The following is a 144,179-nucleotide window of genomic DNA, read 5'->3' on the forward strand; positions in this document are numbered from 1 at the left end:
AGTAATTGATGATGACACAAAAAATGGAAAGATATTCCATGCTCATGGATTGGAAGTATTAATATTGTTCAAAATGTCCATATTACCCATGCAATCTACAATTCAATGCAAGCCCTATCAAAATACCAACAGCATTTTTCATAAAAGTAGAAAAAAATGCTAAAATATGTGTGGAACCACAGAAGACCCTGAATAGCTAAAGCAATACTGTGAAAGAACCAAGTTGGAGGTATCACAATTCCAGATTTAAAGATATATTACAAATATTTAGTAATCAAAACAGTATGTTACTGACACAAAAATAGACACATTGATCAACAGAAGAGAATAGGGACCCAAAAATTAAACCTACATTTATATGGTCAATTAATCTATGACAAAGGAGGCAAGAATATACAATGGGAAATGACAGTCTTTTCAAAAAATAGTGCTGGGAAAATAGGACAGCTACATGTGAAAGAATCAAACTGGACTACTTTCGAATACCATACACAAAAATAAACTCAAAATGGGTTAAAGACCTAAATGTGAGCCTGGAAATCATAAAAATCCTAGAAGAGGACACAGGCAGTAATTTCTCTGACATTAATCACAGCAGCATTTTTCTAGATACGTCCCTTAAGGCAAGGGAAACAAAGACAAAAATAAATTATTGGGACTACATCAAAATAAAAAGCTTTATACAGTGGAGGAAACCAAAAAGAGAACAAAAAAAAAAATCTACTTTGACATAGGAGAAATAGGAGAAGATATTTGCAATGATATAGTTGTTAAGGTGTTAATATCCAAAATATATAGAGAACTTACACAACAAAACACCTAAAAAGCAAACAATCCAATTAAAAATAGGCAGAGAACGTAAATAGACATATTTCCCAAAAGACGTACAGATGGGCAACAGACACATGAAAAGAGCTCAACATCACTAATTATCAGGGATGCACACATCAAAACCACAATGAGAGATCACCTCACATTTGTCAGAACGGCTAAAACTAAAAAGACAAACAAGTTTTGGTGACGATGTGGAAAAAAGAAACCTTTCTGTGTTGTTGGTATTGCCACTGTGGAAAACAGTATGGGGGTTCCTCAAAAAATTAAAAATAGAAATGCCATATGATCCAACAATTCTACTACTGGGATTTACCCAGAGACAACAAAAGCACTAACTTGAAAAGATATATTCACCCCTATGTTTATTGCATCATTTTTTATAATAGCCAAGACATGGAAGCAACCTAAGTGTTCACCAATAGACAAATAAATAAGGAAAGTGTGGTCTATATACAAAATATTACACACCCATAAAAAAAGGATGTGATTGTGCCATTTGAGACAATATGGATGGACCTAAAGGTTATTATGCTAAGTGAAATAAGTCTGATGAGAAAGGCAAATGCCATATGATTCCACTCATAAATGAAATCTAAAGAAAACAAAAACAAACAAACAAACAAAAAGCAGAATCAGGACTATAAGTCCAGGGGCACCTGAGCGGCTCAGTCAGTTAAGCAGTTGCCTTTGGCTCAGGTCATAATCCCAGGGTCCTGGGATTGAACCCCATGTCAGATTCTCTGCTCAGCAGGGACCCTCCTTCTTCTCTCTCTCCCTCTGCCTGCCACTCCCCCTGCTTGTGGTCTCTCTGTCAATAAATAAATTTTAAAATCTTTCTAAAAAAGAACTATAAATACAGAGAAAAAACTGATGGTTGCTAGAGGGGAAGGAGGTGGGGTGTTGGGCAAAATGGGTAAAGAAAAGAGACCTCTAGTTATAGAATGAGTCAGTCTTGGGAATACAAATCAGAACACAGGTAATACAGTCAATGATATTGCAACAGTGATGGCACACACTGTAGCTATACTTGTGGTGAACATAGCATAATGCATAAATGTGTCAAATCACTAAATTGTATAAGTGAAACTAATGTAATATTGTGTGTCAACTCTACTCAAATTAAAACTAAGAAAAAGAAAATCATAAGGAAGAGAAAAAAGTTTTTAAATTCTGTTTCCCCCTACACTAAGATTCCCTAAAAATGCTGACATTGAACAATATAATCAAGGACCAATTTGCATCGTTTGGTGAAAAATGGAAATTTTCATGAAGGTTATATATTCCTAAGGGTAAATCAGCTCTGAAATGGAAAATAAATTAGCAGGTATGATTCACAAACAAAAAGATACCAAAATAATATAACAAGTAGCAAGAATTATATTTTCCAGGCAGATTTCATGGAAACTCTTTATAAAGCTCGCCTTAGTATTCAGACTTTTACTTGCTTTTCTTGTATCTACAGGCATATAGTGCTAAGCTGACAAAATGAAAGATTTCAATTTAGGAAGATTTAATCCAATATTTTACTTTAAATATATAGATATTTATAATTTATAATTTATATATTTATGTTATATAAATATATATAATTATATATAATATTTTATATTGTGTAATATAGCTAATATTTCATATATATAAAATATATATTTATTATAAGGTAGTCTAGTAGATATAAACATCTCAAAAATATCATTTACTTTTTTTTCAATTTTTTATTTTCTAGTTAGTTAACATATAGTGTGATAGTGGTTTCAGGAGTAGAATTTAGTGATTCATCACTTACATATAACACCCAGTGTTCATCTCATAACAAGTGCCCTCCTTAATGCCCATCACCCATTTAGCCAATCCCCCACCCACCTCCCTCCAGCCGCCATCAGTTTTTCTCTATCTTTACAAATCTCATGGTTTGAGACTTGGCTGACTAAGTCTGTAGAACATGCAACTCTTGATCTTGGGGTTGTGAGTTCAAGCCACATGTTGGGTGTAGAGAAAACTTAAAAATAAAATCTTCCCAAAAAAAAAAAGAGTCTCATGATTTGCTTCCCTATCTCCTTCATTTTTCCTTTCCATATGTTCATCTGTTCTATTTCTTTAATTCCATATATGAGTGAAATTATATGGTACTTGTATTTCTCTGAATTTATTATTTTCTTAGTATAATACATTCTAGCCATATTCATGTCATTGCAAATGGCAAGATTTCATTCATTTTGATGGCTGAGTAATATTTCATTATATATATACCACATCTGCTCTATCCATTCATCACTCAATGGACATTTGGGCCCTTTCCATAGTTTGGCTACTGTTGATAATACTGCTATAAACATTGGAGTGCCTGTACCCCTTTGAATCTGTATTTTTGTATCCTTTGGATCAAAACCTAGTAGTGCAATTGCTGGGTTATAGGGTAGTTCTATTTGTAACTTTTTGAAGAACTTTCATACTTTCCAGAGTGGCTGTACCAGTTTGCATTCCCACCAACAGTGTAAGAGGGCTCCCTGTTCTTGGCATCCTTGCCAAAATCTGTTGTTTCCTATGTTGTTAATTTTGGCCATTCTCACAGGTGTGAGGTGGTAACTTACTGTGGTTTTGATTTTGATTTCCCTGATGATGAGTGATGTCGAGCATCTCTTCATGTGTATGCCAGCCATCTGTGTGTCTACACTGGAAAAATGTCTATTCAGATCTTCTACCCATTTTTTAACTGGATTACTTGTTTTTTTGGGTGTTCAGTTTGGTAAGTTCTTTATAGATTTTGGATACCAACCCTTTATCAAATTTGTCATTTGCAACTATCTTTTCCCATTCTGTAGGCTGCCTTTTAGTTTTGTTGACTGTTTCTTTCATTGTGCGGAAGGTTTTTTATCTTGATGAAGTCCCAATTGTTCATTTTTCCTTTCATTTTCCTCGCCTCTGGCATTGTGTGTAGTAAGAAGTTGCTGTGACCGAGATCAAAGAGGTTGCTGCCTGTGATCTCCTCTAAGATTTTGATGGGTTCCTAACACACATTTAGGTCTTTCACCCATTTCAAATTTATTTTTGTGTATGGTATAAGATAGTGGTCCAGTTTCATTCTTCTTCATATTGCTGTCCAGTTTTTCCAACAGTATTTGTTGAAGAGACTGTCTTTTTTCCATTGGATATTCATTCCTGCTTTGTCGAAGATTACTTGACCATACAGTTGTGAGTTTATTTCTGGGTTTTCTACACTGTTCCGTTGATTCATGTGTCTGTTTTTGTGCCAATACCATACTATCTTGATGACTACAGTTTTGTAATATAGCTTGAAGTCCAGAATCGTGATGCCTCCAGGTTTGCTTTTCTTTTCCAGGAATGCTGTGACTATTTGGAGTCTTTTGTGGTCCCATACAAATATTAGGATTGTTTGCTAAAGCTCTGCGAAAAATGCTGTTGATATTTTGATAGGGATTGCTTTGAATGTGTAGATTGCTTTAGGTAGCATAGACATTTTAACAATGTTTGTTCTTCAACCATGAGCATGGAATCCTTTTCCATTTCTTTGTGTCCTCTTCAATTTCTTTTGCAAGTGTTCTATAGTTTTCAGATTCCACATCTTTTGCCTGTTTGGTTAGATTTATTCCTAGGGATCTTATGGTTTTTGGTACAACTCTAAATGGGATCAGTTCCTTGATTTCTTTTTTTTTTTTTTTGCTTCTTCATTATTGGTGTATAGAAATGCAAGAAATTTCTGTTCAGCGATTTTATATCCTGCAACTTTGCTGAATGCATACATTAGTTCTCATAATTTTTGGGTGGAGTCTTTCAGGTTTTCTACACAGAGTATCATGTTGTCTGCAATGTATGAACGTTTGACTTCTTCCTTGTTGGTTTGGATACCTTTCATTTCATTTTGTTGTCTGATTGCTGAGGCTAAGACTTCTAGTACTATGTTAAAAGAGTAATAGTGAGAGTGGACATCTCTGTCTTGTTCCTGACTGGAAGAAAAACTCTATTTTTCCCCATCGAGGATGATATTAGCTGTGGTGCTTTTGTATATGGCCTTTATGATGTTGAGGTATGTTCCATGTATCCCTACTTTCTTAAGGGTTTTTATCAAGAATGGATACTATATGTTGTCAAATGCTTTTTCTGCTTCTATTAAGAGGATCATATGGTTATCCTTTTATTAATTTGATGTATCACATTGATTGACTTTTGAATATTGAACCACCCCTCCAGTCCAGGGAGAAATCCCACTTGATTGTGGTATATAATTATTTTAATGTAATTTGAATTCAATTCACTAATATTTTATTGAGAATTTTTGCATCCATATTCTTCAGGGATGTTGGCCTGTAATTCTCCTTTTCAGTGGGGTCTTTTTCTGGTTTTGGAATCAAGGTTATGCTGGCCTCTTAGAAGAAGTTTGGAATTTTCCTTTCCTATCAATATTTTGGAACAGTTTGAGAAGAATAGGTATTGATTCTTTTTGGAAGAAAAGATATCTGGCCCTCGACTTCTGTTTGCTGGGAGATTTTTGATTACTGTTTCAATTTCTTTGCTGGTTATAGGTTTGTTCAAATGTTCTACTTCTTCCTGTTTCACCATCAGTAGTTTGTATGTTTTCAGGTATTTATGCATTTCTTCCATATTTCCCAATTTGTTGGCATATAATTTCTCATAATATTCTCTTATAATTGCTTGTATTTCTGTGGTGTTGGTTGTGATCTGTCCTTTCTCATTCATGATTTCATTTATTTGGGTCCTTTCTCTTTTTCTTTTCTTTTTGGTAAGTCTGTCTAAGGATTTATCAATTCTATTAATTCTTTCAAAGAACCAGCTCTTAGTTTTGTTGATCTTTTCCACTGTTTGTTTTTTTTTCTGTATCATTTATTTTTGCTCTAATCTTTATTATTTCCCTTCTGCTGGCTTTAGGCTTTATTCGTTGTTCCTTTTCTAGTTCCTTTAGGTGTAAGGTTAGGTTGTGTATTTGAGACTTTTCTAGCTTCTTGAGGTAGGCCTGTATTGATATATACCTCCCTCTTAGGATCTCCTTTTATGCATCCAAAAGGTTTTGGACTGTGGTGTTTTCACTTTCATTTGCTTCCATGTATTTATTATATTATTATTATTATTATTAATTTCTTCTTTAATATCCTAGTTAACCCATTCATTCTTTGTTAGAATGCCCTTTGACATGTATTTATGGTCTTTCCAAATTTTTTCTTATGGTTGACTTCAAATTTCATAACCTTGTGGTCTGAAAATATGCATGGTATTATTTTGATCTTTTTGTACTTGTTGAGGATTGATTTGTGGCCCAGTATGTGATCATTCTGGGGAATGATCCATGTGCACTTGAAAAGAATTTGTTTTCTGCTGCTTTAGGATAGTGTTTTGAATATATCTGTTAGTTCATCTGGTCTAGTTTGTCATTCAAATCCATTGTTTCCTTGTTGATTTTCTGCTTAGATGATCTGTTCATTGCTGCGAGTGGGGTGTTAAAGTCCCCTACTATTATTGCATTATTGTAAATGAGTTTCCTTATGTTTATTATTAATTGATTTATATATATTTGTGTGCTCCCAAATTGGGGGCATAACTATTTACAATTGTTAGATCTTCTTGATGGATAGACCCCTTAATTGTGATATAGTGCCCTTCTTCATCTTTTGTTACAGACTGTTTTAAAATCTAGTTTGTCTGATATACATATGGCTACTCCATCTTTCTTTTGATGTCCTTTAGCATGATAGCTGGTTTTCCAGCCCCTCACTTTCAAGCTGCAGATATATTTAGGTCTGAAATGAGTCTCTTGTAGGCAATATATAGATGGGTCTTGTGAGTGTGTGTGTGTGTGTGTGTGTGTGTGTGTGTGTGTGTGTGTGTGTTATCCATTCTGTTACCGTATGTCTTTTGGTTGGAACATTTAGTTGGAACATTCAGAGTGATTATTGATATATATGAATTTAGTACCATTGTATCACCTGTAAAGTTGGTGCTTCTGGTGATGTTCTCTGTTACTTTCAAGTCTTTGTTGCTTTTGGTCTTTCTTTCCCACTCAAAGTGTCCCCTTTAATATTTCTTGCAGGACTGGTTTAGTGGTCACAAATTCCTTTAGTTTTTGTTTGTCTGGAAAACTCTTTATCTCTCCTCTATTCTGAATGACAGCCTTGCTGGGTAAAGTATTCTTGACTGCATTTTTTCCCCATTCAGCACATTTAATATATTATGCCACTCTCTTCTGGCCTGCCACGTGTCTGTGGAAAGATCTGCTGTTATCCTTATTTATCCTCCCTTGTAGGATAAGGGCTTCCCCCCCCCCCCCCCCGCTGCTTTCAGGATGCTTTCCTTGGCTTTGTACTTTGTGAATTTGACTAGGATATGTCTTGGTGTGTGCTTGCTTTCGTTGAATGTGATATGAATTCTTTGTGCCTCTTGGGTTTTGATGTCTGTTTCCTTTCCCAGATTCAAGCAGTTTCCAGCTATAATTTGTTCAAATAAACCTTCTGCTCTTTTTTTTTCCCTCTTCTTCTGGGATTCCTATGATATGAATATTATTACATTTTAATATGTTGCTGAATTCCCAAGTCTACTTTCATGGTCCATTACCTTTCTTTCCCTCTTCCTTTCAGTTTCATCATTTTACATAATTTTATCTTCTATATCACTGATTTGCTCCTCTACTTTGTCCGTCTTCATTGTGTTTGTATCCAGTCAGCTTTGCATCTCACTTATAGCATTTTTAATTTCAGCCTGACTAGGTTTTAGTTCTTTTATCTCTGCAGGAAGGGATTCTTTAGCATGTTCTAAGCTGTTCTGAAGCCCAGCTAGTATCCTTGATCGTTGTTTTAAATTCTGGTTCCAGCATCTTACCTACATGTTTTTTCTAAGTCCCTGGCCATTACTTCTTACTGTTCTTTTTTTGGGGATGAATTCCTTCATTTTGTCATTTTGTATGAATCACTGTGTGTGTGTGTGTGTGTGTGTGTGTGTGTGTGTGTGTGTGTGTGGTTGTTAGAAAAGCCTGTTATATTCCTGCTTCTGAGAGTAATGGCTATATTTAGAAGAGGTCCTATACTGTACTGGGCCTGCTGCTTGATGAAGTGTTTCAGAGCGTGCACTCTGCTTTTGTGTTTTGGTTACTCCTTCCCTCAGGTCAATCCTCTGCAGTTTCTCCTTGCCTGCAGTGGAGAGTGTTTGGACCTTTTCCCCTGTCTGGCAAATTTTACCTAGGTGTGGATTGGTCTGCTTGTTAAAGAGAAGCTTGATCCTGAGGCCCCTGGGTGGCTCAGTCATTTAATTGTCTGCCTTCAGCTCAGGTCATGATCCCTGGGTCCTGGGATCAAGCCCCACATTGGGTTCTCTGTTCAGCGGAGAGCCTGCTTCTCCCTCTCCCTCTGCCTGCCGCTCCTCCTGCTTGTGCTCTTTCTCTCTGTTAAATAAATAAATAAATAAATAAATAAATAAATAAATAAATCTTTAAAAAACATTTTTAAAAAAGAAGCTTGATCCTATTTTCCCTAGAGCTGAAGCTTTGCAGCACTCTACCATCCATAGATTTGGTGTGTGCAAGGGGTTTGTCCTGGTCTTCTGGGGAAGGGTCCTGCTGTGCCAGTTTCTCAGGTTGACTTGCTCTAGTGGACATACACCTGCAGGGCACAGGGTGGGTGGTTTGTGTAAGCAGCTCTAGCTTCCACTGGGGGCTCTGTGTTGCTCACTGAAGTTGGTTGGTGCTGATGGGGGGGGATGCAATGTCTTGTTCTCTCAGTCTCATAGTGGGGAGTTCACTCCTGCTTCTCTTCATGAAGCCCTCACAGAAGAGCAAACTATCTCCCCTCTAGTGTCCCTAGCTTCCATCAGATCCTTGCCTTCACCCTGTGCCCAAGCTCACTGTTTTCTTTTTTTTAAATATTTTATTTATTTATTTGAGAGTGAGAGAATGAGAGACAGAGAGCACGAGAGGGAAGAGGGTCAGAGGGAGAAACAGACTCCCCGCTGAGCTGGGAGCCCGATGTGGGACTCGATCCTGGGACTCCAGGATCATGACCCGAGCCGAAGGCAGTCGCTTAACCAACTGAGCCACCCAGGCGCCTGAAGCTCACTGTTTTCTAAGTTGTGCAGTACCCCTGTGCTTTATCTCAGGCCCATGGCTTCAAAACCCCAAATTTTAGGGACCTGCATGATACAGACCCACACTGATCCTCTAGGAGAAGGTCTCACCACACAGTGTCTGGTGCTGGTCTGTCCCAGAAAAGCAGTCACATGACCATGCAGTGGTTCAGAATTTATGGTACTTTGCAGCAAAAATGCTGGCACCAAGATTTCCTGTTATTAGTAAGTGTCTCTGTTCCTATGGCAGTGAGCAGGGCTCCTGCCAGCTCTTTTGTTCCCAGAGAGACCATGCCACCACTCTCAAATGCACTTCAAGAAGGGGAACTGTTCCTCCTTGTGGGACCCAGAGGATCCTCAGACTACATTGCCCGCTCCTGGACCTCAGCCCTCCTTCCCCCTTAGCAGGTGTACTGCTAAGCCCACCAGGCACAACCCTGGCAATGGTGTAGACTTCTAAAACTTCAGACTTTGAGCTCTGCTGGGTTATAAACTTGCAGTAAGTAGTCAGCTGCTCTCTTTTTCCCAGTCAATGGTTTTGGGGAAGAGTCTTTCTTGAGAAATCCCTTGTATGCTTTCTCTCTCTCTCTCTCTCTCTCTCTCTTCTCTCTGTGATTAAGACTCCCTCTTCTCTGCAGCACCCACAATTATTTTCTCCCCCAAATGAACTCTCCACAGCTCCTACTTTTCACAATATGGCCATTTTTCTACCTCTAGATATGCAGTTTGTTCTGTCAGTCCTCAGATGGATTTCTTGAGTGTTCAGAATAATTTGATGTTTATCTAGCTGTGTTTGAGGGATGAAGCAAGCTTATGGTCCCCCTACTCCTCCACCATCTTAAGTCTGAAGCCAAAAACGTCATTTACTTTGGACAGATTCTGTTTCTGACATTAACTTATTTGGTAGTAAAAAAAATTCCAGTGTAGTTAACATTGTGTTGTATTGGTTTTAGGTGTACAGTGTATCAATTCAACAATTTCATATATTTCTCAGTGCTCATCAAGATAAGTGTGAAAGATGCTTTTTAACACTATAATTCATAGGTCTGTATATATAGTATGTAGATCCTTATATTTTGAAACTATTTATATAGAACAGAAAATATGTTTCGATTTTTCAAAATTTCATAGTAGCAATATTATGAGATTTATTTCAAATATGAGAAAAAACACCAATGGAAGTACAATTCCAAAGATAGTACGGTGTCTTATTTCATCTTGTGAAAATTTGGGTTGAATTGGAAAATAGATTATTAAAGACAAACTATAGAATGCTTCATTGGAAGGGCACCTGGTTAGCCCAGTCAGTTAACTGTCTGCCTTCAGCTCAGGCCATGATCCCAGGGCCCTGGGATTGAGCCTGGCATCTGGCTCCCTGTTCATCGGGAAGTCTGCTTCTCCTTCTCCCTCTGCAGCTTCCCCGGCTTCTGCTCTTTCTCTCACTTTCTGTCTCTCAAATAAATAAATAAAAAAATAAAAACTTAAAAAAATATTTCATGGGACACAAGGTAAACTTGAAGGATGAAAAGTGGGTTGACATTGTTTTCAGTAATCCACCATCATTATTCTGAACATGTAATAAAACTATAATATTGTATTAAACAATTGAATTAAATGTTAATTTCTTTCTCTTGTTGCATGTCCATGTCATGAATAGCAATGTTTTCAAAAATTATAAAGGAGGTGTTTATAAGGCTCTGAAATGTTGGAAGAATGATTCACTTTTCATGTTGGCAGTATTATGTCTTACACTCCCATTTATAATATCAAATTAATTCACCATGATTAATGTTAGGACAGTGAGCCAACAAAAGCAATAGTGATTTGACACTTATTATTTGTTATTATCATTTAAGAACATTGCAATTTAGTACTATTACTTTTCTCACAATTTAAATGAACTGAAATATAATTTTTGAATGAGTAAGTATAAAAAATGTCCACATAGAATTTTGCAAGTAGCATCATCAGCATTTAATAAAGCTCAGGAAAAGATATTGACCAATTTTTTTTAGCATTTTCCAGAATCTATTACAAGGCATCCTGTTTTCTCTAGAGTTTTCCACGGGCTATTTTTGTAGATAAAACAACGGAATAGGTCTTTGTGTTATTCTAATGTGTGTAACAAAATTTAGAATCCTAAAACGGAAATTTAGAAATTGCATTCAAATTATTTTTTCTGTTATTTTTACTTTTCTCCTTTCACACCTTCTAAAACATGTATTACTCATCTAAAATTACATTATACTATTTAGAAATTCTAGGAACTCATAAATTATGTTTCTAACAGGACTGAATTTATTTTAAAGCATTGCATCAAGTTTGACTTTCAGTAAAAAAGCCATGTCTTCATTATATGTTGATTTTGGCAAAGAGCACAGACTTGCATATATCAAATGATATGATAAAGTAATTTAAATTAAAACTTTTTTTAAGTTTTAGTGTGGCATTAAAGTACAATATGTATATCTTCTGGTTAAGGAATTTAGGCCATAATGTTTCTTGTTTTCTTAGAAGTTTTCATAATTAAAACTTTAAAAATGGACCCTTTTATCTGATACTTGTGCTAGCCACTGGAATAGAAGCATAGAAAAGATCCTCTCTGCTTAGATTAACGAAGTCACACAATATATGCCTAAACTGAAACGAACATATCAAATATCTAAGAGGTAGTGACATTCATGATCACAAGTTGTATTAAAAGAGGGAACTGCTAAGATTTTTTTAACAAAGACCCTACAAAAACCAGTCTTGGGCACTGAGTGCTGACCTATCTTATAGCAGTTAGTCAAAAGTCTGAGCTCTTTGCAAAAGGATGCCATTTTAAATTTACATGTTATCCACATTCATAACATATATATGCATGTTTCACTGGGGCAAGCAACTTAGAAACATGATTGCATCATAGCTGTATAGTTAAGCAAGGAACTTGTCAACTGAATGCATCTACTTTTTGTAGGAGGTCATCTGTTCTGATCACTGAAATGTACAATGAAAGGCTACATTTAGAAGCCTAGAAAACCTGTGGTTTACTACATAGAAGTTTCAATTACAAAATAATGGGAATGTTATAATTACCATAAGAAATTACAGTGTCTAACATATCATAAATTTTACCTGCAGCTACTTTTTAATCACAATAACATCACATCAAAAGGGTACATATTTTTGTTAATTAAAATTAATGAGGCAATTTGGGAACAAGAGACAGATTCTTTCACTCTGTGTTTTAAATTTTTCAACATAAAGCTACAGATATACTTAAGTTGCAATAAAAATACCAAAAAAGGGACAGATCTTTGCTTTCTAAAATCACTGAAGTACATAAAATGCCTTGGAAGATAAAAATACTATTCCATGACATCTAAAAATTTTATGTGCACCTCCCATTCTCTTCATTGTAATATTCATACTTTAATTATGTATTCATTTTGATTGTTTGCATGTGAAAAACCAACTAATCTATTATTTCAACATTAAGCTGATTTCTCTTGAAACCAAGATAATTTTAAAAGCAATAGAGACTCCTTTTTCAGGATGCTTAAGGCAGAATGCTTAAGGTTCATGCTTGCTGCTTTGCCTGAGCTTCTGCTTCCTGAAATGAAAAACAAACAAAACAGATATATTTAAATATCATGAACTGGACATCTATGTACATTTTGGATAAACTATATTATCTCAAATTATTAAGAATATTCAAAAGCAAGGGTGCCTGGGTGGCTCAGTCTGTTGAGCATCCGACTCCTGGCTTCCACTCAAGTCATAATCTCAGGGTCCTGGGATCTAGTAAACCCTGTGGCTGGATCTGTGCTCAGGGGAGAGTCAGCTTCTCTCCTTCTCACTCCCTCTTCCTCTGCCCCTCCCCCCACTCATGTGTCCTCTCTCTCTCCTTAACATAAATAAATAAATCTTAAAAAAAAAGAATATTCAAAGACCTGGCAGTCCAGAAAGGACTGAAATGATATATTCAGAGCACTAAATGAGAAAAATATGCAGCCAAGAATACTATATCTACCTAAGCTGTCACTGAAAATAGAAGGAGAGATAAAAAGCTTCCAGGACAAACAAAAAATAAGGAATTTGCAAACACGAAACCAGCCCTACAAGAAATATTGAAAGGGTCCTCTAAGCAAAGAGAGAGCCTAAAAGCAACATAAACCAGAAAGGAACACAGACAATATACAGTAAGAGTCACCTTACAGGCAATACAATGGCACTAAATGCATACTGTTCAATAGTTACCCTGAATGTAAATGGGCTAAATGCCCCAATCAAAAGACACAGGCTATCAGACTGGATAAAAAAACAAGACCCATCAATATGCTGTCTGCAAGAGACTCATTTTAGACCCAAAGACACCCCAAGATTGAAAGTGAAGGGGTGGAAAACCATTTACCATGCTAATGGTCACCTAAAGAAAGTTGGGGTGGCAATCCTTATATCAGACAAATTAGATTTTAAACCAAAGACTGTAATAGACGAGGAAGGAGACTATATCTTACTTAAAGGGTCTATCCAACAAGAAGATCTAACAATTGTAAATATCTATGCCCCTAACATGGGAGCAGCCAATTATATAAGACAATAAATAATGAAAGCAAAAAAAGACATTGACAACGATACAATAATAGTGGGGGACTTTAACACTCCCCCCCTCTGAAATAGGCAGATCATCTAAGCAAAAGATCAACAAGGAAATAAAGACTTTAAATGAAACACTGGACAAAATGGACTTCACAGATATATTCAGAACATTCCATCCCAAAGCAACAGAATACACATTCTTCTCTAGTGCCCATGGAACATTCTCCAGAATAGATCACATCCTAGGTCACAAATCAGGTCTCAACTGGTACCAAAAGTTTGGGATCATTCCCTGCATATTTTCAGACCACAATGCTTTGAAACTAGAATTCAATCCCAAGAGGAAAGTTGGAAAGAACTCAAATACATGGAAGCTAAAGAGCATCCTACTAAGGGATGAATGGGTCAACCAGGAAATTAAAGAAGAATTTTAAAAAATCATGGAAACCAATGAAAATGAAAACACAACAGTTCAAAATCTTTGGGATACAGCAAGCGCAGTCCTAAGAGGAAAGTATATGGCAATACAAGCCTTTCTCAAGAAACAAGAAAGGTCTCAAATACACAACTTAAGCCTACACCTAAAGGAGCTGGAGAAAGAGGAGCAAATAAAGCCTAAACCCAGCAGGAGAAGAGAAATAATAAAGATCAGAGCGGAAATCAATGAAATAGAAACGAAAAGAACAGTAGAAGAGATCAATGAAACTAGGAGCTGGTTCTTTGAAAGAATTAACAAGACTGATAAACTCCTGGCCAGACTTATCAAAAAGAAAAGAGAAATGACCCAAATAAATAAAATCATGAATGAAAAGGTAGAGATCAAAACCAACACCAAAGAAATGTAAACAATTATAAGAACATATGAGCAAATATATGCGACCAAATTAGATAATTTGGAAGAAATGGATGCATTCCAAGAGATGTATCAACTAACAAAACTGATCCAGGAAGAAATAGAAAACCTGAACAGACCTATAACCAGTAAGGAAATTGAAGCAGTCATCAAAAATCTCCCAACAAAAAAAAGCGCAGGGCCAGATGGCTTCTCAGGGGAATTCTACCAAACATTTAAAGAATTAATACCTATTCTTCTGAAACTGTTCCATAAAATAGAAATGGAAGGAAAACTTCCAAACTCGTTTTGTGAGGCCACCATTACCTTGATCCCCAAACCAAAGACCCCATCAAAAAGAATTACAGACCAATATCCTTGATGAACATTGATGCAAAAATTCTCACCAAAATACTAGCCAATAGGATCCAACAGTACCTTAAAAGAATTATTCACCACGACCAAGTGGGATTTATCCCTGGGCTGCAAGTTTGGTTCAAGATCCGCAAATCAATCAATGTAATACAATACATTAATAAAAGAAAGAACAAGAACCATATGATCCTCTCAATAGATGCAGAAAAACATTTGACAAAGTACAGCATCCTTTCTTGATCAAAACTCTTCAGAGAATAGGGATAGAGGGTATATACTTCAATATCATAAAAGCCATCTATGAAAAACCCACAGTGAATATCATTCTGAAAAACCCACAGTGAATATCATTCTCAATGGGGAAAAACGGAGAGCTTTCCCCCTAAGGTCAGGAACACGGCAGGGATTACCACTATCACCACTGCCATTCAACATATTATTAGAAGTCCTAGCCACAGCAATCAGACAATAAAAAGAAATTAAAGGCATCTGAATTAGGAAAGAAGTCAAACTCTCACTCTTTGCATATGATATGATACTTTAAGTGGAAAACCCAAAAGACTCTACCCCAAAACTGCTAGAACTCATACAGGAATTCAGTAAAGTGGCAGGATATAAAATCAATGCACAGAAATCCGTGGCATTCCTATACACCAACAAGACAGAAGAAAGAGAAATTAAGGAGTCGATCCCATTTACAATTACACCCAAAACCATAAGATACCTAGGAATAAATCTATCCAAAGAGGCAAAGGATCTGTACTCAGAAAACTATAAAATACTCATGAAAGAAATTGAGGAAGACACAAAGAAATGCAAAAACGTTCCATGCTCATGGATTGGAAGAACAAATACTGTGAAGATGCCAATGCCACCTAGAGCAATCTACACATTCAATACAATCCCCATGCAAATCCCATCCACTTTCTTCAAAGAAATGGAACAAATAATCCTAAAATTTGTATGGAACCAGAAAAGACCCCAAATAGCCAGAGGAATGTTGAAAAAGAAAAGCAAAGCTGGCAGCATCACAATTCCAGACTTCAAATCTATTACAAAGCTGTCATCATTAAGACAGTATGGTACTGGCACAAAAACAGACACATAGATCAATGGAACAGAATAGAGAGCCCAGAAATGGACCCTCAACTCTCTGGTCAACTAATCTTTGACAAAGCAGGAAAGAATGCCCACTGGAAAAAAGGCAGTCTCTTCAACAAATGTTGTTGGGAAAATTGGACAGCCACATGCAGAAGAATGAAACTGGACCAGTTCCTTACACCACACACAAATTTAGACTCAACGTGGTTGAAAGTCCTAAATGTGAGACAGGAGTCCATCAAAATCCTAAAGGAGAACACAGGCAGCAACCTCTTTGACCTCAGCTGCAGCAACTTCTTCCTAGAAACATCACCAAAGGCAAGGGAAGCAAGGGCAAAAATGAACTATTGGGACCTCATCAAGATAATAAGCTTTTGCACAGCAAAGGAAACAGTTAACAAAACCAAAAGACAACCGAAAGAATGGGAGAAGATATTTGCAAATGACATATCAGAATAAGGGCTAGTATCCGAAATCTATAAAGAACTTCTTAAACTCAACACCCAAAGAACAAATGATCCAATCAAGAAATGGGCAGAAGACATGAACAGACATTTTTCCAAAGAAGACATCCAAATGGCCAACAGATATATGAAAAAGTGTTCAACATCGCTCGGCATCAGGGAAATCCAAATCAAAACCTCAAGGAGATATCACCTCACACCATTCAGAATGGCTAAAATTAACAAGTCAGGAAACAACAGATGTTGGCGGGGATGTGGAGAAAGGGGAACCCTCCTACAGTATTGGTGGGAATGCAAGCTGGTGCAGCCACTCTGGAAAACAGTATGGACGTTCTTCATAAAGTTGAAAATAGAGCTACCATATGATCCAGCATACTTGGTATTTACCCCAAAGATACAAATGTAGGGATCCGAAAGGATACATGCACCCCGATGTTTATAGCAGCAATGTCCACAATAGCAAAACTGTGAAAAGAGCCAAGATGTCCATCGACAGATGAATGGATAAAGAAGATGTGGTATATATATACAATGGAATATTATGCAGCCATCAAAAGGAATGAAATCTTACCATTTGCAATGACGTGGATGGAACTGGAGAGTGTTATGCTGAGCGAAATAAGTCTATCAGAGAAAGACATGTATCATATGACCTCACTGATAAGAGGAATTCTTAATCTCAGGAAACAAACTGAGGTTTACTTGAGTGGTGGGGGGTGGGAGGGATGGGGCGGCTGGGTGATAGACATTGGGAAGGGTATGTGCTATGATGAGCGCTGTGAATTGTGCGAGACTGTTGATCTTGCACAAGACTACAGATCACAGATCTGTACCTCTGAAACAAATAATACATTGTATGTTAAAAAAAAGAGAGAAGAAGAAGATAGCAGGAGGGGAAGAATGAAGGGAGGGAAATCAGAGGGAGAGATGAACCAGGAGAGTCGATGGACTCTGAAAAACAAACTGAGGGTTCTAGAGGGGAGGGGAGTGGGAAGATGGTTTAGCCTGGTGATGGGTATTAAATAGGGCACATTCGGCATGGAGCACTGGGTGTAGTACACAAATTATGAATCATGGAACACTGCATCAAAAACTAATGATGTAATGTATGGTGATTAACATAACATAATAAAAAATAAAAAAAGAAAAACTGTAATAAAATAAAAAATGATTTAAAGAAAAAAAAGAAAATTCTGATATTATAACCAATCCCTGTGTAAAATAAACAGTCAGTGCTTTCTCACTATAGAAGCTTCTTTGTAAGTATAGACCACTGAGCCTCATTCTATGCTTCAGTTTGAATGCTCCCAGTTAGCAAACTGTCTTTTTGGTGTGTGCACAATAAACTTTGGTTAAAAAAAAAAAGAGAATATTCTAAAGCAAAAAAATAAATGGCTCCCAGAGAAGACTGCTTAAAAATTCTTAATAGAAAAACTATAAAGTGTGCCTGGGTAGCTCAGTCAGTTAAGGTCTGATTTAGGTTTGGGTAATGGTCTCAGGGTCCTGTGATTGAGCCCCATATCATGTTCCCTACTAAGTGGGGAGTCTGTTTCTCTCTCTCCCTCTCCCTCTGTGTGTATTCCCCCCCCCCCAGCTCTTACTCTCTCTCAAATAAATAAATAAAATCTTAAAAAAAAAGAAAAAAACTATAAAGTAGAAACTTCTGTTTAGAAGCAGATATAATAGAAGCCTGCCTAATCATTACTAATTGTTTGAAAAAATTCCATAAAAGCAAGTGATTTACAAGTATATTTCATATTTTATTTAAAAGTAAATGATTTCCTTTCTGTGTGATTTTTCACCAAAAATGAGTGTTCAAAAACATTGTCACCTAAAGTTAATTGTTTTGTTCAATTAAACTTGAAATTACTTGGAAAATGTACTATTTGTTAAAATATCATTGCTTTTAAATTTTACAACAGTAGGCAGAAAAACAGATCAAGGTGTTCTTCTCCAGGCAATGAGTATCTCTAGCATAGGAACTCTGACCTATTGATGTGCTCTGGCACCTACCAAACATAGTACTTGACACAAAATACACTTCAAAGAAAGTTTGTGGAACTAAAGATGGGTGGTAAGAGTCACTTTGGTGAAAGAAATTTTAGCATTAGATTGTAGAAATCATGTATACTAGACAATATCATTCTAAACACGAGCCATAAGTGAATACTTGAGAGTCTCAGGAGGTGTGGGAACAGTTGAATACTCCAAAGAGTCTCTGATACTATGCCCAGAAAACGGGGAAAAAGCAAAAAAAAAAAAAAAATGATGCTAGATTTTTACAAAACAAAAAAGGTAGAAATGAAAGAAAGAAGGACACCAGAGAGGACACTGAAATTCATTTTTAATACATTTTTAACAAAACAGATGTAAAATACTATTGACTTACCCTCTAAAAACCTTCAGAAAAGAAAAAAAATAGACCCTAAGCTCTTTTAAAATTTCAAACTTAGTGTTTGGCTGTCAAAATGAATATATCTTAGACCCACATTAGACATTTTCTTTCATTTTATGAAACAAGAGTCCAAGAATTTCCTCACACAGAGAATGAATTTTACACTAACACCCCTCAAAGGCCTAGCACATATAGTTGGGGAAGTAGTTATATAAAAATGTGAATATGCCCTAATGTGAAGTCCTTTTTCTTATGCACATCTAATGCCTCTGAGTAACTAGTATTTTGGAAACAGCCTAATTCCCTAAAGTCACATCCTATCAATCTTTGCTGTAATTAGTCATAAACCCTTTAGTTCTCAGTTATCCCTTTTAATGGAAGAAATTTTTAGCACAGACATCCAAAACAAAAAGGCAATTCAAAATTCTTTATGATTTATCTTTATAATACATCATATTTAAAGTAAATTATTTACTTTTCTAATTACATTTTATCCATCAAATATGTAAATTGTGCTAAAATATTTGTCACTACACAGATGTAAGAAGCCAATATTTATAGTTCATGGATTATCTAACCAACCAGAGAGATTTGGAAACAGGCATATGAGGTATCCTTCCCCTCTATTCCTAATATAAACATCATTCTATAAATACACTGATTTTGAGTCAGATAATCCTGGGTTCAAATTCCAGCTCTGCTACTCAATTATTATGTAACCTTGGAAAAATTACTTAAAATATCTGAGCATCAGTTTCCTTCTCTGTAAAATGCCATTGAGGACACCTAGCTCATAAGGATGGTATAAGGATAAAATGAGATGTATGTGAAGTGTCTAGCTCAGTGCTTGGCTCATTGCAGGCATCCATCCTTCTTTCCTACTTTTCTCCTCTCCACTTTTTGCCTAATAACTAGGACCAACACCACAGCTAAATGATATTAATATAAAATTTCTGTTGGAGATGTAATAAAATAGGATAGGCTTAGTGGAAATAGGAATGCTTCAAATCTCACAGCAGATGCAGATTCCATTGCTCCTCCCTAAAGCAGGGTGGTTCAACCAAAACAAATGAGGACATTTCTCTAACCAGCATTCTCTACTCCCTCAACATACTAGTGAATATAGATTAATGATTTTTCTCTCAACATGAACATCACCAGATTTTTACTTTTTAGTATAAATACATTATTTTCTTTCATATCTGAAAATTGTCACCTCCACTATAAAGAAATGTTAGTGCTAAGGAATGATCTTTTGAATTAATAAAAGAGAGTAATTAGTAAATAAAAATATGCCCTATTTTCAATTCATCCAATATACAAAATAATATAAAAATTGTCTTCCACAGGAGGATTCCTTGTTTTATGGAAATATTTGTCATAAATATTAAGTTCTCCACTGTACTGGTTTTGAATAATTTTTAAATGTAAAGAGAATGTATGCAAATTATTTGGAAAGTGAAGAAAGGAGAAAAATATTCATGTTTAGCTATGGTTCAGCTCAGTCTCCTAACATAATTAGAATATTAATTATACAGTAAAAACAACTATGTACCTCATTATGATGTATCTTTATACCAACTCATTTTTTATTTTTTGAAATTTTTAAAATGTTTTTATTTATTTGACAGAGAGAGAGAGAGAGAGAGAGTGCACAAGCAGGGAAAGCTGCAGGCAGAGGGAGAGGGGGAAGAAGGCTCTCCGCTGAGCAAGGAGCCTGATGTGGGGCTCGATCCCAGGACCCTGAGATCATGACCTGAGCTGGAGGCAGATGCTTAACTGAATGAGTCACCCAGGCACCCCTACAAAACTCATTTTTTAATGAAAGCACTAGTTCATTCAGTGAATAAACCATTTTTTTGACCCTATGGACGTTTAACTTGTTTTCAAAGTTTCAAGATTATATAACACACTGAAACATACTTTTATCCATAAAGTTCATTCAGTATTGAGTTATTTTGGTTGACCATACTGTTAGACATTTAACTTGCTTCTAAAGTTTTAGGATTGCAAATAATATTTTGATATATGTTTTTATCCATAAAGCTTTTTCCATGCATAGAATTGTTTCATTAGACTACAATACCCAATGTAAAATTACTGGGTGAAGGTCCTTCATACCTATTTGCCATTCCGGTTTTCAAAAGGGAACACTAACTCATACTACCACCAGTACTATGTGAGAGCCTCTGTTTCAATGCATCCTTCTTAGCATTGAGTATTATCTTGTTTTATCTTTGCTAATTTCACAGATGAAAATTGAATCTCATTTTATCACATGTCCTTATTTTCAGTGCATTTTTCCAATGTGGTTTAACTAGTTGCATTTCTTATTTTGTATACTTTCTATTACCAGTTCTTCCTGGAAAGCTTATTGTCCTGTTAAATTAAAGGGGAAAAATAAAACTCTGAAATTTTAGCTGAAGAATAGAAAAATCATTCTGTCATCAAATTTATCACTTTTCATCTTGGAAAAAAACCTATTAAGTACAAACATTCAAAATCTCCTTATCACCAAATAAAAGGCACAGCATAGGGAATATAGTCAGTGATATTATAATAGTGTTGCATGGTGACAGATGATAGCTACACTTGTGAGCTTAGCATAATTAAAGAGAAGTTGAATCACTATATTGTATACCTGAAACTAATGTAACATTGCGTGTTAACTATACTCAAGTAAAATAAACGAAACAAAGCAAAACAAAATCTCCCTATCACCAATCTACACTTCAACTCCACTGTCAATTCCAGATCTCTTATTATCCCAGTCTATCCACTCTCTCTTTGATAACATCTATTGTTCTTTTACTTTACTCCTACTCCTAGGCTTAAACAAGGATGGAAAAAAAAAAAACAACACTATAACCAAGCGGACTGGCTCCACTATGAACTCATCAACTCTAACTTTAGCTGGACCTTCTATTTTGCCCATACTTCCATTCTCATTCTTAACCTACTGTTTAGCATATTTTCAACAGCTGAATCCATTCAATTTCCTAAAAGTTCTAATATATTAAATTTCCCATCACTCCTAGCATATGACCTTACACTAAAGATATGGCATTTTCAAATGTGACCTTCTCTAACCTCCCCACATATTAAAATTTCTGTTTTTATCCTTCTCTCCTCATTCTCTCCAGTCTCAGAAAAACCTGCATGTCTTCTTCTTTCCAAGACTAACTCCTCCCTTCAATCACTCACTTTTTTTCCTCTGTGGCATTTGTTTTATTTCACAGTCACTCAGGTTAGAAGCCTTAGAGATAGCTTCACTTCTTCCCAGGTCTTTACGTCTGCAAACATCTCATAAGTTGCTATGTGTTATCATACATGAGTTTTCTAGATGTCCTAAATTCATCTTTTCTTTTCCATGGTTGCTGTCCCACTTTAGGCCCTCTCCATTACTTTTCTGGACTCTTAAGGTACCCTCTAATGGGTTGGCTTATCTCTAATATCTCATTTCTCCAATGTTTTACTATCCATACAACTGCCAATTTTCTTAAGACATAGATCAAATCACATCTTAAAAATGCAGAGATAATCTTATAATTGTCTTCCCCCATTTCCTATTGTGGCTTTTGGATACCTAGAGGATAAAGTTGAAAGTACCTAACACAGCATTCATAATTTAGTCCAAACTTACCTAGCCAATCTCACATCCTCTATTTAATATACCCTATTCTGGAGACATGCTGCACTACATTCTGCTCCCTGAACATACCATCATGTGAAGCTCATCCCAATGCAGTGGTTTCTGTTGCTACCTCTGTGAAAGACATTAGTGTCATTTCATTTTGAATCCCTAACAGCTCAAATGTCATTTCCTCTGTGAAAATTTTCCCAAATTCCTTAGTAATAATTTATTATTATTTCCTCTGGACACCTACAGCACTTTATTCAGGACATACAGAATTTACCATAATATGTGTTGGATTATAATTATTTGTAGACATATTTGAGGTAGGATTATTGTATACTTTTCCTTCACTAGGTTAAAAATTCTTTGAAGGTAGTGACTATGCTTCATTCTCCGTATTTGTCCCACAATTAATGTCAAGTTAGTGCTTGACAATCAATACTTGCTGAATGAATAAGTGAATGAATAACTCCTAAATTTAACTGAAGAAGAGGGAGTAATCAGTCACAGAAAATAGATTATCCTTCCTTTCATACTTCCTCTTATATGCACTGAAATCAATGACTTAACTTGGGTTTTCCTAACTTGATTAAACAAAAAATATTTTACCTAACATATCTTATAACTCAAATTATACAAAGCCTAATATAAGACATTTTATCCATGGGAAAAGAAATTTAAGCAAGGAAACAGAATTTCACAGTGACTCAGAAACAATGCTAGTAAATGTTCTCTGCTGAAAACATGAGCAATAACAGACTCTCAAAATTGGAGAAGGAGCTGGAGTTCAAAGAATCTGTTTAACATAAAATTAGTTGCTAAGAACAAAAGATAAAATGATAGAACAGGGACATACATTCTAATAAAGCCAGCCTGTGTAGAAAAGATCTATGGCAAAAGGCAAAGATATATTTAATGCCCATAGCTTTGAGATATTTCATTAAATAGGCAATTTAATTTTTTATTCTTTTCTTTATATGGTCTCCCCTGGAAACACTTCCACTTGAAAAATTAATTTGTTGTTGGCAGGGAGAAAGCCCCAAATTTAGCCAGCAACTTAGTGACCAATTTTGAAACTCAAATGCTTTTAGTTAAAGCATTTGCTTTCACACAAAGACAATAGATGCTGCCAAGAAGATTACTACGAATTAAGATGAGTTCTGTTGATGTAATACCATGCATGACAGCTGAAATAATGGAGTCTTTAAAATTGGTAACCACTTATTTATGAATGGGTCAATGAGAAATTTGCTGCTTTGGGTAACTTGATGGGAAAGTCACTCCACCTACCTTCTACTCACATACGTTATGTATTTGATTATGCACATCTGTCTGCCCTACCTGGGATTAAGTGCATGCAGAGAAGGAGGATTTCCTTTCAGCTATATTACACTGCCTCTACCTTAACCTGAATACTTAATGAATGTAGAAATCTCACTGACTAAAAAACCCAGAGCAATAAAATGGTTTATAAAGCAGGAAGAAAAAAAAAGAATCATACCTTTGAACCAGGTGGGGCTGTCAAGCCTAAAAAGGCATACACTGCATTATTCTCTCTGGCTTCAAAGAAGGCGTCATAGTCCTTAATGAAAAGAAGGCAAGAAAAATTAGCAATATGCAACCAGCAAAGGAAATAAAAGAGTAAATTTATTCAAAATGAACTCATTGGTCAACCTTTTTTGGGGGCATACAGGCTATCTAACTTCCAAAATGCTAGAAATTTGGAAAGAGTAGTAAAGAGGCAAGACATATTAGATCCCATTTAATGCAGGTTAGAATATATGCTGTTCTGTGAGGCAGAAACCGCAAAATGACTTATTCCATATCACATAGCATTTAAATCTGTCTGAGGCCAAGTAGCTTTCTCCACAGCCCAAAGCAACCAAGTATTTGCCAGTAAGAGGTTGGTTATTTTTGGTAGAAGGTTGTTGTTCCGGTTTCCCATTATTTCTCTTTCATTGATTAAGGTAGACATATTCTCACAACCTAGAGTACACCAGATATTAGCTAGGCCATGAGAGTAATAAATCTGTACTGTTTTTGGAGGAAAGGAATGAGATTTTCATGAAATATGACCAGAAGAGCAGACAAACCACTAAGATGTTTCAATTCAGGGATCCAAGAAAAACCTCACATGACTAAATTTGGTTAGGCTTCCCACTGTCATCCTCTAAGTCACCAAGCATACTTTAGAAGTAACAAATAGAATTGCCTAAATTTAACTATGACATATAATCAATAGCAAATCTCCTTAGAAAACACAGCCATTTGCCTGGGTGGCTCAGTTGGTTAAGCATCTGCCTTCAGCTCAGGTCATGATCCCAGGGTCCTGAGATCGAGTCCCATGTCTGGCTACCAGCTCAGTGGGGAGCCTGCTTCTCCCTCTCCCTCTGCCTGCTGCTCTGCCTACTTGTGCTCTCTCTCTATCTCTTTGTCAAATAAATAAATAAAATCTAAAAAAAAGAAAAGGAAACATAGCCATTGCCTATGCTTTGTTTAATTTAAAACACACAGAAACAAGTTTGGCATTTTGGCTGATTTATTGGAGGTGAAAAGCACTCATAATTTGCTGGTTTCTCTAGAGATCGTCTCACCAATAGATTATCAATTACAGGGTTAAGTCCTGGAAGTTGGAGGTTCTAGAAATATAAACTTTATGTATATGTATGATTTCTGGTACTTGGAGGATTTCTCAAGCCATTGATGACCATAAATTGGAACCCCACCCCAAGAAACATCAGTTTCTCTTTTATTTAGGGATTCTTTTAGCACAGTCAGAATTGTTTGGCACCACTTGAATCTCCCCAAGGATTGACTCAAAGCATCTTAGTGTGTTCCCTACATGTTGGAAAAGGAATAAACCCTAGATAGCAGGCATTTATGAACAGCCTTCTATGAGCTTATTCCTCAAAAGTGAAACTAATCGGATTTTGATAACAATTTCATACCGAGACACATGAGACCTATAAACTACTCAAAGTAAACAAACGATATACATCATTTCTACACTCAACCACTTGGAAGTAACCTCAAAATGCTAGTTGAAAGAGCTCAACAGTCACAGAAAAGGTATTTCTTAACTCTTGTTCAAAGTAACAAAAATAACTCTTAAAATTCATGTGAAAGAAAGCAGGTTTCAACTACATTGAAATCTGATCACAAAATGCTACTCTACTGATTATAAAATGCAACTCTAGTTGTCTGTTTCAAGTGTTTTGGGATCAAAGTATATTATCATTTTTTGGCCCTGGACTTAGCAAATACAAACAGGTTTGTAACTCTGAGACAAAAGAACATCAGTTTCTTAATTAAGCCAGATTAACTAATTTAATCAGCAAATATGTATTGAGCAACTACTACATACCAATCTTTTTTGGTGCCAAGAATACAAGAGTAAACAAAACATTAAGATCTTCATATCTATACATGGCTCAATTCTAAGGAATGCAAATTTAAAATATTTACAAAGAGTAAAGAAAACAGGTTGTGACACAGTCTGCTTCTTCTATAGGAATTCACTTGAGGAAAAAATAAAAATATTTTGTTTACACCTCTGCGATTCCAATAACATTAATCTAGAATGTATTCTACCATATATTGGTATCATATTAATTATTAATTCATGAAAATGCTCTAGTTCTTCATATATGTAGCATAAGCTCTTTCAGAACCAAGATTATCCTTATAAATGTTGTACCTACGTCTAGAAATAAGGACCTAAATCATAGTTCAGTGGTTCTCAACAGGATGTAATTCCCCACCCCACCCCCTGGGACATCTGGCAAAGTCTGGAGATATTTTTGGTTTTTCACAATTGGGAGGGTGCTACTGGCACTCACAGACAGAAGCCAGGGATGCTGCTAAACATCCCACAATGCACAGGGCAGCCCCCAACAACAAAGAATTGTCCAACCCAGTATGTCAGTTGTGCCAAGATTGAGAAACCTTGAGATATTTTAAACAAGAGAATTTAATATGAAGAATTTATTTACAAAGGAACTGATGAAAGGCAAACAGGGAATGGCAAGGCAACCCAAAGATTGGCAACAGCAAGAAGCTGCTGCCACAGCTATAGGGCTAAAGGAAAAAGTACAGAAGATGATATTACAGAACCCAGGAGCTGGGATACCTGGTACCACAAAGGAGACAAAGCCACTGTCATGGACACTTCCAGAAGCAGGAAGGAGGAGAATACCTTGGCTTTCCCTCTCCTCTATCCTCCACTCTTCCAACCAGTTCTATTATTGGTCAAACCTAATAGGTAGCCAGTAGGCAATAGAGACTGGGAAATGTAATTTACTGAGGTCAGCCCCAACCCCTGCCATAATACAGAATGTAGGAAAAAACAAATGAAGATGGGATCTTTATATGAATAGGAAAAAGAAATATATGGTGGTTTAACAGAAAAAGTAAGAGCTTTAGAATAAAACAGATTTAGCCAGTCAGTTAACCTTTTTCTAGGCCTCAATTTCTTCATCAATAATACAGGAATAACAATATTCCGGGATTAGTATGAGAACTAACTAATATAATACACATAAAACATGTAGTACAATAACTGACATATCATATGTTTTCTATGAATGTTTACTATATACTCTTCTCCCTAAAAGTCTATATAGGGACAAATCTTAATTTTTATTGTTATTAAACTCCTAACTTAGTGCTTGGTACACAGCAGATATTCGATAAAAATTGAATTCTTTTTCCATTAACAAATATTTATTTGGTTGAGTCTCACCTCCTGCCCCTTCCTTTCCAGCTCCCTATTTCTCAGTGATACCCAATTTCTAGAACTTATTCCATTCCCTTACAGTGTGTCTTCTAAAGGAGAAATAAACCAGGTCAATGGGGTTTCTGAAATGTTACCCTTATAACCTAAAATGTGTTTGTTTTTAAAGCCAAATTAATTAAAATTTCTGTTTCAAAAAAAAGTTAAGACAATATATGTTGGCTTATATTAGGCTGGATGGCCTCTGAGGCTTCTTCCAACTCCTGGGTTACAGCATTTGCAGAAATTTCAATTACAGAGGCATCGAGGTTTCACCATCTAAATGAATAGCCTAATTGCCTTTTCCTTATCTGCAGGGTACGTCATTACACATTGGTCCTGTTAGCAAAAACAGATGAAATCTTCAGGACTCTCTTCAGAACTTAAAAATTCAGTTCACAGAGAAAATATTTTGTGCCAATAAAATTCTCAATTTTTCCATGCTCCCTCCTCTAAATTTTCAGAACTGGCACACAAAAAAAGATTTTCACCAAAACGTGTCCTCTTACTTCCATGTAAACCTATGAAATAGAAGATTGGGATTGCTGGCTCTAATACATTTGTTCCTCAGTCATGCTAATTCTGAGGACATAGCAGTGCAAAGAGTTCTTTACTGGAAATTCATATAATCCTCACATATGCTTTCTGTATTGTCTCAGCACGTAGATATGGATTCATAATCACACGCCAATAGTTTCAGGTGTCTGTGAATCTTTCCACACCTCATTCCCAACCAGCTCTTTAAGACAAAAAACTTTTATTTATACTTGTACTTGCCATGGTACCTAGAAAGGCCATAGGCTGCAAATGTTAAATATACAGTGACAGAAGATTAAAGGAAACTACTCTATGGTTTAAATAAAGACTAAAGATGGCATACTTGAAAGCACTGGTCACAAAGCAAAAGCCCATTTTTGTTTCCCTTGTTGCTTACATGAATTCAATTAGCTAACCTAACATTTTCTAAAAACTCATTAATAATGCCAAAATAAAAGTATTACTGGTTTCAAGTAGGAAATAAGATATTACTCTTCTTAAACTATTTTTAATCCAAATAAGCAGTTGACTTCTCAGAAGCTTCTTCATGGACATAGCAGAAACATTACAATTGCTCTAGATAGAATTAGGATGAAGAAATGGAAAGGCAGGGTGCCTGGCTGGCTTAGTTGATAAAGTATGCAACTCTTGATCTTGGGGTGGTGAATTCGATTCACAGACTGGGTGTAGACATTACTTAAAAATAAAATCATAGAATGGGAGAAGATATTTGCAAATGACACTACAGATAAAGGGCTGGTATCCAATATCTTAAAAGAACTTCTCAAACTCAACACCCAAAAACCAAATGATCAAGTCAAAAAGTGGGCAGACGATATGAAAAGATACTTCTCTGAAGAAGACATACAAATAGCTAACAGACACATGAAAAAAAATGTTCATCATCATTAGCCATCAGGGAAATTCAAATCAAAACCACATTGAGATACCACCTTACACCAGTTAGAATGGCAAAAATGGACAGGGCAAGAAACAACAAATGTTGGAGAGGTTGTGGAGAAAGGGGAACCCTCTTACACTGTTGGTGGGAATGCAAGTTGGTACAGCCACTTTGGGAAACAATGTGGAGGTTCCTCAAATTTTAAAAATAGCGCTACCCTATGACCCAGCAATTGCACTGCTGGGTATTTAACCCAAAGACACAGATGTAGTGAAAACAAGGGCCATATGCACCCCAATGTTCATAGCAGCAATGTCTGCAATAGCCAAACTGTGGAAAGAGCCGAGATGCCCTTCAATAGACAAATGGATAAAGAAGATGTGGTCCATATATACAAGGGAATATTAGTCAGCCATCAGAAAGGATGAATACCCAACTTTTGCATCAATATGGATGGGACTGGAGGAGATTATGCTAAGTGAAATAAGTCAAGTAGAGACAGTCAATTATATGGTTTCACTTATTTGTGGAACATAATGAATAGCATGGAGGACATTAGGAGAAGGAAGGGAAAAATGAGGGGGGGAATTGGAGGGAGAGATGAACCATGAGAGACTATGGACTCTGAGAAACAAACAGGGTTTTAGAGGGGAGAGGGAAGGGGGGATTGGTTAGGCCAGTGATGGGTATTAAGGAGGGCATGTATTGCATGGAGCACTGGGTGTTATACGAAAACAATGCATCGTGGATCACCACATCAAAAACTAATGATGTATTGTATGGTGACTAACATAACATAATAAAATTAAAAAAAAATAAAAGTAAAATAAAATCATAAAAAAAAGAAATGGAAAGGTAGCTATCTGTTCAAGGTCTGTATTTATGCATTTACAGGAAATTTGGGGGGGGAATGACTCATCCATTTGCTTTCTAGTAGAAATAACCTAGCTGCCTAGGATGGATGAAGAGATGAATAGGAGAAATGGCTGTATGCAAATTTGGGGGTGGGGTGAAAGGGATAGGATGGATTTGAGGTGATCCATTTGATAAAACAAGAGTTTAAAATGGTTTCTTACCCCACGATACTGGCTTTCATTGAAAATCTGAGGTGGCAGCGGGTATCCTGTGGCTGGTCGATTGTTTTCAGGTACATTTTCTCTCATCCACTTCCGATTCTCTTCATTGGCTGCAATGTCTTTTTCTTCAAATCCTATTTTGTTAGCTTCTAAAAACCCAAGCACGTCTTGCTGTTTCTTCTTAATCTAGAACCCAAAGGACAAAGAAACTATGTTGTTGAACAAACAGATTTTGTTGTTTTTATTTTTCAAATGAAACTAAAGTCAGTGTTTGTGAACTCGAAGAAATGAATTCAGACAGGGATCAAGAGTTGTGGTTTCACAGAAGATATGTAGTTTTTCCACTTTATTATTTTGCTGTTAATGATGTCTCATAAGTAGATTGAATAGCTTTCAGTCTACAGATCCTTTTATCAACCTGACTACTTTTTTCTTTTTCCTTGGAAACTCCATATCTAATGATACAGAAGTAAGGCTAGTTAATGCATATCAATAACCTAAAAGACAGTTAAATCAAAACTGAGTAGTGGGAAGCTGTGCTTTCTGATTATCTATATGCCTCTCTTAGTTTCACACCTTATAGAAAATCTTTCCAAATGATTCAAGTCTGTAAGGTGTTTTTATTTATTTTTTTGCCTTAAATCTTAGCCTTCATTTTTTTTATTTTTATATTTTTTAAAATTTTATTTTATTATGTTATGTTAATCACCATACATTCCATCGTTAGTTTTTGATGTAGTGTTCCATGATTCATTGTTTGCGTATAACACCCAGTGCCCCATGCAGTACGTGACCTCTTTAATACCCATCACCAGGCTAACACATTCCCCCACCCCCCTCCCCTCTAGAACCTTCAGTTTGTTTCTCAGTGTCCATAGTCTCTCAGAGTCCATAGTCTCATACTCCAATCGTCTCCCCCTCTGATTTCCCCTTCCTTCATTTTTCCCTTCCTGCTATCTTATTTTTTTTAACACATGATGTATTATTGTTTCAGAGGTACAGGTCTGTGATTCAATTTAAAAACTTCATAATTATTATAGCTTCTAAGTGCTTTTAGATCTACCTCATAGCAGAATAATTCTTTAAAAACATACCTATCATTTCTCCCAGTCCTTTTCTTATTTAACTTTTTATTTTACTCCCAGTGTATTTAACATATAGTGCTATATTAGTTTCAGATGTAAAATATAGTGATTCAACAATTCCTTATAGCACCCAGTGCTCATCACAAGTTCACTCTTTAATCCCCATCACCTGTTTCACCCATCCCCCCACCCACCTCCCATATGGTAACCATCAGTTCTCTCTCTATAGTCAAGAGTCTTTCTTAGTTTGTCTCTCTCTTCCTTTTTCATTTGCTCAATTGTTTTGTTTATTAAATTCCACATGATTGAAATCATATGGTATTTGTCTTTCTCTGACATATTTTTGCTTAACATAATACTTTCTAGCTTCATCCATGTCCTTGCAAATGGCAAGGATTTTGTTCTTTTTTATAGCTGAATAATGTTCAATTTTGTATATATATATATATCATATCTTATTTATCCTTTTATCTATCAATGCACACTTGGGCTGCTTCCATAATTTGGTTATTGTATGTAATGCTGTAATAAACATGGGGGGTGCATGTATCCCTTTGAATTAGTGTTTTTGTATTTTTAGAGTAAATACTCAGTAGTGCAATTACTGGATCATAAGGTAGTTCTATTTAAAAATTTTTGAGGAAACTCTATACTGTTTTCTGCAGTGGGTGCACGAATTTGCATTTCCACCAATATTATAAGAAGGTTTCCTTTTCTTCACATCCTTACCAACACTCGTTCCTTGTGTTTTTCATTTTAGACAATCTGATAGGTGTGAGGTGATTTCTCAATGTGGTTTTAAATTGCATTTCTCAGGGTTTCTGGGTGACTCAGTCAGTTAAAACTCTGTCTTTAGCTTGGGTCATGATCTTGGGGTCCTGGGATCAAGCCCCTCATCTGGCTCCCTGCTCAGCAGGGAGTCTGCTTCTCCTTCTGCTTCTACCCCTCCCCCTACTTATGCACTCTTCTCTCTTTCTTTGTCACTCTCTCTCTCAAATAAATAAATAATTAAAAAAAATAAAATAAATTGCATTTTTCTGATGATGAGTAATGTGGAGCATTTTCTCGTGGGTCTGTTGGCCATCTATATTTCTTTTATTTCAAATTTTAATTTAATTCTAGTTAGCTAACGTATAGTGTAATATTGGTTTCAGGAGTAGGATTTAGTGATTCAACACTTACATATAACACCCAGTGCTTATTATGACAAGTGCCATCCTTAATACCCATCACCTATTTAGCTCATGCCCCACCCACCTCCCTTCATCAACCCTTAGTTTGTTCTCTATCATTTAGAGTCTCTTATGGTTTGCTTCCTTCTCTCTCTTTTTTTCCCCCTTCACATATATCCGTTTTGTTTCCTAAGCTTCACATATCATTGAAATTATAATTGTCTTTCTCTGACTGACTTAGTTTGCTTAGCATGGTACAATCTAGATCCATCCACATCATTGCAAATGGCATGATCTCATTCCTTTTTATGGCTGAGTAAGATGCCATATATATATATATATATATATATATATATATATATATATATATACACACACACACACACACACACACATATACATATATATCACGTCTTCCTTATCCATTCATCAGTTGATGGACATGAGGGCTTTTTCCATATTTCAGCTAATATTGATAATGCTGCTATAAACATCAGGGTGCATGTACCCCTTCAAATCTGTATTTTTGTATCCTTTAGGTAAACACCTAGTAGTGCAATTGCTGAATCATAGGTTACTTCTATTTTTAACTTTTTGAGGAACCTCTGTAATATTTACAGAATAACTGCACCAGTTTGCATTCTACCAACAGTGAAAGAGTGTTCCCCTTTCTCTGCATCCTCACCAACAGCTGTTGTTTCCTGTGTTTATTTTAGCCATTCTGACAGAAGCGATGTGATATCTCAGCATAGTTTTGATTTGTATTTCCATGATGATGATTGATGTTGAGCATCATTTCATGTTTCTGTTAGCCATCTGGATGTTTTCATTGGAAAAATGACTATTCATGTCTTCTGCCCATTTTTAAAATAGATTACTTGTTTTTGGGTGTTGAGTTTGGTAAGTTCTTTATAGATTTTGGATACTAACCCCTTATCAGAACTGTCACTTGCAAATATCTTCTCCCATTTGGTAAGCTGCCTTTTAGTTTTGATTGTTTCCTTCCCCGTGTAGAAGCTTTCTATCTTGATGAAGTCCCAAGTGTTCATTTTTGCTTTTGTTTCCCTTGCCTCCAGTGACATGTGTAGTAAGAAGTTGCTATGGCCAATGTCAAAGAGGATACTGCTTGTGTTCTCCTTTGGGATTTTGATGGTTTCCCATCTTTCATTTAGGTCTATCATTCTTTTTTTTTTTCTTTCAAGATTCTGTTTAAATTCAAGTTAGTTTAGGGGCACCTGGGTGGTGCAGTTGGTTAAGATATGACTCTTGGTTTTGGCTCAGGTCATGATCTCACGTTCATGAGATCAAGCCCTGCATCAGGCTCTGCACTCAGCACAAAGTCTGCTTAAGACTCTCCCTCTCCCTTTGTCCTTCCCCACTGTGCACTCTCTATCTCTCTCTCTGTAAAATAAATAAATCTTCAAATAAATGAATACAAGTTAGTTCACATATAGTGTAGTATTAGTTTGAGGGGTAGAATTTAATGATTGATTAGTTGCATATAACACCAAGTGCTCATTACATCAAGCACCCTCCTTAATGCCCATTATCCAATTACCCCATCCCCCCACCAACCTCCCCTCCAGCAACCCTCGTTTGTTCCCTATATTTAAGAGTCTCTTATGTTTTGCTCCCCTCTGTCTTTATCTTCTTTTCTTTTCCTTCCTTTCCCCTGTATTTATCTGTTTTGTTTCTTAAATTCCACATATGGGTGAAATCATATGGTACTTGTCTCTCTGACTGATTTATTTCACTTAGCATAATATGCTTTAGTTCCATCCATGTCACTGCAAATGGCAAGATTTCATTCTTTCTGATGGCTGAGTAATATTCCATTGTGTGTGTGTATGTGTGTGTGTGTGTGTGTGTGTGTGTGTGTGTGTGTATCAGTTATTTATGCATTCATCAGTTGATGGACATCTGGGCATTTTCCATGTTTTGACTATTGCAGATAGTGCTGCTATAAACATTGGGCTGCATGTGCCCCTTTGAATCACTATTTTTGTATCCTTTGGATAAATACCTAGTAGTTCAATTGCTGGGTCATAGGGTAGTTCTATTTTTTAACTTTTTAAGGAACATCCATACTGTTTACCAGAGTGGCTACAGCCAGTTTGCCTTCTCACCAACAGTATAAGAGGGTTCCTTTCTCCACATACTTGCCAACATCTGTTGTTTCCTGAGTTGTTAATTTTAGTCATTCTGACCAGTATGAGGTGGTATCTCATTGTTATTTTGATTTGTATTTCTCTGATGATGAGTGATATTGAGCATTTTTTTGTCTGTCTGTTAGCCATGTGTATTTCTTCTTTGGAGAAACGTCTGTTCATATCTTCAGTCCATTTCTTAACTGATTTTTTTTTTTAATTTTTGGGGTATTGAGTTTGTTAAGTTCTTTATGGATACTAGCCCTTCATCTGATATGTTATTTGCAAATATTTTCTCCCATTCCGTGTGTTGCCTTTTAGTTATCATGATTGTTTCCTTTCCTGAAAAGCAGAAGTTTTCCATTTTGAATTTATTTTTGTGTATGGTGTAACAAAATAGTACAGTTTCATTCTTCTGCATGTTGCTGTCCAATTTTCTCAACACCATTTGTTGAAGAGACTGTCTTCATTCCTTTGGATATTCTTTTCTGCTCTGTTGAAGATTAGTTGACCATATAGTTGTGGATCCATTTCTGGGTTTTCTACACTGTTCCATTGGTCTATGTGTCTGGTTTTGTGCCAGTACCATAATGATGACTACAGCTTTATAATATAGCTTAAAGTCCAGAATAATGACTCTTCCAGCTTTGCTTTTCTTCTCCAGGATTGCTTTGACTATTTGGTGTCTTTTGTGGTTCCGTACAAATATTAAGATTGTTTGTTCTAGCTCTGTGAAAAATGTTGGTATTTTGATAGGGATAGCATTAAATGTGTAGATTGCTTTGGGTAAAGTAAACATTTTAACAATATTCTCCCAATCCAAGAGCTTGGAATATTTTTCCATTTATTTGTGTCTTTCTCAATTTCTTTTATAAATGTACTATAGTTTTAATATTACACATCTTTTACCTCTTTGGTTAGGCTTATTCTTAGGTATCTTATTATTTTTGACCCAAATTTAAATGGGATCAATTTCTTTTTCTGCTGCTTTGTTGTTGGTATTTGGAAATGCAACAGATTTCTGTACATTGATTTTTTTATGCTGTGTGCTCGCTTCGGCAGCACATATACTAAAATTGGAATGATTTTTTTATGCTGCAACTTTACTGAATTCCTGTATCTTTTCTAGAAAGTTTTTGGTAGAGTCGTCTGTGTTTTCTACAGAGAGTATCAGGTCTTCTGTAAAAAGTGAAAGTTTGACTTCATTCTTGCTGATTTGGATGCCGTTTTCTTTTTATTGTCTGATTGCTGAAGCTAAGACTTCCAGTACTATGTTAAATAGTATTGGTGAGAATGGACATCCCTATATTGTTTCTGACCAGAGGAAAACCTCTCAGTTTTCCCCCATTGAGGATGATATTAGCTGTGGGTCTTTTGTATATGGCCTTTATGATGTTGAGGAATGTTCCATCTGTAACTACTTTTTTGAGGGTTTTTATCAAGAATGGATGTTGTATGTTGCCAAGTGTTTTTTCTGCATCTATTGAGATGATCATATGGTTCTTATCCTTTCTTTTATTAATGTGGTGTATCATATTGATTAATTTGTAAATACTGAACCATCCTTGCAGCCCAGTAATAAATCTGACTTGATTATGGTGAATAATTCTTTTCATGTACTATTAGATTCCATCTGCTCATATAAGAACTTTTTGCATCCATGTTCATCAGGGGTATTGGTCTATAATTCTCCTTTTTAGTGGGGTCTTTGGTTTTGGAACCAAGGTAATGCTGGCTTTGTAGAATGAGTTTGGAAGTTTTCTATTTTTTGGAATAGCTTGAGAAGAATAGGTATTAATTCTTTTTTTAAATGTCTGGTAGAGTTCCCCTGGGAAGCCATCTGACCCTGGACTTTTGTTTGCTGGGAGATTTTTGATTACTGATTCAATTTCTTTGCTGGTTATGGCTCTCTTCCAATTTTCTATTTCTTCCTGTTTCAGTTTTGGTAGTTTGTAGGTTTGTAGGAATTTGTCCATTTCTTCCAGGTTGCCCAGTTTATTGGCATATAATTTTTCATAATATTCTCTTATAATTATTTGTGTTTCTGTGGCTTTTGTTGAGATCTCTCCTCTTTCATTCATGATATTATTTATTTGGGTCCTTTCTATTTTCTTTTTGGTAAGTTTGGCTAGGGGTTTACCAATTTTGTTAATTCTTTCAAAAAACCAGCTCTTGGTTCATTTGTTCAGTTCTACTTTTTTTTTTATCATGTTATTTTAATCACCATACATTACACCATTGGTTTTTGATGTAGTGCTCCATGATTCATTGTTTGCATATAATACCCAGTGCTCCATTCTGTAAGTGTGGGGAGGGGGGTGGGCGGATGGGTTAGCCTTGTGATGGGTGTTCTATTCTTTTTTGTTTGTTTGTTTCTAAATTGTTTATTTCTGTTCTAATCTTTATTTCCCTTCTTCTGTTGGCTTTAGGCTTTATTTACTGTTCCTTTTCTAGATCCTTTAGGTGTAAGGTTAGGTTGTGTATTTGAGACTCGTTTGCTTCTTGAGGTAGGCCTGTAATGTAATATACTTCTCTCTTGTACCACCTTTGCTGTATCCCAAAGGTTTTGGACTGTCATATTTTCATTTTCATTTGCTTTCAAGTTTTTTTTTTTTAATTTCTTCTTTAAGCTCCTGGTTAACCCATTCATTCTTTAGTAGGATGTTCTTTAATCTCAATGTATTTGTGTTCTTTCCATTTTTTTTTTTTTGTGGTTGACTTCAAGTTTCATCGTGTTGTTGTCTGAAAATATGAATGGTATGACCTCACTCTTTTTGTACTGGTTGAGAGCTGATTTCTGACCCACTATGTGATCTATTCTGGAGAATGTTCCATGTGCATTTGAAAAGAATGTGTAACCTCCTGCTTTAGGATGAAATGTTTTGAATATATTTATTATGTTCATCTGGTCTAAAATCAGAGAGGGAGACAAACCATAAGAGACTCTTAACTAAAGGAAACAAACTGAGGTTTGCTGGAGGGGAGGTGGGTGGGAGGATGTGGTAACTGGGTGATGGGCATTAAGGAGGGCACTTGATATAATGAGCACTGGGTGTTATATGCAACTGATAAATCACTAAACTTTACCTCTGAAAGTAATAATACACTATATGTTAATTGAATTTAAATTAAAAAATAAAGTAACATAAAAATAAATAAAAAGGAAAAAAGTTCATCTGGTCTAGTTTCTCATTCAAATCCATTGTTTCCTTTATGAATTTTTGCTTAGATGATCTATTGATGTAAGTGGATGTTAAAGTCCCCCTACTATTACTGCATTATTATCAATGAGTTTTTTATGTTTATTATTTATTGATTTATATATTTGGGTGCCCCCAAGTTTGGGGCATAAATATTTACAGTTGTTAGATCATCTAGTTGGATAGTCCCCATTATTATGATAAAGTGCCCTTCTTCATCTCTTGTTACAGGCTTTGCTTTAAAAACTAGTTTGTCTAAATATAGGTACTCCAGTTTTCTTTTGGCATCCATTAGCATGACTGATCATTCTTCATCCCCTCACTTTCAATTCGCAGGCATCTTTAGGTCTAAAATGAATTTCTTGTAAGCAGCATATAGATGGGTCTTTTTTTAAATCCATTCTTAAACCCCATGTCTTTTGATTGGAGCATTTAGTCCACTTATATTCAGAGTGATTATTGATATATATGAATTTAATGCCATTGTGTTACCTGTAAAGTTGGTGTTTTGGTGATGTTCTCTGTTCTTTTCTAGTCTTTGTTGACTATGGTCTTTTCTCACCTTTCATAGAGTCTCCTTCAATATTTCTTGCAGGGTTGGTTTAGTGGTCATGAACTCCTTTAATTTTTGTTTGTCTGGAAAACTCTTTATATCTCCTATTCTGAAGGACAGGCTTGTTGGATAAAGTATTCTTGGCTGCATGTTTTTCCTGTTCAGCACATTGAATGTATCATGTCATTCTCTTCTGGCCTGCCAAATTTCTGGGGACAGATATGTTGTTAACTTTGTCTTCCCTTGTAGGTTAAGGACTTTCTTTTCCTTGATGTTTTCAGGATTCTTTCTTTGTGTATTTCGTGATTTTGACTATGATATTTCTTGGTGATGGCCATTTTTTATTGAATTTGATGGGAGTTCTCTGTCGTTCTTGGATTTGAGGTCTGTGTCCTTCAACTTTTCAGCTATAATTTGCTCAAATAAACCTTCTGTTCCTTTTTTTTTTTTTTTTTTTGGTCTTCTGGGACTCCTGTAATATGAATGTCTTTATTACACTTTAAAGAGTCATTGAATTCCTTTAGTCTACACTCATGATCCAATATCTTTCTTTCCTTCTTGTTTTTAGCTTCATTATTTTCCATAATTTTTATCTTCTCTATCACTGATTTGTTGCTCTGTTTCATCCATTCTCATTGCCATTACATCCATTCAGTTTTGCATCTCAGTTATAGCAGTTTTTTTTTTTCTTCAGCCTAACTAGTTCTTAGTTCTTTAATCTCTGTAGAAAGGGATTTTCTAGTGTCTTTTATGCTTTCTCAAGCCCAGCTAATTTCCTTATGATTATTGTTTTAAAATCTAGTTCAGACTTCTTATATCTGTATTGATTAAATCCCAGCTGTGACATTTTCCTGTTCTTTCTTTGGGGAGAACTTTTCATCTTGTCATTTTGTCTGGATCACTGTATTTTTGTATGTGATTGTTGGAAAGCTTGAGGTATTCCTGCTTTTGAGAGTAATGGTTATATTAAGAAGAGATTAAAAAAAAAAAAGGAAGCTAGATCCTATTTCCCCTAGAGCTGAAGCTTTGCAGCCCTCTATGATCAGTAGACTTGTGTGTGAGGGGTTTGTGAAGGTCTTCTGGGGGAGGGGTCTGCTGTGCTGATTCTCAGGTGGACTCACCTTAGTGGAGATGCACCTGCAGGACACATGGGGGCGGGGCTTAGTGTAAGCAACTGCAGCCTTTACTGGGTGACGCTGTTTTGCTCACTGAGGTGGGTCAGTGATGATGGTGGGGGTGGGAATATGGTATTGCCCCACTCTCTCTCCCTGAAGTGGGAAAGTAGTGTTCATCACTCTTCAGGAAGCCCTCACAGAAGAACAAAGAATCACCCCATTTGTGTCCCTGGCTTCCATCAGATTCCTACCTTTACCCCTCCTTCCTCCAATCTATCTGCTTGCCAGGCCACGTGGTACTCCTTTGTTTCATCTCAGGCACACAGCTGGGCTTTAAAATTCCAAATTTTAGAGAACTCTTGGGTGCTGACTGGCACTGATCCTCTGGGGGAGGGCATTGCAGCACTGTGTCTGGTGTTGGTTAGTCCTGGAAATTGGTCACACAATCATGCAGTGGTTTGGAGTTTATGGTAAAGCACAGCCAGAACCCAGCACCAAGATTTGCTGACTTCAGCTGGTGTCTCTGTTCCTTTGTCAGTGAATAAGGCAGCATGTTGTTGTCTGCTGGGTCTTTTGCCCCTGGAGAGGCTGTGCCACTTCTCCCAAATGCACTCCAAGCAGGGGAACTGTTTCTCCCAGTGCAGCTCAGCAGATCATCAGATCACGTTGCCCACTCCTGGGTCTCTGCCCTCCTTCCCCACTGGAGCACTAACAAGCCTGCTAGGCACCACCCTGGCAATGGCACCGACCTCTAAAATTTCAGACTTTGCACTCTGTTACTTATAAAAACTTGCAATGGTCAGCCCCTCTTATTTCCCAGTCAATGGTTTTGGGGAAGAGTTCTTCCTGTGCAATCCCCTGAACATGCTTTCAAACTCTCTCTCTCTCTCTTTTTCCTCTCTCTTCTCTCTGATCAAGGATCCCTCACCTTTGCAGCACCTGTAGTTCATTTCTGTCCCAAATCAACTCCCCATAGCTCCTAACTCCCATGATGTGGCTGCTTTTCTACCTCCAGCTTTGCAGTTTTGCTCTCTCAGTCCCCAGATCGCTTATTGTGTGTTCAAAAATAATTTGATATTCATCTAGCTGTGTTCAAGGGACAACGCAAGCTCAGGGTCCCCCTACTCCTCCACCATCCTCCATCTATATATGTCTTCTTCGGAGAAATGTCTGTTCATGTCTTCTGCCCATGTTTTAGTTGGATTATTTGTTTTTAGGGGATATTGAGTTGCATTAGTCTTTTATATAATTTAGATACTAACCCTTTATCAGATATGTCATTTGTAAATATCTGTTCCCATTCAGTAGGATGTCTTTTGGTTTTCTTGATTGTTTCCTTCACTGTGTAGAAGCTTTTATTTTGATGTAGTCCCAATAGTCTATTTTTGCCTTTGTTTCCCTTGACTCAGAACATATATCCAGAAAAATGTTATTATGTCTGAGGTCAGAGACAGTAGTCTGTGCTTTCTTTTAGGATTTTTATGCTTTCAGGTCTCACATTTAGGTCTTTAATCCATTTTGAATTTATTATTGTGTATGGTGTGGTGCATTTCGATTGTGTAGAAAGTGGTCCAGTTTCACTATTTTGCATGTAGCTGATCAGTTTTCACAATACCATTTGTTGAGGAGACTCTCTTTATCCCATGGGATACTCTTTCCTACTTTGTCAAAGATTAATTGCCCATATAACTGTGGGTTCATTTCTGGGTTTTCTATTCTGTTCTATGGATCTACATGTCTATTTTTGTGGTAGTACCATACTGTTATGGTCACTACACTTTTGTTAACATAACTTGAAACCCAGAATTGTGATGCCTCCAGCTTTGCATTTCTTTTTCAAGATTGCATCGGCTATTCAGGATCTTTTGGGTTCCATACAAGTTTTGGATTGTTTCTTTCTAGCTCTGTGAAACATGCTGTTGGCATTTTGATAGGGATTGCATTAAATGTGTAGGTTGCTTTGGGTAGTATAGACATTTTCACAATATTTGCTCTTCTAATCCATGAGCATGGACTGTCTTTCCATTTTCTTGTGTTTTCTTTAATTTTTCACTAAAGTTTTATAGTTTTCAGAACACAAATTTTTTCACCTCTTTGGTTAAGTTTATTCCTAGGTATTTTATTGTTTCTGGTGCAATTGTAATTGGGATTGATTCCTTAATTTCACTTTCTGCTTTTCATTATTAGTGTCTAGAAATGCAACAGATTTCTGTGTGTTGATTTTGTACCCTGTGACTATTGAATTGATTTAGGAGTTCTAATAATCATTTTGGTGGATTCTTTAGGGTTTTCTATATATAGTATGTCATCTGAAAATAGTGAAAGTTTTATATCTTCCTTGCCGATTTGGATTCCTTTTATTTCTTTTTGTTATGTGATTGTTGTGGCTTGGACTTCCAGTACTATGTTGAATAAAAGTGGTGAGAGTGGACATTCTTGTCCTGTTCCTGACCTTAGAGGAAAAGTTTTCAGTTTTTCACCATTGAGTATGATGTTCACCATGGGGTTTTCATATATGGACTTTAGTATGTTAAGGTATGTTCCCTCTAAACCTAGTGTGTTGAGGGCTTTTATCATGAATGCATGTTGTTCTTTGACAAATGCTTTTTCTGTATCTATTAAATGGTCATAGGGTTTTCATATTTTCTCTTATTGATGTAATGTATCACATTGATTGATTTATGAATATTGAACCACCATTGCATCCTTGGAAAAAACACCCAATTGATTGTGGTGAGGAGATGCTTAACTGACCAAGCCATTCAGGTGCCCTGGTTTTAGGTTTTGTTTTTTTTCTTCTTTTTCTAGCTCCTTTAAGGGTAAGGTTAAGTTGTTTGAGATTTTTCTTGCTTCTTGAGGTAAGCATGTATTGGTATAAACCTTTGCTGCATCCCAATGGTTTAGATTATTGTGTTTATTTTCATTTTCATTTTTCCACATAATTTTTTGTTTCTTCTTTGATTTCCGAGTTGACCCATTTATTATTTAATAGCATTTTACTTAGCCTCCATGTATTTGTGGTCTTTTCAGAATTTTCCTTGTGATCAATTTCTAGTTTCATAGCTTTGTGGTCAGAAAGGGTGCATGGTAGGACTTCAATCTTTTTTAAATCTTTTGAGAACTGACCTATGGCTAATATGTAGTCTATTATTATCTATATTCTAGAGAAGGTTCCATATGCACTTGAATAGAATGTGTATTCTGCTGTTTTAGAATGCAATGTTCTTTTTTTTAAGATTTTATTTTATTTATTTGACAGAAAGAACGTGAGAGAGGGAACACAAGCAGAAGGAGTGGGAGACAGGGAAACAGGCCTCCTGCCGAGCAGGCAGCATGATGTGGGGCTCGATCCCAGGATCCTGGGATCATGACCTGAGTTGAAGGCAGAGGCTTAATGACCGAGCCACCCAGGTGCCCCAGAATGCAATGTTCTGAATATATCTGTTAAATCCATCTGGCCCAGTGTGTCATACAAAGCTACTGTTTCCTTGTTGATTTTCTGTTTGGTTGATTTACCCATTTATGTAAATGGGGCGTTAAAGTCCTCTACTAATTTGTATTACTTTGATTATCTCCTTCCTGTTTGTTATTCACTGTTTTATGTATTTGGGTGCACCCATGTTGGGTGCATACATATTTACAATTGTTATATCTTCTTGTTGGATTGTCCCCTTTATAGTGACTTTTTTCTCTCTTGTTACAGTCTCTGTTTTAAAGTCTATATTTTCCAATATAAGTATTGCTGTCCTGTCTCTCTTTTGACATCCATTTGCATAATAGATGTTTCTCCATCCCCTCACTTTCTTTTTTTAAAGATTTTATTTATTTATTTCAGAGAGAGAGAGAGAGAGACAGAGATAGACAGAACACAAGCATGGAGGAGAAGGAGAAGCCAGCTTCCTCCTGAGCAGGGAGCCTGATTAGGGGCTCGATCCCAGGACTCTGGGATCATGACCTGAGCTGAAGGCAGAAGCTTAACCAACTGAGTCACACAGGCATCCCTCTATCCCCTCAATTCTTTTTAATTTTATTATGTTATGTTAGTCACCATACAATACATCATTAGTATTTGATGTAGTGATCCACGATCCATTGTTTTCGTATAACACCCAGTGCTCCACGCAATATGTGCCCTCCTTAATATCCATCACTGGGCTAAACCAATCCACCCTTCCCCCTCCCCTCTAAAACCCTGTTTGTTTCTCAGAGTCCATAGTCTCTCATGGTTCATCTCTCCCTCCGATTACCGCACCCTTCCTTTATCCATTCCTTCCCCTAATTTCCTCCATGCTATTCTTTATTTTCCATAAATAAGTGAAACCATATGATACTTGGCTTTCTCTGCTTATTTCACCTAGCATAATCTCCTCCAGTCACATCCATGTTGATGTAAAAGTTGGGTATTCATCCTTTCTGATGGCTGAGTCATATTCCATTGTATATATGGACCACATCTTCTTTATCCATTCATCTGGTGAAGGGCATCTCGGCTCTTTCCACAGTTTGGCTATTGCAGACATTGCTGCTATGAACATTGGGGTGCATATGGCCCTTGTTTTCACTACATCTGTGTCTTTGGGGTAAATACCCAGGAGTGCAAATGCTGGGTCATAAGGCAGCTCTATTTTTATTTTTCTGAGGCACCTCCACACTGTTTTCCAAAGTGGCTGTACCAACTTGCATTCCCACCAACAGGGTAAGAAGGTTCCCCTTTCTCCACAACCTCTCCAACATTTGTTGTTTCTTTCCCTGTCCATTTTTGCCATTCTAACTTGTGAAAGGTGGTATCTCAATGTGGTTTTGATTTGAATTTCCCGGATGGTTAATGATGATGAACACTTTTTTCATGTGTATGTTAGCCATTTATATGTCTTCTTCAGAGAAGTGTCTGTTCATGTCTTCTGCCCATTTTGACTTGATTATTTGTTTTTTGGTTGTTGAGTTTAAGACGTTACTTATAGATCTTGGATACCAGCCCTTTATCTGTAGTGTCCTTTGCAAATATCTTCTCCCATTCTGTGAGTTGCCTCTTTGTTTTGTTGACTGTTTCCTTTGCTGTGCAGAAGATTTTTACCTTGATGAGGTCCCAAAAGTTTATTTTTGCTTTTGTTTCACTAGCTTTTGGAGATGTATCTTGAAAGAAGTTGCTGTGGGCGATGTCAAAGAGGTTACTGCCTATGTTCTCCTCTAGGATTTTGATGGATTCCTGTCTCCCATTGAGGTCTTTCATCCTTTTTGAGTTTTTCTTTGTGTATGGTGTTAGAGAATGGTCGAGTTTCATTCTTCTGCATGAGGCTGTCCAATTTTCCCAGCACCATTTATTGAAGAGACCGTCTTTTTTCCATTGCATGTTTTTTTCCTGCTTTGTCGAAGATTATTTGACCGTAGAGTTGAGGGTCCATATCTGGGCTCTCTATTCTGTTCCATTGGTCTATATGTCTGTTTTTGTGCCACCACCATGCCGTCTTGGTGATCACAGCTTTGTAATATAGCTTAAAATCAGGCAACGTGATGTCCCCAGCTTTGTTTTTCTTTTTCAACATTTCTTGGCAATTCAGGGTCTTTTCTGATTCCATACAAATTTTAGGATTGTTTATTCCAGCACTTTGAAAAATGTCATTGGAATTTTGATCCGGATGGCATTGAAGGGATAGATTGCTCTGGGTAGCACAGACATCTTAACAATGTGTTTTCTTTGGATCCATGAGCATGGAATATTTTTCCATCTTTTTGTGTCTTCTTCAATTTCTTTCATGAGTGTTCTGTAGTCCCTAAAGTATATATCTTTTACCTCTTTCATTAGGTTTATTCTGAGGTATCTTATGATTTTTGGTGCTATTGGAAATGGAATCGTTTCTCTAATTTCTCCTTCTACAGTTGCATTGTTAGTGTATAAGAAGGCCACTGATTTCTGTGCATTGATTTTGTATCCTGCCACATTACTGAATTGCTGTATGAGTTCTAGTAATTTGGGGGTGGAGTCTTTTGGGTTTTCCACATAAAGTATCATGTCGTCTGTGAAAAGAGAGTTTGACTTCTTCTTTGCCAATTTGAATACTTTTCATTTCTTTATGTTGCCTGATTGCTGTTGCTAGGACTTCTAGTACAATGTTGAACAATAGTGGTGAGAATGGGCAGCCTTGACATGTTCCCGATCTTAAGGGAAAGGCTCTCAGCTTTTCCCCATTGAGGATGATATTTGCTGTGGGTTTTTCATAGATGGATTTTATGAACTTGAGGGATGTTCCGTCTATCCCTATACTCTGAAGAGTTTTAAACAGGAAAGGATGTTGTATTTTGTCAAATGCTTTTTCTGCATCAATTGAGAGGACCATATGGTTCTTCGCCCTCCTCTTATTAATGTGTTCTATCACATTGATTGATTTGTGAATGTTGAACCACCCTTGCATCCCGGGGATAAATCCCACTTGGTTGTGGTGGATGATCCTTTTAATGTATTGTTGGATCCTATTAGCTAGGATTTTGTTGAGGATTTTGGAATCCATATTCATCGGGGATATCGGTCTGAAATTCTCCTTTTTGATGGGAACTTTCCCTGGTTTGGGGATTAAGGTAATGCTGGCCTCATAGAATGTGTTTGGAAGTTTTCCTCCTGTTTCTATTTTTTGAAAAAGCTTCAGGAGAATAGGTATTATTTCTTCTTTGAATGTTTGGTAGAATTCCCCAGGGAATCCATCAGGCTCTGGACTCTTGTTTTTTTGGCAGGTTTTTGATCACTGCTTCAATCTCGTTCCTGGTTATTGGCCTATTGTGGTCGTCAATTTCTTCCTGTTTCAGTCTTGGCAGCTTATAGGTTTCCAGGAAGGCCTCCATTTCATCCAGATTGCTCAGTTTATTGGCATATAGTTGTTGATAATAATTTCTATTAATTGTTTCTATTTCCTTGGTGTTAGTCATGATCTCTCCCCTTTCATTCATAATTTTATTAATTTAGGTCCTTTCTCTTTTCTTTTGGGTAAGTCTGGCCAGTGGTTTATCAATCTTATTAATTCTTTCAAAGAACCAACTTCTAGTTTCATTGATCTTATCTACTGTGTTTCTGGTTTCTAATTCATTGATCTCTGCTCTAATTTTAATTATTTCTCTTCTAATGCGTGGCTTAGGCATCGTTTCTTGCTTTGCCTCTAATTCTATAAGGTGTAGAGTTAGTTGGTGAATTCGGGATTTTGCTTTTTTTTTTTTTTTTTTTAGTGAGGCTTGGATGGCTATGTATTTCCCTCTTAGGACTGCCTTTGCAGTATCCCATGGGTTTTGGACCGATGTGTTTTCATTCTCGTTGATTTCCATGAATTGTTTAAGTTCTTCTTTGATTTCCTGGTTGACCCAAACATTCTTGGTCCTTAGGTTCCAAGTGTTTGAATTTCTGCCAAATTTTTTCTTGTGATTGAGTTCCAGTTTTAAAGCATTGTGGTCTGAGAATATGCAGGGAATAATCTCAATCTTCTGGTATCAGTTGAGACCTGATTTGTGACCCAGTATGTGGTCTATTCTGGAGAAAGTTCCATGTGCACTCTAGAAGAATATGTATTCTGTTGTTTTAGGGTGGAATGTTCTGTACATATCTAGGAGGTCCATCTGGTCCAGTGTATCATTCAAAGCTCTTGTTTCCTTGTTGATTTTCTGCTTAGATGATCTGTCCATTGCTGAGAATGGATTATTGAGGTCTCCTACAATTAACTTATTGTTATCAATATGACTCTTTATTTTGGTTAACAGTTGGCTTATGTAGATGGCTGCTCCCATGTTGGGGGCATAGATATTTACAACTGTTAGATCTTCTTGTTGGATAGACCCTTTAAGAATGATATAGTGTCCTTCTGTGTCTCTAATTACAGACTTTAGTTTAAAATCTAATTTGTCTGATATAAGAATTGCTACTCCAGCTTTCTGTTGAGGTCCACTGGCATGGAAGGTGGATCTCCATCCCTTCACTTTCAGTCTGGATGTATCTTTAGGCTCAAAATGAGTCTCTTGTAGGCAGCATATGGATGGGTCCTGTCTTTTTATCCAATCTGCAACCCTGTGCCATTTTATGAGAGCATCTAGGCCATTCACGTTGAGAGTGATTATTGAAAGATATGAATTAATTGTCATCATGTTGCCTGGGAAGACGTTTTTATAGATTGTCCCTGTAAATTTCTTCTGTATATCACTCTTGGGGTCTTTCTCCTTTTATTGAACCCCCCCCCTTAATATTTCTTGCAGGGCCGGCTTCGTGGGCACATATTCTTTCAGTTTCTTCCAGTCATGGAAGCTCTGCATCTCTCTATCCATTCTAAATGACAGCCTTGCCGGATAAAGTATTCTTCGCTGCATGTTCTTCTCATTTAGTACACTTAATATGTCTTGCCAGGCCTTTCTGGCTTGCCAGGTCTCTGTGGATAGGTCTGACATTATTCTGATATTCCTCCCTGTGTACGGAAGGAGTCTCTTCCCCCTAACTGCCTTTAAGATGGTTTCCTTGGTTCTAAGATTTGCAAGTTTTCCTATTACATGCTGGGGTGTTGGCCTATTTTCCTTAATCTTGGGAGGGGTCCTCTCTGCCTCTAGGATGTGAATGTTTGTTTCATTCCCCAGATTAGGGAGTTCTCTGTTACGATTTGCTCAAATACATCTTCTAGTCCTCTCTCTCTCTCCACTCCCTCCAGGATTCCAATTATTCTGACATTGGATCATGTCATGGTGTCACTTATTTTCCTGATTCTATTTTTTTGGTTTTTGAGTTGTTTTTCCCTGGCCTCCTCTTTTCCCTTTTTATATATTTTATTGCCTTCCAGGTTGCTTATTTGTTCTTCTGCCTCACTTACCCTAGCTTTTTGATTATCTAGATTGGATTGGATCTCACTGATAGCATTTTTAAGTTCTGCCAGTTCAGCTTTCTGCATCTCTTCCACTAGTCAGAGCAGAAGAGACCGTTTTCAACCCTCTGCCTCAGAGCAGAGAGATCGCAGTCTGTTTTTCACTGAGCTCTCCAGGCCACACTCTCTCCATTTCCGTCCCTGCTGCTATAAACTGCAGCATCCTGGGTTGTGCGCCCCTCCACAGTTCTCCCAGTCCTGCCTCCAGGTCGGGTCACCTCTCTGCCCTTTGTGCTTTTAAAACCGCCCGCTGCTCCCAGTTCGCACGCACGACCCCGCCGCTCTGGGTTTTTGCCCCGGGGGCTGCCCTAAAGTCCTTTCCCTGCCACTACTGGTCTGCGAATCTGTGCCCTGTCCCCAGCGAGTGAGGCTGTCCTTCACTGGTCGTGTAGGATCCCCACGGCCAGGCACCCTCCCACTGCCATTTATCCTCTGATATCTGCCTGTGGAATCACGGCTCCCTACTTTGGACCTTGAAACCAACGGCCTGTGATATTCTGTTTGTAGAGATCCAGATCTTCTTACATCTCAGGCTGATTTCGTGGGTGCTCAGAGTAGTCTGGTAGATATCCATCTCAATTTCACGGACCAGTTGAAATAGTGTCCCCTACTCCACCATCTTTCCTCTCTCCCATCCCCTCACTTTCAATCTGCAAGTGTCTTTAGGTCTGAAACGAGTCTCTTATAGACAGCATATAGATGGATCTTGTTTTTTTTATTTTGTTTTGTTTTATTTTTGATGAGTCTTTTTTTTTTTTTATTCATTCTGTCACCCTACATCTTTTGACTGGAGTTTTTAACCCACTTACATTTAAAGTAATCACGGATAGATATGTATTTTTTACCATTTTGTTATTGTTTTGTGATTGTTTCTACTGTTTTCTCTGATCCTTTCTTCTTTTGGTCTCTTTCATTGTTTGATGGTTTTCTTTGGTGATATACTTCGATTCTTTTCTCTTTATACTTCCTGTCCTAATAAGCATCCTAAAACACACAGAAATGAATTTTCCTTGACCATGTTACAAGTCGGAGTTACTCTACATTCAATTTTCATTGTTTAGAATAGAAATTGGACAAGATATATACCTGTACAGCTCGTGAACCATTAAACTGTGCTGCTAAGGTTATGTTTCATTTGTTTGTGCTACTTCTTTGATAGAAGATTGGAAATCCTTACCTTCCCATCCTGTGACACTGGAAAAAGTTTGGTCATGTTTCAATCACAATTTCTGTCCTCAAACTATTTCTTATTATTAAAGATTTTATTTATTTGTCAGAGAATGAGAGCGAGCACAAGTAGGGTGAGCAGCAGACAGAGGGAGAAGCAGGCTCCCCCTGAGCAGAGAGCCCCATGTGGGGCTTGATCCCAGGACCCTGGGATCATGACTTGAGCTGAAGGTAGCTGCCCAACTGACTGAGCCACCCAGGCATCCCTGTCCTCAAACTATTTCTTATTCTTTCTTTTCCAACACTGGTCAAACATAATACTGATGAAACTAATAAGAAAATGCCAGCATTTCTACCTGATGTTTTAACAATATTTGGGGGATTGTAGATTAACCCATTAAAATACAAAGTTTACATTTGATTTCCATGTTACTTCTTTAGATTACCAGGTGGAGATAATACACTTATTTTGTCTCCTAATCATACCTAGGAGAGGGCTTTAAAATAGTAAAATTAAGATTTTTAGTTAGGCTTTTTCTCTACTGATTTTTTTTTTAGAACTTTAATTCAGACATCTATGGTAATTTGCCTAAATTTAAAACTATCACTTAACATTTCTGAGTTGCAGAGCCCAATCAATAAAAGTTTCTTAGTGGAATCCCACCGAAAAGTTACATGGAGCAGAAGCATCAGAAATATAAAATCAACAGAAGCACTTATCCCAAAGGATATAATAATGCAAAACAAAAACAAAAACACAACAAACTTCTCTACATTCAAGGTCCCTCTGGATATGCACCCCACAAACACATACATGCATACATACTCAAACATGCATACATAGAGGTTGTATTTTTGTCATTCTAACTTGTTTGTGATTGTGAGTAAATAACTTTCTCTTTCATCACATAACCTCAGGAAAAATAATTCTCTTCTTTAAAGATGCATTACAGTCCAACAAAATTTTCAACAAGATACTTTTTATAACAGGAATTCTATTTGCTTATTAGCTTATAATGTCAAACTTTTACTCCCAAATGTAACATATAGGCTTTTATGAATTTTGAGGAAAATTAATATAAAAATCAGTAAATAATCAGGAATGAGTATCTAGCGGACTAATGCATTTAATGGAAGATTCAATTAAATCAGTGGTTTTTAATCTTCATGATACAATAGGTGTTCAGTTAGTGTGAAGTGTGTCAAGTAATTTGTCAATCGTGCATAAGTTTTATATAAAGATGATATGTAAATATGGTACTTTCAGGAACTTATGTTAACAGATACATTTTTTAAAGATTTATTTTATTTTAGAGAGAGAGAGAGCAAGTATGCATGAGCACATGAGTGCTAGGAGGGGTATAAGAAGAGGGAGAGAATCTTAAGCAGTCTCCCCACTGAGCACAGAGCTGAACATGGGACTCAATCCCAGGACTCTGAGACCATGACCTGAGCTGAAATCAAGAGTCAGACACTTAAACAACTGAGCCAACCAGGCACCCCTAACAGATATTTTTGAATAAATGAAGAGTTAATGTTATAGCTCACATGCTAAGTATTACACATGGCCCTGAGTAAATGTCATTTGTTATGTCTGTGTGACAGACAAAAGGCACAGAATCTGTAAGATGAATCTTTGAGGCCTTTCCTTCTTTATTGAATGTTATGCTGAGAACACCGTACACTGTGCTGAGTTAAGATGGTGGTTAGGCCTAGTATCACTGGGCATTATAGCATATGTTCACTGATATTTTTATCCTTCAACCATTAGCTGCAGACTGAAAATATTTCTCCCATGCTCTGGAACTACCTGACAATGAGTATACAAGCTTCCCAGAGTGTTTACATCACTATAAGTCTGAACAGAATAGACCATAATAACACTTTAAGTAGGTTTTGCCTTGTCAAATGCTAAGCTTTGAATTTTTAGGGTATGTAAAAATTTCCCCTAATTTAATCATATATGTGAGTCTAAATTTTCACATACCAAGTTTATTTCCAACTTCATTAGGTTCTCTAAAACATCTAAAGAAAGATAGCAGATTCCCTTCCAAGATTACAATCTAACGGAAAGGATTAAATATACTAAAAAGTTTACATCATGGTACTTAAATATGAAGTTAAGACAACCAAACATGCAACGTGGTGAGAGGCGCCAAGTGAATGACAAAGCCAATGAGTGCAAGGAACTCAGAAGAGAGAGCAAGTTCTTTGGCTATTACTGATGTCACTTAGACTAACCTTAATAATAGCACAAATGCTATATACTACATCTATCTATATTGCATGCAATCTATAATTTCAGTGAAAAGATGTTGTACTTAGTAAAGTTTAATATAACTAGCCTGCTGTGAAAACTAAGCTTACAAATGTTACGGCATATTGCACTAGAACAAAAAAGGTATAATATTGCAAAATAAACTTAGAAACTTTTTAAAAAGATGTTTTGCAATTTCTATGACTAAATGTTTATGCATAATTAAACTCTATAAATGAAAAAAATTGTGTAGGTGTGTATTTTGTCTTTTTTAAACAGGTTAAAATTTGTAACCCAGTCAAATTCTGCAAAGAGGAATACATAGATTCCCTCCAATTGTTTCTGCTGATTTTAAATGCTGCCCTAAGAAAGGCCACTCTACTTTATAGGAAAATAGTAAGTCTGTATTTGCCTAGCCTGTGCCTAAAGATTTAACAGTGGAGTGAAGGAGGAGTGAACAAATAACATTTAAATCTGCCAATCTACTTACAAAATACATCCAAAAGGAAAATAAAATCTGAATTACCAGTTAGTTTGTTTGACGCTGGACCAGTCCCGTGTTACCACTGTGTAGTTGTTCAGTAACCAGAGATCTGTGTGCATTTTAAATGAATACTGTCATAAGTCCTTAAGCCACTCTTTCTATCCCCTAATATAATGATACAACCACAGCAAGACACTTATTTACATCTTGTCTGTTTTGCGATAATTTCAAAAATGCTTTGGTCACAATCAGCCATGTAATATTTGTAATCCATGTCTCTTTGCCAAGAAGTCCACAACAAGTCTGGGTTAATATGACTGTTAAGAGTTTTCTTGCTGATCTCCCCCCTCCACCCCTAGCTCCCTGGAATTCTGAAAGATGTTCTAAGATGTGGCAACATAAAAACACAATCTAAGGTTTGTTATTTTACTGCTACCAAAAGAAAAAAAAATCTACTGTTATTATTTTCCTTTTTAGTTGTACTTCTACCACATCATGTCTACACAGATATTAAGGACCAAGTAGTATTAAAAATAGGACCTAGTGTGAAAAGAAGAAAGAGTAGATATTTAAGTTAGTTTCTCAGAAACAGCTATTTCTCAAGCTGGTCACAGTAAGGAAAGTACAGTCACTGGCACTTTTTTCTCTTATTTTTTTCCCCAGAATTAGATGGATTAACCTCATAAGCTTCACAATATTTAGAGTATGTGGGCTCACAGAAGCTATGGGTTCATCTAGCATGGAGGGACATTTTGAGGTATTAGAAGGTGTTTAGTAATTATTCCCAAATTCACAGGAATTTCAAGTTGTGGTTGTGTTCAGACAAGACTGGGAGACAGATATTGTCTTCTTATTATTTATACCAATCAATCACAACTACCATTCATAGAAGGCCAATTAAGTGACAGCAGCCAAGATAAGTGTTTTATATATGCTATTTCATTTAATATTTATAATAGCCCTATAAGGTAGATATTATTACTTCCATTTTAAAAATCAGAATACTGAAGCTAAAAGAGGTTAAGTAAATTTACCCAAAGTCACAAAGCTTGTAGGTGGCAGGGCTGGCATTCAAACCTAGCTATCTCTAACTCCAAAGCTTAAATTTGTTCCACTACATTTCCCTGTCCAACTTCATGACTATCTTATATAGATTTTTTTTAATTATATAAGATTGACAATCTCTTACAAAGAGCAATAACACTTTTTGATGTGTTCTTACTATATAATTCAATGCTAAATTCTACTTACCAGACTATAATTTTGCTTCCGTTATCATCCAAATGAGTGTGTACACAATTTAATCAGTCTCACATCATTATGAACAAAAAGCAACTAGAATACACAATTCCAACTCTAGGATCCTTTACTGCTAGAAAAGGATTAGTGCTGGACCCCTGCCTAGGTAATATTAGGGGCTACCATTCAATCAAGAATGATAACTACACTTGTGGTGGGCATAGCATAATGTATAGAGAAGTTGAACCACTATATTGTACACCTGAAAATAATGTAATATTGTGTGTCAACTATAATCAAATAAAAATATTATAAAAAGTAATATAGTTTCTAAGTACACACTGGGCCTCCAGGCCATTGTTCTTGCCTTGATACAAGTAAAAATAAAATAAAAGAGATATTATTTATGGTCTCAAGGAATTTATAAATTATAATTATAGGATTATAAATTCCATACTAGCAGATAACATAAGCAATGGAATCTAGGCAGCCCTTAATCAAAGTCTGGCCTCTTTCTGCTGCATGGAAGTGGGTGGATTAAGACTGAGGTAATAAGGAGAAACAAAAGAACACAGACTCCACGTTGGGATATGCTAACAATGTGCTGCAGAATTTTATATGTACCAGGTCCCTGTCTGCATTGCACCAAATGTAATCTAACTCTAAAATTTAACATAGTAATTATCTATTAAGTTTTTTTTTTAATGGGCTAGGCATTATACTAAGCCCTTTACATGCTTATCTTTTTCCCCCCACATACTTATCTTATTTGGTTTCCACAACAGTGTTATGAGGCAGCTGCTGTTATTTTTATTCCAGATTCATAGAGGAAGAAACTAATGCTCAAATGAATTAGAAACTTCCTTCAAAGCACACACTTGCTCAAGATCTGTCAGAGTGAAAAAGCACCACTTAAACACTAAGCATAATGAATAACAGAATAATGCACTACCATGCTTGTTATCTCCTGGTAAATTGCACTGTCAGCTTAATGATGACTCTATGAGTGCAGATATGGTTCATAATTATTTTGTATCATTCTTAATTCCAAACCTTGGCTTAAAGTAAGAGCAAGAAAACCCATTAATTGTTTTAAAGGTTTTATACACAGGGTAGATTTTTCTAGATAAACCCTTCAGTCCTTTCCCACTCTAAAGTTCTATGATAATGAAACAGACATACCACAAGTAATAAAGGCCTTCTGGCACTTTAAGACTTGGTAAGAAAAAAGTTACAGTGAAGAAATAGTCATTCATATGAATCTCACTGCCTTTATATATTTTTTAAAAAGTTTCAATTTAAAAATGTCATATATTTGGACAAATACAGTATGAAGTTAAGAACATTTCTAAGTGCTTCCACAAAAGTGTTAGTCACTTGTGGCCATAGGTGGCTACAGGAAATTAGTGCTAACAGAGAAATAGGGCTGTTCTGGCTGCTTTGGTAATGCCCTTAAAACCAAAACTTTCCTTGAAACAAATCATGCTGTTACAATCAAATATCAAAGCTAAATATTTGTGACAATTGTTAGTTTAACATATATGTGGATCTTATGTTCCAGAAAAATTCAGGCTAAGTTTGCACTAAGAATTTAAAAATAAACAAACCAATTTATTCCAGGCTTCACCTCCCTGCTCTAACCACTTAAATCATTATCAACTCAGTACAATTGGTTTCTATACAGATTTCAATCTTTAGGAGAACTTTCTTATAATAGAATAAAGGAAATTTTGTATATGAAGAGGTATAAAAGGCTGGTGATATTATAGTTAGCAAAGATGTTCTCCAATTCAGTATCTCTTTAAGAAACAAATTCTGGCAGTATAGAAACTTAATTACACAAACTGAGGCTTCTTCCTAAAACCACACTTCTTGCAAATGCTGCGGGTTTCTAATCCTGGTCAGACAGATTCTCCAGGCAGCCTTCCCATATAAGGATAAGCAAAAACACAGGAATCCTCCAACAGGCTAATGTAAGGTCACAGGGCAGGCATATGAAAACCAAATATGGTAGCTAAATTCTCCAGCTCACAACAGATACTCAAAAAAGGGGGGGGGGGGTACTGTAACCACGAACTCCAAACTATCAGTTCTTGAGTCATAAGAAAAGTAAGCAACAATCTGTTCTTATTAATGTTAACCAGATGACAAATACGAGCCAATCTACCATGCATTAAATTAGCTCTGCCTTTTTCTTCTTTTCCTTTTCAACTCTAATAAAGGCAACCATGAAATGTGCTGCTAACATGGACACATTCAACAACAGGGTACTGCATTTGAAGAAATAAATTAGTCAAATCTGCCCCTGTACAGAAGAAAATATAGATTTCTCAAGTATTTCATGTGAATAGTTTCTGCTCCATTGTAGGGAAGGCACTGTCTTACACTATGACCAAGAAAAATATGCGTTTAAGTAACATCCTTTGGTATTAAGAATAAGATCTGAGGGAATCCTTTTCCTCACCTGAACTCCAGGATAGAACAACATCCCGAGATCTGGTCCATGCCCATAAAGAGAAGATAATTTCCCCTACTTCTCACTATCCAAACCCCATAATTAAGAACAGTTAAGTTACTGTCTTTCTTTCCTGGGATCATAGAGTTTCAATTAGCATTATAATATGTCTTTGCAATTTTGAAGGCTGGTTAATTCAGTCAAAGTCTAATAAATTTAGAAGCATTTTGAGAGTGTGCATCAAGAGCCATGGAAACATTCAAGTTCCTTGATCCAGTAATTTCACTTCTAGATTCCTAGTTTAAGTAAATAATCCAAAAGAGGCCTAAAGAGCCTGTATCCAACCATTTGGATTTGGTCAAGTAAACAGTGGTGTGGTCATTCAAAAGATTGCTGAGTACAATTGAAACTGACAACTGTATGATTATGTGGCAACAAGGAAAACTTTTATGGTAAAAAGTAAAAAAGAGTCTAGAGAATCATGTATTTGCTATGAATCCAACTTATGAAAAGGAAATTTTTTAAAAATCAGACAGGAATTCAAACACAATTATGAGTGCTTATATAGATAGCAGGAGTGTTATCTCTTAGCACCTCGCTCAGGAGACTGAGCAGTGTTGGGATCATGAGACTATGGGGATTCCCCCACAACCTTTTTTTTTAAGAGAGAGAGAGAGCTTGCACATGCAATGGGGGCAGGGCAGAGGGAGAGGGAGAGAGAGAATCTTAAGCAGGCTTCACTCCCAGCATGGAGCCCAAGACGAAACTTGATCTCATAACCCTGAGATCATGACCTAAGTGGAAATCAAAAGTCGGATGTTTAACCGAAGAGCCGCCCAAGTGCCCCCTCACCAAACTTCTTTAGTAGCATTATATTGCTTTACACAATTTTTAAGAATATTTCAAAAATCGGGCGCCTGGGTGGCTCAGTTGGTTAAGCGACTGCCTTCGTCTCGGGTCATGATCCTGGAGTCCCAGGATCGAGTCCCGCATCAGGCTCCCTGCTCAGCAGGGAGTCTGCTTCTCCCTCTGACCCTATCCCCTCTCATGTGCTCTGTCTCTCTCATTCTCTCTAAGAAATAAATAAAATCTTTAAAAAAAAGAATATTTCAAAAATCAATTTGTGTATATTGAGCTCTTAATAGAAGCAGCTTAGTATAGTGCAAAGACCATAGATTATGGAACCTGTGGCAAACATATTGTCATGGAGCCACCCATGATCCTCACCTCCTGGTATTCATGCCTTTCTATAATGCCTTCCCCTGGAGTGTGGAAATAACCTGTTATTTGTTTCCAATTAATAGAATATGGCAAAGTGATGGGATACATCTCTAGTGATGATGTTGTAAGGCTTTATCTTTCTAACTGATCCACACTAGAGTTTCTCTCTCCTTTGTTGGAAATGATAAAGCAAACTGCCATGAGTACTACAGCCTCAAGGAAATGAATTCTGTCAACAACCACATAAGCTTGAAAATGGATTTTTCCATTTGGATCCTCTAAATGACAAGCTAGGCTTGGTTGACACTATGATTACAGCCTTGTAGAGAACCCAGCTAATCTATGCCAGATTTCTTGACCCACTGACACTGTGATATAATAAATGTATATTGTTTTAAGCCACTAAATTTATAGTATTTTGTTACACAACATAGAAAATTAATACAGAACACGACTGAGTTGGGTTTGAATTTATATCCTCCACTTATTATCTGTGTGACTGAGCAAATTAATTAACTATGCTGAGTCTCAAATTCCTCATTTATTAGTTAGAGTAATAGCACTCACCTCCCAGAATGATTACAGAGAAAATTATAGATAAGAGAAGCAATGTACCTCTCATACTGCCTGCCACAAAGCAGGCTAGATTGTAAATTATAAGCCCTTTCATGGCTGGAACCTGTTTATCTTGCTCATGATTTTATCCAGTGCCCATTATTATATCTTACCCATAGCAGGTGTTCTTTTTTTTAAAGATTGTATTTATTTATTTATTTGAGAGAGAGAGGGGGAAGGAGAGAGAGAGAGAGAGAGGGAAAGAGTGCACACAATTGGGGGGGAGGGGCAGAAAGATGGAGAAGCTGACTCCCCACTCAGCAGGGAGCCCAATGCAGGGCTCGATCCCAGAACCTCAGGATCATGACCTGAGGCAAAGGCAAATGCTTAATGGACTGAGCCACCCATGTGCCTCTGTTGAATACTTTTTGCAATTTAAAAAGTGATCTGTTTTGGGGTGCCTGGGTGGCTCAGTCATTAAGCGTCTGCCTTCGGCTCAGGTCATAATCCCAGAGTCCTGGGATCGAGCCCCGCATCGGGCTCCCTGCTCAGCGGGGAGCCTGCTTCTCCCTCTCCCACGCCCCCTGCTTGTGCTCTCTCTCTCTGTCAAATAAATAAATAAAATCTTTTAAAAAAATTAAAAAAAAAGTGATCTGTTTTGAAGGTGAAATTTACAAATCTTGAAATTAAAAAGGCAAAATGCATATAGGAGGCCTAACAGACTGAGCCAACCAGGTGCCCCATATAGCAGGTGTTCTATAAATAAACGAAAATAAGCTCTCAAAGAATAGTAACTACTATTTTAAATATGCGTAAAGAACCCCTATTCTCAAGTTATTAAAAACAATGAATTACACCATAGATCATCAATCGTAATACAGGACAGTCTTTCCATAGCAGTATGATAGTGAGGGTAGGCAGATGAAGGGCCAGACTCTGGAATCAAACTTAAAAATATTATATCTGCACAATTCAATGTAAGTTTTTAATAAGCAGCTATCAATATCAATAGAAATTGCACATGAGGATGATAAAGAGGCATTTAATGCAAGCAGTGTAGTCCCTAGGTAGTCACGATAGGGCAAGTGGTTTGTAAAGTATTGGGCTGATGCCTACACATTCAAAAAGTCTGTGACTTTCTCCACTCACTTCCTGGGGCTCTGAGAAACAAGATGGGCTGTCAAGCACACCAAGCAAATGTTTGAGGGACCATTCAGAGACTGTAAAATTCTTCCTAAGTAACCTTAAAAAGATGAAACTGTTTACTGCATTACAATAAGATTCCAAAAGTGTTGTGCTTAGAAAAAGTGTCGATCAAAGTAAGAAATTTTATCCTGATACTAGACTATAAAAAGGTGCTTCTAATGTAAGAGAATCAAATAGAAAGTTGGCTGGCAGTTAGGTATTGTCAAATAATACATTTCTTGAGGCCTAGAGTCAATCTCCATTAAAAACATACTGCCAAGAGAGCACCTGGGTGATTCAGTCAGTTAAACCTCCAACTCTTGGTCATGATCTCAGGGTCATGGGATTGAGCCCCACTTTGGGCTCTGTACTCAACGCAGAGTCTGTTTGTCCCTCTCTTACCCCCCCACCCCTCTCTCTTTCTTAAATGAATGAATGAATAAATAAATAATATCTTTTAAAAATATATTTAAAAAAAAAAACATACTGCCAGGAGTATGTTGGCTGGCTCAGTTGGTAGAGCATGCAACTCCTGATCTTGGGGTCATGAGTTCAAGCCCCACACTGGGCATAGAGCTTACTTAAAAAAAGTACTGTCAAATCATAAAACTGCTCTTTTTCGTAGATTGGTTACTTTATCTGGCATCTATTAAACTGCTCCAAATGCAAAATAATTACCACTCTCAACTGAGATAAAGCTGAAGCAGTAGAAAAAAATTACAAAGTTAACAAATTCTATACTCACAGCACTTAGCTAGTGTTCACCGTAAAAATCCACATTTGTCACTGTTAAAAGGGGAAGACCAAAAACATTGTGAAATAATGAGTAGGGAAGTCATTGACTTAATCTCTGAAAGTCCCCCAGATCATTCTATGAAGAAGACCAATAATACTCTCAAAAAGACACATATGCATTCTCAGAAATGCAACTCCTAATAACTGTAGGTTGAAAGAAAATGACTTTTCCACTTCCTTTTACTTTTTCAAAGGGAAAGGAAAATGTTTTTGCATATATCCTACTACCTTTTTAACCCAGTAAAACATCTTTTTGCTATAACCAAATTCTGTCCCAGTACAATAAAAATATTTTAAGGCAATGGCTTTTTCAATTAAGAGTGGTATTGTGGTAGCAACAGAAAGAAGGGGAATAAAACAGAATTATTCAGGAAGGTTTGACCTATTGCTAATGACATTAGTCAAATAAGGAGAGAATCTCCATTGCCCACCATGAAGCAAAACATCAAATTCAAGAAAAGACCATAATCCTTTCTCATGTTGATCAAATTCATGGAAATGGCACAAAATACCCCAATTCAACTTACTCAAATTCAATTTATTTACCCTTAAAAATTACCATTCTATCAAATACTTAACAAGAGGTATCAAATTTTTGTATACATTATCTAACTGGATAACTTTCACAAATAATTCTGCCAGATTTTTAGATCACAGTGTCAGCTTTCCAAACAATAAAAACCTTGGCTAACTAAATAGCATGGTTTATTAATGTAAATATAATGAGAGAATTAGGCATGAATATTTTTACACACTGAAAACGAACAGCCACCCAATTTAAAGAAAACCCTCAGTCTATTCAAGGTAAAGGATTTCAAGTGGCCTTACACAAACATATAATGATTTCAACTTTTTTTTTTGCTTTTTTAAAGGAACTTTTAAGAATCTTTACAAAGAAATGCAAATTACTAAATGCTGTTTAACAATCTATAAGTTGTTTGTATGAAGATTTATTTAAGGTGTACAGGCTCAGGTGTAGACAATTCTTTGTCTGATTACCTTCAAACACACATAAAAAGCATGTCTCTTCCCAATCACCCTCTCTAGACCCTCCTAGGAAAATAACTGCTAACCATATCCAGCTGATGTGAGTCCATAGCATAATCTTGACACTTAAAGTGCTGCCTATGACTTCAGAAAGCAAACACAAAAATGTAAATACTACTTTTTCAGACCACCTTAGCTAAAGTGCTAATTTTGTCCTCTATGATTGGTAAAGTGATAACATTACAAATGAAATTAAATACTTTCCTTTCAAGGGAGCATGGCAACATAGAGAATTCTGTATCCTGGACAAAACTAATTTATTTGTCATAGGAAAAATAACTAGTCTGAAGCCTTAGCTGACCAGTGTGTCCCATGTGAACATTCCAGAGAACACTATGAACGTATTCCCAGATTCAAGCCAATATAAAGCATGTTCCAAACTGACCAGCTGAGAATAACTATATGTTACCTAATTAGTTAAATAAGACCAGGATCAAATGGTCCAAGAAGTTAACCAACTAGTAAACTAAACAAAAGAGGCCTGGATCATGCCATTCTGTGGGCTCATCGGTGAGTTTCTGTGCAATTTAATTGTTACCAATTTTATTTGGACTATGACCATCAAGAACAACAGCATGAACATCAATAAGAATTACTGTCAAGAATTGTGAAAGATCTGATATTTTTACCCTACTTGCAAACTAACAAGTAAACCTGACAGAGTTTTAAGAATGGTGGCAGAAAGCATGAGACTTCTAAGTTACAACAACAGTAGTATCCAGATTATCAACATTTTCTTGTACCTTTTCCCTGTTCCTCAATTCCTTTATGGTGACACAGGAAGCCAGGTTCGGGAACCCAGATATTTTATACTGAACCATACACAAACCTTCCCTTTGCTTTAGAGAGAGACACTATCTCCTATTTCAAGGCTGGCTGCATCCTTGAAAAGATAATACAGAACAAAGGTACTCAGTGCCTTTGCTCAAAAGATGTGCACAAATGCAAGATGTCTGCCAACATCTACTATTTACAACTTATTTGGCTATTATAAGGTTCTCAAGGCTTCTAGGTTTCTGAAGAGGAAGCTAGTCTGAGCATCAAATGTAGTTTTGGGTGATGAAATCCTATAATTTCACCACCTGGTGGAACAGAAAATTGTGGGAGTTTGGTTGTACAGAAATGATGATTCTTGAAGAACTCATCAACCCAGACTGAACTCTTCTTCCCCCAGGGATAACACATTTATTCATCATTCCCTCATCATTCCCCCATAAGTTAGGTTGTTTATTTGTAAAATCAATTCTTGTGACCAATGTTACATCTTTAAATTTTCTCACTCAATACCCAAATATCCATATGTGTGCCAAAAGACAAAAAGTAAATCATGATCTCATTTTGAAGTCTAGACAAGCTGCACAGCATTTATTCTCTGTAAACATGCGTTTGCCTTAAGGATTTTGATCCTGATTCAGGAAGTGATATTTTGAAATAAATCTAATACTAGTCAAGTTTAAAAAAGAAAAAAAAAAAAACCCTGGTAGTTATCACTACAAAATTCTTGTTTTTTTTAAAGATTTTATTTATTTGAGAGAGAGAATGAGATAGAGAGAGAGAGCATGAGAGGGGGGAGGGTCTGAGGGAGAAGCAGACTCCCCGCTGAGCAGGGAGCCCGATGCGGGACTCGATCCCGGGACTCCAGGATCATGACCTGAGCCGAAGGCAGTCACTTAACCAACTGAGCCACCCAGGCGCCCCTCACTACAAAATTCTTATCGAAAGTAAATTCTATGAAAAAAGGACTGTAATGTCAATGTTACTATTAAAATGTTATAAACAGCATTGCTTTTATAGTTTGTTTTGATTTTAATCAATATTAGAAGTAAGCATACACTATGGGGAATAAAATTACAAAAATTAAAATACTAATTTTACCTTATGATTTTCAGAAGTGTTTCACTGTTACAGCAAATGTAGCCAAAACTTGTGAAGAATCCAAGGATAGTTCAAATACTGAAAACTCAGGGTCAATTATAGACCTGTTTCCATGATGAGCCAGTAAGATATATTCTCTTCATTAAGATTCATATGCACAAGGGGAATAAATTATTCTAAGTCATCATCTAGTGACTGGACAGTAGATAATTTTTAGAAATATATCTAAATGCCCTGAGCATGATTCACTCAGATTATAGCAAAGAATCATAAGAATAGTTAAAAGAAAACAGTTATCAAATCCATGCCTATCATGGCCTTTATAAAATTTGAATGTTACTGATTAACTGTGCAATCTACCAAAGCAGTAACATCTCATAATATCTGTTTGTTGGTTAGTAAATGTGAAGTTTCCTTAAACATTTATGGATCTTTTAAAAGATCTACATGATACATATTTGTTAATGATTCTTCATTATAGAATCCTGCCACTTTTTAACATTAGGCTTGAGACTCACAAACATTTCAGTGACTAGTTTTGTAGGGCAACAGGGAATAATTACTAAATATTCCCAGCCTTCCAGAATGTATGGAGTTCTATTTTGGGGGCATAAAACAAGTAAAATGGTGAAAAATAAAGAGATTCATTGCTATACTGTACTTAATTAAAATATTTTTTAATTAACACTTTTTTCTACTTTCTTCAATCCATGCTTATATCTTGGTAAAGAAGTCCACCCTTTCCCCCAATCCTGTAGATTAATTCTTGTTCTTCCTAGGTCTTCAGGGAGCATAAAAGTACAAAACATTATTTCTGTTTTACAAAAGTTTAAAATTAAGGATGCTAAATTCAATTTTCCACACTTCAGCAAAATACTTATGATAGTTATATATTTTAAATACTTCTGTCATGTGCTAAATAACACAATAAGCACTTTACATGCATTATCTCATTTTAATAGGTCAGAAAACAGTTCTTAGAGCAGTTAACCTTGTCCAAGAAGACACAGCTAGAAAACAGTGGAACAGAGAATCAAAGTAAGCAGCCTTTAATTTTTTTTTCTAGTTCCAAGTTTTTATTTAAATTCCAGTTAGTTGGGGGTGCCTGAGTGACTCAGTTGGTTAAGCATCTGCCTTTGGCTCAGGTCATGATCTCAGGGTCCTGGGATGGAGCCCCAAGTTGGGCTCCCTGCTCAGCAGGGAGTCTGCTTCTCCCTCTCCCTCTGTACCTTCCTTAGCTTGTGCTCTTTCTTTCCTTCTCTCTCTCTCAAATAAATAAATAAATAAATAAAATCTTTAAAAAAAATTCCAGATAGTTGGGATGCCTGGGTGGTTAAGCATCTGCCTTCAACTCAGGTCATGATCCCAGGGTCCTAGGATCGAGTCCCACATTGGGCTCCTTGCTGAGAGGGGAGCCTGCTTCTCCCTCTCCCTCTGCTGCTCCCCCTGCTTGTGCTCTCATTCTCTCGCTCTCTCTGACAAATAAATAAATAAAACCTTTAAAAATTAAAAATAAAATAAATAAATTCCATTTAACATACAGTGTAATAGTTGCAGGAGTAGAATTTAGTGATTCATCGCTTACATTCAACACCCAGTGTAAGCAGCTTTTAATTATTTTTTTTAATGGAGACATAGTTGACATAATATTACATTAGTTTCTGGTGCACAATATAGTGATTTGGCATTTATTTTTTTAAGATTTTTTTTATTTATTTGAGAGAGAGTGCACGAGCAGGGAGGGCGGCAGAGAGAGAAGCAGACTCCTTGTTGAGCAGGAAGCCCAACAATGAGGGGCTTGATCCCAGGACCCTGGGATCATGACCTGAGCTGAAGGCAGATGCTTAATGACTGAGCCACCCAGGTGTCCCGAGATTTGACATTTATGTACATTACAGAATGCTCACCAGGATAAGTGTAGTTATCATCTGTCACCACACAAAATTATCACAATATTATTGACCATAATCCTTATGCTGTAATTTTCATCCCCGTGATTTATCTATCTTATTAGTGGAAATTTGTACTCTTAACTCCCTTCACCTATATTACCCCCCACCTCTCTCACCTCTGGCAACCAGCTTGACATCAGCTGCATGAATCCATGATCTTCACCACCACATTATACAAACAGAAGTTAAGTAATTAAGTAAGCTGTAAGGAAATAATACCAGTAATTTATTTAAAAGTTTGGAATTTTTTTATTCTAAAAATTGAAAAGGGACTAACCAGTCAAGCCAATGAAAAGACCAATGTCTTTTAATTAATAAAAGGAAAACTACTGGAATAAAATATAAAATTATTTTAAGACTTGAAAAAACATACTTTAAGGAGTTATTTCCATTTAAATACATACTTTTGTCCAATACATTTTCCCAGCATTCATTACTTTTCAAGTGTAGAACTGAAGTTAAAAAAGGATTTAAAATGCTATTGCATAAAATCCATTTAAAAGCAAGCAATGATCATACAGTTTATGATTATTAGAAGAAAGCTGTGTTTTTGCTTTGAGAAAGTCTTAGGAAATTTCTTTAATTATGTAGTGTCCATTTAAAACTGCAGGCTTTTTTAAAAATATCAGATATTTAGATTGGGATCTATGGTATAAGTTAAAATTGTATTTTTCCTACACTTGACCAGATGATATGTTATCAAATATATTTCCCTTGAGGCTATACTAAATACAGTTGTTTCCTCAGTAAACACGGTGGTTGAATAGTTCACAGAATGAGTCTTGTCACAAATTCTGGTCAATATGATCTGTCTGGTTCATCTACATGAAAGTGTGATTAGTGAAAGACTGGAAATTTTGGTCTTTTTTTCTTGTATCATACCACTGTGTAGTCAGTTTGACTAAAAGTTAAGATTGGAATATTTCTTGTAACTACTACATGTGCAGACACAGAATGTTAAAATTTCCCATTGAAAGGATAGCTGCAATTATTTTGACCTTTTCTATCAAGATATCTGGTATATCAGAGTAATTTTCCCATCTAGCCTTGCACAGAGTAGAGGCCTCACCAAACCCTCCTTGGCAGCTGAGAACTTATTTCCATGGAATGATCTGGTCTGGAAAGGAGATGCCCATAATTTCTGTTTACTTGGCAGGGCAACAGAACACAGAATGAAGATCTCTAGCTCCTCCATCCAGCAGAGGATACATTCAGATATATTCAATACCTGCTTAATTCTCATAAACTTACTAGTACAATTGAACAAAATGCCTTATGCCTGTTTTTTGAACACCATTTAAGGAGGGGAAAAAAAAAGCTTAAACCTAAGGTCTAAATCCAGCATTTTTTAAAGTACATATAGCTCAGGGTGCCTGGGTGGCTCAGTCGTTAAGTGTCTGCCTTTGGCTCAGGTCATGATCCCAGGGTTCTGGGATTGAGCCCCGCATCAGGCTCCCTGCTCGGTGAGAAGCCTGCTTCTCCCTCTCCCACTCCCCCTGCTTATGTTCCCTCTCTCGCTGTGTCTCTCTCTGTCAAATAAATAAATAAAATCTTTAAAAAATAATAAAAAATAAATAAAGTACATATAGCTCTTCCCTCCTATAGAACGAGAATTTGGCCCTGAAAATTTGTTTTCTTATTTTTTATTATTTGGGTTTTCTTTTTAGAGAGAGAGAGAGAGGGAGAGGGACAAAGAGTGCATGTGTGCAGGGTGGGAGGGGCAGAGGGAGAGGGAGAGAGAGAATCTTAAGCAGGCTCCATGTTCAGCATGGAGCCCAATGAGGAGCTCAACCCCATAACCCTGAAATCATGACCTGAGCTGAAATCAAGAGTTGGACACTTAACAGACTGAGCCACCCAGGAGCATGGAAAATTTGTTATTTAAATGAGAAAAAAAATAGTTAAAAAAAAGAAAAAATAGTCGAAGTTGGTAGCAAGCCCAAGCATTAAAAAGATAAATTCACTGAACTCTTTCCTCTTTTCCCCATCTTTGCAAGGCCTGGGTTCTTAAAATTAGACTTCTTTAAACTTTCCAAAATATAAGGGCAACTACCTTTCTGAGACAGCCTGGTAGTAGTCTCTGCCAGACATATTAGATCCTGAACCCTTAAGCTCATAAATGCATGTTTTCTTTGTTAAAATTAAATATCATCATCATCATCATCATCATCATCATCATCATCACCATCATGATACCTTACATTTTGTCAAGTACCCACTATGTGCTAGGCACAGTGTAAAACATATCACATTCTCTCTTAATCTTTAAAAGAAAACTGTAAGGTTGATAGTATTATCTTTATTTGACAGAAACAGAAATAGAGCCTTAGAGAGGGAAAAGTTAAGTAACCTACTCTGGATAACCAACAGTAAGTGGTGGTTTAAACCACTACATGGAATTTGAACCCATACAGTCTGAATCTAAACCCTGTGCTCTTAATTGATCAACTCTATAGCCTGTGGAAACTCAGATATTTCATGACTACTTACCAGCTCATAATTATCTGCACTAACTACTGGCATAAGTCAAAGACACTGCCACAAAATTTTTAAAGGAGAACAAAAGGACTTAGTCCAAAGCCCAGAATTATAATTCTTCATGATATTAGAACATGCCTGGTAAACCCCTATTACCAAGCTTATACAGTCATGATCAAGTATTTGTGTGCCTCAAGCTCCAGAGAGGTTTAATGATTTTAGAGAGAGACAAAATGAAAAAAAAAAAAAGATGAGTAAGTCCAGTTAAGCTGCATCTAAGAACTTTTAATTTCCATAATGTTTAATGTTATGTTAAATATCACACATTTTCTCACAACAGAAGAAAGTTTTTTCCACGTTATAGGAAAAATACTCAATGGAGAACATTTTGTTGTAACATAGTTCATAAAACAGCATAATCAACAAGCACATATACTGGCTGTCTTTGGACACAAAATAATCAACAATATTGGAGGAAAAGAATCATTAAAATTTTTAAAAGGAAAAGTTGCATTAAACTGTTCATAAATGCACTTTATAAAATCCATCAAAGACAACTAAAGAGAAAGTGAAGTAAACAATTTCCTCATGCATAATACAGAATTGATTTTATAATGTTCATTCTATTATTTTCAGCGAGTGAGCAAGTTAAGGGTATTTCTACTTTGGTGCAACCTATTTATAATAGGAACCTACTTCTTCACATGCAATTTGAGGAATTTAGAAAGGGCCAATCAAGTGACCACCTATGTTTTTGTGACTGTTTCAAATGGCCTATGAAAAATAGATTATTCTGGATCATGGAAAGAGTCTAGGCAGTAGAGTTAAACATTAATAGTAAAGTCAATCAAAGATGAAATAATCTCTTCAATGATGGTCTAGAAACAGCATAAGCTTTCTCAACAAGATATTCAAAACATATTGGGGTAATTAAGATGGGCCTGCCAAATGAGGAAGTGCAAAAGCAAACCACTGTTATAATTTCTGTGGAGTCCAAGCTTAAAATTTCAAATTCACTTTCTTTACCAACATTAACAGTAGCTGGCTTTTGTACTTCTTATTAGAATAATGCTAAGGTAAAATACAGGGTATGGATCCTGGCTATGCAAATTTACTGGTTGTAAGACCTCAGCCAAGTTACTAAATATATCGAGACTTCATTTTCTTATATGTAAAATGGATATCATACACCTTCTTCACAGGGATGTAAGGAGTAAATGAAAGGATGAATATAAGGTGCCTGGCTTTGAGCCTGGCACCCCCAAAACACTCAATAAATAGAAAGTCTTTCCACATCCTTTTCCTCCTTTTCTTCTTTTCTTTTTTCTTTCAAGATTTTATTTAAATTCAAGTTAGTTAAAATATGGGGCAGTATTAATTTTAGGGGTAGAATTCAGTGATTCATCACTTGCATATAAACACCCAGTGCTTCCTACAAGTGCCCTCCTTAATGCCCATCACCCAGTTACCCCATCCCCCTACCTACCTCCACTCTAGCAACCCTCAGTTATTTTCCCTATGGTTAAAAGTCTCTTATGATTTGCCTCCCTGTTTTTATCTTATTTTTTCTTCCCTTCTCCTATGTTCATCTGTTTCTTAAATTCCAGATATGAATAAAATCAAATTGTATTTGTCTTTCTCTAACTTATTTTGCTTAGCATAATACACTCTAGTTCCATCCACATGATTGCAAATAGCAAGATTTCATTCTTCTTGATGGCTAATATTTCATTGTATATATATACCACCTCTTCTTTATCCACTCATCAGTTGATGGACATTTGGGCTCCTTCCATATTTTGGCTATTATGGATAGTGCTGCTATAAACATTGGGGTGCATGTGCCCCTTAGACACTATTTGTGTATCTGTTGGATAAATACCTAGTAGTGCAATTGCTGGATCATAGGGTACTTCTAGTTTTAACTTTTTAAGGAACATCCATACTGTTTTCCAGAGTGGCTGCTTCAGTTTACATTCCCACCAACAGTGCAAAAGGGTTCCCCTTTCTCCACATCCCTGTCAATATTTGTTGTTTCCTGAGCTGTTAATTTTAGTGATTCTGACCATTGTGAGGTTTATCTCATTGTGGTTTTGATTTGTATTTCCCTGATGCCGAGTGATGTTGAGTATTTTTTCATGTGTCTGTTGGCCATTTGGATGTCTTCTTTGGAGAAATGTCTGTTCATGTCTTCTGCCCACTTCTGAACTGGATTTTTTAAAAATGTGGGGGTGTTGAGTTTGATAAGTTCTTTATAGATTTTGGATACTAGCCTTTTATCTGATATATCATTGGCAAATATCCTCTCCCATTCTGTTGATTGTATTTTGGTTTTGTTGACTGTTTCCTTTGCTATGCAAAAGCTTTTTATCTTGATGAAGTCCCAATAGTTCTTTTTGCTTTTGTTTCCCTTGCCTCTGGAGACGTGCCTAGCAAGAAGTTGCTGCAGCTGAGGTGGAAGAGGTTGCTGCCTGTGTTCTCCTCTAGGATTTTGATGGATTCCTGTCTCACTTAGGTCTTTCATCCATTTTGAATTTATCTTTGTGTATGGTGTAAGAAAGTGGTTCAGATACATTCTTCTGCATGTTCTTGTCCAATTTCCCCAACACCATTTGTTGAAGACACTGTCTTTTTTTCCATTTGATATTCTTTCCTGCTTTGTCAAAGATTAGTTGACCATATAGTTGTGGGTCAATTTGGGGGTTCTCTATTCTGTTCCATTCATCTATGTGTCCGTTTTTGTGCCAGAAACATACAGGCTTGATTACAGTTTTGTAATACAGCTTGAAGTCTGGAATTGGAATGCCTTCAGCTTTGGTTTTCTTTTTCAACATTCCTTTGACTATTTGGGGTCTTTTCTGGTTCCATACAAATTTGAGAATTATTTGTTCTAGCTCTGTGAAAAATGCTGGTGATATTTTGATAGGGATTGCATGGAATCTGTAGATTGCTTTGGGTAGTATAGACATTTTAACAATATTTGGTCCCAACACATGACCATGGAATGTTTTTCCATTTCTTTGTGTCTTTCTCAATTTCTTTCATAAGTGTTCTATACTTTTCAGATTACACATCTTTTACCTCTTTGGTTAGGTTTATTCCTAGGTATCATTGTTTTGGTGCAATTGTAAATGGGATCGATTCCTTGATTTCTCTTTCTGCTGCTTTGTTATTGGTGTATAGAAATGCAATAGATTTCTGTTGATTTTATATCTTGAGACGGCTCTGTTCCTGTATTAGTTCTAATATTTTTTGGTGGAGTTGTTCGGTTTTTAAACATTGAGTATCATCTCATCTGTGAAGAGTGAAATTTGACTTCTTCCTTGTTGATTTGGATGCTTTTTATTTCTTTTTGTTGTTTCATCCTGAGGCTAGGTCGTTCAGTACTATATTGAACAACAGTGGTGAGACTGGACATCCCTGTTGTGTTTCTGACCTTAGGGGAAAAGCTCTCAGTTTTTCCCCATTGAGGATATTAGCTGTGGGTCTTTAGTATATGGCCTTTATGATATTGAGGTATGTTCCACCTATCTTTACTTTTTTTTAAAGATTTAATTTATTTATTTGTCAGATAGAGAGAGAGCACAAGCACAAGAGAGAGGGGCAGCAGCAGGCAGAGGGAGAAGCAGGCTCCCCCACCGACCAAGGAGCCCGATGAGAAACTCAATCCCAAGACCCTGAGATCATGACCTGAATTGAAGGCAGATGCTTAGCCAACTGAGCCACCCAGGTGCCACTTCACTAGGATGTTCTTAAACCTCCATGTATTTGTGCTTTTTCCATTTTTTTTCTTATGGTTGACTTCAAATTTCATAATGTTTTTGTTACTCCTTCCCTCACAGCAGTCCTCTGCAGAGTTTCTCCTTGCCTGCAGTGGAGAGTGTTTGGACCTTTTCCACTGTCTGGCAAGTTTTACCTAGGTGTGTTTTGGTCTGCTTGTTAAAAGAAGCTTGATCCTGGGGCCCCTGGTGGCATCCCTATCCCTATTTTCTTGAGGGTTTTTATCAAGAAAGATGCTGTATTTTGTTAAATGCTTTTTCTGCATCTATTGAGAGGATCATATGGTTTTTAACCTTTCATTTATTTTTTTAAGATTTTATTTATTATTTTGACAGAGAGAGAGAGACAGCGAGAGAGGGAACACAAGCAGTGGAAGCAGGAGCAGAAAGCCCGACGTGGGGCTCGATCCCAGGACCCTGGGATCATAACCTGAACGGAAGGCAGATGCTTAACGGCTGAGCCACCCAGGCACCCCTATCTTTTCTTTTATTAATGTGATATGTCAAATTGATTTATTTGTGCATATTGAGCCACCCGTACAGCCCAGGAATAAATCCCACTAGGTCGTGGTGAATAATCCTTTCAAAGTACTGTTGGATTCAATTAGCTAGTATCTTGTTGAGAATTTTTCATCCATGTTCATCAGGGATATTGGTCTGTAATTCTCCTGTTTATTGGGGCCTTTGTCTGGTTTTCGAATCAAGGTAATGCTGGCCTTATAGAATGAGTTTGGAAGTTTTCCTTCCATTCCAATTTTTTGGAACAGTTTCAGAAGAATAGGTATAAATTCTTCTTTAAATGTTAGGTAAAATTCCCCTGGGCAGCCATCTGGCCCTGGACTTTTGTTCATTGGGAAACTTTTGATTATTGATTCAATTTTTTTGCTGGTTATGGGTCTGTTCAGATTTTTTATTTCTTCCTGATTCAGTTTTGGTCATTTATATGTTTCTAGGAATTTTTTTTTAAGATTTTATTTATTTATTCATGAGAGACAGAGAGAGAGAGAGGCAGAGGGAGAAGCAGGCTCCCCGCAGAGCAGGGAGCCCGATGCAGGACTCAATCCCAGGACCCTAGGATCATGACCTGAACCGAAGGCAGACGCTTAACCATCTGAGCCACCCAGGCGCCCTTATGTTTCTAGGAATTTATCCATTTCTTCCAGATTGCCTAATTTGTTGATGTATAATTACTCCTAATATTCTCTTAAAATTGTATTTCTGTATTGTGTTGGTTGTAATCTTTCCTCTTTCATTCATGGTTTTATTTATTTGGGTCCTTTCTCTTTTCTTTCTGATAAGCCTGTTTGGGGCATATCAAATTTGTCAATTATTTCAAAGAACCAGCTGCTAGTTTTGTTGATCTGTTTTGTTTTTTTCTGTTTGTTTTGTTTTGTTTCTATATCATTGACTTCTGCTCTAATCTTTATTATTTTCCTTCTCCTGTTGGATTTAGGCTTCATTTGCTGTTCTTTTCCCAGCTCCTACAGGTATAAGGTTAGATTGTATATTTGAGACTTTTCTTGCTTCTTGGGGAAGGTTTGTGTTACTCTATACTTCCCTCTCAGGACCACCTTTGCCACATCCCAAAGGTTTTGGACTGTTGTGCTTTCATTTTCATTTGCTCACATGTATGTTTTGATTTCTTCTTTAATTTCCTGAATAACCAATTTATTTTTAGTAGGATGTTCTTAAACTCCATGTATTTGTGTTATTTCCAATTTTTTTCTTGTGGTTGACTTCAAGTTTCATAGCATTATGGTCTGAAAATATGCATGGTATGATCTCAATCTTTTTGTACTGGTTGAGTCCTGATTTGTGACCCAGTATGTGATCTATTCTGGAGAATATTCCATGTGCACTCAAGAAGAATGTGTATTCTCCGGCTTTAGGATGAAATGTTCTGAATATATCTATTAAGTCTATCTGGTCCAGTGTGTCATTCAAAGCCCTTGTTTCCTTGTTGACCTTCTGCTTAGATGATCTGTCCATTGCTGTGAGTAGGGTGTTAAAGTCCTCTACTGTTATTGTATTATTATCAATGAATTTCTGTATGTTTGTTATTAATTGATTTATATATTTGGCTGCTCTCAAGTTAAGGGCATAAATATTTACAATTGTTAGATCTTGTTGTTCGATAGATCCCTTTATTATGATATAGTGTCTGTGGTGCAGAGAGGTTTCATCTTGTGTGAACCCGATGCTGCACTCTCTTGACCCTTCTTTCTCTCCCTTTTCTCTCTCCATGGAAAGGTTTCCTCCCCTCAGTGGTGCCACAGTATTTCTCTCTCCCAGTTCTCTTCCGCGCACCTTGCATCTGCCACATTGTCTCCCTCCAACTGTGGAGATCCTTCTCCCAGTCCTCAGATCGATTTCCTGGGTGTTCCATGTGATCTGACCTCAATACAGCTGTGTTTGAGGGACGAGGAAAACCCAAGGTCCCCCTTTTTCTCTGCCATCCTAACTCCTCCACCACCTCCTCCTTCTCTTCTACTCATTCTTCCAACTCAAGCTAAAGTTCTACCTTTCCTAGAATATATTTTAGGCACACAGATTTTCTTTATTTAATCTGAATTCTTATAGCAGTGGTTTCTGATCTGTGGTCAAGAGATCACTGTGAGGAGGGAAGAACAGAGTTATTACTGTTAATGACTTACAAAGCTCTAAGTACAGGAAGCATTTTCTAGAGATTGAAAGAATAAGTCTTGCACTGAAATATATGACTATGTTTTCCAATATGTATAGAAACTCTTGTATAAATTAAAATACAAATTCATTTCAAAGTGTTACCAAATTCATGGTAGCTTTTGTTATTACTTATTTTCTTAATCAATGGATAGTAAAAATTCAAATACTATTAGGATGTATTTCCATATTTATATTCTGAAAAGCTGTATCCCAATATCACAAGTGACTCTATACTTGTATGATGTTCTCCAGTTGTTTAGAGCAGACCTGGACTAGGGTGAATGAAGTGAGGCACTCACCTAGAGTAAAAATTTAAGGGGCTCCAAAAAAGCTCAGTAATCAAGATAAATAATATTTTAAAGAAATTTTTAAAATAAAAATACAAAACATATATGATGAACAAAATATCAAAATTTTAAATGAAGACATGATCTGACAAGGCCAAATTTATGGTAATGTGAGTTAATCAGACAAGTGCAGGGTCAGATGCTAGTTCATAAACATATTGAGAATTTGACCCTGTATGTCTAAAGAAAAAGGAAATACTGGATCATTATTTCACAATATGCAAACTGTTTTATAAAGTATTCAGCTAGATCTCTGAAAGGATAAGCTAATCTTTGCCATGAGTGCTTTCCCAAAACAGCTACCTTTAGCATGCAAAAACCAGAGCAATCACAGGAGAAAGAATGAGAGGAGAAAGAGATGGGTATGCATTTGAAAGTCTGAATTTAGTAACAGGAAAAACAGTTCTGGGTCAGTATCAATTAAGCAGTAGAAGTCTTTCTGTTCAAAAGGGCTGACAGTTAGTCTACACTTATTTTCCGCGGGGCAGGCAAATCATTTTCTTTATCATCATTATCATCATCACTACCATTTATTGAATACTTACTGTATGCCAAGCATTACATTGAGAGCTTCACCTTGTTTAGTCATCACAACGATTCTGTGATGTTTATGCAGTCATATTACCCCCATTTTAGAAAATGAGTTTCAGAGGGGATTAAATGACTTGTATACAATGCTGTACCTAGTAAAGGATTTTATGGACAATATGAATTTATCCAATTATATGTGTAATAATAATAACTAATAATAACAAAAGCAACATTATCAAATGACATTGAATAATTACTACTTTAAGCACTGTACTAAATATATATTATCTCATTTAAACTTTATAACAGCCAAGTAAGGTAGGTATTATTATCTCTGTCTTAGTGAGGCTTAGAGGTGCATGCACATGCGTGTGTGTGTGCGTGCATATGTGTGTGTATATTTATTTGTAATAAATTTCTAAGCACAAGATGGAGCCACTCCTAATTGGGGTGCCATGTTAGGAAACTAAAATTTAGATATTTTTGTGTTCCTATAATGTTGTACTTGGTCAGAAACACAGTATATCCAGTCAGCCAATCTCAAAATACCAGGCCAACTCTGGGTCTTCTCACCCCAAACAAGTTTTATTATGTGGCCCCAACCAACTAGGTATTTTTTATTTTTCTCTTCCTTGTTCTTTTTTCTATAAAAGCTTCCTGCATTCCACCCCATTTTGTTGTTCTCTAAATGAAGACTGCCTGCTTCATGACATGTTAAAAGAAGTTTGTTTGCATTACCTAAATTGTTTAATCATTTTTTTAAAATACACACACATATACATATGATATATGGACATACATATATAGTTAACATTTACTATGTGCCAGGTGTTGTGTTAAATGCCACACACATTATCTTAGTTAATTTAATTTGCTAGTGCCTAGAGAATATTGCTACTGTAGCCTTGTACCCAAAGCTGCCACTTTTACAACTCGGGTTTTCTAATAGCTTGGCATTAGTGTTTATGTGGCTGAGTTTCATATACTATAAGCCTCTGAAAGTTTCTTCTGGAGACATTACTGGTATCACTTATGAAATCTAATAAATGTTACAAAACAATAACCAAAGAAGACTATTGGAATTTAAATGTAAAATAATTACATTTTAATCTCAAAACAAACTGGCATGCTTATGTGGTTTTTCTGACAACTATGTGCTATTTTTCTACATTAATAATCAATTTTCCATTTCTCTGATGCCAAGTGAGTGTCTAACAATACAATTCTGACACTATCTGCAGTTACATAAGATCCCACAAATTAGGGGGCTCAGTCCTAGGACTGCCCTCAATTCAGATGCCAGCCACAAGTGGGGATCCGAGGAAGCCCACACTTCTACTTACAAATTCAAGGGTTTCCACAACCGTCCCCCCTCAAGATCACTAGAACAACTCATAGAACTTAGGAAAGTTCTAGAAAAAAAGAACAACTCTACTTACTATTAGTTTATTGGGAAGGATAGAAATGAGCAGCCAGATAAAGAGGTACATAGAGTGAGGTTTGGAAGAATCCCAAGTGCAGGAAGTTTTGTCCTTGTTGAATGAGGGTATACCATTCTCCTGGAACGTGGATATATTCACCAACTTGGAAGTTCCCCAAACCCTGTCATTTTGGGGTTTTTATGAAGATTTCATTATGTAGGGAAGATTGATTAAATCACTAATCACTAGTGATTGAACTCAATCTTCAGCCCTTCTCCATTCCCTAGGGGTGGGGATGAAAGTCCCAACCCTCTAATCATTTGATTGTTTTTTCCTGGAGATCAGCTCTCATTCTGAAGCTATTTAGATGTGACTAAATCAAGTGTGGTCATTATGTATAACAAAAAGCACTCCCATCATTCAGGAAACTCCAAGGGTTTAAGAGTTCTGTGCCAGGAACCAGACAAAGACCAAATATATAATATATATAATACATAATTATATATATAATTAAAACACATATATATTTTAATTAGTTAATTTTAAGTAATTTATTTATTATACCACAATGGTATTTTAAAACTTAAATGACAAGTCATTATGAAAATTGTCATCACATTAATTTTGCACAAATTGAAATTGAATATTGTTTTGAACTTAACTACACTTAACTTTTCAGCAAAAATTTGACAAGTTCATCACAAAATTGATTATAGAATCACCATTTAACAGAAAGCAATTCAGTTAAATTAGTAACTGCTAGCAGTTGGTAAGAGTTAGGAATCCCCCTTCCAGTCAGCTATAGCCAAAAGTCAACTGCTTTCTAGCACAGGACAAAATCCCATAGAACAGTTTACCACTTTATTTAGATCCCTAGTTTCACATGGAAATGATTAAAAAAAGAAAGTGTCCAAAACTATAACCAAATTTGTCTATTCTAAAAATGACAAACAACGGAGACTGTTATCGTCAAAGGCCAATAATATGTACAAAATGAAATTCAATTTTCCTCATTAAAAAGCCTAATGTCACAGAGTTAGGAGTGATGAGTATTCACTTGACCTCAAAGGTACAAACAGAACTTCATCTGCAAGTGCATTTTTTTAGGTATATGGTCAAATGTGTCATTCTCTTGGGTAGAAAACTATTTTCTTGAAAGAATGAGTGAACAACGCTTGTATTCACAGGCTTCTTACTAAAATTATATTTAAACTTATTTATACATGAAAAATTTTCAAGAGCAATCCAACATGGTATTTCTGGCTTCTCTCCCTATAGAGCCACAGACTACCAACTAGTGAATGCATTTGCTTTCAATGTATCAGCATACAATTCTCAAGACCCCTGACCTGGAAGTATATGTGCTGCCGAAGCGAGCACAGACCCCTGACCTGGAAGTCAGGTAACCTGGAGTTTAGTTCCTGAGCTGTAGCGCGCTCTCTCTCTCTCTCTCTCTCTCTCTCTCTCTCTCTCTCTCTCTATATATATATATATATATATATATATATATATATATATATATATCTCAGGGATTTAAAATAGCTAATTTCTAAGGAAGCTTCTTCCTCTGCTATACTGTTGTTTCAAGTCTTCCACTTTGACAGATAACCCAGGTATAATAAGTGATGTCCAATTCTCCCTGAATCTTTATCTCCTCTAGAAACTAGTTGGAAAAATAAGTCCTTGCTTTTCCTAAAGAGTGTTACATAAAGAAGTATGCTTCTAGTGACCACTCTCTCAGTAAAATAGTTCTCTACTTAGTTTACAGGGATGAAATTGTTGGTGTTAGAAGTGCAAACAGCTAAAACTCTTCAACCTACTGTGACCTAATTAGGAACTCCAAGAGACCAATAATTTCATTTGGGGGAAAGTAACTATAGAAGACACCTAGCATACTTTTGATCTTAAGGCAAATGAGGGAAACCCAGCTTTCATCCCATTTGGCTCAGAGTCAAAGCTGAAATACAGAAATCCACAGGCTTGTCCACTTAGGTTAGGGCCACACATTACAGGGATGAAAGAACTCGGGGTTATTATGTTGAAAATAGTAGTGCCAATAATATTATCACCACTTTAAACTTATAGAGGATTTTAGAGTTTATAAAGTTTACCACCATGTTCTCAAGGCTCTATTTAATGTATCTTCTGACTTCTATTTCAACTTTATCTCAGAATAGCTCAGGAAGTTGCTATTATTCCTCCTGAAATGTTCTTTTTCTTGCATGTCATCTAACTTGTTCTTCCTTCTTTCATTGAGGACTTAACTTAATTATCACCTCCACAGTGGGACCTTCCCTGACCACACTACCTGAAGTAAGTCTCTTGTTATGCTCTCATACTAAACCTTAACCTCTTCCTTCATGGCACTTATCACAAGTTGTAATTACATATTTATGTGTTTACTTTCTTAGTATCTGCATTTTCCATTATAATGTAAGCTTAATGAAAGCAAGGGCTTTGTCAATCTTGTTCATTGCTGAATCCCCAGGGCCTAGCACAGAGCCAAGCAACATAGAAAATGCTCCAAATGTACTTGATGAATGAATAAATTAATTAATATATATTCACTCATTCTTTACAACAACCTCATGGAAGAGGTAGAGCAAGTACTAGTATACTCATTTTCTAGCTGAGGTCACTGAGGTTCACAGAAACTAAATGACCTATAACACAGCTATGAATGGTGGAACTAAAACTCAACCTCTGAATTTCCTACTCCAAATCCAATGTACTTTTCACTATACCACATGTCTAGTAAATCCCTAATTACTAGTAATACCATTTCATTTAATAATTGACACCTCCTCCATAGCCTCTGGAAATGAATTCTAGGCACCAGAGATGAATATGCATCACAGACTTCCTTAAAAAAGAGTTACCCAGGGGTGCCTGGGTGGCTCAGGCAGTTAAGCCGTCTGCTTTCATCTCAGGTCGTGACCCCAGGGTCCTGGGATTGAACACTGCTTCAGACTCCCTGCTCAGCGGGGAGTCTGCTTCTCCCTCTCCATCTGCCCACCCCCAGTCGTGTTCTCTCTCTCTCAAATAAATAAATAAATCTTTAAAAAAAAATAAGAGTTACCAAATTATATATGTTCTTTTCAAAAGCAGACCTCCCTTTCATCCAGGACACTCAGGATTCCCAAACTTCAATAATAGTGAATCTCAAAACCTAAGTCCTATACATAATTTACAAGCTATAGCTCATGTGTCACACTTAATGTCATTTTGTTGAATAAAAGAATTTAGAGTTATAAATCCAAAAAATATGAACAAAGTAAAGTGGATTAACTATACAATATAGTTTAAAATGGACTGTTCTCCTTGTAAACATATTAATAATAACTACCACTAGGAAAGTCAATATGTATTCATGGGCAATCACTGTAACCATATTTTCTAGAGCCCTAGTATCTAAAATAGCTTGCTTGACAAAATATATAAAAGAATGAAGCTACATGGCCACAGTTTATTTTGTAGTAATTTCTGTAAATTAGAGTACAGAAATCCAAGAAATTAGTGAAGTATGTTATCATGTGAGTTAACATTCCAGACATTAGTTCATGATTTATTGTAGTCAGCCCACTCTTGGTTTATGCTACGTAACAACATGTTCACTGACAAGAACTGGAAAAAAAACAAAGACAATTTATTTTTAATTCCATGATTTAAAGAGTATTTGTAATTAAAAGGTTATTATTATTTTTAAAAAGCAAATGGAGTTACTGTGCCTTTAAGACTTAACTACGACAGCAAGTAAAAACTAAGTCCTTTGTGAAGCAAAAGTAAAAATTGGTTTCATTTTTGCTAGAAAGCTGTCAACAGTTCCATCTGATAGTTTGTTCAAGAATTTTTGTGCACTCTTCACATAAACTCAAGTCCCAAAGGTTTTGCAAGCAATGAGGCAGGTTCTCCGTGTTCTGAAATAAATCTAGCAGAGTAAGGGCAAATGGTGGTGGGAAATGTACAGAAGAAAACATTTTGGTTGTTTTAAGTAGAAAAATAAAATGGAACTCTTAAATGAGAAACTAATTAATTACTTTAGCAATGTCTCTAGCGATCTCCTTCAGATCAGAATAAAATGTGGCAGTTTTAAATCCACAAAGTACCTAAAAAAATTTGCACCACATTTTTAATTGGTTTGGGAGTCTAACAAGCAATTATTCAACATTTGGCTTTTGGCCCTCCATTTTTCACAATGATATCATTGTAATGAAAAGCCCAAAGCATTTATTTCAGGTACAACTTTACAAATTTCCTCATGACAGGCTTGAGAGATCTGTAATACAGGCTTTGTTAAACACAACATTACCTAAAAGGAACAAAAGCAGTGACAGAATTAAATGAATTGGCCAAGAATACATGATTTAACAAAGGCAGAGCAGGGAATTCTATTTGTTTCCTATTGTCACAATAACAAATTATTACAAATTTAGTGGCTTCAATCAACACAGATTTATTCACTTACAACTCTGGAGGTCACAGTTTGAAATTAGCCTAATGGGACTAAAATTAAGATGGGGCAGGCTGGTTCCTTCTAAGGGCTCTAGGCAGAATTCCATTTTCCTAGCCTCTTCTAGTTTTTAGAGGGTACCTGTACTTCTTGGCTTGTGACCCCCTCCTTGCCTCACTCTAACCTCTTATCTCGATCATTATATCTCCTATTTCCCCTTCTGTCATCAAATCTTCCTTTGCTTCCTTCTTTTTTTTCTTTTATTATGTTATGTTAGTCACCATATGGTACATCATTAGTTTTTGATGTAGTGTTCCATGATTCATTGTTTGCATATAACACCCAGTGCTCCATGCAATATGTGCCCTCCTTAATACCCAACACCAGGCTAACCTAACCCCCCTCTGAAACCCTCAGTTTGTTTCCCAGAGTCCATAGTCTTTCATGGTTCGTCTCCCCCTCTGATTTCCCCCTCTTCATTTTTCCCTTCCTTCTCCTAATGTCCTCCATGCTATCCCTTATGTTCCACATATGAGTGAAACCATATGATAATTGACTTTCTCTGCTTGACTTATTTCACTTAGCATAATCCCCTCCAGTTCCATCCATGTTGATGCAAATGTTGGGTAGTCATCCTTTCTGATGGCTGAGTAATATTCCATTGTATATATGCTTCCTTCTTATAAGGACCCTTGTAATTACATTTAGGGCCCACCTAGATAATCTCCTCATTTCAAGATCATTAATTTAATTATACCAGCAAAGTCCCTTTTGCCATATAAGGTAATATTAACAGGTTTCAGAGATTAGGACCTGAATATTTTTGGGGGCTAGATTCAGCCTACCTGAGGAATAAAATCGAATCCAAACACATTCATGTTTCATCCACTAAACCAAGGACGATTTGCTCATGGCAATATGGCCACCGTGAGTTGTTACTGGTTTTCTGTGTGATCCTGGGATTCTGGCAAAAAAATAACTCATTCTCTCTCTTCTCTCTCTCTCTCTCTCATATTTACACATTGTTAAAACAGATTATCAATATAATTTAAAATAAAATTTTTAACATACAATAATAATAAAAATATAAAGAAGTATTTGAGTTGATATTTTCAACAGAGCAAAACATTTTCATAGTAAAAACAAATTGTTAAATTCTAGCTTTAAGACTGTCAGCAGTACACCAAGATGTAGAGTAAAAGCCTATATACCAACATTTGAAAAAGATGGCTGGTAATTATCTAGTGAGTTCAAGTATTGCAAATGAAAAAACTCTAGATAAACTAAATAATTCCTATCCCTCCCTCACCCCATCACACCCCCAAAATATTTTTACCTCTATAGACAAAAAAAATTCCTGGATATTACATCTGAATTGTGAAGATTAATTTTGACATCAGCAATTTATATACAACCACATGTGTTCTCCCAGTGAACTCACTGGTGAGCTGTGTGACCTTGATCAAATCTTTTCATCCTTCTGAAACTCAGTTTTATGTGTGAAATAAGTTTAAACAAGATGAAATTTAAAATTCCTTTCAGATTAAAAATTATTACCATGAATGACATAAATCACCAACTAGAATAGATGTCCTTATTATAGTGAAATACAGAGCAATCTAAAAATACTAATTGAAACCAATAAAATCCTAATCCTCACTCTGCTACCACTTCTTTAAGAATTCCAAGAATAGTCATTTAATATTATCATACCTTAGGTTTCTGCCATTCATTAATGCTTAGCAACTTTCATATAAATTAAAGATTCTATTGTTTGTTATCTTCACAAAGCTTTGAGAAGAACTAATAAGAATTATGTTGCATGTTAACTGTCTTTAATATAAGAGATATGACCCATTTGTTTAGTCATAAAGATCTTAGGCATATAAAAGCAGGGAAATTTGCTTAAAATCTCTCTTGAGGAAGAAAAATTGGGGGATTAGACATTAAAATAGGCCTGTGTTTGGCTCCCTCTGCCAAGCTCTCTCCATAACTCTGTAGATTATATAGTCAGAAAGTGTTCATAAGGAGATTAAATTATATTGACAATCTATAACACTGATTCTGCTCACAGTGATATGTCTTTCTTAACAAAACAGGCAGGCAGGCAGGCAGGCACAATTCTTGTGGTGCCAGATTAGATGGTTCAGGGTTCTGATCATAGTTCCATACAGACAATTATGAAATGACCAGATCACTGGAAAAATGCCCAGTTGTTCCATACAGAAATCTCACCCTACTCCTTCATTACTGACAATATTCTGGAACCTCCTATTTTCAATTTTCTATACTATGTCAAGGGAAACTGGCACCATTTAATTTAAACATTGGTTTATTCACTTCTGTAACAAATTACCACAAATTTAATGGCTTAAACTAACACATACTTATTATCTTAAATTTCTGGAGGTCAGAAATCCAACATGTCTCAATGGGCTAAAGTCAAGGTGTTGGGAAGGCTGCATTCTCTTCTGGAGACTCTAGGAGAGAATCCATTTTGTTGCTCTTTCCAGCTTCTAGAGGCTATCTGCATTCCTTGGCTCATGGCCCATTCCTCCATCTTCAATCCAGAAATGCCTGTCAAATTGTTCTCATGACCTCAATCTGACACTGACTGTCCTGTCCCCATCTTTCACTTATAACAAACCTTGTGATGACATCAGTCCCTTCTGGATAATCCAAGATAATCTCCCGTCTCAAAATCTTTAATCACATCTGCAAAGTCCTTTTGCCATGTAAGGTAATATTAGTCACAGGTTCCAAAGATTAGGATGTGGATATCGTTGGGAGGCCATTACTCTGCCTACCACAACTGGTCCTAACACTAATAATTAATCCACTGTGATTGTATGCAGGCATTCATCTATGTAAATTCACCCAATGAATTCACCCAATAAATATAGCCAGAGTAGTCCAGTGATCATAAAAATGGCCCTCTTCAATTTGCCCTAATAGAAAAGAGGAGATTTGAAAATTACTTTTCCACTTAACTATAAAACATAAGCACAGCTCTTATCTCTATCACATTTATTCCAAGTGTTGTTGTCATCAGAGTCTCTCTCAGTCACAAAGACAACCTGAACACATCATTCATCTTAATATGCTTTTATTAAAATGTATTAAATTTCTCAGAGATGTAAGTATATATATCCAAAACTACACTGAATACTTACACCAAGTTTTCAAGATTAAAAACTTTAAATATAATTAGCAAGACTTAAATTAGAAAGTGGCAGCCAGGATGGTAAATGATATAAAATATATACATTATATGGAATACATGAAAGAACTAAGAATGCTCAGTCTGGAGACAGATATTCAAAAACTGTTTTCAAAAATCTACAAGAAATCATGATGTGGGTCTTACCTTAGTTGAAGGGCTCTAATATCAAAGAGAGAATTTAGTTCCAAAAAATAAAAATTAAAAAAATTAAAAAAACTCAGACCACCAGGTAGAAGGTATAATGTACCATATTTTGGCTTAATTTAAAATTACTTTTTAAAAAAAATTTATTTATTTGAGAGAGAGAGAGAATGAGTGGGGGGAGGAGCAGAGGGAGAAGCAGGCTTCCCACTGAGGGTAGTGCCTGATGCAGGGCTCGATTCCAGGACTCTGGGATCATGACCCCAGCCAAAAGCAGATGCTTAACCAACTGAGCCACCCAGGTGCCCCTAAAATTACTTTTAATAAATGGAGCTGTCGAACAATGAAACAACCTATTTGGGGTTCTTTTAAGATTTTGTATTTATTCATTTGAGAGAGACAGAGAGCGAGCAAGAGCAAGGGGGAGGGTCAGAGGGAGAGGCAGACTCCTTGCTGATCCGAGTGCCATTGTGGGGCTCGATCCCAGGACCCCAGGATCATGACCTGAGCCAAAGGCAGATGCTTAACCAAATGAGCCACCCAGGCACCCCTGAAACAACCTATTTGAATAGTTAATAGAAGTTGTATTTATTATCTTAGTAGTTAACAGTAGTAGATATGAATAGTTACTAGTTAGTAGTAGAAGTTAACCAGAGTTGTTTAACAATGAAACAATCTGTGTGTAGAATTACTAGAAGTATCAATGGAGAAGGAAATATTTTAAAAGGCTATAGGGGTGCCTGAGTGGCTCAGGTGGTTAAGCGTCTACCTTTGGCTCATGTCATGATCCCAGGGTCCTGGCATCAAGCCCCGCATCAGGCTCCTTGCTCAGCGGGGAGCCTGCTTCTTCCTCTCCCTCTGCCTGCTGCTCCCCCTGCTTGTGCATGCGCTCTCTCTGTCAAATAAATAAATATTTTTTTAAAAATAAAAAATAAAAAGGCTGTAAAAAAAAGATGTTTGCGTTAAATAAAATGTTAGACAGATTGAGCTGTAGGTAGAGTTTACCTAAAAGATTCTATGAGTCTAGAATTAAGCTTTGCCAATAGATACAATTTCTTCCACATAAAATGTTACATTAATGTTGCTTACTTTATTAAGGTTGCAACATCATTAATAAAAGTAAAGCAACTAATCAACAAGCATTTACTGAATATATCCTATGGGCTAGGGATTGAAGACATATATGACACAGTCCTTATTCTCAGAGAGTTTAATGGAGTGATGAGATCATAGCCATAAAAAGGCAATAGACAATATGATGAGCATCCCTCGTGAAACACATAGACAATAAATGCTAAAGGAGTTTAGATGTAGATAGAACTACCTTACTTTAAATATCCAGGAAAGACTTCATTTGTGAAAAGGGGTAATGAATGGGTAAGACCAAAGCCTGTGAAATGAGTAGAGAAGGATAATTCAGGTGGAGGGAACAAGGGGAGCAGTCACAGAAGTGAGAATATATCTGGCACATTCAAGAAGTAGTAAGCCCAGTTGTCTGGCCCAAAGAATGTCACTAGTACAATGCTTTCTACTGATTGCACACAAGATGATTTTTAATACATGGATGGAAATGTTTATTTAATTGTACGTATTTATACTAATGTGTAATAGAAAAAATAGATAATTAGCATATTAAATCCATGATTCCACAGATACTATTGTTTGGGATAAATTAAGTGTTTTATTCATGCATGCATTCATTCATACATCCATTGATTCCATAAGCAAGTATTCATTACATACTTTCTGGTGACTGGGCCCTGTGATACAGTCTGAGAACACAACAGAGATAAACAAAGCAAAGTCCTTGAGCCCAAGGAGTTCGCAGTCTTGTAAGGAAGATAAATTTAAGTAGAAAATTATAATACAATATGCAACAATATAAAAATATGCACAAGGTATTACTAGAAATGTATAAACTTTTAATGGATGTGGAGATTCCTAAGTCATGACCTATTTCTCATGTTAAACATTATCACCATAACCACATTCATGGGATGCCTGGGTGGCTCAGTTGGTTAAGTGTCTGCCTTTAGCTCAGGCCATGATCCCAGGGTGCTGGGATCGAGTTCCGCATCGGGCTCCTCGCTTAGTGGGGAGCCTGCTTTTCCCTCTGCCTGCTTCACCCCCTGCTTGTGTTCTCTCTCTCTCTTTCTCTCTCTCTCTCTGACAAATAAATAAATAAATAAAATCTTAAAAAAAACATAACCCCATTCAAAATGAAAAAAAAAAAGCTTTCATAGGAGCAAAAGTTCAGCTAATGTTTAGAAATCCAAAGGATTCACCGAAGAATATCCAAAAGAACCTTGGGCTAAATTTAGGTGTCTAAAAATCTGACAAAGTCCTAATTAAAAAAAAAAAAAAACTTTCATTTTTTTTCAGAAAAAAATAATTCACTACCCAAACTTAGGTTAAGGCACAGCATTTCTTTTTCTGAGGACTTGAATTTATTTACAGTATAATTTGTAGTGACCCATAACTCTGGCTAACAGTCCAACTAGGACTGGATTACTATATTTCCTTAGTCTTAATCATATAAAATTAGGATGATTGTATTTCCTTAGTCTTAGTCATATAAAATTGGTATTGGGGAGTTATAGAACAAACCCCAGGCTCAAAAGGCTTGATAAAAGGCCTGGGTGTTGAGTGAAATATAGTCTCTACTTGTACAGGGCTTTTATGAGGAAGTCAGCTTTACTTAGTTCTGCAAACCATTTATCAGGTCATTATGTGATCCACTGTCTTATTTAGAAAAGACTGAAGTTGAGTCAACCTTAAAACATCAATCTCTAAGAAGAAACTGTAATAACACCTCTCACATGGTTTCTCTAATTACGTAGAAAAACAAAATCTGTTTTTAATCCCAGAGTTGAAGAAAAAGAAATAAAAAAGACCAATGACCAAAAAAAAAAAAAAAAAAGCTGAACAAAGAATAATTAGTGGCCCTTTTATTATACTATGTAAAAAAATGGAGTTTAAGGAAAATAGAGTAGGATCATAAGGTAGATTCAAAATAAGTCTTTTGGGGGTGCCTGGGTGGCTCAGTTGGTTCAGCGTCTACCTTGGGCTCAGGTCATGATCCCAGAGTCCCTAGATCAAGCCCAGCATTGGGCTCTCTGCTCAGCGGGGAGTCTGCTTCTCCCTCTCCCACTCCCCCTGCCCATGCTCTCTCTCTCTCTCAAATAAATAAAATCTTTAAAAAACTAAGCCTTTTGTATAAAATGAAGTTAATAAATATATAACATCTTAATCTCAGATTGTCACAGATTAATTATGACCTGAAATAATGCCTTCTAATATCTATTCTTGATTAACTCTCAGTCTTGCCTCCAACTATGTGGTTTTGATTTAAGCACATAACCTGTGCTTTAGCTCATCTTCTGGATTCATAAATGTTTTTTTTAAGGAAGTCTTATTTGGGGTATATATATTAGGGATTCACGAAATTTGTTTATAATTTAGGATGGTCTTGAGACTGGAACCTACTGCAAATTTGACTGAAATAGTTGATAAATACTCAGACTAGATTTTTAATATTTTACACTTAAGTATAAGAGGTACTAAGAGCTATTTCCAAGATCATTAATGATTTCCTTATTTTGAATTCAATAACCTTTTTAATCAGTACTCCAGTTCCTACTTAAGGACGCCACTCTGATCTCTCTTAATGAATCCTCCTGTTTCCTGTTGCACCTGCTTCCTTTCACACCATCCTAAATGTGAGTATCCACTAATATCCTGTCCATGTTCTCAGCCCTCTTCTTATTTCACTCTATAATTCCTCCCTTCAAGTGAGCTCATTCTTTCCTATGGCTTCAAGTGCTTCTTTCTGAATGAGTCCAAAAATCTATTCTCCAGCCATCATCTTTTCCAAGTTTTAGTCACACATTTCCCACTAGTAACTGCAGATCTCCATTTGAATGACATGTTTGAACATGAATTTAAACATGTCATCCATTCATACATCAACAAATATTTATTTGGAAACTTACCATGTATGAACATATTCTGGACAGTAAGAAGCTCATGATCTGGTGGAGAAGGTAAGTAAGTTGTTATCTCCCTCGAATTTTCCATAATTTAGCTAGTACAGATAATGTTGCTGTAAACATTGGGGTACATGTATCCCTTTGAGTTAGTAATTTTATATTCTTTGGGTAAATACCTAGTAGTGCAATTGCTTGGTCATAGGATAGCTTTATTTTTAACTTCTTGAGGAACCTCCATACTGTTTTCCAGAGTGGCTGTACCAGCTTGCATTCCCACCAACAGTGTAAGAGGATTCTCCTTTCAATGCATCCTATTTTCCTAATAGGCCCATCATTCTGAGAGGAGGAAAGCTAAGACATAAACTGTAAAAACACTGACTTGGCCTCAAAATCTGTTCTTTTATGTACAGAAACCCACCTTGTGTGACTTAAAACAATTACTGTGGTAGAGATAATCTTTATAGTTTGAGAAAAATGTGTAGAAAAAAAGTTTAATCCTATTTTATACAACAACATGCCATCTGTCATTTTTATCATATGCTTTTAAACAGAATAAGGGCTCATTGTTAATCATATGAAATGAAGGTTGCCAAATAATCCTAAAATTTGTATGGAACCAGAAAAGACCCCAAATAGCCAGAGGAATGTTGAAAAAGAAAACCAAAGCTGGTGGCATCACAATACTGGACTTCAAGCTATATTACAAAGTTCTAATAATCAAGACAGTATGGTATTGGAACAAAAACAGACACATAGATCAATGAAAGAGAATAGAGAACCCAGATATGGACCCTCAACTCTATGGTCAACTAATTTTTGACAAAGAAGGAAAGGATATCCAACGGAAAAAGGACAGTCACTTCAACAAATGGTTTTGGGAAAACTGGATGGCCCATGTAGAAGAATGAAACACATCCATTTTCTCACACCATATGCAAAGATAAACTCAAAATGGGTAAGACCTAAATGTGAGACAGGAATCTATCAAAATCTTACAGGAAAACACAAGCAGCAACCTGTTCCATCTCAGCCACAGCAACTTCTTTTTAGACACATCTCCAGAAGCCAGGGAAACAAAAGTAAAATGACCTATTGGGATTTCATCAAGATAAAAGCTTCTGCACAGCAAAGGAAACAGTCAACAAAACTAAGAGGCAACCTAAAGAATGGAAGAAGATGTTTGCAAATGGCATATCAGATAAAGAGCTAGTAACCAAGATCTATAAAGAAAGACATACAAATGGCCAACAAACACATGAAAAAATCCTCCATATCCCTTGGCATCAGTGAAATACAGATCAAAACCACAATGAGATACAACATCACAGCAGTCAGAATGGCTAAAATTAACAAGTCAGGAAACAACAAATGTTGGCAAAGATGCAGAGAAAGGAGAACCCTCTTACACTGTTGGTGAGAATGCAAGCAAGCTCATACAGCCATTCTGGAAAACAGTATGGAGGTTTCTCAAGAAGCTAAAAATGGAGCTACCCAGGACCCAGGAATTGCACTACTAGGTATTTACCTCAAAGATACAAATGTAGTGATCCGAAGGGGCACCTATACCCCAATGTTTATAGCAGCAACATCCACAATAGCTAAACTGTGGAAAGAACCCAGATGTCCATCGATAGATGAATAGATAAAGAAGATGTGGTAGATATATACAATGGAATATTACTCAGCCATCAGAAAGGATGAATACCCACCATTTGCACTGACATGGATGGAACTGGAACTGGAGGGGATTATTCTGAGCGAAATAAGTCAATCAGAGAAAGAAAATTATCATATGATTTCACTCATATGTGGAATACAAGAAACAGTGCAAAAGATCATAGGGTAAGAGAGGGAAAACTATATGGGAAGTCATCAGAGAGGGAGAAAAACCATGACAGACTCTTAACTGTAGGAAACAAACTGAGGGCTGCTGGAGGGGAGGTGGGTGGGGGATGGGTAATTGGGTGATGGGCATTAAGGAGGGCATGTAATGTTATGAGCAATGGGTGTTATACACAACTGATGAATTACTGAACTCTACATCTTGAAACTAATGATGTACTATATGTTGGATAATTGAATTTAAACTAAAAAAAAATGTTGCTATACATTTTTATGAAAACAAAAGCAAAATAGGCACATAAATTAATGCCTACCCTTCCAACTTCAAATATTTTCAAGAAATCTTCTAATGGTATCAAATGATAGTTCTTTTTGCAAGTGTGGGTATAGAATTAAGTCATAATTTCTCACTCATTAAGAGATAGTCTACCTACTTTTCCTTATGATTGTTTGTTGGAGCAATTCATGTTTTGAGAACCCAAGAATTCAGATTTTGCTTTTTTGTTCCCCCAGAATCTCTTAACATGAGCTACTGCACAATAAGGTATCTAATTGTTTTATCAGTAGCCCCTTTTTAAATGTTCTCTATATATTCCAAGCAATAATATACTGATGTACTGTTTCCCTAGTTTTACATATTATCCTAAAAGTATAATTCTAATATTTCTTTATTCAACCCCATTATGTATTAAAAAATCAAATCCATCCCTATAAATGAGTGATTTTCAAAAAGTAATTTGATATTAATTTATAAAAAATCTACTTGGGGGCGCCTGGGTGGCTCAGATGGTTAAGCGTCTGCCTTCGGCTCAGGTCATGATCCCAGGGTCCTGGGATCGAGTCCCGCATCGGGCTCCCTGCTCCTTGGGAGCCTGCTTCTCCCTCTGCCTCTCTATCTCTCTCTCTCTCTGTGTCTCTCATGAATAAATAAATAAAATCTTTAAAAAATATCTACTTGGTCATCTAGACATAAATTATTTAGATAAGATTGTGTTAGATGTTTTGTGTTTTAAAGCATCATATAGGGCATTACTTCTCATGAAATCTAGAGTCACTGACTTTCAAAAGTACACACATACTGCGTGGCCGGTGGGATCTCTCCAGAAAAGTCCCTGACATTTGGGCAGTATAAGATTTCCCTGGGTTGTATAGTTTTAGTTGTTGAGGTCAACATTTTGGTAGAGTCAGATTGAATTCCAAGTGAGATATATAAACTCTCTTAAGGCCCCCACGCAGAGTCTGATCATAACTATACCATTTTTAAGAGGATATAAAACACATACCAAACAAATATTATTATTTAATTTAAACTTCAAAATGTAATCATAAGTCCTAATGCAACTGGACAATAAGTCGATGTTTAGTCACAGTTTCCTCATAATATTTTTGTTTTTGCCTTTCAACAAGCTTTTCTTTTAAAAAATTCACATGAATTCCAACTCTGGTATAGAATTGGCCTTATTCTGGATCTTGACACACTTCCTACTTAATTCCTTTAAAATTTACCAGGTCTTTGTCTTGTCACCTGGCCAACTCTCTATATTACCACCACCACCCCTGATTGTCCTCTCAACATTTCTTAGAAGATTTAAATTTAATATTCCTAAATTTTTAAGTAGAAATTTACTGAAAAAGCCTTACCTCAACCACTGCATATTATGAGTTCAAAATAGCTGATTCACAAGACCAATTGTGTTTAGGTTTCTGAAAGTGTGAAATCAGATTCTGTAATTTTCAGTAATAGACTTCCAAAACAACACTTATAGAAGCTTTCTTCCATGATACTCTCATTTTATGTCATTTATATTCCATTTGTGAGGGTTATGAGAAGCAAAGAAAGGCTTAGTGACCTACAGATCACTTAGGCAACAAGGAATAACACATGCCACACCCTAAGGTTACATGCTCTAGCTAAAAGCTTAAAACCCCTTCTAAAAACAGTTTGTCTCATCTACTTTTAGTTAGACTGCCTTACGCAAGTAATTTTCTTATATTGGGATAAAAGCACATATTCTGCATTCCAAGTAATACTATATATTGAGCTATTATGACTTTGATTGTCTGCTCTGAAGAACTCTTTTTTTTTTTTTTTTTTTTTTTTTAGATAGGGAGAGAGGTGGCGGGTGGGCAGAGGAAGAGGGAGAGAGAGACTCTTAAGCAGGCTCCACACCCAGTGCAGAGTCGGATGCAGGGCTCAATCTCACAATTCTGAGATCATGACCTGAGCCAAAATCAAGAGTTGGACACTTAACTGACTGAGCCACCCAGGTGCCCCTGAAGAGTTCTAAGTTCTCTACATGATATACTAGGCCACTGGAATTATTCTTGTTACAGCTATAAAACAATTAAGAAGTACTTTTCATGATTTTCCAAGTTTATCAGAAAAGCAATTTTGCAATGACTTTTAAATTAGTTTCAGAGCCACATTCACAAGTGGATAATCAAGAAATATCAACCAGAAGATCAAATAGCATAATTGTTAAGGCTCTGGCATCAGACAAACCTGGGGGGGGGTGCTTTGTTAGCTCTCTGAGTCTGTTTCCTCTTCTTAAAAATGGACAGAGCAAGATTACTGACTTCATTCACAAGAATTCAGTGATATATGTAAAGTTCTTACCACTGTCCTTGCTCACTGACAAAGTATTTGCATGAGAAATTAATCTGAGATGATTTATCATATTTTTAATATATTATGTAATTGTCTATGCTCATCTTCCTTCCAAATCAACTTCAAAATATCACACTGGACAGAATGGTTTGTGATATCATGCAGCTACTATTTTTTTCATACAACTACTATTAAGTATGTATTTACTTTTAATTTTAACATCTAGAAATATGCTGCACTTAATGATGAAAATAATTGGCTAAGTAGTAGTGGTAAAATAGACAACATTTTCTCATATTATAACTGTTAACTGAGATAAATATTCTCTAGTATTTAAAAGGTAAAGTACTATTTGTCTTGACTCACTGTTGGAAATCCCCGAAGCAAAAATGTATGGCTTTAATTCCAACTCTGATAAGGCCTCATTTCCAGAAAGGTCTAAGCCAAAGAGACAGAACTCAAAGAGTAGAATCCAAGTCATAGCAGTACTGCCTTAATAATGAATTTAGAAGATTTACAGAATCATAAAAAGCCACCTTTGAATTGTGTTGGCCTATAGCAACATGAAAATACTTTTCAGGGAAGAGAATCAAAGTCCTAAGAGTTCAATACATAGCACAAATGCTATATAAAAATCTGCCCTTGGTTAGGCAATTTTGTTAACAAAAAAAGAACTAAAATATATCTGAAATTGACACTACTAACCACCCCCTTTACTTTCCCCAGTCCCACCTAACTCTCACGTACAGATTATGATGAAGACACATTTGCCTGGTTAGGCATCATCTAATCTTTTTCTTTCTTTTCAGGCATCATTCAGTTTTAAATGGCAATTATAGATTCATAGTCACATGACAATATTTTAGTGTACTACTGACGTGATTTTTGTTTAATACCTATACACTATGCAGATGTGTAAATAACACAGTTTAGGAGTGGGCTCTGGAGTCAGAACAACTTGGGTTCTTTCTTTCTTTTTTCTTTTTAAGCAGGCTCCACACTCCACATGGAGCCCAACATGGAGCTTGAACTCACGACCCTGGGATCAAAACCTGAGCTGAGACCAAGAACTGAGCCATCCAGGCGCCCCCAGAACACCTTGGGTTCTAATCCCAGTACTGTCATTTTTAACTCTTTGATCTTGAGCAGTAATGTTTCTGGGTCTTAGAGATACTCCCTCCAATTTAATGAAATAGATCTAATAATAGTACTTATATCACAGTGTTATTATAAAGATTAAGCTAATTAATATATATAAAGCACTGGGCGCAGTGCCGGGTATACATATGATGCATAAAAAAATGTTAGCTTTTACTATTATTAGAGTCAAATCTTGATTAGTCATGTTAATGAATGAGTAATAAAACAAAAAATTTAACAACACTGACACTAAATACTTTTAAATATACAATCTTTGAATTTGTCATGATATTTTTTAACTTATATTTAAACTTTGCCTTATGTTCTGGCATCTGCAAAACTTAAAACAATGTGATAAAGCCAAAATGTGAGGGACTGGGCTAGCAAATAATCCCTTTGCTTAGAATTTTGCTAAACTGTGCAAGTGTAAAATGTCAGCTTTGCCTATCATATTAATAAAAACAGTCATCATAAATGAACGGCCCCTTCTCTCTAATTATACAGTTGTTTAATCTTGGTCTGGATTGGAGGAAGTCATTAAGTACTAGGATTAAAAGGCCTTCTGGTGGACTACAAAGCAGAACTGAAAGCAAACAGATGGTCATAGTAACCAACAGATTCTCAAAATGTTTAATTTTATCAGTAAGAAATGAAATATTACATTCACCTTTGATAATTCAGTTAATTAGCAGAAAATATTTCTCTAAAAGATATATGTTTGTGCAATGTATATTTTAGAGAATTTATTTTTTTAAAAGATTTATTTATTTATTTGACAGAGAGAGACACAGTGAGAGAGGGAACACAAGCAGGTGGAGTGGGAGAGGGAGAAGCAGGCCTCCCGCTGAGCAGGGAGCCTGATGCGGGGCTCGATCCCAGGACCCCAAGATCATGACCTGAGCTGAAGGCAGACGCTTAATGACTGAGCCACCCAGGCACCCCTAGAGAATTTAGAGATTAACTACAGAGAATTAGAACATTTGACCTAAATGTGTCTGGGGCTTCAATTTATTTTTTTTCCGCAGGCCAATCCAGGGTAGAATTGACCTTATGGTGTATTGATCAAAACTCCTCAATAGAGAAACTAGTCTTTGAGCTAGAGATAAATCCATTTTATCTTTCTCTTCTACCAGATCATAAATCTAAATTTATGCTAAATTTCTAAAATACATTCTTCCCTAAAACCATTTGACTTTTATTTATTTATTTTTATTTTTTTAAAGATTTTATTTATTTGACAGAGAGAGACAGAGTGAGAGAGGGAACACAAGCAGGGGGAGTGGGAGAGGGAGAAGCAGGCTTCCCACTGAGCAGGGAGCCCGACGTGGGGCTCGATCCCAGGACCCTGGGATCTTGACCTGAGCCGAAGGCAGACGCTTAATGACTGAGCCACCCAGGTGCCCCAACCATTTGACTTTTAAATGCTAAAGATTCATCACTGCTGATAATTGTGTTTTCCAAGCCTCTTTAAGTTGGGCCAAATTATTCCAAAAACTTTGCCATTGTTGCTCTGAAATTTAGGAAGTCGGTCATCAAATATAAGGCAGCAAGTTGAAAGCACTGATATTGAGTTCCTGCATTTGCCAAGTGATGCTGTCATTTTCCACTCTTTAGAGCATAAAAAAACTATGTCCAAACATTCATATGGTGAACAGTTTCTGATTTTGTTCTTTTAAGTAGTTTATGAATACCTTTAAACAGCATCCAAACAAACCTTGACAGCTATAACAAAGGCCATAGCATACATCAAATCAATGTTCAATTTATAAATGCAGAGTCGGAACAGCAAAATATTCTGTCACCTAAAATACAATGACTTGAGAATCATATAGATGAAGAACTGTAGTTTATTATTCCACATCTATATTATCCAAATGAAAAAAAATACTGTGACTAGTAACTCATGCTTTGACAATCACAAGCATGTATTTACTTGTTTTTATAACTTGTGTAGTGAATATGGCCATAAAGAAAAATTATATATATTTCATTTCTTACATGGATAATAATTTATGTTTTAGCAGTCATAAAAGAGATCATTTTTAAAAAATCACTTCATAAGTAAAACCCTCAGGAACCATCTATCTACCACATTCTTAACATTTCTACACCAAGCATACCTAGAATGCATAGAGACCATAAAATGGAGATTGTTATGGGTCCAGGGAAAAGAAGTATGAGAAAAAATCCTCCCAAACCAGTTAAAATTTTCCAAGCAATCATCACTCTAGCAATTCTCATCAAAGGCCAATGTTGATTTTTGTTAAAAGTTACTGAAATTTATTAAGTTACACAGGGTCTGTGTTTACTATTCCTTTTCCATTAAAGATAAATTTATAGGGCATTACAATCTCGACCAAAAAAGTGTATACTTCTGTGTTACAGTCGGTCAAGACATGCACGAACAGTTCTGAACAGGCAGAAGTCACCTCCTTTAGACAGACAACTTTGGAATTGCATTCCTGCTAATGGTTTCCATAAAAAGAAACAGTATTAAGGCCTGAATTTCTATACTTTGAAATATTAAAAAACAGTTCCAAATGGGCATGTCTCTATCTCATTCTCTATCTCACTGGCCTTGAGTGAACAATCATTTACCCCAATTACTGACATTCAACTTTAGACATACTATCCCTCTTCCACATAAACTCCTCATTTTTCTAATCCCTGTATATGTATATGCTCAGGCAATTCTTCCACATACAGGGCATAGTCATTTCTGTACCTCTCACCTCATTTTCACATTTATCTTCTCATGCCTCCTCTACCTGAATCACTGGGACAATGTATTTCTTGGTGGTTAAAGACATGTTATTGTATTCAAACAGCTTGTGTTGGGTTCAAGTTCTGTGGCTTCCAAGTTATGTGACCTTGAGAAAGTTGTTTAACCTTTCTGAACCTGTATTTCCTTATCTTAAAAGTAGAGATAATCATAAAACTTAATTCACAGGACTAGAAATTGTCAAGAAAAATGAGATAGTACCTGATACACTTAAATGTCCCTATGATTATTATTATTATTATTATTACTATTATTATTATGGCTTTCAATAAATCCATTGCAAAAACCAACCTACTTGCTTTCATTCTAAACTTTTGAGAAGAAAGGGCTACCTGTATTGGGGCAGAGTTGAGTAAACATTTGAAAACTTTTTTTTTTTTTAAATCAGGCTATGAGGGAGTCTTGAAATAAAAACAGAATAAGTTAATATTGTTTTGGACTTATCATAGATTCTCCTCTGCCTGATAAGACATCTAATATTGGTTATTTTTATAACAACCATTAGAAGGAGTCAGAAAACAGTGAGAGATTAAAAATCCAAAACCAAAAGCTTTCTTTTAAATGCTCTTCAGAGAACTACACTTAGTAACTTATAGGACTATCTCACTTTGAGCACTTGTTGGGTTCCCATTAAGATTTTTGCCCCCATATTTCTAAATCATGTGCTAAAAACTATATGGTAGCAATCTTAATGAAAAAAATTTAGTATTGCTACCTGAATAGTCCCTAATTAGGTTATAAATGAAGTATATTCACTTTATACTGTTTTAGTACTATTCAAAAGCACCCATGCTTTTTTTAAAAAATAAGTATTTTGGCAATATGTATAATTTTGATAACATATTTATAAAAACTATAATTACTGAAACACACAAATCCCTAATTACTCACAAGAAAAAACTGAAATAAAACAAAAATAGCATAAATATTCCCCATTTGTATAGTCTTCAGCAATCCAGTCCAACAACGTACATAAGAGACAGCAGTCATTTTTTTAAGGCTCTTAGAAACTTAAGTCTTAACAAAGAGAGAGGTACAATTGTCCATTAATAGAAATTCTGAAAGGAGTTTCTTTTTTAATCTGCTTTTGGGGGAGGGGTGGGAGAGCAAAGAGCAAAGAATAAATAGCAGTACGGAATTGCATATCACCCAAAATGAAACTAACTTCCTGATCTGTTCAGTCTAATTAGGAATTTAACTAAAGTTATTAAGCTGGTCTTTAAAATTTTACAATTATTGTATTGGACTTGAGACTCTGAGCAACTCAAATATTACTTTGAAATATCAGAATTAATATATGTGGATAATAATAAGGCAAGTAGCTCATGAAGTAAGGTTCAAAGGCAATATGAAAAGTTTTATGTTTTCAACCTAAACTTGCTCAAAAAATGTATTCTGTAGGAAAACTGTTTAAATACACTCACACATGGTGTCCAGAGAAGACAGAGTTCAAAGTTCAAGGTCCTTGCGATTTCACATAACCTTCAGTTTTATCCCAAACCCACTTAAGGGGTAAATAAAACAAAACAAACAGCAACAGTAAAAACACGGACTAGCTGCCTGCTCTAACGCTCAGAAGACGACGCGGTTACTACTACAGCCGGAACTCACAAATTCTACTCCTGCTACTGTTAGCTTTTCTCTTGAGTTGTGAAAAACAGGCACTTTCATTTATCATGGATATACACTCAGGTTTCACCCCACTTTATCCTACTGCCTCCCACAGCTGCTGAAGAATTCTTACTCTAAATTAAAAGCACATGAATCCAGAGGGGAACTGTCCTATCATTTGAAGAAGCAACAACTGGAGTTTGCCACTACACAAGAAGCCACTTACTTGTTAGTTGCCTTTATAGTTCTCAATATATCTGAAGCAATTAGAAACTGTTAGGAGTAAAATCTTTGGGAAAAAAAAAGAAAAAGTCAAAATAAGGGACACTATGGAAAGAAAAAACAGGTCCCTTGTCACGTTTTTAAAACCCCCCACAACTTTGCATCATCGTTCCCAAATTCCCCTCCCATTCTGTCTATTTCTAACACTCTTTAGGCTGAATTTGAACACACTCTCCTACACACGGGCAAAATAACTCTAATTAAAGGGGGCCTCACTTCAAAAATAATCACAATGCCTAGTAGGCCTCCACTCAATTGTCACCAGTTAGCACATGTTTTACATCCTTACAGAAGTGCATGCCTGCCCTTCGTCTCATACCTAGAGCACAAATGTCAAATTTTCCACTCCTGAAACTCACCAGTGTGTGATTTTACTTGACTTCTTCCCCAACCTTAAAGACCCTATACCACCGTCTCCCATCTACCAAAACTCAGTAGGTTTTTTTCTCCTTCCGAGAAGAAATGTGATCTTAACATCATAAGGCAAACAAAAGGCTAAACTCCATGGGAAAATGAAATCGAAGCAACAAAGGAAAGAAAGAGAAGGGGAGGACGGATGGAAGACGCGTGTGCCTTCTGAAGTAGCAGCTGCCCAGATGAACTTCTGCAATTTAACGGTTCTGGGGCAGCAGGAGATCGGTGTGTAGGAAAACAAAGGTGGTCTCCCCACCCTCCTTACCGCTGTAGAACCAGAGGAAGATGCAATATACACACGGATCACCATCCTGGGAACAAAGGCCGCTGTTGTTTGGGTCCTGCAAAGGGCTAGAGGCTTGAGAGCAGCTGCAGCAAAGGCTGAAATCCAGCTAGAGGTGGAAGAGAGGTGGGAAGAGAAGGGTGGGGGAAGGTGGAAGGGGAACTCGCCGGAGTCCCGCCTCCTCCCTTGACTGCTTTCACTGAGCTCAGAACACTGCAGTCCCAGCCCCAAGCCTGGAAAACAGGCTGCTTTGCATCATTTCTATTTTTTTTTTTTAAATAGGGAATCTCGAATAGCACCGCGAGATCTGTCGAAACATTTATTTTTGACTATTCTCTCCTCAAGAAGAGGTAGAAGAGAAAGAAAAAGCAAAAGGGAGCACTAAATTAAATTATATTAGAATGAAGGATATTTTCCCACAGAAACAAAGTTCTGCGCATAACTTCCGGCTCAGAAATGTATGCAAATAAGAAGGCAGATCTTCCTTGAAAGACTATGGTGAATCCAAACACTAGTAAGAAAGCCCATGCCTTCAAAGCCTTGTGCATTTTAAGACTCCTATTATGTAATGATTATTCTGATGTTAGTTGGCTGCAGAAATTAGGCACTGAAGAAGTGAGCAATGCCACAGAAGATTTAAATAAATTTTCAGGTCTCCCTAAGCCCAGAAATGGCAGGACTGGTTTTCTTTTTGAGTTTTACTTTTTGTTATAATAGGGAATCCTGTCTCTGTGAAAATTTTCAGAAGGCCTGACTGGCAAACTCAATAATGGAGGAATAAATTGCAAACGATAAAAAATTGAAAATACAGTACAGGAAGTGAATGATTTTTGTTTTGTTTTGTTTGTTTTTTAACTGACTGAAGAAAGGGAGTTTGAATTATACGTTGCAGGGATGTTGAAATGATGAACAGATCCTATACTTCAGAGTGTAATTTCATTTTCCCAAATTATGTCAAATGAACAGAAATAAGAAACTTTCAGGATGAATGAGAGTGAAGTTATGGAGTCAGTCACCTGTCCTACTTCTTTGCTTTTACTTTGCAGTTTTCCCTCCCTCTCCATTCTCGTGGTGTAATCACCTTTGTCTAGGTTCAATAATTATAATACCTTCTTAACTGTTCTCTGTTCACAGGTTCTCCCTTCTTCAATCTATGTGATTTATACAACAACCTTGAGAGATGTATGTTATTACAACAATTTTACAGATGAAGAAACTGAAACTCAGGAAAATAAATAATTTCCCCAATGTCTTATAGCTGGTAAATTCGAGAGTCAGGACTCTACCTCAAGTCCAACCAACTTCAAAGGCTACCCTCTTAACCATCACTGTTTCGCATTGCCTGGAACAGGGAAAGTACTCAATAATTGTTAGCTATTTTTCCTCATAAAACATTACTTTCATATATCATTAAAGACAATGTAGTCTGAAATACTTTGGATAACTCTTCATTGACTATCGAACCAAACTGAAATTATGATTCTAAGGATCTCCTTCCATGATTCTACCCTACACTATCCATAGTCTTACCCATTGATCCTCCAAACTAACTTCCCTGCATAATCATTATTGACTCCCCATTGCAATCACCATATTTATTCTCATTTTCATGCCTTTGCTCTTTCTGTCTCATTCTTCACTTTCTCCCCACATCCTTATACCCTAGGCACTCTTATTTTGGAAACACCACTACACAGTGTATCAAAATTTAAAAAAATCAAATGTACCTCTCCTCTTACTTATAATAAATGTTAAATAAAATATTATTAATATTTTATAACTTTTTCTTAAAATTCAAAATTACTTAGCACCAAGTAATTCATTAAACCATGCTTGATAGTGATTTCTCTGCAACCATTATATATATTTGGGAATTCTGCTACTGTAGGAGAAAAGTCTAAATTCCAAATTGTTTTCAAGTGAACCCCCAGTGAGTATAGTAAAAAGGATTGGTTGGAAGGAAATATGGAGATTGAAAGTGAGGTAGAATTTCTGAATGGGAGATGTCTTCTAGCCCTTATCCTATGCGATATGTATGACACATATCTACCCAGAAATTATTAGATTCTTGTTATGTAACTCTTCCATGTGACAGATAGGCTCAATTCTGTCTTATTCTATCTGTTCACCTGTTCCTACACCATGTACCCCAGTTCTACCACTGTATGTACAGTTCGATGAAACTGTCTTATACCCTCCAGCTCAGAAGTTGGCCTAAAAATTCAAAACAGGGAACCAAAATGTATATTTTAAGTAGAGCTGTACTTATTCTGACACCATTATCAGTATGACTACCTGGCCCAGCAAAGGGTATATGGGACAGAGAAGCATTTGTAAGGACTTACCTGCCATATCAGAAAAGTGCTAAACATTAGGGACTTATATCAGGAAAATCAGTGAGGGAGGAGAGGGGAGTAAAACCTGCTAAGAACTGTCCTTAGACTCCATTGTCTACAAACATTATCATAAAAATCTCCACTCATACCTCCATAACCCCATTCTTGTGATTGGGGTAACATCAGATAGTTCCTCAAGGAAATCAACATGCCTTTCTAGTCTAGACCAGGGTAATGCTGGGCTCAAATTATAACATTGTGACAATAGGTTGGAGTGCCTATCTAGTATGCCAGCAATTCCACATCTAGGAATTTTTTCTGAAAATAATTATTAGAGATGTGGGCAAAAATTTATTGATAAACATATATTGTAGTGTTAACTACAATGTAGAATAAGTTAAAAAAAAAAAGCAACATGGCCAATAATGAGAACTGGTTAAATAACTTTTGGAATGTCTATAAAATGGAATCATCTAAAGCCATAGAAAATCATATAGAATAACATTTCCTGACATGGGATAATTTTTTAAAATATGTTCTAAGTGAAAAACAGTCATTTACAAAATAGTATGTATCTTATAATAAATTTTTTAAAAATATATTTACTTTTTTCCTCCCTGTCATTTCTCTCAATCCTTCATACCCACTCTCATCTATCTCTGACTAGGTTTTTTTTTTTTTTTTTTTTTTTTTTTTTTTTTTTTTTTTTTTTTTTTTTAAAGATTTTATTTATTTATTTGAGAGAGAGAGAGAGAATGAGAGATAGAAAGCACGAGAGGGAAGAGGGTCAGAGGGAGAAGCAGACTCCCTGCTGAGCAGGAAGCCCGATGTGGGACTCGATCCCGGGACTCCAGGATCATGACCTGAGCCGAAGGCAGTCGCTTAACCAACTGAGCCACCCAGGCGCCCAATCTCTGACTAGGTTTAAGAAGGGGTTATATCAACGTATTAAAAGTGATATCTCTGGATCCTTTATTCTTTACAATGTTTGCTAAGTTTTCTGAACACAGCATGCATTTATTTTATAATTTTTGAAAAATCTTAACATTTGGTTAATAAATAAGTAGATTTCCTATGGCAATATGTCACAAATACTATTTGAAAATTCTTTGATCCATCTGACTTTAATCAGGCCTTAATCTTTCCAGTCAAATTATATTAAAAAATGATTTTAGGAACTGCTTTATATAAGATTAAAATGAAGCAAAAAATGACTATTCTAGAATACACATTCCAGGGATGGTTGAATATAGTAAGGAGCAAGTTTAATATAATCTATAATATTAATTTCTAGGATAGGGGCGCCTGGGTGGCTCAGTCGTTAAGTGTCTACCTTCGGCTCAGGTCATGATCCCAGGGTCCTGGGATCGAGGCCCACATCGGGATCCCTGCTCTGCGGGGAAGCCTGCTTCTCCCTCTCCTACTCCCCCTGCTTGTGTTCCCTCTCTCACTATGTCTCTCTCTGTCAAATAAATAAATAAAATCTTTACAAAAAATTCAATTTCTAGGATAAAAATACTGGTAAAGCTGGCTCCCTCATGTATACAAAGTGTTGTCAATAAAGGCCAACAGATTTTGTTTATACATACATTGATTGGGGAAATTTTCACTTAGAGTAATACCTCTGAATTAAAATAAATACCAAGAACCATCTTCTCATTCCTGAGAGTTTCAGATAAGGTCCACTGAACTCATTACTCATTCTGCCATCCAGTTAACTACAGATGTAAATTTAATTATATGGGAATATAGAATAAATACAAGAGTTTTTCTTTTTTTCCCTTTATTTATTTTTTTCAATTTAAAAGAGGACATCGGTCCAAATAAAATGTGTTGACCGCTAAGAGGCAGGAGGATTGGCTGTATATGTATTTGGCAAATTATGCCCATTTTGCCAAATCAAAACCTGAAGGAAGATTTTCCTGTCCTGTGGATGGGGAACCACAGTAACATTCATCCTGAAATTAACAGTGATGAAGGTAGCTTATCATCCTGACTTATTTCTGCCTGACCATTTGTATAATGATCTTAAGTTGTATCTAGAAAAATGTAAGAGGCCAACTTCTGAGCTGGAGGGTATAAGACAGTTTCATTGAGCTGTGCATCCAGTGGTAGAATTGGGGTATATGGTATAGGAACAAGTGAACAGATAGAATAAGACAGAATTGAGTCTGTCACATGGAAGAGTTCCATAACAAGAGTCTAATAATTCCTGGTAGATATGGGTCATACATATTGCATAGGATAAGAGCTAGAAGACATCTCCCATTCAGAAATTCTACCTCACTTTCAATCTCCATATTTCCTTCCACCCAATCCTTTTTATTATACTCACTGGGCGTTCTGTTTATGATGAGAAAAATCTCCTGTATCTTCAACCTTTTCTCTGTTCTTTCTACCTCCTTGCCTTAACTGATACTTGTTTCTTCAGAACAGCACTTTCCCCTCTCAGGTGGAGACTGCTTATGTTCTCACACCCCACTCAGAATTAGGAACTTCCAGGGGCGCCTGGGTGGCTCAGTCGTTAAGCGTCTGCCTTCAGCTCAGGTCATGATCTCAGGGTCCTGGGATCGAGCCCCACATCGAGCCCCACATCGAGCCCCACATCGGGCTCCCTGCTCCGCGGGAAGCCTGCTTCTCCCTCTCCCACTCCCCCCGCTTGTGTTCCCTCTCTCACTGTGTCTCTCTCTGTCAAATAAATAAAGATTCTTAAAAAAAAAAAAAAGAATTAGGAATTTCCAGGTGGTTTATCTTCAAAAGAGAAGGTCTGCCTAAAGCTTCATTTTCTTGCTCAGCAAATGGCCCCTGGGCAAAAGCAGTTCTAATTTACCACTGAGTTTTTTGGAGTTGTAATCCATCCCCATTTCTTACCCTGGTAATTCCTTACTTTCTTGCCTAGGTCTGATATTTTCTAAAATTTTAAATTGCCTTTAGCAAAAAGGTTGTTCCAGATCACCCAGTCCATTATTGCCAGAAGCAGAAATATATCCTATTTTTAAACTGTTGAGAAATTAAAAGTATTATTTACCCCATAATAGAAAAAGAAGACTACAAAATCACAATTAAGAAATGCTTAATTAAATATATACAAAACATGACCATGTCAACATCTTTAAATATTAAATTTAGTATTCATTAATATTTCATTTCAGTTGAAAACAATTTGGAATTTAGATTTTCTCCTACAGTAGCAAAAGTCCCAATGTATATATTTATTGGGTTATATATATAAAAGTTGCTACATATATTACATATATATATATAACCAATATGTATGTATAACCAATATATATATTATATATAATGGTTGCAGAGAAATCACTGTCAAGCATGATTTAATGATTTACTTGGTGCTAAGTAATTTTATTTAAAAACAAAGTTATAAAATATTAATAGTATTATATTTAACATTTATATTTAAGTAAGAAGATAGGTACATTTGAATTTTTTAAATTTTGATACACTGTGTAGTGGTGTTTCCAAAATAAGAGTGTCTATATTTTTTTAAAGATTTTTTATTTATTTATTTGAGAGAGAGAGAATGAGAGATAGAGAGCACAAGAGGGAAGAGGGTCAGAGGGAGAAGCAGACTCCCCGCCAAGCAGGGAGCCCGATGTGGGACTCGATCCCGGGACTCCAGGATCATGACCTGAGCCAAAGGCAGTCGCTCAACCAACTGAGCCACCCAGGCACCCAAGAATGTCTATATTTTTAATGGTGTTCAAAGAGCCTTGATTGTTGGATAAAACCACCAGCAATGTTATTCAGTGATGCTCTGGTATCCACACTTCTGTCTGTACTGTCAGATGAAAGACTAAGAACATAATATCTTTTCTCTATTAATAGACAACACATTAACATATATGTATCTAAATAAAAAATACTGCACTTTGGAAGACTTACTGTTGTTCTCTCCAAGTGTCACCATCAATGGCAGTATCTGCAGTGGAAACAGAGTAGGTTAAACAACAGAGCATTGTGCTTAGGAGATCTAAGCCTGTCTCAGTCACCGGCTACATAGTGATGTGCATCAGCAAGAAGCAACTTTAGGACTTGGTGCCAGAAGTTGTCTTGGAGGTGCTGGGTCCAGAGTTTTGATCTCATCCAAGATGTTATGTCCATAATTGCAGCAGCTACAAGGTGTCACACACCCATGGGAGATAAATGTTCTGTGCTTGAAAAAGCAACACTTAAAGATAAAATTTTTTATTAGCTCTGTACAGAATTCCAGCCAAGGGGTAGAACATTATTCTTCCCATTGTCCCTAAGCAGTACCACAAAAAGGTCTCAGGGAACTGAACAGGACTCCAGGCAAGAACAACTACTTCCAAAACCTGCTGATACTTGCAATAAGGGCTACTGGCCCATTAATCTTTCACTGGGTGTCACTGATTCCAGAAGAGTATGAGTCAACCTGTGACAATAACTCAGTTATTATCAGAAAGAGGTGTAATGGGCTAGGTTGGAGGGTGATTTCCCAGGTATTCGTTCTTCCAAAACGAGACTCGCTTTCAGACCCCTTTCTTATACACACACACCCACACACACACACACACACACCACAATTCCACAGTTTAAGGAGTCATAGGTCTGAAAAGGACCTCAGAGGTCATTCTAATCCCCTAGCTTCCTCCACACCCTAACAATAACACCACAAGTGGTCCTTCAGGCATTATTTGCGAACAGCTTCAATTATAGTGAACTCACAATCCCCGAGGCATCCTTATACTGTTTTTGTTCAGCCTAAAATTTTAGAATTTTTTTGAGGTTGAGCTGAGCACTGTTTCTTTTTATGTTTCTTTGATACTAATAATTCATATTCATAAACTCATTTCTGTTTTTGTGAAGCATTTGCAATAGGAAGCCTTCTCTCCTCCAAGTTTATATTTCCAGTTTCTTTAACCAGTCTTTAAAAAAAAAAAAAAAAAACTAGTCTTAATAAGCTGTAATGTCCATAGGTCTCTCCTCTAAATATGTTTCAGTTTGTCAATTTCTCTCTCCTGCAGAGGGTGGTCCCCAGAACTGAAGGTCATGTTCCAAGTATTATATGACTAGCATCATGTAGAGTATTGCAGGATCCTCATTATGGACCATGTATTTATCTTTTAGCCCTCCTACATGGTGAGGAATAGTTTTTCTCATTTTGGTTTTAATTTGCATTTCTCTGCTTACTAAGAAGTTATACATATTTTGATATATTAATTGCCTTTTTGGATGTTTCATTTGGGGCAATATCTGTGCAAAACTTTTGTCCCATTTTTTTAAATTTCTTTATCTAGTCTCCATTCCAAATACCAGTCTTGTGACACATAATTTTTTTTTAAGTTTTAATTTAAATTCCACTGAGTTAACATACAGTGTAATATTAGTTTCATGTGTACAATAGAGTAATTCAACACTTCCATACAACACCCTGCACTCATCACAAGTGCCATTTTTAATCCCCATCACCTATTTAACACATACCCATCAACCTCCCTTCTGGTAACCATCAGTTTGTTCTCTATAGTTAAAATTCTGTGTCTTGGTTTGCCTCTCTTTTTTTATCCCTTGCTCATTTGTTTTGTTTCTCAAATTCCACACATGAGTGAAAACATATGGTATTTGTCTTTCTCTGACTGACATATTTTGCTTAGTTCCATCCATGTCATTGCAAATGGCAAGTTTTCATTCTATTTTACGCTGAGTAATATTCTGTGGTATATACCACATCTTCTTTATCCATTCATCTATTGATTGATGTGGGCTATTTCAATAATTTGACACTTGTAGATAATGCTGCTATAAATATTGGGGTATATGTATCCCTGCAAATTAGTATTTTTGTATTCTTTGAGTAAATACCTAGTAGTGCAATTGCTGGATCATAGGGTAGTTTTATTTTTAACTTTTTGAGGAAACTCCATACTGTTTTCCAGACTGGCTATACCACTTTGCTGTCCCACCAGTGGTGCAAGAAAGTTCCCTATTCTCCAAACCTTTACCAACACCTTTTATTTTTTGTGTTTTTGATTTTAGCCAGTCTGACAGGTGTGAGGTGATAGCTCATTGTAGTTTTAGATTTTCATTTCCTAGATGATCATTGACGATGAATATATTTTCATGTGTCTGCTGGCCATCTGTATGCCTTGGGAAAATGTCTATTCCTGTCTTCTGCCCATATTTTAATTAGATTATTTGTTTACTGCCTGTTGAGTGTTGTAAGTTCTTTATATATTTTGGATACTAACTCTTTATCAGATATGTCATTTGTAAATGCCTTCTCCCATTCTGTAGGTTGCCTTTTAGTTTTATTGATTGTTTCCTTTGCTGTGCAGAAGTTTTTATTTTGATCAAGTCCCACTAGTTTATTTTCCCTTGCCTCAGGAGACATGTCTAGTAAGAAGTTGCTATGGCCAATGTCAAAGAGGTTACTGATTGTGTACTTCTCTGGGATTTTAATGGTTTCTTGTCTCACATTTAAGTCTTCCATCCATTTTGAATGCATTTTTGTGTATGGTGTAAGAAAGTGGTCTAATTTCATTCTTCTGCATATTGCTGTCCAGTTTTCCCAACACCATTTGTTGAAGAGGCTGTTGTTTTTTCCCCCCACTGGATATTCTTCCCTGCTTTGTCAGAGATTACTTGACCATATAGTTGTGGGTCCATTTCTGGGTTTTCTATTCTGTTCGAGGATTTTCACCTCTTCTATTAGGTTTATTCCTAGGTATCTCATGGTTTTTGTGCAATTATAAGTGGGATTGATTCCTTGATTTATCTTTCTGCTGCTTTTTTATCGGTGTATAGAAATGAAAGATTTCTGTACATTGATTTTTTTATCCTGTGACTTTACTGAATTCCTTTACCAATTCTAACAGTTTTTTGGTGGAGTTTTTCAGGTTTTCTATATAGAGTATTACGTCATCTGCAAACAATGAAAGTTTTACTTCTTCCTTGCCAATTTGGATGCCTTTTATTTCTTTGTGTTGTCTGATTGTTGTGGTTAGAACTTTCAGTAATATGTTGAATAAAAGTGGTGAGAGTGGACATTCCTGTCTTGTTCCTGACCATAGAAGAAAAGCTCTCAGTTTTTACCTATTGAGGATGATATTAGCAGTGAGTTTTTCATATATTGCCTTTATTATGTTGTGGAATGGTCTCTCTAACCCTACTTTAGTGAGGGTTCTTTTCTATCATGAATAGATGTTGTACTTTATCAAATATTATTTCTGTATCTACTGAAGTGATCATATGGTTCTTTTCTTTTATTAATGTGATGTATCACATTGATTGATTTGTGAATATTGATCCACATTTGCAACACAGGAGTAAATTCTGCTTGATCATGGTGAATGATTTTTAAGATATTGTTGGAGGAGATTATGCTAAGTGAGATAAGTCAAGCAGAGAAAGTCAATTATCATATGGCTTCACTTATTTGTGGAACATAAGGAAAAGCATGGAGGACATTAGGAGAAGGAAGGGAAAAATGAAGGGGTGGAAATCAGAAGGAGAGATGAACCAAGAGAGACTATTTACTCTGCAAAACAAACTGAGGGTTTTGCGGGGGGATGGGTTAACCCGGTGATGGGTATTAAGGAGGGCACGTACTGCATGGAACACTGTGTTATACGAAAACAATAAATCATGGATCACTACATCAAAAACTAATGATGTATTGTATGGAGATTAACATAATAAAATAAGATTAAAAATAATATATATTGTTGGATTTGATTTGCTAGTATTTTGTTGAGAATTTTTGCATCTGTGTTCAACAGGGATAGTGACATACAGTTCTCTTTTTAAAGTGCTGACCTTATCTGGTTTGGTATCAGGGGAATGCCTGTCTCGTAAAATGAATTTGGAAGTTTTCCTTCCATTTCTATTTTTTGGAATAGTTTGAGAAAAATAAGTATTAACTCTTCTTTATTTATTGTTTTTTAAAATGATTTTTTAAAGATCTTGTTTATTTACTTGAGAGAGTGAGAGAGAGATCCCAAGAAGGGGTAGGGTCAGAGGGAAAAGCAGACTCCCCGCTGAGCGGGGAGCCTGATGCGGGACTCGATCCCAGGACTCCGGGACCATGACCTGAGCCAAAGGCAGTTGCTTAACCAACTGAGCCACCCAGGCACCCTTAACTCTTCTTTAAATGTTTGGTGGAATTCACCTGTGAACCTGTCTTGTCCTGGACTTTTGTTTGTTGGGAGATTTTTGATTACTGATTCAATTTCTTTGCTGGTTATTAGTCTTTCTCTTTCAATTTGGTTAGGTTATATGTTTCTGGGAATTTATGCATTTCTTCCAGGTTGTCCAATTTGTTGTCATATTGTTTTTCATTATATTCTCTTATAATTGTTTTTCTGTGGTGTTGGTTGTGATCTCTCCTCTTTCATTTGTGATTTTATTTATTTGGGTCCATTCTCTTTTCTTTTTGATGAGTCTGGCTAGGGGTTTAACAATTTCATTAATTTTTTCAAAGAACAAGCTCCTGGACCCATGGATCTGTTTTATTGTATTTTTTTAGGATTTTTAAATTTATTTTTTAACAGAGAGAGAGACAGCGAGAGAAGGAACACAAGCAGGGAGCATGGGAGAGGGAGAAGCAGGCTTCCCACTGAGCGGGGAGCCTGATGTGGGACTCGATCCCAGGACCCTGGGATCATGACCTGAGCTGAAGGCAGACGCTTAACGACTGAGCCACCCAGGCGCCCTGTTTTATTGTATTTTTTAAAAATTTTTCTATATTATTTATTTCTGCTCTAATCTTTATCATTTCCTTCCTTCTGCTGTCCTTAATTAGTTGTTCTTTTTCTAGTTGCTTTAAGCATAAGGCTAGTTTGTCTAGTTGAAATTTTTCTTGCTACCTGAGGTAGGTCTGTAGTGGTATATACTTCCCTCTTTCAATGGCTTTTGCTCTATCCCAAAGGTTTTGGACTGTACTGTGTTCATTTTCATTTGTTTCATGTACTTTTATATTTCTTTGATTTCTTGGTTGATCCATTCATTGTTTAGTAGCATGTTATTTAACCTCCATGTATTTGTGGTCTTCCAGATTTTTTTTTTTATTGTTGATTTCTAGCTTCATAGCATTGTGGTCAGAAAAGGTTCATGGTATGATTTCAATCTTTATGTATCTGTTGGGGTTTATTTTGTGACATAATATATGATCTATTCTGGAGAATGTTCCATGTGCACTTGTAAACAATGTGTATTCTGCTGTTTTAGGATGGAATGTTCTCAATACATCTGTTAAGTCCATCTGGACAAGTGTTTCATTCATAGCTCTTGTTTCCTTGTTGATTTTTTGTTTAGATCATGTGTCCATTGATACAAGTGGGGTGTTAAACTTCCCTACTTTTACTGTATTATCAATTAGTTCCCCTAAGTTTATTATTAATAGTTTCATATATTTGTGGACTCCCATGTTGGGTGCATAAATATTTACAATTTTTATATTTTCTTGTTGGATTGTCCCCTTTGTTCTTATATAGTGTCCTTCATTGTCTCATTACATTCTCTGTTTTAAAGTCTAGTTTGTCCAATATAAGTATTGCTTCTCTGGCTTTTGTTTCATATCCATTTGCATGATAAGTATTTCTCCATCCCCTCACTTTCAGTCTGCAGGTGTCCTTAAGTCTAAAATGAGTCTCTTATAGGCAGCATATAGATTGTGGTTGATGTTTTATCCATTCTGACATGCTATGTCTTTTTTTTATTTTTAAGATTTTATTTATTTATTTGAGAGAGAGAGAGCAAGCATGCAAGAGATGGAGAGAGGGAGAGCATGGACAGGGAGAGGGCAGAGGGAGAAGGAAAAGCAAACCGCCTGTTGAGCAGGGAGCCTGATGTGGGGCTTGATCCCAGGACCCTGGGATCATGACCTGAGCTGAAGGCAGACACTTAACTGACTGAGTCACCCAGGAGCCCATGTGCTGTGTCTTTTGATTAGAGCATTTAGTCTATTTGCATTCAAAGTAATTATTGATAGTCATGCATTTATTGCCATTTTATTACTTGTTTTTTAATTGTTTATTGAGATTTTCTGTGATCCTTTCTTGTCTTTCTCATGGTTTGTTCAGTTTCTTTAGTGATATATTTGGATTCCTTTCTCTTTACCTTTGTATGCTTATTAGTGGTTTTTGACATATGGTTACCAGTAGATTTATATATAACCTCCTCTGAAAATTGCAGTCTATATTAAGCTGATGGTCGTTTAAGTTTGAACCCATTCTTTTCTTCTCTTCTCCCTCCATTTTTGGTATATGTTATTATATTTTATATCTTTTTTGTGAGTTCCTTGACTCATTTTTAAAGAAATATTCACTTTTACTGCTTTTGTGTTTCCTGCCTTTATACTGCCAGTTTTGGACTCTCTTTCCATTCAGTGTCCCCTTTAATTTTCTTGCAGGGCTGGTTTAGTGATCACAAACTCCTTTAGTTTTTGTTTGTCTGGGAAATGTTTTATCTCTCCTTCTATTCTGAATGAGAGCCACCCTGGACAGAATATTCATGACTGCAGAATTTTCCTATTCAGCACTTGGAGTATATCATGCCACTCTCTTCTGGCTTGCCATGTTTCTTTTGAAAATTCTCCAACTAGCCTTATGGGTTTTCCCTGGTAAGCTAATGACTTCTTTTGCCTTGTTGCTTTTAAGTTTTTTTATCACTATATTTTGCAAATTTAATTACAATATGTCTTGGTGTTGGCTGCTTTTGTTGATTTTTTTAAAGATTTTATTTATTTATTTAACAGAGAGAGAGAGAGACAGCAGGAACACAAGCAGGGGGAGTGGGAGAGGGAGAAGCAGGCTTCCCGCGGAGCAGGGAGCCCCATGTGGGACTCGATCCCAGGACCCTGGGATCATGAGTTGAGCCGAAGGCAGACGCTTAACGACTGAGCCACTCAGGCACCCCTGCTTTTGTTGATTTTGATGGGAGTTCTCTATGCCTCCTGGATCTGGATCTGTTTTTTCCCCGTATTAAGGAAGTTGTCAACTACTATTTCTTCAAATAAGTTTTCTGCCCCCTTTTCTCTGTCTGCTTCTTCTGGGACTCCTGTAGTATGAAGGTTATTACTTTTGATGCAGTCACTGAGTTTCCTAACTCTATTCTCATTTTGCATAATTCTTCTTTCTCTCTTTTGTTCAGCTTCATTGTTTCCTTTACTTGTCCAATGTAGGTCATTAATTCTTTCATCTACTTCTTCTAGCCTGCTGTTCATTACATCATGTGTGTTTCTAATCTCATTTACTGCACTCTTCACTTCTAATTGATTCTTTTTTAACTCTTATCTCTGTGGTAAGGGTCTCATTGATGTTTTCTATTGTTTTCTGAAGCCCAGGGAGTATCCTTAATGATTGCTGCTTTAAATTCTCCATCAGACACATTACTTATATATTTTTCACATAGATCTCTGACTGTGGTTTTCTCTTGTTCCTTCATTTGGGATAAATTTCTCTGTCTTCACATCTTGCTTAAGTCTCTGCTGCTTTCTTTGTGTTAGAAAAGCTAGTTATGTCTCCTGCTCCCAAAATAATGGTGTTATGATGAAATGGTCATGTAGTGCCCAGGGCATGGTGCTTCAGGGAGTGTCTCTTCAGTGTGTGCTCTGTGTGCTCTGTTGTTGTCTTCTGGCTGCCCCATCCTTTAGGCCAGTCATCTGCAGAGGCTCTCCTTGCTTGTGTTTGGAATGTAGCAAGTTTTTACTGGGTATGTTCTGGTCTGCTTATGAAATGAAATTTGTCAGCATCTCCACTGGAACTGAGGCCCTGAAAAACACTCTGGTACAGAGAAGTGGTGTGGTCAGGAGTTTGTGCTGGTCTCTTGGGGGAGGGGCCCACAGCACTGGGACTGAAGTAAGCTTGACAGAGAAGGGCAGTTTTACTGGAGCTCAGGTGGGTGGGACTTGGTTTAAGCAAGTTAGGCAGCCAGCGTGGGCACTGCAGTGCTTCCTGCAGGTGGTTCTGTGTTTATGCTGAGGAACTAAGGAATGAAATAATGCCAGCTACCTTAGTTTTTCATGGAGAGGTGTCTCCGTGAAACCTGCTTCTCAGGGAGCATGCCAAGAATAGCAAATAATGTCCCCACTGTGTGCCCCAGGCACTCTTCAGATCACTGTTTCCATGATCTCTGCCCAGGGGTTCTTTGCTTGTTTTCTCTCCAAGAGCAGAAGAGTGCCCTCTGGGCTGTTTCCCAGTCAAGCCCACTGACATTTAAAACTCCAGGCTTTAAGCGCTGGTTGCAAGAACTCACAAAGTTTCAATCGTTCTCCTTTTCCAAGGCAATGGCTTTGGGGAAATGTTCTCTCTGTTCATTCCCCTATTTGTTCCTCTCTCTCTTGCCCTTCTCCATGACTACAGCTCCCTCCCTTCTGCAACACCTGCAATCTGTTTTTCCCCTAAACCACACCTCCACACTTCCTACCTTCTTTGACGTTGCCACTTCTCTCCCTATAGTTGTGGAGTTTGTTCTCTCGATCTTCAGGTCAATTTCTGGGGTATTTATGATGATTTTAGTTATCTAGTCATGTTCACGTGACGAGGGAAGCCTAGGGTCCTCCTACTCCTCCATCTTCCTGCCTTTCTTTGTGACCATTATATTTATTATAAATATCTTCTTCCAGCCTGAGACGGGGCTTTTACTATTTTAACAGAGTCATTTTATAAACAGCAGTTCTTATTTGTAGGTTGTTTAAATATATCAATCTTTTTCTTTCTAGTTAGTTTTATGTAAAATCTTTAAGAAATCTTCCCAGACCCTGCAACATGAAGATGTTCTCTTATATTGATTTACAAAGCTTTATTATGATTCTTTTTTTTTCCTTAGAAGTAGAATCCATCTGAGATTGATTCACATGAAAGATTGGAGATAAAGATCAAATTTATTTATTTTTTTAAAGATTTTATTTATTTATTTGAGAGAGAGAGAGTGAGAGATAAAGAGCACGAGAGGGAAGAGGGTCAGAGGGAGAAGTAGACTCCCTGCTGAGCAGGGAGCCCAATGTGGAACTCGATCCCGGGACTCCAGGATCATGACCTGAGCCAAAGGCAATCGCTTAACCAACTGAGCCACCCAGGCGCCCATGGATCAAATTTAATTTTTCCACATAGATATCCAATTTCTCTATCACTAGTAGTTGATAAAAACATCCATTTCCCACTGCTTTGCAATGCCACTTTTGTCAAAGATCAAGTGATCATACATGCATGGATCTGTTTCTAGTTCTTCTATTCCATTTGCCTATTTGTCTACCCTTGCACCAGTACCACACTATCTTAATTGGTATCAATTTTAATATCTTGAAATCTGGTATAGCAAGTTCTCCTACTTTGGTTTTCTTCATTAAGACTTGGCTATTTGTAGTCCTTTATATTTCCTCCTAAAAATTAGAATGGGGGAGGGGGACAAGATGGTGGCAGAGTAGGAGACCTCGTTTCATTTGGTCCCTCAAATTTAGCTGGATGTCTAGCAAACTATTCTGAATATACACGAATTCAACCTGAGATGTAAGAAGATTTATCTGGATTTCAACAAGCAGAAAAATGACTACTTTTTGCAAGGTAGGAGGTGCTGAACCTTGAATCTTCAGGGGAAATATCCGAAGATAAGTGGAAAGGGGAGGGAGCCTCCATTAGCTGGCTGCCAGAAAGTGATATAACACCAGAGCAAAAAAATCGGGACCCTTGGAAATCTATTCTAGTGAGAGGCACCCCCTTCTGAAAAGGACACAGGGAGTGAGTAGGGCAGAATTCTAGGTGGATCATTGTGGTCTCAGGATTCCAGGAGACTCAGAAAGAATGGAGGAGTCCAAAACTGATAGAGTGCCCAAGCAGTGGAGCGGGGAGACTGGTTATGGTCAGTGAGCCCAGAAGGGATTTTCAGCTCCAGGCACCATAAACCACGAGCCAAGTGGGTAGGGAGACCGCCCTCTGCCTGACCACCTTGAAAAGGATTAGAAAGTGTGGGCTGTCATCTAACATCCTAGGGGAGATATAGAACGGCTTGCACCCACAACAGGGACAGCTCTCAGGGCGGTGTGGCCCACCAAGGGACGCTGAGGCAGCACCACATGACCTAAGAGCTGCAGAAGAGAGTGTATGAGCAAGCCCATGGCCACTGGCAGTTACGGAGTCACAAAGCACAGAGACACTTGTGGGTCTCCATAAATCCCCTGGGAGAGGGGCAGCCAGCTGGAGCGGCAAGATTCAGCAGTTTGGCACAAAAAGAGCCTATGCCCACAACTGGGCAACAACTCTCAGGGCATTGCGACCCTCAAAAGACATTGGGGCAGCACCCAGAGTGGCCTGGGAGCTGCAGAAGAGGGTGCACATGTGAGCCCATGGCGGCTAGCAATTGCAAAATTACAAAGCACAGAGATGCTCATGGGTCCCCATGACTCCCCCCAGGAGAGGTACAGGGGGCATGAATTGCATGAATCTGTGGAGTTTGGTATGTGCAGAGGTGGAGAGTTTGAACTGGAGGATTTGTGTGTTGGGGGGACCACAATATTATGGCTCTGGGTCAGAGATAACCGCATGGCCATGTTTGCTGACCCTCTAAAGAGAAGCTGAAAGACACCAAGGAACAAAAGCCACAGAGCCAACCAGGTGACATTAAGCCCATCCCCCTGACAAGTGATGGGGCAACTCCCCGCAAGGAAAGACACCTAAGAAGCCAAGCAGCAGGCCTTTCCCCAAGAAGACAGACTGAAAGAATAGGGGAATGATAAGCTTATGTCCCACAGGACTGTAAAACTCCAGCGCCAGGGGAAAAGAATATAGGGAGTTCCAGGTGTTCCCTCAGGACTTGCTTATACGTCAGACTAAACTTTTGCATTTCTGTTTTAGTTTCTTTTCTTATTATTTTTTTAACCCTGTTTCAATTTCAAAACATAGAATCTCTAAGGGCAGAAATGAGCTCTAGTCAGGCTGAACTTAAAAATGCTATGAATGAGATGCAGTCTAAACTGGATACTCTCACAGCCAGGGTAAATGAGGCAGAAGAACGAATTAGTGATCTAGAAGATACTGATAGAAAGGAAGGAAGCTGAGGAAGATAGGGATAGGCAGCTAATAGCCCATGAAAATGGAATTAGAGAGATCAATGACACCATGAAATGTTCCAATGTCAGAATTATTGGGATCCCTGAGAGTGTGGAGAGAGAGAGAAGACTAGAAGGTATATTTGAGCAAATCATATCTGAGAAATTCCCTAATCTGGGGAAAGAAAGTTGGGGTAGCAATCCTGTCAGACAAATTAGATTTTGAACCAAAGACAGTAGTAAGAGATGTAGAGGGACAGTGTATCATACTTAAAGTGTCTATCCAGCAAGAAAAATCTAACAATTGTAAATATCTATGCCCCCAACAGGGGTAGCAGCCAATTATATAAACCAACTAATAACCAAAATAAACATATTGATAATAATACATTAATAGTAGGAGATGTCAACACCCCACTCACAGCAATGGACAGATCATGTAAACAGAAAATCAACACAGAAACAAGAATTTTGAATGACACATTGGACCAGAGGGACTCCATAGATATATACAGAACTTTCCATCCAAAAAAAAATCCCAGAATACTATTTTTCTCAAATGCACACAGAAGTTTCTCCAGAATAGATCACATACTGAGTCACAAATCAAGTCTCAACTGGTACAAAAAGATTGAAATTATTATTTGATTATGCAATCAAAATGACAGTCTCTTCTGCAAATGGTGCAGGGCAAATTGTACAGAGATATGGATGCAGCAAAAAGAAGGTACACATACACCCCAATGTTCATAGCAGTAATGTCCATAATAGCCAAACTCTGGAAGGAAATGAGATGCCCTTCAACAGATGAATGGATAAAGAAGATGTGGTTCATATATACAATGGAATATTACTCAGCCTTCAGAAAAGATGAATACCTACAATTTGCATCGACATGGATGAAACTAGAGGGTACTATGCTAAGTGAAATAAGTGAAGCAGAGAAAGACAATTTTCATATGGTTTCACTCATATGTACAATATAAGGAATAGCATGGAGGACCATGGGGGAAGGGAGGGAAAACTGAATGGGAAGAAATCAGAGACGGAGACAAACCATGAAAGACTCTGGAATCTAGGAACAAACTGAGGGTTACAAAAGGGAGGGGGATGGAGGGATGGGGTAACTGGGTGATGGGTATTAAGGAGGGCACGTGTAGTGATGAACTTTGGGTGTCATATACAACTAATGAATCATTGAACACAACATCAAAAACTGATGTATTATATGTTGGCTAATTAAACATAATAAAAAAAAGAATGTTTTCCATAGTGGCTGCACCAATTTACATTCCTTCCAATAGTTCATGAAAGTTTCCATTTCTCCATAACCCCCTAACACTCATTCTCTTTTTTTTATAATAGTCATTCTAACAGGTGAGAGGTGATATATCATTGCAATTCCCTGATGAGTTACATGACTTCTTTATATATTTTGGATAATATCCCTTTATTGGATATATGCTTTGCAAATATTTTCTCCCATTCTTTAGGTTGCCCTTTCGGTTTGTTGATGGTATTCTTTGCTGTGCAGAAGATTTTTAATTTGATGTAGACCCACTTGTTTGTTTTTGCTTTGGTTGCCTTGCTTTTAGAATCAGAGACCAAAAAAAAAAAAAAAAAAAAAAAGATTGATGTAAAAAAGTTTACTGCGCTTCCTTTGAGGAGCCTTATGATTTTGGGGTTTACAGTCAAGTCTTTAATTCATTTTGAGTTAATTTTTGTGTATGGTGTAAGATAGTAGTTAGTTTCATTCTTTTGTATGCTGTCATCATATGATCCAGCAATTTCTGGTTATTTATTAGAAAAAAACAAAAACACTGCTTCAAAAAGCCAATATATGGAAGTAATGTTTGTACTCATCAGTGGATGAATGTATAAACAACACGTGGCCTATATTTTATCTATCTATCATCTATCTATCTATCATCTATCTATCATCTATCTATGAGATGGAATACTGTTGAGCCACAAGAAACAATGAATGAAATCTTTCTATCTGTGACAACATAAATAGACCTTGAGGGTATCATGCTGAGTGAAATAAGCCAGGTAGAACAAGACAAATATCATATAATCTCACTTATATGTGGAATCTAAAAAAGCAAAATGAACAAAGAAACTAAACTAAACTCATGGATACAGAAAACAGAGTGGTGGTTGTCAGGATAGGGGAGGTGGTGGCTGAGTGAAATTGGCAAAGGGGGTCAGGAGATAAAGACTTCCAGTTGTGAAATGAATAGGTCATAGGATTTTTGTCATGGTGACTATGGATAATTAATTTTTGACAAAACAGGAAAGAATATCCAATGGAAAAAAGATAGTATCTTCAACAGTTAGTGTTGGAAAAACTGAACAGTCACATTCAAAAGAATGAAAATGGGTTACTCACTTACACCATGCACAAATATAAATCTAAAATGGATGAAACAAATAATGCAATATATGTTAAAAAAAAAAAGAAGAAGATAGCAGGAGGGAAAGAATGAAGGGGGGTAAGTCGGAGGGGGAGACGAACCATGAGAAGCGATGGACTCTGAAAAACAAACTGAGGGTTCTAGAGGGGAGGGGTGTGGGGGGATGGGTTAGCCTGGTGATGAGTATTAAAGAGGGCACATTCTGCGTAGAGCACTGGGTGTTATGCACAAACAATCATGGAATCATGGAACACTACTTCAAAAACTAATGATGTAATGTATGGTGATTAACATAACAATAAGAAAATTTTTAAAAAATGGATGAAATACCTAAATGTGAAACAGGAAACGATAAAAATCTTAGAAGAACACACAGAGTAACTTCTTTGAGATTGGCTATAGCAACTTCTTTCTAGATATCCATAAAATGGACCAAAAGACTGAGAGAACAAACTCCACAACTAGAAGGAAAGAAGAGGCTGCATTGAAAATGGTAGGATGTGCGAATTTGTGGTTTAGGGGAGAAACTTCACAAGTGCTGTGGAAGGGAGGGAGCCCTGGTGTCAAAGAAGGGTGAGAAAGTGAAGAGTACACAGGAGAATGCACAAGAACACTTCCCCCAAAGCCTTTGGGTGGGAAAACAAGAGGAGCTGATTTTTGTGAGTTTTTGCAACCACCAGGACTCAAAGACTGGAGTTTTAAAGGTTGGCAGGTGTTGCTGGGATAGAGACCTAAGGGTGCTGCCCTACTCCTAAAAAGAAAGAAGGCAAGCAATGTAGGTGCAGATGGCACAATCAGAAGGGGGCTCAAAGGGGAGACATTGTATGCTCTTCTCAGAGCACAACTGAGAGAGATGGCATTCACAGAGACTCTTCTCCAAGAACGAAAAAGTTGGCAGGCACCATTTCCCTCCCCTGCCCTTTGGCATAGATGCAGAAACACCAGCTGATGGCGGCTCACTGCAAACCTGACTGCCTAGCCTGCTTGCTCCAAGTCCCATGCCCCTGCACTTTGGCACAACTGGCCTTCTCGGTCAAACTTGCATTAGTCCCAGCATGGTGAGACCCTCCTCAAAAAGACCAGTGCAGGTCTCTGCCACAGCATATCTCTAAATTTTGGAGTGTTAAAATCAGCAGGCTTGGCTGGGATAGAGCCCAAAGTGCACTGTGCTGTTCCTAGAATGCAAACAACATAGAGACAGACAGGGTGAAAATAGCAATATTAAAAACCCCTGGGATGCAAAGGGGGAGATTATTCACTCTTCTGGGAGTGCGTCCCTGAGAACAGCAAGCACAGAGACCCCTCTCGGGGGGGGGGGGGAAGGAGCTGTCTGGTACCATGACCAGCCCCTGTCCCTCAGCATAAACCAACTTCAGTAAACACTATAGTGCCAACACTGGCTGCATAATTTGCTTACATCAAGTCTTGCCTGCCTGCACTAGGTCAGTACTGCCTTTGTTCAATGAGTGTGCCTCAGTCCAAGTGCAGTGGACCTGTTCCCCAGAAAACCAGCAGAAACATTGGCACACACTACAGCTCTTAACCACAGAGTTCTGCAAGGCTTCAGTTCTAGTGGGCAGTACCATCAAGTCTCTTAAGTCGACCAGAGCACACCTAGTTAAAACTCACCACACTCTGGCCAAGTTCCAAAGGCAAAGAGAACTTCTTGAGACAACCAGCCTGAAGGATAGAGCAGCCAAAATACAGCAGCAGAGTGCATGCAGCATACACCAGAGACATTCCCTGAAGCACCAGGCTGTGGACACTATATGAACTCTTCTTCATAAAGCCATTACTTTCAGCAACAGGAAATATAACAGGCTTTCCAAAAACACAGAAGACAGAGACCTATACAAAATGCCAACATGGAGGAATTCAACCCAAAAGAAAGAAAAAGAAAAGGTCACAGCAAGAGATCTAATTGAAGCAGATATAAATAATATGCCTGGTCCAGAATTTAAAGCAACAATTATAAGAATACTAGCTGGTGTGAGAAAAGCATAGAAGACATCAGGGAGAACTTTACCCCAGAGAAAAAAGAGCTAAAAACAATTAGATTGAAATGAAAAATGCAATAACCTGATTCAAATTCAACTGGATGTAATGATTACAAGGATGGAAGAATCAGAGGAATGAATAAGTGATATAGAGGACAGAATTATGGAAAATAATGAAAGTGAACAAAAGAGAATTATGGGTCAGGAGAGTACACCTAGGAAACTCAGTGACTACATCAAAAGTAGTAACATTATTATCATAGGAGACCCAGAAGAAGAAGAGAGAGAAAAGGGAGCAGAAAATTTATTTGAGGAAATCATAGATGAAAACTTCCCAGATCGAGGGGAGGAAACAGACATTTAAACCCAGGAGGCACAGAGAGTTCCCATTAAAATCAACAAAAGCTGACCAACACTGAGACATATTGTAATTACATTTGTAAAATATAGGAATAATGAAAAAATACTAAAAGTAGCAAGACAAAAGAATTCCCAAACTTACAAAGGAAAACCTATACAGCTAGTTGAGATTTCTCAACAGAAATTTGGCAGGCCAGAAGGGAGTGGGATGATATATTCAATGTGCTGAATGGGAAAAGTCTCTAGGTAAGAATATTATATTTAGGAAGGCTAGTCTATTCTGTATACAGAATAGATGGTAAGATGGTTTCCCAGAAAAACAAAAACAAAAGGAGTTCATGACCACTAAACCAGCCCTGCAAGAAATATTAAAGGGCACACTTGAATGGTAAGGGAAGACCAAAAGTGACAAAGATTAGAAAGGAACAGAGAAAATCTCCAAGAACAAGAAAACAAGTAATAAAATGGCACTAAATACATATCTATCAATAATTACTCTGAATGGAAATGGACTAAATCCTCCAATCAAAAAACATAAGGTGTCCAACTGGATTAAAAAAAAAAAAAAAAACAAGACCCATCTATATGCTGCCTACAAGAGACTCATTTGAGACCTAAAGACACAGGCAGATTGAAAGTGCAGGGATGGAGATCCATTTATCATGCAAATAGAGGTCAAAAGAAAGCCAGAGTAGCAACACTTAGATCAGACAAACTAGATTTTAAACCAAAGACTGTAATAAGAAATGAAGAAGGTCACTACATCATAATAAAGAGGACTGTCCAACAAGAAGATCTAACAATTGTAAATATTTATGCCCCCAACTTGGGAGCACCCAAATATATAAAGCCTTAATAGCAAACATAAAGGAACTCATAAATAATAATACAATAATAGTAGAGGACTTTAACACTCCACTTACATCAATAGACAGATAATCTAAGCAGAAATTTAACAAGGAAACAATGGCTTTGAATGGCACACTGGGCCAGATATATTCAGAACATTTCATCCTAAAGCAGCAGAATACATATTCTTTTCAGGTGCACATGGAACATTGTCCAGAATAGACCACATACCAGGTCACAAATCAGGTCTCCACAAGTACAAGATTGAGATCATACCATGCATAGTTTTGACCACAATGCAATGAAATGAAATCAACCACAAGAAAAATTTACAAAGACCAGAGATTTACATGGTGACTAAACAACATGCTAATAAAGAATGAATGGGTCAGCCAGGAACTCAAAGAAATAAAATAATACATGAAAACACAACTGTCCAAAACATTTAAGATGCAGCAAAAGCATTCCCAACAGGGAAGTATATTGCAATACAGACCTACCTCAAGAAGCAAGAAAAATCTGAAACGACCTAAACTTATACCTCAAGGAGCTAGAAAAAGAACAGATGAAGCCTAAAGCCAGCAAAAAAACCCAGAAATAATAAAGATTAGAGCAGAAATAAGTTATATAGAAACAAACAAAAAAACCTGGTAGACCAGATCATTGAAACCAGGAGTTGTTTCTTTGAAAGAATTAATAAAATTGATGAACCCCTAGCCAGATTTATCAAAAAGAGAAAGGACCCAAATAAATAAAATTGTAGCTGAGAGATGAGAAATAACCAACAACACAGAAATACAAACAATTATAAGAGAATATTATGAAAACTATATGCCAACAAATTTGACAATCTGGAAGAAATGGATTAATTCCCAGAAACAGAGAAACTACCAAAACTGAAACCATAAGAAATAAAATCTGAACAAACTGATAACCAGTGAAGAAATGGAATAACTACTAAAAAATCTCCTAACAAACAAAAGTCCAGGGCCTGATGGCTTTACAGGTGAGTTCTACCAAACATTTAAAGAATTGAACCTATTCTTCTCAGTGTCTTCTAAAAAATAGATAAGGAAGGAAAACTTCCAAACTCATTCTATTAGCCCAGCATTACCCTGGTTCCAAAACCAGACAAAGATTCCACTTAAAAAGAGAACTATAGGCCCAAATCCCTGATGAATATGGATGTAAAAATTCTCAACAAAATACTAGCAAACCAAATCCAGCAGTACATTAAAAGAATCATTCAGCTTGATCAAGTGGGATTTATTCCTGGGCTGCAAATGTGGGTTAAGAGTCAGCAATCAAGGAACATGTGTACCACATTAAAGAAAGTAAGTATAAGGACCATATGATCTTTCCAATAGATGTAGAAAAAGCATTTGACAAAGTACAACATTGATTCATGATAAAAACCCTCAGCAGAGTAGGTTTAGAGAGAACATGTCTCAACATCATAAAGGCCATATATGAAAAACCCATAGCTAATATCATCCTCAATGGGGAAAGACTGAGAGCTTTTCCTATATAGTTGGGAGCAAGATGGGGATTTCCACTCTCACCATTATTATTTAACATAGTGCTGGAATACCCAGTTTCAGCAATAAGACAACAAAAAGAAATAAAATGCATCCAAATCGGCAAGGAAGAAGTCAAACTTTCACTCTTTGCACCTGACAAGATACTCTATATAGAATAGACAAAAGATTCCACCAAAAAATTGCTAGAACTCATACACAAATTCAGTAAAGTCAGAGTATAAAATCAACCTACAGAAATTTGTTGCATTCCTATACACGAATAATGAAGCAGCAAAAAGAGAAATAAAGGAATCAATCTCATTTACAATTGCACCAAATGATAAAATACCTAGGAAAAGCCCTAACCAAAAGATCTATATGAGAGAAATTGAAAATGGTATAATAAATGGAAAAAACAGGGTGTCTGGGTGGCTCAGTTGATTAAGCGACTGCCTTCGGCTCAGGTCATGATCCTGGAGTTCCAGGATCGAGTCCCGCATCAGGCTCCCTGCTCAGCAAGGAGCCTGCTTCTCCCTCTGGCCCTCCCCACTCTCATGTGCTCTCTCTCTCTCAGTTTCTCGAAATAAATAAATAAATCTTTAAAAAAATGGAAAAAACATTCCATGCTCATGGATTAGAAGCACAAATATTGTCAAATGTCTATACCACCCAAAGCAATCTACATATTAAAGTAATCCCTATCAAAATACCCACAGAATTTTTCACAGAGTTACAACAAACAATCCTAATATTTCCATGGAACCACTAAAGACCCCGAATAGCCAAAGCAACCTTGAAAAAGAAAAGCAAAGCTGGAGGCATCACAATTTCGGACTTCAAATTATATTACAAAGCTATAGTGATCAATGCAGTATGGAACTGGCAAAAAAACAAAACAACAGCAGCAACAACAACAACAACAATAAAACAGACACATAGATCAATGAAACAGAATAGAAAACCTAGAAATGAACCCACAACTATGTGGTCAACTAATCCTTGACAAAGCAGGAAAGAATATCCAAAAGAAAAATGACAGTCTCTTCAACAAATGGTGGTTGGGAAAACTGGACAGCAACATGCAGAAGAATAAAACTGGACCACTTTCTTACACCATGAACAAAAATAAATTCAAAATAGATGAAAATCCTTAATGTAAATCAGGAAACCATCAAAAGCCCACAAGAGAACACAGGCAGTAACCTCTTTGATATTGGCCATAGCAACTTCTTACTAGATATGTCTCCCAAGGCAAGGGAAAGGAACAAAAGCAAAAATAAACCATTGGGGCTTCACCAAGACTAAAAGTTTCTCCTGCACAGCCAAGGAAACAATCAACAAAACTAAAAGGCAACCTTCAAAATGGGAGAAGATATTTCTGAATGACATATCTGATAAAGGGTTAGTATCTAAAATATATAAAGAACTTATGAACTCAACACCCCAGATACAAATAATCCAGTTAAAAAATGGGTAGAAGATGTGAATAGACATTTTTCCAAAGAAGAAATTCAGATGGCTAACAGACACATAAAAAGTTGCTCAACATCACTTATCATCAGGGAACTACAAATCAAGACTACAATGAGATATCACCCTATATCTTTCTGGATGGCTAAATTAACAACTCTGGAAACAATAGGTGTTGGCCAGGATGTGGAGAAATGGGAACCCTCTTACACTGCTATTGGGAATGCAAACTGATGCAGCCACTCTGGAGAACAGTTTGGAGGTTCCTTAAAAAGTTAAAAATAGAACTAGCCTACAGCCCAGCAATTGCACTACTAAGTATTTACCCCAAGGATACAAAAATGTGGATCTGAAGGGACACATGCACCCTAATGTTTATAGCATCATTATCTATAATAGTCAAATTATTGAAAGATCCCAAATGTCCATTGACTGATGAATGGATAAAGAAGACATATATCTTCTTTATCCGTCATATATATATCTCCATCATATGCGCACGCACACACACACACACACACACACACACACACACACACACACACACAATGTAGTGTTAGCCATAAAAAAGAATGGATCTAGGTAGAGAGTATTATACAAAGTGAAATAAGTCAGTCAGAGAAAGACAAATACCATATGATTTCACTCATATATGGAATTTTAAACACTAAACAAATGAACACATTGAAATAAAAAAGAGAGACAAACCAAGAAACAGATGCCCAACTACAGAGAACAGACTGATCATTACTGGAGGGGAGGTGTGTGGCAAGGAATGGGTTAAATATGTGATGGGCATTAAGAAGAGCTCTTGTGATTAGCACAGGGTGTTGTACATAACTGATGATTCACTAAATTCTAAACCTGACACTAGTGTTGTACTGTATGCTAACCAGCTGGAAATTAAAAACTTGGGACAAAAAAAGTGCGCATGAATATTACAAAAATTAACACATGTTGCACCACTTATTAAGTCCATCAATTTCACAAGTGAAGTCATACAGAGTACATTAATGTAGAAATTAATAACAAAAAGAAAACTAAATGTTTCCAGTATGTTTGTGGCAATCAAGCAACATAATTCGGAACAATCCATGAGTCAAAAAGAAAAATCCACTGTTGGAAATTTGAACTGAATGATGATGAAAATGCAACATACTAAAAGTTGTAATATGCAGCTAAGGACATATTTAGAAGGAAATTTATAACCAAGAAGATTTTTGAATGTTTTTAATCTAAGCATTCATCTCAAAAAAGCATATTAAATTAAACCCAAGAAAATAAATGTAAAAAGCAAGGATATAATAAAGATAAGAACAGAAATTACTGAAATAAATAAAATAGACAAATTTTGTTCTTCATAAATATTAACAGTATTCATAAACCCCTTGAGAGACTGAATTTAGCAAGTATGGGGAGGAGAGAAAGAGAAATTGCAATGTACTATCTCAGGAATAAAAAAGAGACATCACAAAATATCTAGTAGGATTCAGAAAAAGGTTATAAATAATTTTATGCCAGTAAATGAGATGAAATGGTCAAATTCCTAGAAACACACAACTTCCTATAATGTATACAGACTGGACTAAAAAAAAAATAATCCTCTGACTACTACAAAAATTGTATATGTAATTTAAAACCTTCTCACAATCTAAACTACAGGCCCAGATGATTTCATTTGTAAATTCTACAAAAAATATAAGGAATAGAGGTGGAGCAAGATGGCGGAGGAGTAAGAGACCTGGATTTCATCTGATCTCAGGAATTCAGCTGGATAGGGATCAAACCATTCTGAATACCTACGAACTCAACAGGAGATCGAAGAAAAGAATAGCAACAACTCCCTGAACAGAAAAACGACCATTTTCTGGAAGGTAGGATGTGCAGAGAAGTGAATCTGAGGTGATATTCGGGAGGATAGACAGCGGGAGAGGGGCCCTCCGACGGCCGCTTCTGGCAAGAGATAGAGCAGTGGAGCACAAAACCAGAACTATCAGAAGTCGGCTCTGCTGAGGGACGTCGCTCCAGTAGCTAAACGGGGGGTGGAAACCTCACGGGATAGTGTGGTCTCAGGACCCTCGGGGTCACAGAAAGACCGGGGGTTCCTGAGTGTGGCAGAACTCCCAGGTATCGGAGCAGGAAAGCCAGCTGCAGAGACGGACTGAGGCGCAGGCTCTCAGATCGGGGTTGCCATAAACTGTGATCCACAGCACAGTCAGGCCACTGTTCCCCCAGCAGGGACACAACACCCGGCAGATCTGGGGAGACATCCCTTCCTGCCCCGGGAGGAGCGGCACAGGAGCGCACCGCAGGGATCTGCTGGGTTTGGAGACCACACCAAGTGGGGTGCCTGAGATAGAAATGCTCGGTCACAGGCCGGGTGAGCACGGAGTGCGGCGGAGACTGGGGAGACGGGAGTGATTGACTGCTTTTCTCTGGGGGCACACTGAGGAATGGGGCCCCGAGTTCTCGGCTCCTCTGGGGTGGAAATTGGGAGGCTGCCATTTTCACTCTTGTCCTCCAAAGCTGCACTGAAAGCTTGCAGGGACAAAAGCTCCCAAGAGCAAACCCTAACAGATTACTCAGCCCAGACCGGCAAGGGAGGGGCAATTCCGACTCCGGCAAAGACATTTGGGAACCACAGCAACAGGCCCCTCCCCTAGAAGATCAGCAAGAACAGCCGGCCAAGACCAAGTTTACCAATCAATGAGAAGAGCAGAACTCCAGAGCTAGGGGCATACTGCACATAGAATCAATGGCTCTTTTTTACCATGATTCTTTAGTCTTCGAAGTTAATTTTTTTTAACTGTCTTTTTTTTTTTGAATTTTTCTTTTTCCCTTTTACAACCAACATCTTATCAATCCCTTTTTTAAAAAACAATTTTATTTTTCATTTTTAGAGTCATGTTCTATCCCTTCATAGTAGTTACCCTTATTTTTGGAATCTATATATAAGTTGTTCTCTCTTTAAAATTTTGAGATACAGTTTCTTCTAACAGATCAAAATATACACTAAACCTCTAGTGTATGGCTTTCTTCTAGTCTCCTGCCTGAACACATTTTCTCCCCTTATTTTTCTTTTTTTTTAATCCTCTTCTTTCTTTTTTCAAACAACTCCTTATCAATTCCTTTTATAAAATTTTTCATACTTTTCATATTTACAGTCATATTCCATCCCTTCATCGTATCAACCCTATTTTTGTACATATATAAGTTTTTCTTTCTTTAAAATTTTGGGAGGAATTTTCTTCTAACAGACCAAAATACACACAAAATCTAGTGTGTGGCACTGATATATGCAACAGCCTGATCATATTTGATCATATTCTGTTTTTTTTTGTTTTGTTCTGTTTTTGTTTGTTTTTATCTTTTCCTTTTTTTTAATCTTCTTCTTTTTTCTTTATTTCCCTTTCTTTTCCCCCAGCTTCAGGTCTTTTCTGGTTTGTTTAGAGTATATTTTCTGGGGACGTTCTTACCCTGTTAGCATTTTGTTCTCTCATTCATCTATTCTCCTCTGGACAAAATGACAAGATGGAAAAAAATCACCTCAACAAAAAGAACAAGAGGTAGTACCGACTGCCAGGAACCTACTCAATATGGACATTAGTACGATGTCAGACCTAGAGTTCAGAATCATGATTTTAAAGATACTAGCTGGGCTCGAAGAAAGCATGGAAGTTATTAGAGACACTTTCTGGAGAAATAAAAGAACTAAAATCTAACCAAGTCAAAATAAAACAGGCTATTAATGAGGTGCAATAAAAAATGGGGGTGCTAGGGGCGTCTGGGTGGCTCAGTCATTAAGCATCTGCCTTCGGCTCAGGTCATGATCCTGGGGTCCTGGGATTGAGCCCTGCATCAGGCTTCCTGCTCTGCAGGGAGCCTGCTTCTCTCTCTTCCACTCCCCATGCTTGTGTTCCCTCTCTTGCTTTGTCTTTCTCTGTCAAAAAAATTAATAAAATCTTAAAAATTTGGGGGTGCTAACTGCTAGGATAAATGAGGCCGAAGAGAGAATCAGTGATATAGAAGAGCAAATGATGGAAAATAAAGAAACTGAGAAAAAGAGAGATAAACAACTACTGGATCATGAGGGCAGAATTGGAGAGATAAGTGATACCATAAGACAAAACAACATTAGGATAATTGAGATCCCAGAAGAAGAAGAAAGAGAGAGAGGGGCAGACGGTTTATTGGAGCAAATTATAGCAGAGAACTTCCCTAATTTGGGGAAGGAAACAGGCATCAAAATCCAGGAGGCACAGAGAACCCCTCTCAAAATCAATAAAAATAGGTCCACACCCCAACATCTAATAGTAAAACTTATGAGTCTCAGAGACAAAGAGAAAATTCTGAAGGCAGCTTGGGAGAAGAGATATATAACCTACAATGGTAGAAACATTAGATTAGCAACAGACCTATCCACAGAGACCTGGCAGGCAAGAAAGGACTGGCATGATATCTACAGAGAACTAAATGAGAAAAATATGCAGCCAAAATACTATATCCAGCTAAGCTGTCATTGAAAATAGAAGGAGAGATAAAAAGCTTCCAGGACAAACAAAACTAAAGGAATTTGCAAACACGAAAGTAGCCCTACAAGAAATACTGAAAGGGGTCCTCTAAGCAAAGAGAGAGCCTAAAAGCAACATAGACCAGAAAGGAACACAGGCAATATACAGTAAGAGTCACCTTACAGGCAATACAATGGCACTAAATTAATATCTTTCAATAGTTACCTTGAATGTAAATGGGCTAAACACCCCAATCAAAAGACACAGACTATCAGATTGGATAAAAAAACAAGACCCATCAATATGCTGTCTGCAAGAGACTCATTTTAGACCCAAAGACACGGCAAGATTGAAAGTGAGGGGGTGGAAAACCATTTACCATGCTAATGGACACCAAAAGAAAGCTGGGGTGGCAATCCTTATATCAGACAAATTAGATTTTAAACCAAAGACTGTAATAAGAGATGAGGAAGGACACTATATCCTACTTAAAATGTCTATCCAACAGGAATATCAAACAATTGTAAAAATCTATGCCCCTAACATGGGAGCAGCCAATTATATAAGGCAGTTAATAACAAAAGCAAAGAAACACATTGACAACAATACAATAATAATGGGAGACGTTAACATCCCCCTCAGTGAAATGGACAGATCATCTAAGCAAAAGATCAACAAGGAAATAAAAACTTTAAAAGACACACTGGACTAAATGGACTTCACAGATATATTCAGAACATACCACCCCACTCAGTTGGTTAAGTGACTGCTTAGTCACATAGTGACCTGACCTTCAGCTCAGGTCATGATCCTGGAGTCCCAGGATTGAGTCCCACATTGGGCTCCCTGCTTGGCAGGGAGTCTGCTTCTCCTTCTGACCCTCTTCCCTCTCGTGCTCTCTATCTCTCATTCTCTCTCTCTCAAATAAATAAATAAAATCTTTAAAATAAAAAAGAACATACCACCCCAAAGCAACAGAATATATATTCTTCTCAAGTGCCAATGGAACATTCTCCGGAATAGATCACATCCTAGGTCACAAATCAGGTCTCAACTGGTACCAAAAGATTGGGATTATTCCCTGCATATTTTCAGACCACAATGCTTTGAAACGAGAACTTAATCACAAGAGGAAAGTTGGAAAGAAATCAAATACAAGGAGGCAAAAGAGCATTCTACTAAGGAATGAATGGGTCAACCAGGAAATTAAAGAAGAATTTAAAAAATTCATGGAAACCAATGAAAATGAAAACACAGCTGTTCAAAATCTTTGTGATGCAGCAAAGGCAGTCCTGAGAGGAAAGTATATAGCAATACAAGCCTTTCTCAAGAAACAAGAAAGGTCTCAAATACACAACCTAATCCTACACCTAAAGGAGCTAGGGAAAAAACAGCAAATAAAGTCTAAACCCAGCAGGAGAAGAGAAATCATAAAGATCAGAGCAGAAATCAATGAAATAGGAACCAAAAGAACAGTAGAACAGATCAAAGAAACTAGGAGCTGGTTCTTTGAAAAAATTAACAAGATTGATAAACCCCTGGCCAGACTAATCAAAAAGAAAAGAGAAATGACTCAAATCAACAAAATCATGAATGAAAGAGTAGAGATCACAAACAACACCAAAGAAATACAAACAATTATAAGAACATAGTATGAGCAACTCTATGCCAGCAAATTAGATAACCTGGAAGAAATGGATGCATTCCTAGAGAGGTATCAACTACCAAAACTGAATCAGGAAGAAATAGAAAACCTGAACAGACCTATAACCACTAAGGAAATTGAAGCAATAATCTAAAGTCTCCCAACAAACAAAACCCCAGGGCCAGATGGCTTCCCAGGGGAATTCTACCAAACATTTAAAGAAGAATTAATACCTATTCTTCTGAAACTGTTCCAAAAAGTAGAAATGGAAGGAAAACTTCCAAACTCGTTTTATGAGGCCACCATTACCTTGATCCCCAAACCAGGAAAAGACCCCATCAAAAAGGAGAATTACAGACCAATATCTTTCATGAACATGGATGCAAAAATACTCACCAAAATACTAGCCAATAGAATCCAACAGTACCTTAAAAGGATTATTCACCACGACCAAGTGGGATTTATCCCTGGGCTGCAAGGTAGTTCAACATCTGCATATCAATCAACGTGATACAATACATTTACAAAAGAAAGAACAAGAATCATATGATCCTCTCAATACATGGAGAAAAAGCATCTGACAAAGTGCAGCATCCTTTCTTGATCAAAACTCTTCAGAGTATAGGGATAGAGGGTACATACCTCAATATCATAAAAGCCATCTATAAAAAACCTACAGTGAATATCATTCTCAATGGGGAAAAACTGAGAGCTTTCCCCCTAAGGTCAGGAATGCGGCAGGGATGTCCACTATCACCACTGCTATTCAACATAGTATTAGAAGTCCTAGCCACAGCAATCAGACAACAAAAAGAAATAAAAGGCATCCAAATCAGCAAAGAAGTCAAACTCTCAGTTTTTGAAGATGATACAATACTTTATGTGGAAAACCCAAAAGACTCTACCCCAGAACTGCTAAAACTCATACAGGAATTCTGTAAAGTGGCAGGATATAAAGACAATGCACAGAAATCAGTGGCATTCCTATACACCAACAAGACAAAAGAAAGAGAAATTAAGGAGTCGATCCCATTTACAATTGTACCCAAAACCATAAGATACCTAGGAATAAATCTAACCAAAGAGGCAACGGATCTGTATTCAGAAAACTATAAAATATTCAAGAAAGAAATTGAGGAAGACACAAAGAAATGGAAAAACGTTCCATGCTCATGGATTGGAAGAACAAATATTGTGAAGATGTCAATGCTAACTAGAGCAATCTACACATTCAAAGCAATCCCCATCAAAATACCATCCAGTTTTTTCAAAGAAATGGAACAAATAATCCTAAAATTTGTATGGAACTAGAAAAGAACCTGAATAGCCAGAGGAATGTTGAAAAAGAAAAGAAAAGCTGGTGGCATCACAATTCCGGACTTCCAGCTCTATTAAAAAGCTGTCATCATCAAGACAGTATGGTACTGGCACAAAAACAGTCACATAGATCAATGGAACAGAATTGAGAGCCCAGAAATGGACCCTCAACTCTATGGTCAATTAATCTTTGACAAAGCAGGAAAGAATGTCCAATGGAAAAAAGACAATCTTTTCAACAAATGGTGTTGGGAAAATTGGACAGCCACATGCAGAAGAATGAAACTGGACCATTTCCTTACACCACACACAAAAATAGACTCCAAATGGTTGAAAGACCTACATGTGAGACAGGAGTCCATCAAAATCCTAAAGGAGAACACAGGCAGCAACCTCTTTGACCTCAGCCGCAGCAACTTCTTCCTAGAAACATCGCCAAAAACCAGGGAAGCAAGGGCATAAATGAACTATTGGGGATTTATCAAGATAAAAAGCTTTTGCACAGCAAAGGAAACAGTCAACAAAACCAAAAGGCAACCGACAGAATGGGAGAAAATATTTGCAAATGACATATCAGATAAAGGGCTAGTATCCAAAATCTATAAAGAACTTATCAAACTCAACACCCAAAGAACAAATAATCCAATCAAGAAATGGGCAGAAGACATGAACAGACATTTTTCCAAAGAAGACATCCAAATGGCCAACAGACACATGAGAAAGTGCTCAATGTCACTCGGCCTCAGGGAAATCCAAATCAAAACTTCAATGAGATACCACCTCACACCGTCAGAATGGCTAAAATTAACAAGTTAGGAAATGACAGATGTTGGTGGGGATGTGGAGAAAGGGGAACCCTCCTACACTGTTGGTGGGAATGCAAGCTGTTGCAACCACTCTGGAAAACAATATGGAGGTTCCTCAAAAAGTTGAAATTAGAGCTACCATACTACTCAGCAATTGCACTACTGGGTAATTACCCCAAATATACAAATGTAAGTATCTGAAGGGGTATGTGCACCCTGATGTTTATATGAGCATTGTCCACAATAGCCAAACTGGAAAGAGCCAAGTTGTCCATCGACAGATGAATGGATAAAGAAGATGTGGTATATATATATGGTGGAATATTATGCAGCCATCAAAAGGAATGAGATCTTGCCATTTGCAATGATGTGGATAGAACTGGAGGGTGTTATGCTGCGCGAAATAAGTCAATCAGAGAAAGACTTGTATCATATGACCTCACTGATATGCGGAATTCCTAATCTCAGGAAACAAACTGAGGGTTGCTGGAGTGGGGGGGGAGGGATGGGGTGGCTGGGTGATCGACATTGGGGAGGGTATGTGCTATGTTGAGCACTGTGAATTGTGCACGACTGTTGAATCACAGATCTGTACCTCTGAAACAAATAATGCAATATATGTTAAGGAAAAAAAGAAGAAGAAGATAGCGGGAGGGGGGAATGAATGGGGGTATCAGAGGGAAGGGGAGACAAACCATGAAAGACGATGGACTCTGAGAAGCAAACTGAGGGTTCTAGAGGGGAGGGAGGTGGGAGGATGTTTTAGCCTGGTGATGCATATTAAAGAGGGCATGTTCTACATGGAGCACTGGGTGTTGTGCACAGGCGGTGAATCATGGAACACTACATCAAAAACTAATGATGTAATGTATGGTGATTAACATAACAATATTTTTTTTAATGTAAGGAATAAAGAATGTGAATATTATTTATATTTCTCCAGACAATAGATATTTCCCTATCATTTCAAGACCAGTTGTGTATTCATTCCAAGATCTGATGAGTATATTTCAAGAAAAGAAACCCATAGACCACTCTTACTATTGAAAAACGAAAGTAAAGGTACTAGGGCGCTTGGGTGGCTCAGCTGGTTAAGCGACTGCCTTCAAGCCAGGATCGAGTCCCACATAGGGCTCCCTGCTCAGCAAGGAGTCTGCTTCTCCCTCTGACCCTCTTTGCTCTCATGCTCTCTCTCTCTCTATCTCATTCTCTCTCTCAAAGAAATAAATAAAATCTTTTAAAAAAAAGAAAGTTAAGGTACTAAACAAAATAGAATCAAACTCAATCCAGTAGTATATAAAAAGGATAATATTTTATGACCAAGTTGGGTTATTTTGAGAATTTAGTGTTAGCTCAATATTGGAAAAGCAATCAACATAATTCACCTCATTAATTGAATAAGGGAGAAAAATCATATCATTTAGATAAATGGAGGAAAGTAATTTGATAAATTCAACATCCCTTTTTAATTAAAACAAAAGCAAAGTAGGAATAAAACAGAACTTCTTTAATCTGATAAAATATGTATAGAAACACCTACAGCAAATACCACAATTACTAGTAAAATAATATACATTTTCCTCTGATATTGGGAATGAAACATCAATACTATTACCTTTTGTACTCAAAATCATGCTAGATATTCTAGCCAATATAATAAGGCAAGAAAAAATAAAGGCATTATGATTACAAGGGAAGAAATTTAAATGTCATTATTTATAAATATTATATGTGTATTTAGAAAATGAAAAAACTATAAATTAGTTTAAATAATAAATTTATTTAGCAAGATAACTGTTTGCAAGATAAATATATAAACAGAATGGTATTCTTTGGAAATGAACTCTTAAAAGATATATCATTTAAATAATATAAAATATCAAGTTCCCAATAATCATTCTCTTTCTTTTCAAGTTTTTATTAAAATTCCACTTAGTTAACATAGAGTGTAACATTAATTTCAGGTGTAGAATCTATTGATTCATCACTTACATACAAAATCCAGGGATCATCAGAAAAAGTGCCCTCGTAATAACCATCAGACATTTAAACTGTTCCCCCACCCATCTCCCGTCCAGTAACAGTTTGTTTTCTATGTTTGTTCTCTAAGACTCTCTTAAGAGTCTTTTATGGTTTTCCTATCTCTTTTTCTTTTCCACCTATGTACATCTGTTTTATTTCCTAAATTCCACATATGAGTGAAATCATATGGTATTTGTGCTTCTTTGACTGACTTATGTCACTTAGTATAATACTCTAGCTCCATCCACGCTGTTGCAAATGGCAAGATTTCATTCTTATTTATGGCTGAGATTTTTCCTTTGTATATGCATACCACTTCTTTTTTCCCAAGCTTTTTATTAAATTCTAGTTAGTTAACATACACTATAATATTTGTTTCAGGTGTAGTATTCAGTGATTCATCACTTACATAACAACACCCAGTGCTCATCAGGAGTATCCTACTTAACTACTCACCTATTTAACACATCCTTGTGCCCACCTACCCCAGCACCCTCAGTTTGTTCTCTATAGTTGAGAGTCTGTTTCCTGGCTTGCCTCTATTTTTCCCCCATGTTCATCTGTTTTGTTTCTTAAATTCCACATATAAATGAAGTCATATGGTATTTGTCTTTCTTCGACTAACTTACTTTGCTTAGCATAATACTCTATCTCCATCCACATCATTGCAAAATACAAGATTACATTTTTTTTATGGCTGAGAGATATTCCACTGAATATTTATACCACTTATTTACCCATTCATCAGTTGAAGGATGTTTGGGCTCTTTCCATAATTTGGCTATCCTTGACAATGCTGCTGTAAACATTGGGATTGCTGGATCCCTTAAAATTAGTATTTTTGTAGTATTTGGTTAAACACCTAGTAGTGCAATTGCTAGATGGTTGGGTAATTCTACTTTTAACATTTGAGGAATGTCCACACTGTTTTCCAGATGCCTGCATCAGTTTGTACTCCCACCAAGAGTGTAAGAGGGTTTCCCTTTCTCCGCATCCTCACCAACATCTGTTCTTTCTTGTGTCGTTAGTTTTAGCCATTCTGACAGGCATGAGATGTTATTTCATTTTATTTTTGTATTTCCCAGATGATGAGTGATGTTGAGCATCTTTTCATGTGTGTGTTAGCCATCTGAATGTCTTGTTTGGGGAAATGTCTGTTCATGTCTTCTGCCCACTTTTAATCTGGATTATTTGCTTTTATGGGTGTTAAGTTTTATAAGTTCTTTCTATGTTTTGGATAGCAACCATTTATCAGCTATATCATTTGCAAATATCTTCTCCAATTCCAAAGGAAGTCTTATAGTTTTGTTGATTTCTTTCCTATGATGGGCAAAAGCTTTTTATCTTGATGAAATCCCAATAGTTCATTTTTGTTTCCCTTGCTCCCAGCCATGTGTCTAGTAAGAAGTTGCTATGGCCGAGGTCAAAGAGGTTGCTGCCTGTGTTTTCCTCTAGGATTTTGATTGTTTCTTGTTTCCTGTTTAGGTCTTTCATCCATTTTGAATTTATTTTTGTGTATGGTGTAAGAAAGTAGTCCATTTTCATTCTTCTTCAGGTTGCTGTCCAGTATTCCCAACACTATTGGTTGAAGAGACTGTCATTTTTCCATTGGATATTCTTTCCTGCTTTGTCAAGGATTAGCTGACCATCTAGTTGGGAGACATTTCTAGGTTTCCTATTTTGTTCCATTGATCTATGTGTCTGTTTTTCTGCCTGTACCACACTGTCTTGATCATTACAGTTTGCAATATATCTTGAAGACCGGAACCGTGAATCTTCCACCTTTGCTTTTCTTTTTAATATTGCTTTGACTATCCGGGATCTTTTGTGCTTCCATACAAATTTTAGGATTGTTTGTTCTAGCTCTGTGAAAAATGCTGTTGTTATTTTGATAGGGATTGCATTAAATTTGTAGATCGACATTTGACAATATTCTTCCAATCTATGAGCATGGAATGTTTTTCCATTTCTTTGTGTCCTCTTTAATTTCTTTCATAAGTGTTCTATAGTTTTCAGAGTACATTTGCTTTACCTATTTGGATAGGTTTATTCCTAGGTATCTTATTGGTTTTGGTGCAATTGTAAATGGGATCGAGTACTTGGTTTCTTTTTCTGCTACTTCATTATTGGTGTGTAGAAATGCAAGACTTCTGTGCGTTGATTTTGTATCCTGCAACTTTGCTGAATTCCTATACCAGTTCTAGCAATTTTTTGGTTGAGTCTTTTGGCTTTTTACTTAGAGTATCAATGCCTTCTGTGAGTAGTGAAACTTAGACTTCTTCCTTGCCAATTTGGATGCCTTTTATTTATTTTTGTTGTATGATTGCTGAGTTTAGGACTTCCAGGACTATGTTAAATAACAGTCATGAGAGTGCACATTCCTGTCTTTTCCTGACCTTAGAAGAAAAGCTCTCAGATTTTTCTCATTGAGGATGATTAGCTGTGGATCTTTGATATATGGCCTTTATGATGTTGAGGTACACTTCCTCTATCCCTACTTTGTTGAGGGTTTTTATCAAGAATGGATGCTGCATCTATTGAGAGGATCATATGGCTCTTATCCTTTCTTTTATTAATGTGTATCATGTTCATTGATTTGTGAATATTGAACAACCTCTGCAGCACAGGAATAAATCCCACTTGATTGTAGTGAATAATTCTTTTAATATATTGTTGGATTCTATTTGCTTATATCTTGTTGAGAATTTTTGCATCCATGTTCATCAAAGATACTAGCCTATATTTCTCCTTTTAGTGGGGTCTTTGTCTGGATTTGTTATCAAGGTAATGCTGGCCTTGTTGAATGAGTTTGGAAGTTTTCCTTTCATTTTATTTTTTGGAATAGTTTGAGAAGAATAGGTATTAACTCTTCTTTAAATGTTTAGCAGAATTCCCCTGAGAAGCCATCTGAGCCTGCAGTTTTGTTTCTTGAGAAATTTTTGATTATTGATTCAATTTCTTTGCTGGTAATGGGTCTGTTTAAATTTTCTATTTCTTCCTGTTTTAGTTTTGGTAGTTTCTGTGTTTCTATAAATTTATCCATTTCTTCCAGATTGTGCAATTTATTGGTATAACATTTTTCATAATATTTTCTTATAATGGTTTGTGATCTCTCCTCTTTCATCTGTGACTGTATTTATTTGGGTCCTTTCACTTTTCTTTTTGGTAAGTCTGGCTAGTGGTTTATCAATCTTATTAATTCTTTCAAATAACCATCTCTTAGTTTCATTGTTCTGTTCTATTGTGGGTTTTTTTTTTGTTTGTTTCTCTATAATTTATTTCTGCCTTGATCTTTATTATTTCTCTTCTTCTTCTGGCTTTAGACTTTATTGACTCTTCATTTCTAGCTCCTTTAGGTGCAAGGATAGATTGTGTATTTGAGACTTTTCTTGCTCCTTGAGGTAGGCTTGTTTTGGTATATACATCCCTATTATGACTGCCTTTGTTGCATCCCAAATGTTTTAGACTGGCATCTTGTCATTTTCATTTGCTTCCATGTATTTTTTTTTTTTTTTAGTTTTTCTAATTTCCTGGGAAAACCATTCACTTTTTAGTAGGATGTTTTTTAACCTCCATGTATTTGTGGTCTTTCCAATTTTTTTTCTTGTGCTTGACTTCAAGTTTCTTAGTGTTGTGGTCAGAAGATATGCATGGTATGATCTCAAAATTTTTGTACTGGCTGAGACCTGATTTGTGACTCAGTATGTGATCTATTCTGGAGAATATTCCATGTGCACTAAAATAGAATGTGTATTTTGCTCCTTTAGGGTGAAATCTCTGAATGTATCTGTTAAGTCCATCTGGTCCAGTGTGTCATTCGAAGCCATTGTTTTCCTACTGATTCTCTGCCTCGATGGTCTGTCCATTGCTGTAAGTGGGGATTTTAAAAAATGATTTAATGTATTTTTTTGCCAGAGAGAGAGAGAGAGAGCACAAGCAGGAGGAGTGGCAGGCACAGGGAGAAGCAGGCTCCCTGCTGAGCAAGGAGCCCAGTGTGGGACTCGATCCCAGGACCCTGGGATCATGACCTGAGCCAAAGGTGGACACTTAGCCAACTGAGTCACTGAGGCATCCTTGTAAGTGGGGTTTTAATGTCCCCTACTATTATTTTATTATTATCAATGAATTTCTTTATGTTATTGCTTTATATATTTGTGTGCTCACAAGTTGGTTTCATAAATATTTACAATTGTTAGATCCTCTTGAGGATAGACCCCTTAAGTATGTTATAGTGCCCTTCTTAATCTCTTATTACAGCCTCTGGTTAAAATCTAGTTTGTCTGATATAAGTATGGCTAGTTCAGATTCTTTTGACCTCCATTGGCATGATAAATGTTTCTCTATCCCCTCACTTTCTTTTGTTTTTTAAAAGATTTTATTTATTGGGGCAACTGGGTGGCTCAATCAGTTAAGCATCTGCCTTCAGCTCAGGTCATGATCCCAGGGTCCTGGGATTGAGCCCCATATTGGGTTCTCTGCTCATCAGGGAGCCTGCTTCTCCCTCCCCTCTGTCTGCCGCTCTGCCAGCTGGTGCTCTTTCTCTATATATCAAATAAATAAAATCTTTAAAAAAATAAAATAAAAAATAAAATTTTATTTATTTGAGAGAAAGAGAGAGAGTGAGAGATCACAAGCAGAAGGGAGGGGCTAAAGGAGAAGGGACAATCAGGCTCTCTGCTGAGAAGGCAGCTTGACACGGGACTCTATCGCAGGACCCCACGATCATGACCCGAGATGAAACTTAGAGTCAGATGTTTAACCAGCTGAGCTACCCAGGCTCCCCTCCATCCCCTCACTTTCAATCTACAGGTGTCTTTATGTCACAAATGACTCTCTTGTATGTATCATAGAGATGAGTCTTTTTTTTAATCCATTCTGATACCCTATGCCTTTTGATTAGAGCATTTAGTACATTTATATTCAGAGTGATTATTGATAGATATGCATTTTAGGGCCATTGTGTATCCTGTAAAGTCAGTGTTTCCAGAGATTTTCTCTGTTCCTTTCTAGTGTTTGTTCCTTTTGGTCTTTCTTTTTCACTCAGAGTGCCATTTAAAATTTCATGCAGGGGTGTTTACAGGTCATGAACTCCTTTCATTTTTGTTTGTATGGGAAACTGTTTAGTCTCCTTCTTTTCTGAATGACAGCCTTGCTGGATAAAGTATTCTTGGCAGCATATTTTTCCCATTCAGCACATTGGCTATACATGCCACTTTTTCTGGCTTGCCAAGTTTCTGTGAAGAGAGATACTACTAATGCTATAGGTCTTCCCTTGTAGGTTAGGACTTTTAATTGCTTGTTGCTTTCAGGGTTCTTTCTTAATCTGTGTATTTGGCAAATTTTACTGCAATATGTCTTTGTCTTTGTTGGCTTTTGCTGATTTTGATGGGAGTTCTCTGTGTTTCCTGGATTTTGATGTCTATTTTCTTCCCCAGATTAGGGACATTCTCAGCTATAATTCATTCAAATACACCTTCTGCCTCATTTTCACCACTCTTTTTCTTCTGGAACTCCTATGGTATGGATATTATTACGCTTTGTGGAATCTCTAGATCCTAAGACTATATTCTTTTTTTTTTTAAAGATTTTATTTATTTATTTGAGAGAGAGAGAGAGAATGAGAGATAGAAAGCACGAGAGGGAAGAGCGTCGGAGGGAGAAGCAGACTCCCTGCTGAGCAGGGAGCCCGATGCGGGACTCAATCCCGGGACTCCAGGATCATGGCCTGAGCCGAAGGCAGTTGCTTAACCAACTGAGCCACCCAGGCGCCCCTAAGACTATATTCTTAACCTAATATTTTTCTTTCCCTTTTCTTCTCACTTTATTATTTTCCACAGTTTTACCTTTATATCTCTGATTTGCTCCTCTGCTTCTTTCATTCTTGTTGTCATTACAACCAGTCTGTTTTGCATCTTGTTAAAGCATTTTTTATTTCAGCCTGACTAGTTTTTTTGTTCTTTTATCTCTGCAGTAATTTACTCCCTATTGTCTTCTATGCTTTTCTTAAGACTGGCTAGTATCCTTATGATTGTTGTTTTAAATTCTGGCTCTGGCATATTACTTATATCGTTTTGATTAGATCTCTGGCAATGCCAACTTCTTGTTCTTTTTTTTAAGATTTTATTTATTTGAGAGAGAGAGCATTAGTGGAGGAGAGGGAGAGAAGGAGAGGGAACTTTTCTTGTGTGTGGCAAGTTTTAAATAGGTGTGTTTGGGTATGTATGTTACAAAATGGTAGATCTTATTTCTCCTAGAGCTGAAGTTTTTCAGTACTCTTTGATCAGTAGACATGGTGCATGCCTGGGGTTTGTGTTGGTCTTCTGGGGGAAGGGCCTGTTGTGCTGGTTCTCAGGCAGACTTGCTATCATCAAGATGCACCTGCACGGCACATTGGGGTGCAGTTTGGTGTAAGCATCTCTACCCTCCAATGGGGACACTGTGTTACTCACTGAAATCTGTCTGTGCTGATGGGTGGCAAGAAAATGGCATTACCCCACTCTCTCCTCCCTGGAGAGGGGAGCTCATGCCTGCTGTTATTCAGGAAGCTCTAACAGAAGAGTAAACAATCCCCCCTCTTGTGTCCCAGGCTTTTGTCAGAACCCTGGCTTCACCATGCCTATGTCTGAGCTCTCTGCCTGCTTGGTGGCAAAATGCTCTTGTGTTTTATCTCAGGCACTCAACTGGGTTTCAAAACTCCAAATTTTAGGGACCCAGTGCAGAACAGACTCTCACTGATCCTCTGGGGGAGGCTCTTGTCATGCTGTGGCTGGAGCTGTTTTTTTCCAAAAAAACAGTTGCACGACCGTGCAGTGACTCAGAGTTTATGAAAACACAACCAAAAGCTGGCTTCCAGGTTTGCACCCTTTAGCAGGTGCCTCTGCTGCTATGCTAATTAACAGGGCCACTCAATGGTGACCTCCATCTCTTTTGTCTCCTGAAAGGCAGTGCGACCTCTTCCCAATGCACTCCAAGAAGGGGAACTGTCTCCCCTGGTGTGACCCAGGGGATCCTCAGACCACGCTGTCTGCTCATGAACCTCTGCCCTCCTTTCCCACTGTAGCACATTAAGCCCACCAGGCACATCCCTGGCAATGGTGTGGACTTCTAAAACTTCAGAATTGAGTTCCACTCTTTGTAAAAACTTGCAATAATCAGCCCCTCTCCTTTTCCCAGTCAGTCATTTGAAGGAAGTGTTTTTCTTGTGCAATCTACTTCATGCTTCTCTCTCTTTCTCTCTCTCTTCTCTCAGTAGTCAGAGCTTCTTACCATCCACAACACTTGCAATTCTTTTCTCCCCCAAATCAACTCTCTGCAGCTTCCATATTCTATGATGTGGCCATTTTTCTTCCTCCAGATGTGCAGTTTGTTCTGTCAGTCCTCAAATCATTTACTTGAGTGTTCAGAATGATTTGATATTTATCTGGCTGTGTTAGAAAGATAAGGCAAGCATAGGGTCCCTCTACTACTCTGTCATCTTAACTCGTCCTCCAACCCATTCATTCTTTAGGAGGATATTCTTTAACCTTCATGTATTTGTGGTCTTTCCAAATTTTTTCTTATAGTTGACTTCAAGCTTCATGGCGTTGTGTCAGAAAATATGAATAGTAGGATCTCAATCTTTTTTGTACTTGTGGAGGCCTGATTTGTGGCCTAGTACATGATCTATTCTGCAGACTATTCCATGTGCACTTGAAAAGAATGTGTATTCTGCTGCTTTAGGATGAAATGTTCTGAATATATCTGTTAAGTCAGTCTGGTCCAGTGTGTCATTTGAAGCCATTGTTTCCTTGTTGATTTTCTGCTTAGATTATCAGTCTATTGATGCAACTGGGTTGCCAAAGTCCCATACTATTATTGTATTAGTATCAATGAGTTCCTTTCTATTTGTTATTAATTGTTTTATATATTTGGATGCTCCCTTGTTGGGTGCATACATATTTACTATTGATAGGTCTTCTTGTTGGATTGTCACCTTATTATGATATAGTGCCCTTCTTTATCTCTTGCTACAGTCTTTGGTTTAAAATCTAGCTTGTCTGATATAAGTGTTACTGCACTGGCTTTTTTTTTTTTTTTGATGTCCATTTTTCATGATAAATTGTTCTCCATACCCTCACTTTTAATCTGTAGGTGACTTTAGGTCTAAAATGAGTCTCTTGTAGTCAGCATATAGATTGGTCTTGTATTTTTATCCATTCTGACTCCCTATGTCTTTTGATTGGAGCATTTAGTCCATTTGCATTCAGAGTAGATATTGATAGATATGTATTTGGTTCCATTTTATTACTCATTTTGTCATTTCTGGAGATTTTCTCTGTTCCTTTCTAGTCTTTGTCACTTTGGGTCTTTCTTTCCCACTGAAAGAAATCCCTTTAATATTTCTTGCAGGACTGGTTTAGTGGTCACAAACTCCTTTCATTTTTGTTTGTCTAGGAAATATTATCTCTCCTTCTATGTTGAATGATAGCTTTGCTGGATAGAATATTCTTGACTGCAGATTTTTCCCATTCAACACATTGAATATATCATCCTACTCCTTTCTGGATTGCCAAGTTCCTGTGGAAAGATCTGCTGCTAAACTGTTTGGTCTTCCCTTGTAAGTTAGTGACTTCTTTTGCCTTGTTGCTTTTAGGATTTTTTCTTTATTACAATATTTTGCAAATTTAACTACAATATGTTTTGGTGTTGGCCTGCTTTTGTTGATTTTGATGGGAGTTCCTCTGTGCCTCCTGGATGTGGCTATCTGTTTCCTTCCCCACATAAAGGAAGTTTTCAGGTATGATTTCCTCAGATAAACCTTCTACCCCATTTTCTCTTTTTCTTCTGGGACTCCTATTATACAAATGTTATTAAATTTGCTGAAGTCACTGAGCTCTGTAAGTCTACTCTTGTGATCCAAAATTTTCTTTCTCTTTTTTGTTCAGTTTCATTATTTTCCATAATTCTATCTTGTATATCACTTATTGGTTCCTCTGAATCTTCTATCCTGGTGTTCATTCCATCCAGTCAGTTTCAAATCTTGGTTATTGATTTTTTTTTAAATTTTTGCCCGATTGTTTTTTTTTTTTTTTTTTTTTTTTTTTTTTTTTAGTTCTTTTATCTCTGCACTAAGGGTCCATGCTTTTCTCAGGCCCAACTAGTATCCTTATGATTGTTGCTTTAAATTCTGGATCAGTTATATTACTTATAACTGTTTCGATTAGATCCCTGGCTGTGACTTTTTCTTGTTCTTTCTTTTGGGATGAATTCTCCCAGTTTGGCATTTTGTCTAGGTCTTTGTCTTCTTCTGTGAGTTAGGAAAGCCTGTTATGCTTCTTGCTCCTGAGAATAATGGCTTTATGAAGAAGAAGTCATATACTGTCCAGGGCCTGGTGCTTCAGGAATTGTCTCTGATGTATGCTGTGTGCACCCTGTTGCTGTGTTTAGGCTGCCCTATCTCTCAGGTCAGTCCTCTGCAGGGTTTCTCCTAGCCTGCAGTGGGCTGTTTTTGGACCTTGGCCAGAGTGCAGAGAGTTTTATTTATTTATTTTTGTTTTGTTTAAAGATTTTATTTATTTGACAGAGAAACAGGAAGAGAAAGCACAAGTAGGCAGAAAGGTAGGCAGATGGAGAGAGAGAAGCAGGCTCCCTGCTGAGCAGAGAGCCTGATGCAGGGATCGATCCCAGGACTCTGGGATCACGACCTGAGCTGAAGGCAGACATTTAACCAACTGAGCCACCCAGGTGCCCCAAGGAGAGTTTTAACTAGGTTAGCACTGGTCTCCTTGATAAATGAGACCTGATGCTATCTCCACTAGAACTGAATCTTTGTTGAACTTTATGGTAAGTGAACATGATGCTTGTAGGGTTCTTTGTTTGTTTGTTTGTTTTTTCCTGCTCTTTTCAGGGAGGGGTCTCCTGTGCTGGTCATTAGGCAGAGTTGCCCACGA

The 144,179-nt window shown here is 36.9% G+C and overlaps 1 protein-coding gene across 1 annotated transcript; it reads right to left on the reverse strand.

Moving 5' to 3' along the window:
• Nucleotides 1-10,866: 10,866 nt before the first annotated feature.
• On the reverse strand, nt 10,867-98,219 carry SH3BGRL (SH3 domain binding glutamate rich protein like). Its single transcript, XM_027609474.2, has 4 exons — nt 97,961-98,219; nt 29,590-29,775; nt 23,806-23,886; nt 10,867-12,511 (listed from the first exon to the last, which is right to left on the reverse strand). The coding sequence occupies exons 1-4, from the start codon at nt 98,003-98,005 to the stop codon at nt 12,479-12,481; spliced, it is 345 nt and encodes a 114-aa protein (XP_027465275.1). The 5' UTR covers nt 98,006-98,219; the 3' UTR covers nt 10,867-12,478.
• Between the last annotated feature and the right edge of the window lie 45,960 nt (nt 98,220-144,179).

This window comes from Zalophus californianus, chromosome X, assembly GCF_009762305.2.
Source record: "Zalophus californianus isolate mZalCal1 chromosome X, mZalCal1.pri.v2, whole genome shotgun sequence".
NCBI lineage: Eukaryota > Metazoa > Chordata > Mammalia > Carnivora > Otariidae > Zalophus > Zalophus californianus.

Excerpts from the sequence above, each read along its gene's own strand:
- SH3BGRL (XM_027609474.2), bottom strand. The coding sequence starts at position 98,005 with ATGGTGATCCGTGTGTATATTGCATCTTCCTCTGGTTCTACAGCG. Across the intron at positions 23,887-29,589 it reads ATGAAAGCCAGTATCGTGGG|GACTATGACGCCTTCTTTGA; the intron begins GTAAGAAACCAT and ends CTTTTCATTAAG. Across the intron at positions 12,512-23,805 it reads CAGCCCCACCTGGTTCAAAG|GAAGCAGAAGCTCAGGCAAA; the intron begins GTATGATTCTTT and ends TTTTCATTTCAG.